Source organism: Phyllobates terribilis, unplaced genomic scaffold (genome assembly GCF_046119375.1).
Source record: "Phyllobates terribilis strain yellow unplaced genomic scaffold, ASM4611937v1 Scaffold_11__3_contigs__length_659146591, whole genome shotgun sequence".
Classification (NCBI taxonomy): Eukaryota; Metazoa; Chordata; class Amphibia; order Anura; family Dendrobatidae; genus Phyllobates; species Phyllobates terribilis.
In genome coordinates this window covers 34,974,270-35,118,448 of record NW_027362771.1, presented here as the reverse complement: position 1 = coordinate 35,118,448, position 144,179 = coordinate 34,974,270, and the positions used below count along the sequence as shown (strand labels likewise).

Sequence of the window (144,179 nt, the reverse complement as noted above, 5' to 3'; positions counted from 1 at the left end):
GTCGATTCGCTCTCATGGTTGTTGTAGGAGAATTCGGCCCATGGTAGGAGGTCCACCCAATCAGTATGGTGAGCATTAACAAAGTGCCGGAGGTAGCCGGTAAGGATCTGGTTGATCTGCTCCACTTGACCATTGGACTGTGGATGGTAAGCGGAGGAGAAATCCAGGGTGACATCCAGCAGCTTACACGTAGCTCTCCAGAAACGGGAGGTGAACTGAACCCCTCGATCCGACACGATGTGGAGGGGTAGACCATGGAGACCGAAGATATGAAGGAAGACGTCCTTAGCTAGCTCTGATGCAGACGGGAGACCAGGCACAGGGATGAAGTGGGCCATTTTAGAAAAGCGGTCGGCGACCACCCAAATGACTGTACAACCGGCAGAGACAGGGAGATCTGTAATAAAGTCCATAGCAATGTGTTGCCACGGGGCATCAGGTACGGGAAGAGGTAGGAGATGACCAGCTGGTAGATGTCTGGGAACTTTGTTGCGGGCACAAGACGAACAGGCTGAGACGAAGTCTACCACATCCTTGCGCAGGGTAGGCCACCAGTAATGCCGGGTAATGAGTAGGAAGGTCTTTTTCTGGCCAGCATGGCCGGCTAGTTTAGATGAATGACCCCAGTGAAGAACCTTCTTCCGATCTGGTACTGCTGCAAACGTCTTACCGGGGGGAAGACGAGTCAGATCCAAGGGGGCCACATTCATCACCTTGGAGGGGTCGATGATGTGCATAGGCTCCTCCTCTTGATCGGAGGACAGGTAGGATCGGGACAAGGCATCGGCTTTGACATTCTTGTCCGCCGGGCGGAAATGTAGGACGAAGTCGAAGCGGGCGAAGAACAAAGACCGCCGGGCCTGACGCGGATTGAGTCTTTGAGCATTTTGGAGATATGCCAGATTTTTGTGATCCGTATAGATGATCACCGGGTATAGAGCCCCTTCAAGCAGGTAACGCCACTCCTCCAGTGCCAACTTGATGGCTAACAATTCTCGGTCTCCAATGGAGTAGTTGCGCTCAGACGAGGAGAAGAGTTTGGAGAAGAAGCCGCAGGTTACCATTCTCCCGGATGAAGATTTTTGGGTGAGCACCGCTCCAGCTCCGGAGGAGGAAGCATCAACCTCCAGGAAGAACTGTTTGTTGCAGTCCAGACGGTGCAGTACTGGGGCAGAGGAGAAGGCTTGCTTTAAGGAAAGGAAGGCCTCCTCAGCTTCGGGCGACCATACCTTGGGATTTGCTCCCTTACGGGTGAGCGCAGATATGGGAGCTGTCCGGGAAGAGAAGTGCAGGATGAAGAGACGATAGTAGTTGGCGAAGCCCAGGAATCGCTGAATCGCCTTCAACCCCTCCGGACGGGGCCACTTTAGGACAGCAGAGAGCTTCTCAGGATCCATTCGTAAGCCTGTCTGGGAGATGACATAGCCCAGAAATGGAACAGAGGTCTGCTCGAAGAGGCACTTCTGCCTGAGCCTAAGCAAGACCTGACGAACATCCCTCCGGTGTGTGGGAAGATCCGGAGAGAAGACCAAGATATCGTCCAGGTATACCACCACGCAGGAGTAGAGAAGATCACGGAAGATGTCATTGACCAATTCTTGGAAGACGGCGGGAGCATTGCAGAGAACGAAGGGCATCACACTGTATTCATAGTGACTGTCCCGGGTATTGAATGCCGTCTTCCACTCGTCTCCTTGACGGATACGGATACGGACCAGGTTATACGCTCCACGTAGATCCAACTTTTAAAAGATCCTGGCGCCCTTAAGGCGATCAAACAATTCGGAGATGAGCGGCAGGGGGTATTTGTTCTTTACCGTGATCTGATTGAGTCCTCTATAATCAATACAGGGGAATAGCGAGCCATCCTTCTTCTTGACAAAGGAGAATCCGGCTCCAGCCGGAGAGGTAGATTTCCAAATGAATCCCCTAGCCCGATTCTCCTCAATGTATTCAGACATGGCCCGGATTTCGGCCGCTGACAACGAATAAATACGCCCACGAGGTGGAGTGGCACCAGATACCAGGTCGATCGGGCAATCATATGGCCTATGGGTTGGCAGTGTCTCAGCTTCCTTTTTACCGAAGACATCTGCATAGGACCAGTAAGGAGCCGGAAGACCAGGTAAATTAGCTGGGGTAGGTGGTGGACGAGCCGTGCGAACCGGAACCAGGCAGGTCCTGTGGCAGTCCTGACCCCACCGGAGTACTTCACCGGATTGCCAGTTCAGCAGGGGTTCATGTGTCTGGAGCCAGGGTAGACCTAGCAATAGGGAGTGGGAGAGTCCGGGTAGCACATGGAAGGAGATTTTCTCAGAGAGCAGCATTCCCACCTGCAGGGTTATGGGTTCAGTGAGGAGCAGGATGGTCACCGAAAGGAGTCTTCCATCCACGGAGGCGACGGACAATGGTTCAGCCAGAGGTTTGGTGGGAATCCGGTATTTCTCTACCAGGGACTGGGAAATGAGGTTTCCAGCAGCTCCAGAATCCAGGTGAGCAATTTCAAAGTGACGGTTTTCACCCCAGGAGATAGAGACGGACAAAGTCAGGGTTGGAGAGGGCTTACTCTTGCCTAGGACGACCTCTCCGAGCGGTCCTAGACACTGGCGTTTCCCGGCTTCTCCGGGCAGGAAAGGATGAAGTGCTCCTTACTGCCACAATAGAAACAGCTTCCCTCGGCTCGGCGTGATTCCTGGCGAGATTTGACCATCTTGGTCTGGTCGATCTGCATAGGTTCGGGCGAGTGCGCCCGGGGAGTGACTGGTTGAGAGGCTGGTCTCTGGAAAGTAGGAGCAAGGCGGGAAAACTTTATCTTCCGAGTAGTCTCTTTGGTACGTTCTTGGAACCGGATGTCGATCCGGGTAGCTAGTGACACCAGGTCATCCAGGGTGGTAGGAATGTCCTGACCGGCTAACTCATCCTTAATCTGACCGGAAAGACCCTCCCAGAAGACAGACACCAGAGCCTCGTTCTCCCAGGCAAGCTCAGAAGCGAGAGTACGGAACTGTATGGCATATTGGCCCATGGTGAGACTCTCTTGGCGGAGACGTAGCAGAGAGGAGGCAGAAGAGGTTTTCCGTCCTGGTTCATCGAAGACTTTCCTGAAAGCAGTGAGGAAAGACGACAGGTCGGACACCAGGGGATCCCCTCTCTCCCACAGGGGATTTAGCCATGCCAGTGCCTCCCCAGTGAGATGGGACATGATGAAGGCCACCTTGGCCCGGTCGTGGATGAACTGGTATGCCAAGAGTTCAAAGTGCAAGGTGCACTGGTTTATGAAACCCCGGGCTAAAGCGGGGTCGCCAGCAAAACGTGGAGGTGCCAGGAGCCGAGGTCCATAGCCGGGTGCCATAATGGGACTGGATTGCGGAGCCGCAGGAACAGGCACCACTGGACCGGAGATAGACACAGACGAGTCAGACAATGCGCCTAGGCGAGAGTTAACAGACCGTAGAAAGGACAGGACCGATTCCTGTTGAGCTCTCTGACGTAAGACTTCCTGGTGCAGATCGGAGATCTGGGGACCACCGGGTTCCATGGCCCGAGCAAACTGTTACGGATCCGGGTGGTGGAACCTCTGTGGCGTCGTGCAAGGAGGGACCCAGAGGGGCGTAACTAAGTATCAACTCAGACCGACCCTGGTCGCACGGCGGCTAACGACTCCGTGACCAGGGAGGGACTGAGCAGAGGGACCAGGTGCTACTCTGGGGACGACCTTGTCAGAGAGCAGGTGGCTCTCATGGGTCAGATGACTGGGACTGACCAGTATAGCGGATGGGCACAACAAGCAAGCAGAAGTCTCTGGGTTAGCTGACAGGTGATCACGGCACGTGACGGCAGAGCTGGCTGAAGTCTCTAGGCTAGCAGACAGGTGGTCACGGCAAGTGACAGCAGGAGCCTCCAGGTAGGCTATCAGGTGGTCACGGCAAGTGACAGCAGGAGCCTCCAGTTAGGCTATCAGGTGGTCACGGCAAGTGATGGCCGAGCCTCCAGGTAGGCTAGCAGGTAACCATCAGGTAACAGGCGAGTGCTCCCAGGTGAGCGGGCTAGCAGGCACGGCAGGTAGCAGGCAGATAACAGGCGACTGCTCTCAGGTGAGCAGGCTAGCAGGCACGGCAGGTAGCAGGCAGGTAACTGGTAAGCAGGCGGACTTGCCCATAGACAGACTGGCGGGTTGAAGGGAAGACAGACAATCGGGCTGGAGAGTAGTCAGGCTGGCGGACTGGAACAGTAGTCAGGCTGGCAACTGGACCTGAGGGCTGAAGCAGAGGTAAGTATACTGTGCATCAACTATTGCTCGGGCACCTCCATTTTGGAGGAGATGCCTTATATAAGGGAGGTCCTCCGGCTATTGGCCGGGGACTCCTTAGGACGGCGCGCGCGGCCCCCTTAAGAGAGAGGGAGCGCGCGCCCTAAGCACAGTGCCCGGGAAGCAGCGCGCGCCGACAGCAGCAGCAGGAAGAGGAGCGCTGGAGGACGCCGCGGGGGAGCGAGGAGGTGAGAGGGACGGCGTCTCTGCCTGGCAGGGGGCAGAGATGCCGATGCTACAATCACACATGATGGTCTAGATAGATAGTTCTGTTCAGTCAGTGTAAAGCCTCATTCAGAATATCTCTAGTGCTGGGATATCTGAATGAGGCTTTACACTGATATCTGGTCCCTCGTAGCATCTGTTTACACACCCTCCAGGGGGAATTTGTAGCTCAGAACACAGCTCTGGGCAGGGGCATACATAGAAACCATGGGGCCCCATAGCAAAAGTCCTAAATGGGCCCCCCTTCCCTCTTCCCTCTCAGTGCAGTAGGCTGGGTCACGGCACCACACAGCCCAGTCGATCAGGGGGAGTGCGTGCAGCTGGGTCACGCCTGGGTGAATCAAGGAAATCTGAAAGTTGACGCGACATTAACGGACATCAGCAGCGGCTGCAGACGAAGTCACATGGAGCGGACTGAGCAAGCAGCGATAGCTCCGCTCATAGGCACATATGGCAACCAGAGGTGTTTACAAGCCGCAGCATGTTAATTTATATAGCTAAGACGCTAGTCTCCCGTAGCCAGTCATTAGATGTGATAAATCCACACGGTACAATTAACACATGTGGATTTAAGTGCATGATTAGAACGCAGCGTTTTGGACACAGCGAAAATACACTGCTTCCAAAATGCTGCTATTCCTGATCGCAGACACGTACTGTTAGGCGCACACTTTTAAACTAGCTTTTTTTTTTCTTGCTAAAAATTGTGTGTTTTAGCCCTAAAAGTACATTGTATAAAGAAAACTATAATGGGGTTGAGCAAAATAATGAAAATGATGCACACAGGCAGCAATATACTGTATACTCACCCTTATAGTTTGCAGATCTCCAGTGCCATGTCTCTGATGCTTCTATTTTCATGGGCTGCAGATGGCACAACCTGGATACTCCAAGTGTCTTCTGCAGCTTGTCAGTGGTTTACGGCTCGAGACCATGAGGCCAGTGATTGGCTGGAGACTTCACATGGGGCATCTGGGTAGAGATGTCTGCAGCCATTGTGAACAGAAGCATCAGGGAATGTGACACTAAAGCTGCCAGGAGTTAGAAAGATGAATATCTATATGTTTATTAAAGGGATTGTCCAAGCAAAAGGTGCTCATTACCTTTAGGCCAGATTCTGTAAAAATAACTAAATAAATCACACTCACTTGCTGCCCCCCTCCTGGACTCAGTGCAGGCCTCCCTATGGTCCGCTCCAACATTATGTCACCGTTCTTCCAGACACACGACTGCTGCAGTTCAAGTTTCCTGACCGCTGCAGCTGCAGTGGTCCTGTGTCTGGTAGAACGGTGACATTATTGGTGCTGGTGCAGATCACAGATCAGTCTGCACCGAATCCAGGAGGGTGACTGCAGGTGAGTCGGATTAACCCCTTCATGACTGAAGCATTTTCCGTTTTTGCGGTTTCGTTTTTTGCTCCCCTTCTTCCCAGAGCCATAGCGTTTTTATTTTTTGGTCAATATAACCATGTGAGGGCTTATTTTTTGTGGGACAAGTTGTACTTTTAAATGACATCACTGGTTTTACCATATCGTGTACTGTAAAACGGGAAAAAAATTCCAAGTGCGTTGAAATTGCAAAAAAAGTGCAATTCCACAATTGTTTTTTTTTTTTTATCACGTTTACTGAATGCTAAAACTGACCTGCCATTATTATTCTCCAGGTAATTATGAGTTTGTAGATATCAAGCATGTATAGGCTCTTTTTTATTTAAGTGGTGAAAAAAAATCCAAAGTTTGTTAAAAAAAAAAATGGCGCCATTTTCCAAGACCTGTAGCGTCTCCATTTTTCGGGATCTGGGGCCGGGTGAGAGCTTATTTTTTGCACGCCGAGCTGATGTTTTTATTGATACCATTTTGGGGTAGATCTGATGTTTTGATCGCCTGTTATTGCATTTTATTGCAATGTTGCGGCTACCAAAAAAAAGTAATTCTGGCATTTAGAATTTTTTTTCGTTACGCCGTTTACCGATCGGATTAATTATTTTTTTATATTGATAGATCGGGCGATTCTGAATGCGTCAATACCAAATATATGTATGTATGTTTTTTTTTTACTGTTTTATTTTGAATTGGGCGAAAGGGGGCTGATTTAAACTTTTAGATTTTTTTTATATTTTTTAAAACATTTTTTTTACACTTTTTGCTTGCTTCAAAAGTCTTCATAGGAGACTAGAAGCTGCAGTTGTCCGATCCCCTCTGCTACACATAGGTGATGATCAGATCACCTGTGTGTAGCAGAATTGCTCACTTGCTATGAGCATCGACCACTGGGCGGCGCTCATAGCAATCTGGCAATGACAACCACAGGGGTCTCCTGCAGACCACGGGTTGTCATGCCAACCCATCGGTGACCTGCGATCATGTGACAGGGTCGCCCATGGGCGGGGCCAATGATACGCTTCCCGGAAGCGCGAGTTAGATGCCGCTGTCAGTTATTGACAGCGTCATTTAACTAGTTACCTCCAGCGGGTAGATTGTGATTCCACCCGCAGCTGTTGTGTGCACATGTCAGCTGTATAGATCAGCTGACATGTGCATGGAGGGCGTACTATTATGTTTCACATCAGAAAGGGGTTAAAGGGGTTTTCTCAAGAACGAAAGTTAATTTTAATCAATAGATCTTGAAATAATAATAACTTACAATTGCATGTGCTTAAATAAAATGTTCCTTTGCTGAGATAATTTTATTAATGTTCCCCTGTGTAATGGCGGTGTCTGACCGTGTACCGAACATGGTTTGATCATACCACATCTCCTGGGCAGGGGAGGAAGCAAAAGAGTATACAGACATTACAGCACAGGTCACAGATGATTCTTTTTGTGAGGTAAAACGTTTCACTGCCTGTTTTTAAACAATGTTTAACTTCAAAGAAAGAATCAGCTGCAATCCCGTACTAAAATGTCTGCATACTCTTTTGCCTCCTCCCCTGCCCAGGAAATGTGGTATGATCAGACCATGTTCCGTATACGGTCAGACACAGCCATTACACAGTACATTACTGCCCTTACTGCTGTATGGGGCCCGGTGAGCAGAGAGGGTCCGGGCCCAGTCAGGGCCCCTCCTCTTGTGCTTCTGCTCACCCAGCACCAGGATGTAACAAGGTGCTGTGGCAAACACCTCGACCCTGGGAGCTTTCCCTCAGCTCCGCAGCCATCAAAGTACCTGAACGGCTGCGCAGCTCCAGCTCCCTCCGCCTTTTCCGGACTTCTGGTCAGGTGACAGCGTGTACGCGATGACGTCATTGCATAGGCGCCGTCATGTATGCATGCCACTGGCCATTGCCAGGACAGCAGAGGCGAAGCGGATAGTGAGTCATCCTCTGTGTGCTGGACAGACAACTTTTACAGACATGGATCCTTCTGCCTCCTATCTTCCGGGTCCCCCTGTCTCACAGGCCCCATAGTGACAGTGTGGTCTGCCACTATGGACCGTACGCCCCTGGCTCTGAGCTACAATGGGTTGTCACTAGGCTCCCCCCACACCGGTGAACTGGACGGCCCACGGGCAGCTACAGTATAGGAGATGCGGTTGGACACCAACTGCAGTCTCCTATGCACAGGAGCTGCCATATTTGCAGTGATTAAGTGTCTTACTCAAACACTTACACCCCCAGCGGCTGTGAAAAAATGAATTAAAAAAATGTTAAAACAGTATACTTTTTTTTTTCCTAATAATAAATGATTATATAATCAGTAATTATTCATATAAAAATGGCAACACATTTCCTTTACAGGGGATGTCCAAAAATCTAATTGAATTCAATATGACTCTCTATTTGATGTAAAAAAAAAAAACGTAGCACATTTTTTGTATACTCCAAAAAAGAAAATTTAGTTACTCTCTACGCCTTTGTTTTTTCTCTTACTTCTGATGAAGTTCCGTTTGAGTCTCCCAGCATGCACTGGGGATTCTCAAATGAGACATCATCAGTGGCCTGATGCTACCTTCCCATTCTTCATCAAGGAGGACCCTGTTATGGGCTGGGCTACTCTCAGCTATGCTGAGCATGTGCCTGGGGTAAATACCGATGCATGCTCAGTATGCTGTCCCTCATCGCCAATGTGTTACTTTCATTGCACTCTGATGGTGTGACCTGGCTGCTCTACAGAGAAGTAAAAAGCCAGCAAGAAAGCGCCCTCTTGCCATCTCATCACTTCTCTTTAGAGCCGGTAAGGGAGAATGTTGTCAGTGATGAGCCAGAAAAAGTTCTTTACATTAATAGATAATCATATTAAAAGGGGTCTGCCATTACGTTACAAGTTCCTTTCATACAAACTAACTGCCAATGAAAAGCACTTTACTACCTTCTGTATCCTGAACTGCTCTTCTGGTCACATGATCTCTGGCTGAGAATCTCCTGGCTTCATGTGACGTCACGTAAAAATTGCCCTCAGTTCCACGCTGGTCGTGTGGGTGGGGCTCCATTCAGCAGAGCTCACACTTTTCTTGTGCATGCTGCTGCAGACGCAGCTCTCCCTGCAGACCCCATGTACAGTGGTGGCCAAAAGTATTGGCACCCCTGCAATTCTGTCAGATAATACTCAGTTTCTTCCTGAAAATGATTGCAATCACAAATTCTTTGGTCTTATTATCTTCATTTAATTTGTCTTCAATGAAAAAACACAAAAAGAATTGTCCTAAAGCCAAATTGGATATAATTCCACACCAAACCTAAAAAAGGGGGTGGACAAAAGTATTGGCACTGTTTGAAAAATCATGTGATGCTTCTCTAATTCGTGTAATTAACAGCACCTGTAACTTACCTGTGGCACCTAACAGGTGTTGGCAATAACTAAATCACACTTGCAGCCAGTTAACATGGATTAAAGTTGACTCAACCTCTGTCCTGTGTCCTTGTGTGTACCACATTGAGCATGGAGAAAAGAAAGAAGACCAAAGAACTGTCTGAGGACTTGAGAAACCAAATTGTGAGGAAGCATGAGCAATCTCAAGGCTACAAGTCCATCTCCAAAGACCTGAATGTTCCTGTGTCTTCCGGGCGCAGTGTTATCAAGAAGTTTAAAGCCCATGGCACTGTGGCTAACCTCCCTAGATGTGGACGGAAAAGAAAAATTGATGAGAGATTTCAACGCAAGATTGTGCGGATGGTGGATAAAGAACCTCGACTAACATCCAAACAAGTTCAAGCTGCCCTGCAGTCCGAGGGTGCAACAGTGTCAACCAGTACTATCCGTCGGCGTCTGAATGAAAAGGGACTGTATGGTAGGATACCCAGGAAGACCCCACTTCTTACCCCGAGACATAAAAAAGCCAGGCTGGAGTTTGCCAAAACTTACCTGAGAAAGCCTAAAATGTTTTGTAAGAATGTTCTCTGGTCAGATGAGACAAAAGTAGAGCTTTTTGGGAAAAAGCATCAACATAGAGTGTACAGGGAAAAAAAAGAGGCATTCAAAGAAAAGAACACGGTCCCTACAGTCAAACATGGCGGAGGTTCCCTGATGTTTTGGGGTTGCTTTGCTGCCTCTGGCACTGGACTGCTTGACCGTGTGTATGGCATTATGAAGTCTGAAGACTACCAACAAATTTTGCAGCATAATGTAGGTCCCAGTGTGAGAAAGCTGGGTCTCCCTCAGAGGTCATGGGTCTTCCAGCAGGACAATGACCCAAAACACACTTCCAAAAGCACTATAAAATGGTTTGAGAGAAAGCAATGGAGACTTCTAAGGTGGCCAGCAATGAGTCCAGACCTAAAGAATGGTCTACAATTCCAGCAGAGCATTGTAAGAAACTCATTGATGGTTACCGGAAGCGGTTGTTCGCAGTTATTTTGACTAAAGGTTGTGCAACCAAGTATTAGGCTGAGGGTGCCAATACTTTTGTCTGGCCCATTTTTGGAATTTTGTGTGAAATGATCAATGATTTGATTTTTGCTTCATTCTCTTTTGTGTTTTTTCCTTGCAAGCAAATTAAATGAAGATAATAAGACCAAAGAATTTGTGATTGCAATCATTTTCAGGAAGAAACTGAGTATTATCTGACAGAATTGCAGGGGTGCCAATACTTTTGGCCACCACTGTACATACAGTGGGGGAAATAATAATTTGATCCCTTGCTGTTTTTGTAAGTTTGCCCACTGACAAAGACATGAACAGTCTATAATTTTAAGCGTAGGTTAATTTTAACATTGAGAGATAGAATATCCAAAAAAAAAATCAAGAAAATCACATTGTATAAATTAGATAATTTTTTTTTTCATTTTGCAGTGAGAAATAAGTATTTGATTCCTCTGGCAAATAACACTTAATACTTGGTGGCAAAACCCTTGTTGGCAAGCACAGCAGTCAGACATTTTTTGTAGTTGATGATGAGGATTGCGCACATGTCAGGAGGAATTTTGGTCCACTCCTCTTTGCAGATCATCTCTAAATCATTAAAATTTTGAGGCTGTCGCTTGGCAACTCGGAGCTTCAACTCCCTCCATAAGTTTTCTATGAGATTAAGGTCTGGAGACTGGCTAGGCCACTCCATGACCTTACTGTGCTTCTTTTTTAGCCACTCCTTTGTTGCCTTGGCTGTATGTTTTGGGTCATTGTCTTGCTGGAAGACCCAGCCACGACCCATTTTTAATGTCCTGGCGGAGGGAAGGAGGTTGTCACTCAGGATTTTACGGTACATGACTCCATCCATTCTCCCATTGATGCGGTGAAGTAGTCCTGTGCCCTTAGCAGAGTAACACCCCCAAAACATATTCCACCTCCATGCTTGACAGTGGGGACGGTGTTATTTGGGTCATAGGCAGCATTTCTCTTCCTCCAAACACAGCAAGTTGAGTTAATGCCAAAGAGATAAATTTTTGTCTCATCTGACCACAGCACCTTCTCCCAATAACTCACAGAATCATCCAGGTGTTCATTGGCAAACTTTAGACGGGCCTGCACATGTGCCTTCTTGAGCAGGGGGACCTTGCGGGCACTGCAGGATTTTAAACCTTTAAGGCGTAATGTGTTACCAATGGTTTTCTTGGTGACTGTGGTCCCAGCTGCCTTGAGATCATTAACAAGATCCCCCCGTGTAGTTTTAGGCTGATCTTTCTCCTTCTTCATGATCAAGGATACCCCACGAGGTGAGATTTTGCATGGTGCCCCAGATCGATGTTGATTGACAGTCATTTTGTATTTCTTCCATTTTCTTACTATTACACCAACAGTTGTCTCCTTCTCACCCAGCGTCTTACTTATGGTTATGTAGCCCATTCCAGCTTTGTGCAGGTCTATGATCTTGTCCCTGACATCCTTAGAAAGCTCTTTGGTCTTGCCCATGTTGTAGAGGTTAGAGTCTAACTGATTAATTGAGTCTGTGGACAGGAATCTTTTATACAGGTAACTATGTAAGACAGCTGTCTTTAATGTAGGTAACGAGTTGATTAGGAGCGTCTAACTGGTCTGTAGGAGCTAGAACTCATAATGGTTTGTAGGGGATCAAATACTTATTTCTCACTGCAAAATGAAAAAAAAATCTAATTTATGCAATGTGATTTTCTTGATTTTTTGAGATATTCTATCTCTCAATGTTAAAATTAACCTACCCTTAAAATTATAGACTGTTCATGTCTTTGTCAGTGGGCAAACTTACAAAAACAGAAAGGGATCAAATACTTATTTCCCCTACTGTACATGTACACACACTGCTGTATTACCTGTTTAATGTATATATACTCTTGTGTATTCCCTTGATTATACAATTACATTCAGATCTCTCTCCCCATGCTGTCGATCCATCCCTACTTTTCCATCCATCTAATCTATCGATCTCATCTATCCCATCCATCCTATCTCTCTATTGATGCCATCTATCTGTCTACCCACCCATTCGTCAGTGAGGAGTAGTGGATAATCTTTATTGCGGTTCTGGTGCTTTGTGCATTACTTCTATACCCTTTAACAGTGTCCAGTAAAGAAGATCATCCTGATGTTGGGGAAGTGTAGCGCCCCGAGGGTTCGGCCGCTACAGGGGTATTGCACCTCAAACCAGAGGTGTGATATCCCACTCCCCGGTAAGGATAGAGTGTGGACCAGGGCTCGTTTAGCTGCATGCATCACACACACCCCATTTCCGGGGGACAGTTCAACGGTGCTCCCATTAGACAGAAATGCAGGCACGACAGAATCTGTCCCTGGCTGGAGTGGGGAGGGGGGAGGAAAACCCAGTGATGTAGGAGCAGATAGGGGTTGGGTCTCTGGGCATAGGTAGGAGCCCATTGGTTGCAAGTCACCTGGGCTCATACACAGAGAGGGAGGTATAAGAGGTGGGCACCATCTTAGAACAGTGTTCAGTCTGAGAGAGAAAGTGACAGAGCAGGGCCTCTGTGGAGCTCTGCTCCGGAGGCAGGCTTAGAGTGAAGGCCAGAGCCAGCAGAAAAGACAGGAACAGAAAGGAAAGGAAAAAAAGAATAGAACACCAAGAGAGGCCCAGAGACACGAAGGCAGAAGGAACCCCAAAGGCCCAGGAGATTGCGGGTGACGGGTTGGCAGAACAGGGTACCGGATCCCAAGTTGGTGGAGGCGACTAATCCTCAGCCAAGGACCGGCGGTCGCGATCATATCTTGGTGCGACCCCTCACTACACCTACTAGAAAGGCATACCACATAGGGTCAGGGAGGTGAGCACGAAGCCCTCCCAAGAGAAGGCCCGCGGGAGCTGGACAGACGTAGTGTCACTGGTGGGGCACGGCCAGAGAAAGGAGTAGAAGGGAGTCCTGTGACACACTCTGGAATTGCCTGGGGGTTGACCGAGCCCCCTGCCTGGTGGACGCAGCACGGCTTGGGCAGTCATTGCCCGCGGAATGACTTGGGACATAAAGAACTGTGAGTAAAGAACTTTAACTGCAACCCTACGTCTCTGTGCTTCATCGTCGCACCAGCACTACTAGTGCTGGGACGCCCGCGCACCATCACTCCCATCATCCACATTCTCTGCCCTGGGGCTGCACTCTTCCCGTGGGGAGTCACACTACCTCAGCAGCATACACCATCAGCCCCAGCGGTCCGCACTGACCGCAATCCACGGGTGGCGTAGTCAGACAATTAACCTAAAACCCACAAAATACCGCCATTGGCCTGACCACCCTGAGCCACGGGACCGGGTCACCGCCACGGATACTACAACCCCCAGAAGCCTTGTTCCGGGTGCCCCTCGGCCCAGGGGGCGAGCCAGCTTTGGCGTAGTCGGCAGGATCGTTACCAGCCCGCTACTAACGGGTATTGCGTGCCTGAAGGAGACTTTGCACTTACCTGAGAGAAGTTTCCCGCCATCCGGAGTCGTCTCCCGCTATCTTCAGTCGTCTCCCGCCATCTTCAGCCGTTTTCCCACCATCGGACGCCATCTTCAGTCGATTCCCGCCATCTTCAGTCATTTTCCCGCCATCTTCGGCTGTTTTCCCGCCATCGGACGCCATCTTCAGGGCGCCGCACGGGAAGAAGAGGGGCGTGGACGTCCAGGGCGCGCGAGACTTGAAGCCCCGCCCTACACACCGACGCTGCACAAGGTCCTGGAAGGGAGAGAGAGCGACGCTGACATCAGCAGCGCGCGATGCCAGGTCCTCAACACAGACCATCGCGAGCGGATCCGCGGCCTACAGAAGAGGATCGCCGGAAGGTAGGCCACGGTTAACAGGGGGGGGAAGAAGACATCAGGAACGGAGGGCAAGATGGCGGACCGGCAGCAGACTAAGCTGCCCAGCATCGGCAGTGCCCCAGCCATCGCGGGCCCTGACCAGCGCCAGGAGAAGACGCGTGACGCAGAAGCGGTCGCGGGAGCAGGTAAGAGGAGTCTCCCTGTCCCGGACGCTGCCAGCGTCAGCCTGCTCCCGGGCCCCCTGGTGGAGCCGCCGATCCCGGGCGCTGCAGACACCGACCTGCTCCAGACCCCGCAATAAGCCCTGCAGCCGAGCCCTCCAGCCCTGGGCACTGCCGTCACCAGCCCACGCCCAGGCCCAAAGTTGCACCCTCTAACCCCGGTCGTCATCAACAGCGGCCTTCTCCAGATCCCACCGCAAGGCCTACTGCACCGCAGCGCAAGGGGCGGGTACGCCCTCCACGTCCATAGAGTGGTAGGAGAGGAGGAGTAGTACCACTCTGACCCCGAGTACCAAGAGGACCCGGACGGGTCTGAAGACTACCACCAGGAGGAGCAAGGAGCATCAGAAGGACACCGTTACCAGTGAACGGTAAAGTGTAACTGTACATAGTTACCCGTCAGGGTATGAGAACTGTTAAAGGGACTGTTTCCAGAGAAAGTGTGGTCCCCGTTGGGACTGATATAGAACTGTGTAGAAGTTACCCCCTATATCCCTTATCTGGCTGGGGACTGAGAACAGCCATCCCTTTTCTCTAATCTGGCTGGGGACTGAGAGCAGCCATTCCCCTAAGAAGAAAGAACACCTGGTCGCAAGTTGCACCGCGGCCAGTACCCAAGAATATGTTTACTTAAAGATGTTTTATAATGAAAAGTTTTATATGCTGCTTAAGTAATAATGTAAATGTTTGGTAAGGTGTTTTATATGACAAAAGAGTTCCGGTAGTAATTACCATATCTAGTGAAAGAAAAATGTTGAAAAAGAAGAAAGTGTTTCCCATAAAGGGAATTAAATAATGTCGTCCGTTTTCTATGTGAAAAGTTTTGAAAAAGTATTGCATGTTTTTGAATTGTCTTTACTCTTTTCCAGCCCGAGGACGTGCTGTGGTTTACCAGGGGGGAATGTAGCGCCCCGAGGGTTCGGCCGCTACAGGGGTATTGCACCTCAAACCAGAGGTATGATATCCCACTCCCGGGTAAGGATAGAGTGTGGACCAGGGCTCGGTTAGCTGCATGCATCACACACACCCTATTTCCGAGGGACAGTTCAACGGTGCTCCCATTAGACAGAAATGCAGGCACGACAGAATCTGTCCCTGGCTGGAGTGGGGAGGGGGGAGGAAAATCCAGTGATGTAGGAGCAGATAGGGGTTGGGTCTCTGGGCATAGGTAGGAGCCCATTGGTTGCAAGTCACCTGGGCTCATACACAGAGAGGGAGGTATAAGAGGTGGGCACCATCTTAGAATAGTGTTCAGTCTGAGAGAGGAAGTGACAGAGCAGGGCCTCTGTGGAGCTCTGCTCTGGAGGCAGGCTTAGAGTGAAGGCCAGAGCCAGCAGAAAAGACAGGAACAGAAAGGAAAGGAAGAAAGGAACAGAACACCAAGAGAGGCCCAGAGACACGAAGGCAGAAGGAACCCCAAAGGCCCAGGAGATTGCGGGTGACGGGTTGGCAGAACAGGGTACCGGATCCCAAGTTGGTGGAGGCGACTAATCCTCAGCCAAGGACCGGCGCTCGCGATCATATCTTGGTGCGACCCCTCACTACACCTACTAGAAAGGCATACCACATAGGGTCAGGGAGGTGAGCACGAAGCCCTCCCAAGAGAAGGCCCGCGGGAGCTGGACAGACGTAGTGTCACTGGTGGGGCACGGCCAGAGAAAGGAGTAGAAGGGAGTCCTGTGACACACTCTGGAATTGCCTGGGGGTTGACCGAGCCCCCTGCCTGGTGGACGCAGCACGGCTTGGGCAGTCATTGCCCGCGGAATGACTTGGGACATAAAGAACTGTGAGTAAAGAATTTGAACTGCAACCCCATGTCTCTGTGCTTCATCGCCGCACCAGCACTACTAGTGCTGGGATGCCCGCGCACCATCACTCCCATCATCCACATTCTCTGCCCTGGGGCTGCACTCTTCCCGTGGGGAGTCACACTACCTCAGCTGCATACACCATCAGCCCCAGAGGTCTGCCTTGCAGCGGCGGTCCGCACTGACCGCAATCCACGGGTGGCGTAGTCGGATAATTAACCTAAAACCCACAAAATACCGCCATTGGCATTACCACCCTGAGCCACGGGACCGGGTCACCGCCATGGATACTACAACCCCCAGAAGCCCGGTTCCGGGTGCCCCTCGGCCCAGGGGGCGAGTCAGAAGGAGTAGGAGAGGTTAAAGCACCACTCCAGCATTTTTTTTTATTGCACCGCTGGAGTGGTTCTTTAAATGTAAGTCCCCTGTCTGATACTCACCTTCCGGTGTTTTCATCAGTTTCCAGCGTCGCTCCAATCGGTCTCTGATGAAAAGTGACCTGCCTCGCAGCTCCAGTGTTTCATGGTGCTGCGCGGAGGTCACTTTTCAATACAAGTCTATGAGAGCCTTGTTCTTGCTCTCATAGACTTGTATTCAGAGTGTGTGACGCAGCTTCTTACTTACGGACAGTTACTCACTGCTGGCTTGAAGCCCACACAAGGAATGAGAGGAGATGTAGTAAGAAGGTAGCAGAGATTTCTCAACAGGAAATGATGACTGTGACAGCAGAGCTGATGCCAGGGTACAGGCAGCAAAGCAGAAAGGCAACAAACAACTTGAAACTTATAAGAGGAACTTTAGATGCATTATTCTTAAGCATTTAAGGCAAAACCAGTAACAAAGACAGGGTAGTGGACAACCTCTGTTAATTTAGTTACGTTTTGGACAACACCTTTAACCCCTTAATGACCTTGGACATATAGGTACGTCCAAGATCGTCTCCCTGCATAAATACTTATGACCATGTGATATTTCAGTTTTTCTTTTTTAATAAATTTGCAAAAATTTCTACATTTCTGGTTTTTTTCAGTCAAGATGAGGTGCAGAGTGTACGTTAATGAGAAAAAAAAATGAACTTTTTAGAATTTACCAAATGGCTGCAATGAAACAAAGAGTGAAAAATTTAAAGAGGTCTGAATACTTTCCGTACCCACTGTACGTCAGAATTGACGACGCATGTACAGTAGAGCAGGGACTAGGCCTGCCCCTGAAACAGATGTCCCTGATAACGCTTCATTTCACGGTGGGGAAACCAGCTGCAGCAGTGACACACACATACTGTATATACATACACACATACTGTATATACATTGCAACAAAGTCACTGGCAAAGTATTGGAGGGGAGATATGTATCACTGAGGTTGTTAGCTTCAGTGATATGAACCTAGGAAATGCTCCAGCTCACTAAGTGCTGAGAGGGGTTAATCGGCCATGTTTCGATCTAGGTTGGGTGAACAGCTGTAGAGTGAGTGGGAGGCTTTTCACAATATCTCCACTCCAGGGTAGAGTTCAGGGGATAAACACACAGCCTTCTGGCTCATTCAGTGTTGGAAGTTCCTGGACATAAGAGGTCCAGAACTGTATTTGTCGTGATAATGAAAGCTGAACCTTTATATGTTGGTTCTTGAGCGGGCGTATCCATGCAGCACCACAGACTGTGCCATACGTCATGTTTTGATTTTCTCTATGTGCAGCTGAGTGAGCCGATCTACTACAACACACAAACATATATACAGTATACACACACACATATAAACGCTGACATCTGATAGCTCTGCATCTTTCCTGTCATCACTTTTATTATGTCACATCTTCACAATCAGACACGTATGGGGTCGGACTCCTGTAGTTCTTAGATGTGGCAGTTTCAGATTTCTGTGTCAGATCCTCAAGTTTGTCCTGATTCTACTGTAGTTTCCTGCACATCAACGCGACATCCTGAGCCTGTCTGAAACCTCGCTACTTCTGCTCTCCGCTCTCACATCAGGGAAAGAGGGGAACTTGTGTCAGCATCCCCCTCCTCTTTGTCTATTTATTCCATTACTGTAGATGGACTGGAACCTCTAAGGTGAAGTGAGAACTGTACTTTAGGTGAGCCGGTTCACTGTGCTCCAATTCCTTGTCCCAGAGTTGTGGCCCACCTTAGGGGCATATATAGAAATCATGGGGCCCCATAGCAAAAGTCTGAATTCCATGCCCCCCCCCCTCCCAAACCATCCCCACAAAAAAAGATATTAAGTTACAAAGTAGTTTTCTTCCTATTGAAGCCCCTTAGTGTTCCCACTCACTAAGATACTTCTTTCATGGCTCCTATAAAGTATGATGCCAACAAAAGTGCTCCCCAAACACAGTATGTTACTCCCACAGTGAATTCCTACACAGTACCCTCAACACACACAGCTTGATGACTCTACATTACCCCCCACCCCACAAAGTATGATACCCCCACAGTGATCTCAACACAGTATGATGGCCTCGACACAGCCCTACATAAAATATAATGGCCCTCCATATAGTATAATGGCCCTTACATCACTCCACACAGTATGATGGCCCCTACACAAACCTATACACAGTATTATGGCCCCAACACAACCCTCCACATTGTATAATGGCCAGCACACAGTATAATGAACACCACTAGCCCCCCAAACAGTATAATGGCCCACACATAGCCCTCCAAACAGTATAATGGCCCCCATATAGCCTTCCAAATACACATATAGCCCTTCTATATAGTATAATGGCCCCCATATAGCCTTCCAAATAGTATAATGGCCCGCCACATAGCCCTCAAAATACTATAATGGCCCCCACATAGCCCTGCAAACTGTATAAGGGCACCCATATAGCGCTGTAAACTGTATAATGGCCCTCACATAGCCCTGCAAACTATATAAAGGCCCCTACATAGCCCTGAAAACTGTATAATGGACATCACACAGCTCTCCAATCAGTATAATGGCCCTCCACATAGCCCTGCAAGCTGTATAAGGGCCCCCACATAGCCCTGAAACAGTATAATGGTGCCCATATAGCCCTGCAAACTGTCTAATGGCACCCACATAGCCCTCCAAATAGTATAATGGTCCCCACATAGCCCTGTAAACGGTATAATGCCCCCCACATAGAACTGTAAACAGTATAATGGCCCACACATGGCCCTGCAACTATATAAAGACCCCCACATAGTCCTGCAATCTGATAGGCCCCACACAGCACTTCAAACCGTACAGTATAATGGCCCCCATTGATTTAAAAAGATAAAATTAAAATAAAAGACTCACTTATCCTAATTCCCCCGCTGCTCTGGTCTCAGCAGCGAGTGTTCTGAAGCTCTGCACTGCTCGGCACAGCAAGTGCGATGTAGTGCTGTCATTGTGCACGCTGCACTGAGACACCAGAGCTCAGACGTGCAGGGAACAAAATGAATGAGGTCAGCTCCCTGTTGGATCATTGCTTTCAACTGTGTTATTATTCAGGATGCCGATACAGTTGAAAGTGTGATGCCAGGCGGCCGCGCTATTAGTGGTGCGCCACTGCCCACCAGTATTAGAGGTGCATACATTCTCTTCATGTTCTCTGTTACAGTGAAATAATCGCACTATGACTGTTCTTTCTGAAGAAGCCAATAGACAAAATGCGTGTCAGAGGGACCAGTGGTAAACAGTCTTCTTAGTTTGATTTGTATTCCAACGTTTTCTCAGCTTCCTTTCTCCTTTTGTACCTTCCTTTTTATATACTCTGAGACACGTTCCACCAATTAGCTCTGCCTAATACAGATACACATATGTTTTCTTGTTTGTTGAGTTTGACTAATATTAGTATGCACTAGCAAGTATTCTACTCATCACAAGGATCATTTATATATCTGATTATATGAATGTGTAAAGGATTGTGAAACTATGCATTAACATTGGCACCTTATATCTATTTAATACTCGCTTTTTTTAACTTATTTACACTTTGTATGGTATTTCATAGCCTTCATCAAATTTATTGCTTATTTATTTTATTGTGGTCACTAGAACTTTATAAGATCTAGCATGTGATATATTTTCCACCCACGAGGTGGAGCTATTGTCTCAGATATATGGAATATAGTCTCATCTCTATTTGATAATATTGAATAATTTAGATATTCACTTTGTACATATGTGTACATTTGGGAAGTAGAGGATTCTGTAATTATTTAAATTACTGATTCATTCCATTTTTCTGCTCTGGCATTCAGTTTCATCCTGGAGTTAGGGAGCTGAGCTCTATATGTGTCGTACTATCATCAATAATCTTTATATGTAACTAAGATACCACATTTATTCTCTGAATTATATCTCATTGTTTTAAGTGGTTTTAATATTATTGCATATCCAATAAAGATTTATATTTTATACTTATCTTCTGGGAAGTTCATTTCTTATCGGTTTTTCCAGTTAGTCTACTGAACTCCCATGTATATTTACCGTATTTTTCGGACTATAAGTCGCACTTTTTTCCTCCAAAATTTGGGAGGAAAGTGAGGGGTGCGTCTTATACTCCGAATACTATCTCCTTGTATATACTGTGGCTCTGCGTGGTAGGAGGTCTGGGGGAGCAGCAGCTGGGGATCAGAGGGGCACAGGAGGCAGCAGCCGGCTGCTGCAGCCTGCGCTGTGCCCGCTACTAAAGAAAATTAATATTCCCTGCTCCACACACCCATGGGCGTGGGGAGCAGGGAATATTCATTTTCTTAATAGCCGGCACACTGTACCGCAGCGCGGCACCTGCTGCGCGTTGCGGTCTGTGTGCCCGCTATTAAAGCTCATGAATATTCATTACAATCCACTCCCATGGGTTATATCCATGGTCTTTAATAGCAGGCACACTGACCGCAGAGCGGCAGCAGGAGCCGCGCTGCAGGTACAGTGTGCGCGCTCTCACACTGTGTGAGGGCGCATGGCAGGGACACCATGCGTGGCTCACACAGTGAGAGTGTCAGCAGCAGAGCGGGACAGCGCTGGAAGAGAGAGGAGGTGAGTATGATTGTTTATTTTTTTTTGTGGGCAGCAGGATAGGGGCTCAAGGGGTGCCAAGCATACCAGGATGGGGGATAAAGGGGTGCCATGCATAACAGGATGGGTGATCAAAGAGTGCCATGCATACCAGGATGGGGGCTCATGGGGTGCCAAGCATACCAGGATGGGGGCTCAAGGGGTGCCATAAATACCAGGCTGGGGGCTCAAGGGGTGCATACATACCAGGATGGGTGATCAAGGGGTGCCATACATACCAGGATGGGGATCAGGGGGGTGCCATGCATACCATGATGGGGTATCAAGGGGTGCCATGCATACCAGGATGGCGGAATCAAGGGGTGCCATGCATACCAGGATGGGGATGCGGGGGGCCATACATACCAGGATGTGTGATCAAGGGGTGCCATACATACCAGAATAGGGGATCAAGGGGTGCCATGCATACCAGGATGGGTGATAAAGGGGTGCCATACATACCAGGATGGGGGATCAAGGGGTGCCATGAAAACTAGGATGGGGATCAGGGGGTGCCATGCATATCAGGATAGTAGATCAGAGGGGTGCCATGAATACCAGGATGGGGGATCAAGGGGTGCCATGCATTCCAGGATGGGATGAGGGCCACGTATACCAAGATGGGATGGGGGCCACGTATACCAGGAAGGAGGGGCCATACATACCAGGATGGAGGATATTAACAGAATTGGGGGACATTACCCCAATACCAGTGTCAGCAGCAGACTCCCTCCCCTATAACAGGGCATCATGACCACATTTTTTGCTTAAATATTTTTTTTCCTATTTTCCTCCTCTAAAACCTAGGTGCGTCTTATAGTCTGAAAAATACGGTATTTCCCTGTCCTTGGATTATAATATGGATATAGCAGAGGCCAGAATCCCTCCCCGAGAAGAGTCTGCATAGGACGTGTGGAGAGAACCGAAAGTATCAGTGGTTGCTATGGACAATAACTGTTTTGTGTGACCGAGCTGGGGCTAGCTCAGCCGTGTATGAGTAGTCATGTCTCTTCTGTGTAGTTAGCGCTTGGACAAGGCTAGGGATTTATGTTTATGAGTTTCTTTTGGTGCTGTGCAGCCTGAGGAAAGCAATAAAAACTGCACGTGTTTGGACCAAAACTGCATTGTCTGTGTGAGCACTACCTACAGGCCTGATAACTGCCACACCTGTTCTCAATCAAAAAATCACTTAAGTAGGATCTGTCTGATAAATTGAAGTAGACCAAAAGATCATCAAAAGCTAGAAATCATGATGCGAGCCAAAGAAATTCAGGAACAAATGAGAACCAAAGCAATTGAGATCTATCAGTCTGGAAAAGGTTATAAAGCCATTTCTAAATCTTTTGGACTCCAGCGAACCACAGTGAGAACCATTATCCACAAATGGAAAAAACATGGAACAGTGGTGAACCTTCCCAGGAATGGCCGGCAAACCAAAATTACCACAAGGGCGCAGCGACAACTTATCAAACAGGTCACAAAAGACTCCACGCAACATCCAAAGAACGGCAGGCCTCATTTGCTTCAGTTAAGGTCAGTGTTCATGACTCCACCATAAGAAAGAGACTGGGCAAAAATGGCATGCATGGCAGAGTTCCAAGACAAAAACCACTGCTGAGTAAAAAGAACATAAAGGCTTGTCTCAGTTGTGCCAGAAAACATCTTGATGATAGCCTAGGCTTTTGGGAGAATACTCTGTGGACTGACGAGACAAAAGTTGAACTTTTTGGAAGGTGTATGTCCCATTACATCTGACATAGAAGTGACACAGCATTTCAGAAAAGGAACATCATACCAGCAGTAAAATATGGTGGTGGTAGTGGGATGGTCTGGGGCTGTTTTGCTGCTTCAGGATCTGGAAACTTGCCGTGGTAAATGGAACCATGAATTCTGCTGTCTATCAAAAAATCCTGAAGGAGAATGTCCGGCTATCTGTTTGTGACCTCAAGCTGAAGCGCACTTGGGTTATGCAGCAGGACAAGGATCCAAAACACATCAGCAAGTCCACCTCTGAATGGCTTAGGAAAAACAAAATTAAGACTTGGAGTGGCCTATTCAAAGTCTTGACCTTAATCCAATTAAGATCCTGTGGCATGACCCTAAAAAGACGTTTCATGCTTTGGAAACCCTCTGTGGCTGAATTACATTAATTTTGCAAAGATAACTGGGCCAAAATTCCTCCAGAGCATTGTAAAAGACTCATTGCCAGTTATCGCAAATGCTTGATTGCAGTTGTTGCTGCTAAGAGTGTCCCAATCAGTTATTAGGTTTAGGGGACAATCACTTTTTCACACAGGTTTGGATTTCTTTTTCCCTTAATAATAAAGACCTTCATTTAAAAACTGCATTTTGTGTTTACTTGTGTTATCTTTGTCTTATATTTAAATTTATTTTGTGATCTGAAACATTTAGGTGTGAAAAGCATGCAAAAGAATAAGAAATCAGGGAGAGGGCAAACACTTTTTCACACCACTGTATATACTCCAGCCCCAATGTAACCTGTGATGTATATACTCCACTCGACAGGAGGCGGGGGTCATTGTCCCCGCCTCCTGTCTAATTGAGCATGAAGAGGAAGTCTGAGATCAGCTGCAGCCTGGATTTCCTCTTCATGTTCGATTTGTCTGAAGGCGGAGACAGTGACACCAGCGCTGATTGGGCACCGGCATCACGTGTAACAACAACAGCATGGGAGCCCCGGGACAGCGAGTGTCAACGCCACGGGCATGTTGTCGGCACGGGAGGTGAGTATAAGCTTTATTATCTTATGGCGGCCAAACATTTTGATCAAGAAGGGGTTGTCCTAGTAGTGGACAACCCCTTTAACTCCTGTACAGGGATCTTGACTTACACAAGAACCCCTGGGCTGGCGACACTGGGTCAGCTGCTGACAGCAAACTGGTAGCAAGAAAGATCGTCACGCAGGAAAATCATAATGCAAGTGTATGGTTAAAATACAAGCCAAGTTCAGAACATAGGATTAATCAGAATCACACAACAGGAAAGTTGGACTTCATGACTGGCAGTGTAAGTAAGAAGTTCAAGTGTTTAAATAGCAAACAGCCCCACACACAGGTGCACATGTGCAGATGTGAGACAGCAGTGAGAAAGAAACAGCGCTATATATAACAAGAGGACACTATATAAAATGGGACATCACTATACATAACAAAAAGGAATGCTACGTAATAAGGGTTATTGTTATATATAACAACAGGGAAAGCAATATAATATGAGACATATCGCTCAGTGAGCATCGTTTAAAAGGGTGGTCCGAAACTAAATTGTATTTTTTTCATCCTAAACTCTATTTAATGTCATAATTAGTGTTGAGCGAGTATGTTCTGTTCCGAGTATGCTCGGGCGAGCTCCGAGTATTTACAGCTGCTCGGTGATATGTTTGAATCACTCCCGTGTGCATGATTTGCAACTGTTTGACAGCTTTATTACATGTGAGGAATGTGTAAGAAATAGACATTCCTCACATGTATTAAAACTGTCAAACAGTCGCAAATCATGCACACGGGAGCGATTCAAACATATCACCGAGCAGCTGTAACTACTCGGAGCTCAGACCGAGCATACTCGCTGAAAGGGTTAATAGAACATACTCAACACTAGTCATAATCTCATCTATTTTATAATATACTTTAACTAAAAATGCCCTATCCTTCCCTAACTACACTATCTAACCGCTTTTCTTTTACTGCTACTTCCTCTTTGATGACGCTTCGTTTGAGAATACCAGCGCATAAGTATGCCAGTGTATTGTATCAAGCCAAATAAATATGTAGAAAATAGTTTAAAAAATGTTTTAAAAATAAAAAAAGTTCAAATCATGCCCGTTTTCCATTCCATAAATAAATAAATATATATATATATAGGATTACCATAATTTTTAATATTTGCAAAATGCCAGAGTAATAAGAAAGAGAGAGAATGTTTTAATGCATTTTTATTACTTACTGCAAAGTCAAGAGTTTACATACACTAAGATTGCTATGGTTTTAAACAATTCTGGACTGCCCATATGATGATGTCATGTGTTTGGAAGATTCTGATAGTTTTTTTGGCAACATCTGAGTTAATTAGAGACACACCTGTGGATGTATTTTAATGCACACCTGAAACACACTGCTTATTTGTGTAGCATCATGGGAAAGTCTAAAGAAATCAGCTAAGATATCAGGAAGAGAATTGTGGACTTGCACAAGTCTGTCTCATCCTTGGATACAATTTTAAGATACCTGAAGGTGCCTCGTTCATCTGTACAAACAATTATACGCAAGTAAAAACAAGATGGAAAAATCCAGCCATCATACCGCTCAGGAAGGAGACGGGTTCTGTGTCCCAGAGATGAACGTGCTTTTGTCCGACATGTGTATATCAATCCAAGGACAAAAGCAAAAGACCTTGTGAAGATGACGGCAGAAGCTGGTAAGATTTTGTCAATAACCACAGTGAAGCGAGTACTGTATCAACATGGGCTTAAAGGCCACTCTGCCAGGAAGAAGCCATCACTTCAAAAGAAACATAAAAAAGCCAGAATAATGTTTGCAAATGCACACAGGAACAAATATCTTTATTTTTGGAGACATGTCCTGTGGTCTGATGAAACTAAAAGTGAACATTTTGGGCATAATGACCATTGTTACGTTTGGAGGAAAAAGGGAGAAGCTTGGAAGCGTAAGAACACCATCCCAACTGTGAAACACGGGGTGGTAGCATCATGTTGTGGGGTTGTTTTGCTGCAGGAGAAACTGGTGCACTTTACAAAATAGATGGCATCATGAGAAAAGAAGATCATGTGGCAATACTGAAGTAACATCTCAAGACATCAGCCAGGAAGTTAAAGCTTGGGTGGAAATGGGTCTTCCAAATGGACAATGACCCGAAGCATACAGTCAAAGTGGTAACAAAGTGGCTTAAGGATAACAAAGTCAATGTTTTGGAGTGCCATCACAAAGCCCTGATCTCAATCCTATTGAAAATTTATGGGCAAAGCTGAAATGGCAGGTGCGAGCAAGGCGACCTACAAACCTGGATCAGTTACACCAGTTTTGTCAGGAGGAATGGGCCCAAATTCCGACCAACTATTGTGAGAAGCTTGTGGAAGGATATCCCAAACTTTTGACCCAAGTCATTCAGTTTAAGGGCAATGGTACCAAATACTAATGAAATGTATTTAAACTTTTGACTTTGCAGTAAGTAATAAAAATGCCTTAAAACATTCTCTCTCTCTCATTATTCTGGCATTTGGCAAATATTAAAAATTATGGTAATCCTAGTTGAACTAAAATGGGAAAGGTTTATTCTGATTTCATGTCAGATATTGAGAAAAACATGCATATGTGTCTTTTTATATAGTGTATGTAAAATTCTGGTTTCAACTGTTTATATACACACTGCTCAAAAAAAACAAAGGGAACACTAAAATACCACATCCTAGATGTCATTGAATGAAATATTCCAGTTGCAAATCTTTATTCATTACATAGTGGAATGTGTTGAGAACAATAAAACATAAATATGATCAATGTAAATCAAAATTAAGATCCCATGGACATCTGGGTTTGGAATGATACTCAAAATCAAAGTGGAATATCAAATTACAGGCTGATCCAACTTCAATGGAAATGCCTCAAGACAAGGAAATGATGCTCAGTAGTGTGTGTGGCCTCCACATGCCTCTATGACCTCCCCACAATGCCAGGGCATGCTCCTGATGAGGCGGCGGGTGTTCTCCTGAGGGATCTCTTCCCAGACCTGGATTAAAGCATCAGTCAACTCCTGGACAGTCTGTTGTTCAACATGGCCTTGGTGGCTGGAACGAGACATGATGTCCCAGATGTTCTCGATTAGACTCAGGTCTGGGGAACGGGCAGGCCAGTCCAAAGCATCAATGCCTTCATCTTGCAGGAACTGCTGACACACTTCGGCCAAATGAGGCCTAGCATTGTCATGCATCAGAAGGAACCCAGGGCCCACTTGCCCTGCATATAGTCTCACAATGGGTCTGAAGATCTCATCCGGGTACCTAATGGCAGTCAGCGTACTTTTGGCTAGCACATGGAGGGCTGTACGGCCTTACAAAGAAATTCCTCCCCACACCATTACTGACCCACTGCCAAACCGGTCATGCTGGATGATGTTGCAGGCAGCAGAACGTTCTCTATGGCGTCTCCAGACTCTATCACATGGGCTCAGTGTAAACCTGCTCTTAGCCGTGAAGAGCACGGGGCACCAATGTGGAATCTGCCAATCTTAGTGTTCTCTGGAAAATGCCAATCGCTCTACACCCACTTGTGGATGTCGGGCGCTCATACCACCCTCATGAAGTCGGTTTTTGAGAGTTTGAGCAGACACATGGATGTTAGTGGCCTGCTGGAGGTCATTTTGCAGGGCTCTGGCACAGCTCCTCCTTGCACAAAGGAGGTGGTAGCGGTCCTGCTGCTGGATTGTTGCTCTCCTATGGCCCCCTCCACATCTCCTGGTGTAATGGCCTGTCCCGTTGTTATCTTTTCCATGCTCTGGACACTGTGCTGACAGACACAGTTACCGTTCTTGCCACAGCTCGTATTAATGTGCCATCCTGGATGAGTTGCACTACCTGAGCAACTTCTGTGGGTTGTACTGTAGACACCGCCTCATGCTACTGTACCTCTAGGAGTGAGAACAATGACAAAATGCAAAACAGACCAAAACAACAGCCAAAAAGGGTGAGAACAGAGAAATGGTCTGTGGTCACCACCTGCAGAACCACTCCTTAAGGCCTCTTTCTCACATCCTGATATTTCCGGTATCGGAAAACCCAGCACTGGAGATATCCACGTCCGTATGCACCTGTGTGGCACATGTGTGACGCTCATGTGCCGCATCAGTATCACACGTACCAGGAAGGGACAGTGATGAAAGTAGTATTCCGCTTCTGCTATGTCCTGGTGTAAAAATAAGAATAAAATAAAAAAATCCTTATACTCACCTGTCCAAAGATGTCCCCCGCTGTAATCCATGTGACCGCTCATGCTGAGGAGTCGGGGAGACTGACTCGCTCCAGGGAGCGGTGTCCTGTCACTCACTGAGTGCAGCTCCAGGGCTCGCTCGCTGCAGCAAGTCATTCTCCCCGGCGTGAGCGGTCAGGTGGATTACAGAGGGGGACATCTTCGGACAGGTGAGTATAAGGATTTTTTAATTTTATTCTTATTTTTACACTTAGAGACAAGTGTATCCAAAATGGTACCAATAAATACTACAGCTGCCTCTGTTATAAGTAACCAATATATAAGTCATTAAATATGGCAAACACAAAACAATAATAAAAAATTATTTATTCAGTAAATTAAAGGGGTTGTCCGGGCTTGGGACAAAAGTTTGCAGTCACTCTATTTGACTGCAGACTGCTTTATTATGACAGCGTGCAAATCCTTTGCTAGTCGGCGGTCATATGCATTTGGTGGTCACGGGAAATCATGACACAATTTGTTCGTCTGCAATAGAGTAACTGCAGACTTTTGTCCCAAGCCTGAACAACCCCTTTAATAGACTTGTGAATCTTTAGGCTACGTTCCCACGATGAGCTTTTGAGGTTGCAGTTTCTGCACCATTTCTGCACCTATTATTTAAAATAAGTTACTTGCGTTTTTTTTCGACATGCATTTTTATTGTGTTTTTTATCTCTTTTTGGTGCGTCATGCTTTAAAGCACCAATCCAGCATTTTTTTATTACACAGCTGGAGTGGTGCTTTAAATGTAATTCCCCTGCCCCATCTCATACTCACCTTGTGGAGTTTTCATTGGTTTTCGATGCCGCTCCTGTCAGTCTCCGGTGAATACAAGTCTACGAGAGCCTTGTTCTGGCTCTCATAGACTTCTGGCCAGTCAGAAGCTACTGTCACAAGACGGTGCCGCGGCACCGAAAAATGGTAAAGTCGCCGGAGGCTGAGTACATGACCGGCAGCAGGGGACTTACATTTAGGCCACATTCACATGTTCAGTATTTGTAAGCCAAAACCAGGAGTGGGACAATCAGAGGAAAAGTATAATAGAAACACGTCACCACTTTTGCATTTTTCACCCACTCCTGGTTTTGGCTTACAAATATTGATGGGAAATACTGAATGTATGAATGTGGCCTTAAAGCGCCACTACAACACTGAAAACAAAATGTTGGAGTGGTGCTTTAACCCCATAACGCCCAATGACGGGATAACCAGTCATGGCAGGATGCTAGTTCTCACACCATGACGGGTTATCCCCGTCATGACTTTGAACTGTCACTGCGTGTAAACATGAAGTGACAGTTCAGTACAGACAGCTGAGCGGCAGGGGAAGAGGTGCAGGGACCCATTTCGGTGGTCCTCGCACCTAGATCGCTGTGATCGGTCAGTCAATCTAATTGACTGATCACAGCACGATCGCGCAGGAGAAGCTGAAATATCAGCGTCTACAGCTGCCCGATCAGTGCCGGAGCTCAGCTCTGCTGGTGGCTGAGCTCCTGCACGAAACAGCCAGGAGCGAGGTCAGCGCCGCCCCTGACTGTTAACTCCCTGAATGCTGCGATTGAGCGCGATAGCAGCGTTCAGAAGGAAGGCAGAGGGCTGGGAGCTTCCTCTGCCTTCAGATCGGCGCCCCCTCAAACTCATTTCGGGGGCCCGACTGTTGCCATGGTGATCTGAGGTCATTATGACGGCCCCCAGGTCACCAAGCTACGGAAAGCTTCTAAGACCATGCTCACAGCATGGTCTCAGGAGCTTTCACTATAGGTATAATGTATTGCAATGCTAGTGCATTGCAATACATTATACCGGTGGAAAGAGGGAAAAAAGTGAAAGTCCCATAGAGAGACTATGTAAAAAAAAGTTTAAAAAAAATTGTAAAAATCTAAAAAAAAAGTTAAAAAATAATAAAATATATTACACTACACTACTAAATACACATTTTTATGTAAAAAAAAATAAAATAAACAAAAAAAGTACACATATTTAGTACTGCCACGTCCGGAACGACCCGATCTATAAATGTGTCACACTAGTTAACCCATTCAGTGAACAGCGTAAAAAAATTAGAAACTATGCCTTTTCATCATACCGCTAGAAAAAAGTGGAATAAAATGTGATCACAATGACGAATGTAAATAAAAATGGTACCACTGAAAACGTAATCTTGTCCCGCAAAAAACAAACCGCCATATAGCTCCGTCAGCGGAAAAATAAAAAAGTTATAGCTCTCAGAATAAAGTGATGTAAAGATAATTATTTTTTCTATAAAAGTTTTTATTACGTAAAAGGGCAAAAACATTTAAAAAATTATATAAATGAGGTATCGCTATAATCGTACTGACCTGAAGAATAAAGCTGCCTTATCAATTTTACCACACGCAGAACGGCATAAAAATATAAAAAATTCCTGAATTGTTGGTTTTTGTTTATTCTGCCTCCCAAAAATCGGATTAGAAAGCAATCAAAAAGTGTCACGTGCCCGAAAATTGTACCAATAAAAACGTCAACTTGCCCCTCAAAAAACAAGCCCTTACATGACTGTCAGCTGAAATATGGAAAAATTATAGTTCTCAAAATGTTGCGATGCAAAAATTAGTTTTTGCAAAAAAAGTGTTTTTTAGTGTGTGACCACTGTCATTCATAAAAACCCACTATAAATCTGATATTGCTGCAATCGCACCGACCCGAAGAATAAAGTCGCCTAATCAATTACGAGGAACGATGTAAAAGATAAATAAAACCAATTTTTCACCTGATTATTTGTTCATTTTGCCTCCCTAAGATCGCAGTAAGGCCCTGTTCACATTTATCTTGCGTACTGCGCTGAGCGCTTACACCGGGGTTTCCGTGTAAATCATAAAGCAGATGGAGGCACTGTGGACACCATCTAACCTATGATCCAGCAATATCCGTCTTTTTAGGCGTAGATAAAAGCACGGTCAGCCACAGTTTTGTGTACCTCTGTAAAGGACAATGCTGCACAGAGGCCAGATGGAGTCCAGAGTAACTCTGCTGCCTCATCTCATTATAGTAAATGGATCCCTTGGGAGTTTCATCTGAATCACGTCATTGTTACGCTCGCGCCCGGACTGACTGGCGTGAGCGTGATTAGCGATCCCACTGTACCATGAACCGAGGAGTGCCTGGAGGGGCGTAACTAAGTATCAACCCGATCTGACCAAGGTTGCACGGCGGCTCAGTCGACTCCGTGAACCAGGGAGGAACCGAGCAGAGGGACCAGGTGCTACTCCAGGTCAGACCCCGGTCACAGCTGTTGACCCACACCGGGGAATGCAGGAACAGGCAGGTTAGACTGGCATGTAGACAGGTGGGTACTGGCAAACACGGCTTGTATGCAGACAGGTGGATATTGACAGGCACAGCTGGTATGCAGACAGGTGGGCACTGGTAGGCACGGCTGACATGCAGAGAGGCGGGTACTGGCAGGTAGAAACGCAGGCAGGATAGAGACCTGTACAGACTGGGATACAGGAACGGAGCCGCAGGTGCGGTAGACAAGCAGAGCAGAGCAAAACCCGCAGATTCGGTGAACAAGCAAAGCAGAGCAAAACCGCAGATGCGGTAAACAAGCAAAGCAGAGCAAAACCCGCAGATGCAGTGAACAAGCAAAGCAGAGCAAAACAGCAGATGCGGTGATCAAGCAAAGCAGAGCAAAACCCGCAGATGCGGTAGACAAGCAAAGCAGAGCAAAACCCGCAGATGCGGTGAACAAGCAAAGCAGAGCAAAACCGCAGATGAGGTGAACAAGCAAAGCAGAGCAAAACCCGCAGATGCGGTGAACAAGCAAAGCAGAGCAAAACCGCAGATGCGGTGAACAAGCAAAGCAGAGCAAAACCCGCAGATGCGGTAGACAAGCAAAGCAGAGCAAAACCCGCAGATGCGGTGAACAAGCAAAGCAGGGCAAAACCCGCAGATGCGGTGAACAAGCAAAGCAGAGCAAAACCGCAGATGCGGTGAACAAGCAAAGCAGAGCAAAACCCGCAGATGCGGTAGACAAGCAAAGCAGAGCAAAACCGCAGATGCGGTGAACAAGCAAAGCAGGGCAAAACCCGCAGATGCGGTGAACAAGCAAAGCAGAGCAAAACCGCAGGTGCGGTGAACAAGCAAAGCAGAGCAAAACCGCAGATGCGGTAGACAAGCAAAGCAGAGCAAAACCCGCAGATGCGGTGAACAAGCAAAGCAGGGCAAAACCCGCAGATGCGGTGAACAAGCAAAGCAGAGCAAAACCGCAGGTGCGGTGAACAAGCAAAGCAGAGCAAAACCGCAGATGCGGTAGACCAGCAAAGCAGAGCAAAACCTGCAGATGCGGTAAACAAGCAGAGCGGAGCAAAACCGCAGGTACGGCGAACAAGCAGAGCGGAACAGAGCCGCAGGTGCGGTGGACTAACAGAGCAAAACCGCAGATGCGGTGAACAAGCAAAGCAAGGCAAAACCCGCAGATGCGGTGAACAAGCAAAGCAGAGCAAAACCGCAGATGAGGTGAACAAGCAAAGCAGAGGAAAACCCGCAGATGCGGTAGACAAGCAAAGCAGAGCAAAACCCGCAGATGCAGTGAACAAGCAGAGCGGAGCAAAACCGCAGGTGCGGCGAACAAGCAGTGCGGTGGACTAGCAGAGCAAAACCGCAGGAGCGGTGAACAAATAGAGCGGAGCAAAACCGCAGGTGTGGTGAACAAGCAGAGCGGAGCAGAACCCGCAGATGCGGTGAACAAGCAAAGCAGAGCAAAACCGCAGATGCGGTGAACAAGCAAAGCAGAGCAAAACCCGCAGATGCGGTAGACAAGCAAAGCAGAGCAAAACCCGCAGATGCGGTGAACAAGCAAAGCAGAGCAAAAACCGCAGATGCGGTGAACAAGCAAAGCAGAGCAAAACCCGCAGATGCGGTGAACAAGCAAAGCAGAGCAAAACCCGCAGATGCGGTGAACAAGCAAAGCAGAGCAAAACCCGCAGATGCGGTGAACAAGCAAAGCAGAGCAAAACCCGCAGATGCGGTGAACAAGCAAAGCAGAGCAAAACCGCAGATGCGGTGAACAAGCAAAGCAGAGCAAAACCCGCAGATGCGGTGAACAATCAAAGCAGGGCAAAACCCGCAGATGCGGTAAACAAGCAAAGCAGAGCAAAACCCGCAGATGCAGTGAACAAGCAGAGCGGAGCAAAACTGCAGGTGCGGTGAACAAGCAGAGCGGAACAGAGCCGCAGGTGCGGTGGACTAGCAGAGCAAAACCGCAGATGCGGTGAACAAGCAAAGCAGGGCAAAACCCGCAGATGCGGTGAACAAGCAAAGCAGAGCAAAACAGATGTGGTGAACAAGCAAAGCAGAGCAAAACCCGCAGATGTGGTAGACAAGCAAAGCAGAACAAAACCCGCAGATGCAGTGAACAAGCAGAGCGGAGCAAAACCGCAGGTGCGGCGAACAAGCAGAGCGGAACAGAGCCGCAGGTGCGGTGGACTAGCAGAGCAAAACCGCAGATATGGTGAACAAGCAAAGCAGGGCAAAACCCGCAGATGCGGTGAACAAGCAAAGCAGAGCAAAAACCCGCAGATGCGGTAGACAAGCAAAGCAGAGCAAAACCCACAGATGCAGTGAACAAGCAAAGCAGAGCAAAACCCGCAGATGTGGTAGACAAGCAAAGCAGAGCAAAACCCGCAGATGCAGTGAACAAGCAGAGCGGAGCAAAACCGCAGGTGCGGCGAACAAGCAGAGCGGAACAGAGCCCCAGGTGTGGTGGACAAGCAGAGCAAAACTGCAGGAGCGGTAAACAAGCAGAGCGGAGCAAAACCGCAGGTGTGGTGAACAAGCAGAGCGGGGCAAAACCGCAGATGCGGTAGACAAGCAAAGCAGAGCAAAAACCGCAGATGCGGTGAACAAGCAAAGCAAAAGCCGGCAGGAGCAGCGTGCGGGGCCAGGCTAGCAGGAGCAGCGTGCGGGTCCAGGCCAGCAGGAGCAGCGTGCGGGTCCAGGCCAGCAGGAGCAGCGTGCGGGTCCAGGCCAGCAGGAGCAGCGTGCGGGTCCAGGCCAGCAGGAGCAGCGTGCGGGTCCAGGCCAGCAGGAGCAGCGTGCGGGTCCAGGCCAGCAGGAGCAGCGTGCGGGTCCAGGCCAGCAGGAGCAGTGTGCGGGGTCAGGCCAGCAGGAGCAGCGTGCGGGGTCAGGCCAGCAGGAGCAGCGTGCGGGGCCAGGCCAGCAGGAGCAGTGTGCAGGAGCAGTGTGCAGAGCCAGGCCAGCAGGAGCAGTGTGCAGGGCCAGGCCAGCAGGAGCAGTGTGCAGGAGCAGTGTGCAGGGCCAGGCCAGCAGGAGCAGTGTGCAGGAGCGGTGCGCAGGGGCAAGCCAGCAGGAGCAGTGTGCAGGAGCAGTGTGCAGGGCCAGGCCAGCAGGAGCAGTGTGCAGGAGCAGTGTGCAGGGCCAGGCCAGCAGGAGCAGCGTGCAGGGTCAGGCCAGCAGGAGCAGCGTGCAGGGTCAGGCCAGCAGGAGCAGCGTGCAGGGTCAGGCCAGCAGGAGCAGCGTGCAGGGTCAGGCCAGCAGGAGCAGCGTGCAGGGTCAGGCCAGCAGGAGCAGCGTGCAGGGTCAGGCCAGCAGGAGCAGCGTGCAGGGTCAGGCCAGCAGGAGCAGCGTGCAGGGTCAGGCCAGCAGGAGCAGCGTGCAGGGTCAGGCCAGCAGGAGCAGCGTGCAGGGCCAGGCCAGCAGGAGCAGCGTGCAGGGTCAGGCCAGCAGGAGCAGCGTGCAGGGTCAGGCCAGCAGGAGCAGTGTGCAGGGTTAGGCCAGCAGGAGCAGTGTGCAGGGTCAGGCCAGCAGGAGCAGTGTGCAGGGTCAGGCCAGCAGGAGCAGTGTGCAGGGCCAGGCCAGCAGGAGCAGTGTGCAGGGCCAGGCCAGCAGGAGCAGTGTGCAGGGTCAGGCCAGCAGGAGCAGTGTGCAGCGTCAGGCCAGCAGGAGCAGTGTGCAGGGTCAGGCCAGCAGGAGCAGTGTGCAGGGCCAGGCCAGCAGGAGCAGTGTGCAGGGCCAGGCCAGCAGGAGCAGTGTGCAGGGCCAGGCCAGCAGGAGCAGTGTGCAGGGTCAGGCCAGCAGGAGCAGTGAGCAGGGCCAGGCCAGCAGGAGCAGTGTGCAGGGTCAGGCCAGCAGGAGCAGTGTGCAGGGCCAGGCCAGCAGGAGCAGTGTGCAGGGTCAGGCCAGCAGGAGCAGTGTGCAGGGCCAGGCCAGCAGGAGCAGTGTGCAGGAGCAGTGTGCAGGGCCAGGCCAGCAGGAGCAGTGTGCAGGAGCAGTGTGCAGGGTCAGGCCAGCAGGAGCAGTGTGCAGGGTCAGGCCAGCAGGAGCAGTGTGCAGGGCCAGGCCAGCAGGAGCAGTGTGCAGGGCCAGGCCAGCAGGAGCAGTGTGCAGGGCCAGGCCAGCAGGAGCAGTGTGCAGGGTCAGGCCAGCAGGAGCAGTGTGCAGGGTCAAGCCAGCAGGAGCAGTGTGCAGGGTCAGGCCAGCAGGAGCAGTGTGCAGGGCCAGGCCAGCAGGAGCAGTGTGCAGGGTCAGGCCAGCAGGAGCAGTGTGCAGGGCCAGGCCAGCAGGAGCAGTGTGCAGGGTCAGGCCAGCAGGAGCAGTGTGCAGGGCCAGGCCAGCAGGAGCAGTGTGCAGGAGCAGTGTGCAGGGCCAGGCCAGCAGGAGCAGTGTGCAGGAGCAGTGTGCAGGGCCAGGCCAGCAGGAGCAGTGTGCAGGGTCAGGCCAGCAGGAGCAGTGTGCAGGGTCAGGCCAGCAGGAGCAGTGTGCAGGGTCAAGCCAGCAGGAGCAGTGTGCAGGGCCAGGCCAGCAGGAGCAGTGTGCAGGGCCAGGCCAGCAGGAGCAGTGTGCAGGGCCAGGCCAGCAGGAGCAGTGTGCAGGGCCAGGCCAGCAGGAGCAGTGTGCAGGGCCAGGCCAGCAGGAGCAGTGTGCAGGAGCAGTGTGCAGGGCCAGGCCAGCAGGAGCAGTGTGCAGGAGCAGTGTGCAGGGCCAGGCCAGCAGGAGCAGTGTGCAGGGTCAGGCCAGCAGGAGCAGTGTGCAGGGTCAGGCCAGCAGGAGCAGTGTGCAGGGTCAGGCCAGCAGGAGCAGTGTGCAGGGTCAGGCCAGCAGGAGCAGTGTGCAGGGTCAGGCCAGCAGGAGCAGTGTGCAGGGCCAGGCCAGCAGGAGCAGTCTGCAGGGCCAGGCCAGCAGGAGCAGTGTGCAGGGCCAGGCCAGCAGGAGCAGTGTGCAGGGCCAGGCCAGCAGGAGCAGTGTGCAGGGCCAGGCCAGCAGGAGCAGTGTGCAGGGTCAGGCCAGCAGGAGCAGTGTGCAGGGCCAGGCCAGCAGGAGCAGTGTGCAGGGTCAGGCCAGCAGGAGCAGTGTGCAGGGCCAGGCCAGCAGGAGCAGTGTGCAGGAGCAGTGTGCAGGGCCAGGCCAGCAGGAGCAGTGTGCAGGAGCAGTGTGCAGGGCCAGGCCAGCAGGAGCAGTGTGCAGGAGCAGTGTGCAGGGTCAGGCCAGCAGGAGCAGTGTGCAGGGTCAGGCCAGCAGGAGCAGTGTGCAGGGTCAGGCCAGCAGGAGCAGTGTGCAGGGCCAGGCCAGCAGGAGCAGTGTGCAGGGTCAGGCCAGCAGGAGCAGTGTGCAGGGTCAAGCCAGCAGGAGCAGTGTGCAGGGTCAGGCCAGCAGGAGCAGTGTGCAGGGCCAGGCCAGCAGGAGCAGTGTGCAGGGTCAGGCCAGCAGGAGCAGTGTGCAGGGCCAGGCCAGCAGGAGCAGTGTGCAGGGTCAGGCCAGCAGGAGCAGTGTGCAGGGCCAGGCCAGCAGGAGCAGTGTGCAGGGTCAGGCCAGCAGGAGCAGTGTGCAGGGCCAGGCCAGCAGGAGCAGTGTGCAGGAGCAGTGTGCAGGGCCAGGCCAGCAGGAGCAGTGTGCAGGAGCAGTGTGCAGGGCCAGGCCAGCAGGAGCAGTGTGCAGGGCCAGGCCAGCAGGAGCAGTGTGCAGGAGCAGCGTGCGGGGCCAGGCCAGCAGGAGCAGCGTGCGGGGCCAGGCCAGCAGGAGCAGCGTGCGGGGCCAGGCCAGCAGGAGCAGCGTGCGGGGCCAGGCCAGCAGGAGCAGCGTGCGGGGCCAGGCCAGCAGGAGCAGCGTGCGGGGCCAGGCCAGCAGGAGCAGCGTGCGGGGCCAGGCCAGCAGGAGCAGCGTGCGGGGCCAGGCCAGCAGGAGCAGCGTGCGGGGCCAGGCCAGCAGGAGCAGCGTGCGGGGCCAGGCCAGCAGGAGCAGCGTGCGGGGCCAGGCCAGCAGGAGCAGCGAGCGGGGCCAGGCCAGCAGGAGCAGCGAGCGGGGCCAGGCCAGCAGGAGCAGTGTGCGGGGCCAGGCCAGCAGGAGCAGTGTGCAGGAGCAGTGTGCAGGGCCAGGCCAGCAGGAGCAGTGTGCAGGAGCGGTGCGCAGGGGCAAGCCAGCAGGAGCAGTGTGCAGGGCCAGGCCAGCAGGAGCAGTGTGCAGGAGCAGTGTGCAGGGCCAGGCCAGCAGGAGCAGCGTGCAGGGTCAGGCCAGCAGGAGCAGCGTGCAGGGTCAGGCCAGCAGGAGCAGCGTGCAGGGTCAGGCCAGCAGGAGCAGCGTGCAGGGTCAGGCCAGCAGGAGCAGCGTGCAGGGTCAGGCCAGCAGGAGCAGCGTGCAGGGCCAGGCCAGCAGGAGCAGCGTGCAGGGCCAGGCCAGCAGGAGCAGCGTGCAGGGCCAGGCCAGCAGGAGCAGCGTGCAGGGCCAGGCCAGCAGGAGCAGCGTGCAGGGTCAGGCCAGCAGGAGCAGCGTGCAGGGTCAGGCCAGCAGGAGCAGCGTGCAGGGTTAGGCCAGCAGGAGCAGTGTGCAGGGTCAGGCCAGCAGGAGCAGTGTGCAGGGTCAGGCCAGCAGGAGCAGTGTGCAGGGCCAGGCCAGCAGGAGCAGTGTGCAGGGCCAGGCCAGCAGGAGCAGTGTGCAGGGCCAGGCCAGCAGGAGCAGTGTGCAGGGCCAGGCCAGCAGGAGCAGTGTGCAGGGTCAGGCCAGCAGGAGCAGTGTGCAGGGTCAGGCCAGCAGGAGCAGTGTGCAGGGCCAGGCCAGCAGGAGCAGTGTGCAGGGCCAGGCCAGCAGGAGCAGTGTGCAGGGCCAGGCCAGCAGGAGCAGTGTGCAGGGCCAGGCCAGCAGGAGCAGTGTGCAGGGCCAGGCCAGCAGGAGCAGTGTGCAGGGTCAGGCCAGCAGGAGCAGTGTGCAGGGCCAGGCCAGCAGGAGCAGTGTGCAGGGTCAGGCCAGCAGGAGCAGTGTGCAGGGCCAGGCCAGCAGGAGCAGTGTGCAGGAGCAGTGTGCAGGGCCAGGCCAGCAGGAGCAGTGTGCAGGAGCAGTGTGCAGGGTCAGGCCAGCAGGAGCAGTGTGCAGGGCCAGGCCAGCAGGAGCAGTGTGCAGGGCCAGGCCAGCAGGAGCAGTGTGCAGGGCCAGGCCAGCAGGAGCAGTGTGCAGGGTCAGGCCAGCAGGAGCAGTGTGCAGGGTCAAGCCAGCAGGAGCAGTGTGCAGGGTCAGGCCAGCAGGAGCAGTGTGCAGGGCCAGGCCAGCAGGAGCAGTGTGCAGGGTCAGGCCAGCAGGAGCAGTGTGCAGGGCCAGGCCAGCAGGAGCAGTGTGCAGGGTCAGGCCAGCAGGAGCAGTGTGCAGGGCCAGGCCAGCAGGAGCAGTGTGCAGGAGCAGTGTGCAGGGCCAGGCCAGCAGGAGCAGTGTGCAGGAGCAGTGTGCAGGGCCAGGCCAGCAGGAGCAGTGTGCAGGGTCAGGCCAGCAGGAGCAGTGTGCAGGGTCAGGCCAGCAGGAGCAGTGTGCAGGGTCAAGCCAGCAGGAGCAGTGTGCAGGGCCAGGCCAGCAGGAGCAGTGTGCAGGGCCAGGCCAGCAGGAGCAGTGTGCAGGGCCAGGCCAGCAGCAGCAGTGTGCAGGGTCAGGCCAGCAGGAGCAGTGTGCAGGGCCAGGCCAGCAGGAGCAGTGTGCAGGAGCAGTGTGCAGGGCCAGGCGAGCAGTGTGCAGGAGCAGTGTGCAGGGCCAGGCCAGCAGGAGCAGTGTGCAGGGTCAGGCCAGCAGGAGCAGTGTGCAGGGTCAGGCCAGCAGGAGCAGTGTGCAGGGTCAGGCCAGCAGGAGCAGTGTGCAGGGTCAGGCCAGCAGGAGCAGTGTGCAGGGCCAGGCCAGCAGGAGCAGTGTGCAGGGCCAGGCCAGCAGGAGCAGTGTGCAGGGCCAGGCCAGCAGGAGCAGTGTGCAGGGCCAGGCCAGCAGGAGCAGTGTGCAGGGTCAGGCCAGCAGGAGCAGTGTGCAGGGCCAGGCCAGCAGGAGCAGTGTGCAGGGTCAGGCCAGCAGGAGCAGTGTGCAGGGCCAGGCCAGCAGGAGCAGTGTGCAGGGCCAGGCCAGCAGGAGCAGTGTGCAGGGTCAGGCCAGCAGGAGCAGTGTGCAGGGCCAGGCCAGCAGGAGCAGTGTGCAGGAGCAGTGTGCAGGGCCAGGCCAGCAGGAGCAGTGTGCAGGGCCAGGCCAGCAGGAGCAGTGTGCAGGAGCAGTGTGCAGGGTCAGGCCAGCAGGAGCAGTGTGCAGGGTCAGGCCAGCAGGAGCAGTGTGCAGGGTCAGGCCAGCAGGAGCAGTGTGCAGGGCCAGGCCAGCAGGAGCAGTGTGCAGGGTCAGGCCAGCAGGAGCAGTGTGCAGGGTCAAGCCAGCAGGAGCAGTGTGCAGGGTCAGGCCAGCAGGAGCAGTGTGCAGGGCCAGGCCAGCAGGAGCAGTGTGCAGGGCCAGGCCAGCAGGAGCAGTGTGCAGGGTCAGGCCAGCAGGAGCAGTGTGCAGGGCCAGGCCAGCAGGAGCAGTGTGCAGGGTCAGGCCAGCAGGAGCAGTGTGCAGGGCCAGGCCAGCAGGAGCAGTGTGCAGGGTCAGGCCAGCAGGAGCAGTGTGCAGGGCCAGGCCAGCAGGAGCAGTGTGCAGGAGCAGTGTGCAGGGCCAGGCCAGCAGGAGCAGTGTGCAGGAGCAGTGTGCAGGGCCAGGCCAGCAGGAGCAGTGTGCAGGGCCAGGCCAGCAGGAGCAGTGTGCAGGAGCAGCGTGCGGGGCCAGGCCAGCAGGAGCAGCGTGCGGGGCCAGGCCAGCAGGAGCAGCGTGCGGGGCCAGGCCAGCAGGAGCAGCGTGCGGGGCCAGGCCAGCAGGAGCAGCGTGCGGGGCCAGGCCAGCAGGAGCAGCGTGCGGGGCCAGGCCAGCAGGAGCAGCGTGCGGGGCCAGGCCAGCAGGAGCAGCGTGCGGGGTCAGGCCAGCAGGAGCAGCGTGCGGGGCCAGGCCAGCAGGAGCAGCGTGCGGGGCCAGGCCAGCAGGAGCAGCGTGCGGGGCCAGGCCAGCAGGAGCAGCGTGCGGGGCCAGGCCAGCAGGAGCAGCGTGCGGGGCCAGGCCAGCAGGAGCAGCGTGCGGGGCCAGGCCAGCAGGAGCAGCGTGCGGGGTCAGGCCAGCAGGAGCAGCGTGCGGGGTCAGGCCAGCAGGAGCAGCGTGCGGGGTCAGGCCAGCAGGAGCAGCGTGCGGGGTCAGGCCAGCAGGAGCAGCGTGCGGGGTCAGGCCAGCAGGAGCAGCGTGCAGGGTCAGGCCAGCAGGAGCAGCGTGCAGGGTCAGGCCAGCAGGAGCAGCGTGCAGGGTCAGGCCAGCAGGAGCAGCGTGCAGGGTCAGGCCAGCAGGAGCAGCGTGCAGGGTCAGGCCAGCAGGAGCAGCGTGCGGGGTCAGGCCAGCAGGAGCAGCGTGCGGGGTCAGGCCAGCAGGAGCAGCGTGCGGGGCCAGGCCAGCAGGAGCAGTGTGCAGGGTCAGGCCAGCAGGAGCAGTGTGCAGGGTCAGGCCAGCAGGAGCAGTGTGCAGGGCCAGGCCAGCAGGAGCAGTGTGCAGGAGCAGTGTGCAGGGCCAGGCCAGCAGGAGTAGTGTGCAGGAGCAGTGTGCAGGGCCAGGCCAGCAGGAGCAGTGTGCAGGAGCAGTGTGCAGGGTCAGGCCAGCAGGAGCAGTGTGCAGGGTCAGGCCAGCAGGAGCAGTGTGCAGGGTCAGGCCAGCAGGAGCAGTGTGCAGGGCCAGGCCAGCAGGAGCAGTGTGCAGGGTCAGGCCAGCAGGAGCAGTGTGCAGGGTCAAGCCAGCAGGAGCAGTGTGCAGGGTCAGGCCAGCAGGAGCAGTGTGCAGGGCCAGGCCAGCAGGAGCAGTGTGCAGGGCCAGGCCAGCAGGAGCAGTGTGCAGGGTCAGGCCAGCAGGAGCAGTGTGCAGGGCCAGGCCAGCAGGAGCAGTGTGCAGGGTCAGGCCAGCAGGAGCAGTGTGCAGGGCCAGGCCAGCAGGAGCAGTGTGCAGGGTCAGGCCAGCAGGAGCAGTGTGCAGGGCCAGGCCAGCAGGAGCAGTGTGCAGGAGCAGTGTGCAGGGCCAGGCCAGCAGGAGCAGTGTGCAGGAGCAGTGTGCAGGGCCAGGCCAGCAGGAGCAGTGTGCAGGGCCAGGCCAGCAGGAGCAGTGTGCAGGAGCAGCGTGCGGGGCCAGGCCAGCAGGAGCAGCGTGCGGGGCCAGGCCAGCAGGAGCAGCGTGCGGGGCCAGGCCAGCAGGAGCAGCGTGCGGGGCCAGGCCAGCAGGAGCAGCGTGCGGGGCCAGGCCAGCAGGAGCAGCGTGCGGGGCCAGGCCAGCAGGAGCAGCGTGCGGGGCCAGGCCAGCAGGAGCAGCGTGCGGGGCCAGGCCAGCAGGAGCAGCGTGCGGGGCCAGGCCAGCAGGAGCAGCGTGCGGGGCCAGGCCAGCAGGAGCAGCGTGCGGGGCCAGGCCAGCAGGAGCAGCGTGCGGGGCCAGGCCAGCAGGAGCAGCGTGCGGGGCCAGGCCAGCAGGAGCAGCGTGCGGGGCCAGGCCAGCAGGAGCAGCGTGCGGGGTCAGGCCAGCAGGAGCAGCGTGCGGGGTCAGGCCAGCAGGAGCAGCGTGCGGGGTCAGGCCAGCAGGAGCAGCGTGCGGGGCCAGGCCAGCAGGAGCAGCGTGCGGGGCCAGGCCAGCAGGAGCAGCGTGCGGGGTCAGGCCAGCAGGAGCAGCGTGCGGGGTCAGGCCAGCAGGAGCAGCGTGCGGGGTCAGGCCAGCAGGAGCAATGTGCGGGGCCAGGCCAGCAGGAGCAATGTGCGGGGCCAGGCCAGCAGGAGCAGCGTGCGGGGTCAGGCCAGCAGGAGCAGCGTGCGGGGTCAGGCCAGCAGGAGCAGCGTGCGGGGCCAGGCCAGCAGGAGCAGTGTGCGGGGCCAGGCCAGCAGGAGCAGTGTGCGGGGCCAGGCCAGCAGGAGCAGTGTGCAGGGCCAGGCCAGCAGGAGCAGTGTGCAGGGCCAGGCCAGCAGGAGCAGTGTGCAGGGTCAGGCCAGCAGGAGCAGTGTGCAGGGTCAAGCCAGCAGGAGCAGTGTGCAGGGTCAGGCCAGCAGGAGCAGTGTGCAGGGCCAGGCCAGCAGGAGCAGTGTGCAGGGTCAGGCCAGCAGGAGCAGTGTGCAGGGCCAGGCCAGCAGGAGCAGTGTGCAGGGCCAGGCCAGCAGGAGCAGTGTGCAGGGCCAGGCCAGCAGGAGCAGTGTGCAGGGTCAGGCCAGCAGGAGCAGTGTGCAGGGTCAGGCCAGCAGGAGCAGTGTGCAGGGCCAGGCCAGCAGGAGCAGTGTGCAGGGTCAGGCCAGCAGGAGCAGTGTGCAGGGCCAGGCCAGCAGGAGCAGTGTGCAGGGCCAGGCCAGCAGGAGCAGTGTGCAGGGTCAGGCCAGCAGGAGCAGTGTGCAGGGTCAGGCCAGCAGGAGCAGTGTGCAGGGCCAGGCCAGCAGGAGCAGTGTGCAGGGCCAGGCCAGCAGGAGCAGTGTGCAGGGTCAGGCCAGCAGGAGCAGTGTGCAGGGCCAGGCCAGCAGGAGCAGTGTGCAGGGTCAGGCCAGCAGGAGCAGTGTGCAGGGCCAGGCCAGCAGGAGCAGTGTGCAGGGCCAGGCCAGCAGGAGCAGTGTGCAGGGTCAGGCCAGCAGGAGCAGTGTGCAGGGCCAGGCCAGCAGGAGCAGTGTGCAGGGCCAGGCCAGCAGGAGCAGTGTGCAGGGCCAGGCCAGCAGGAGCAGTGTGCAGGAGCAGTGTGCAGGGCCAGGCCAGCAGGAGCAGTGTGCAGGAGCAGTGTGCAGGGCCAGGCCAGCAGGAGCAGTGTGCAGGGTCAGGCCAGCAGGAGCAGTGTGCAGGGCCAGGCCAGCAGGAGCAGTGTGCAGGAGCAGTGTGCAGGGCCAGGCCAGCAGGAGCAGTGTGCAGGAGCAGTGTGCAGGGTCAGGCCAGCAGGAGCAGTGTGCAGGGTCAGGCCAGCAGGAGCAGTGTGCAGGGCCAGGCCAGCAGGAGCAGTGTGCAGGAGCAGTGTGCAGGGCCAGGCCAGCAGGAGCAGTGTGCAGGAGCAGTGTGCAGGGCCAGGCCAGCAGGAGCAGTGTGCAGGAGCAGTGTGCAGGGTCAGGCCAGCAGGAGCAGTGTGCAGGGTCAGGCCAGCAGGAGCAGTGTGCAGGGTCAGGCCAGCAGGAGCAGTGTGCAGGGCCAGGCCAGCAGGAGCAGTGTGCAGGGTCAGGCCAGCAGGAGCAGTGTGCAGGGTCAAGCCAGCAGGAGCAGTGTGCAGGGTCAGGCCAGCAGGAGCAGTGTGCAGGGCCAGGCCAGCAGGAGCAGTGTGCAGGGCCAGGCCAGCAGGAGCAGTGTGCAGGGTCAGGCCAGCAGGAGCAGTGTGCAGGGCCAGGCCAGCAGGAGCAGTGTGCAGGGTCAGGCCAGCAGGAGCAGTGTGCAGGGCCAGGCCAGCAGGAGCAGTGTGCAGGGTCAGGCCAGCAGGAGCAGTGTGCAGGGCCAGGCCAGCAGGAGCAGTGTGCAGGAGCAGTGTGCAGGGCCAGGCCAGCAGGAGCAGTGTGCAGGAGCAGTGTGCAGGGCCAGGCCAGCAGGAGCAGTGTGCAGGGCCAGGCCAGCAGGAGCAGTGTGCAGGAGCAGCGTGCGGGGCCAGGCCAGCAGGAGCAGCGTGCGGGGCCAGGCCAGCAGGAGCAGCGTGCGGGGCCAGGCCAGCAGGAGCAGCGTGCGGGGCCAGGCCAGCAGGAGCAGCGTGCGGGGCCAGGCCAGCAGGAGCAGCGTGCGGGGCCAGGCCAGCAGGAGCAGCGTGCGGGGCCAGGCCAGCAGGAGCAGCGTGCGGGGCCAGGCCAGCAGGAGCAGCGTGCGGGGCCAGGCCAGCAGGAGCAGCGTGCGGGGCCAGGCCAGCAGGAGCAGCGTGCGGGGCCAGGCCAGCAGGAGCAGCGTGCGGGGTCAGGCCAGCAGGAGCAGCGTGCGGGGTCAGGCCAGCAGGAGCAGCGTGCGGGGTCAGGCCAGCAGGAGCAGCGTGCGGGGCCAGGCCAGCAGGAGCAGCGTGCGGGGCCAGGCCAGCAGGAGCAGCGTGCGGGGTCAGGCCAGCAGGAGCAGCGTGCGGGGTCAGGCCAGCAGGAGCAGCGTGCGGGGTCAGGCCAGCAGGAGCAGCGTGCGGGGTCAGGCCAGCAGGAGCAGCGTGCGGGGTCAGGCCAGCAGGAGCAGCGTGCGGGGTCAGGCCAGCAGGAGCAATGTGCGGGGCCAGGCCAGCAGGAGCAGCGTGCGGGGTCAGGCCAGCAGGAGCAGCGTGCGGGGTCAGGCCAGCAGGAGCAGCGTGCGGGGTCAGGCCAGCAGGAGCAGTGTGCGGGGCCAGGCCAGCAGGAGCAGTGTGCAGGGCCAGGCCAGCAGGAGCAGTGTGCAGGGTCAGGCCAGCAGGAGCAGTGTGCAGGGCCAGGCCAGCAGGAGCAGTGTGCAGGGCCAGGCCAGCAGGAGCAGTGTGCAGGGCCAGGCCAGCAGGAGCAGTGTGCAGGGTCAGGCCAGCAGGAGCAGTGTGCAGGGTCAGGCCAGCAGGAGCAGTGTGCAGGGTCAGGCCAGCAGGAGCAGTGTGCAGGGCCAGGCCAGCAGGAGCAGTGTGCAGGGTCAGGCCAGCAGGAGCAGTGTGCAGGGCCAGGCCAGCAGGAGCAGTGTGCAGGGCCAGGCCAGCAGGAGCAGTGTGCAGGGCCAGGCCAGCAGGAGCAGTGTGCAGGGTCAGGCCAGCAGGAGCAGTGTGCAGGGTCAGGCCAGCAGGAGCAGTGTGCAGGGCCAGGCCAGCAGGAGCAGTGTGCAGGGTCAGGCCAGCAGGAGCAGTGTGCAGGGCCAGGCCAGCAGGAGCAGTGTGCAGGGCCAGGCCAGCAGGAGCAGTGTGCAGGGTCAGGCCAGCAGGAGCAGTGTGCAGGGTCAGGCCAGCAGGAGCAGTGTGCAGGGCCAGGCCAGCAGGAGCAGTGTGCAGGGCCAGGCCAGCAGGAGCAGTGTGCAGGGTCAGGCCAGCAGGAGCAGTGTGCAGGGCCAGGCCAGCAGGAGCAGTGTGCAGGGTCAGGCCAGCAGGAGCAGTGTGCAGGGCCAGGCCAGCAGGAGCAGTGTGCAGGGCCAGGCCAGCAGGAGCAGTGTGCAGGGTCAGGCCAGCAGGAGCAGTGTGCAGGGCCAGGCCAGCAGGAGCAGTGTGCAGGGCCAGGCCAGCAGGAGCAGTGTGCAGGGCCAGGCCAGCAGGAGCAGTGTGCAGGGCCAGGCCAGCAGGAGCAGTGTGCAGGGTCAGGCCAGCAGGAGCCGGGTGCTGTGCTTGGGTCTAATGCTGCACAAGGCAAGGCGACCTCTAGGTGGCTGCCTCCATGACAGGCAGCTGCTCATGTTTATTCATTAGGCCAGGGCATGCTCACAGTGAGGAATGGACGACACTAGTCAGCCATGTACACAGCAGTACATGACAGGCCGGACATAATGGAGACAAGGTGTGAGAGTGGCGGCCACCAGTCAGCAATGAAGGAGAGGGGACAGGCCGCGCCCGGACCGCCATTTTGATATTGTCTGTGCTATTGCACTACCATAGAGACCTTCCCAGAGGCTACCTGCCCCTTCCCGTGTGTGTGCTGCCCCCAGTGCCCGGCGAGCAGTGCCACCCCTCCCCCACAGCAGAGCAGCCTCCCGACGACTGCCTCAGCTGCCTCCTGACTGCAGCCTCCCCTCCCCCACGCAGGCTCCGCACGCCCTCCGTTCTGAGGCAAGAAAGCAGCCAGCAGTGGCCGCTGCGTGCAGTGCGGCCGGGGGAGGTAGTGCAGACCGCTGCGGGCCTAGCGCTATGTGATGAGGGGCAGGCGCACGGTAAGGCCGGGGGGCACACATCTCCATCCTCCACTGCTGCAGTCCGGCTGGGGAGCCTGCAGCACACCGCAGAGGTGCCGGGCCGCCGTGCAGACGCGTGCTGGCGACGTGTGGCTGTGCTTGGGCTGCCTGTGTGCAGGACAAAGCCGGTGCTCGGGATTAGCCCGGCCGGCGCTCGCATGACCCGCGCTCACATGGCGGCGGAGCGTATGGTGCTGCCCCCTCCTTCCCGCTAGTGCCAGGCTGTGCGCTCACCGGCAGAGCCAGACCCTGCTCATGTAGGCCTCTGCCTCCGCCGCCGCAGCTGTGGGGAGCTGCCATTTTGGCTAGGGGACGTGATTGCACTTAGTGGGTATGTGCTCCGGGAACTAGTGCAGCCTTTGTATGTGAATGTTTAGCATCCTCCATTGTTTGCCTGCAGCTCATGTGTCTTTTCTATGCCTAGGTTCATGCCTGCACAGGATGGATGAAGCCTGTGACCTAGGCAGGCTCAGCAGTGCTCCCGGCTATTACATTGATCCAGATGCCCCATATAAGAGGGGCCGAGACCCCGAGCCACGGAACGGCTGCAGCGTGCCACTGACTTCCCCGCTGCAAAGCCATCCACCGGGTTATGGGCAGGATCCCTCTTCCCATTACATTCCTCTACGAAGGCTTCAAGACATTGCCTCCATGATGGATCTGGAAGGCATGAATGGATCTCACGATATGAAAAGACCAGAACCGACGTCTCCACCTTACCTCTATAATAGTGAGCCTGCAATTCTACCCGCCAGACCTGATCCCGACCACTCCTATCCAGACGGATCCTTGAAGATCAGTAAACCGTTAAAAAATGGCATGCACCCTACTGATTCATATCACGTGGAGCCCCAATATAGCCTGGATCCCCTGAATTATAACCTAGATGGACATGAATTTGGCATGGCATTGCCTGTGTATGGACAACAGCCTTCAGTGGTGGAAAATGTTCGGGAAACTGCTTCCAAAATTGGCACCCCTCCAGGTTTTGATACAGAATTAGAGGATTTAGTTCCCTTAGATTGGAGGCATGAGGCTGAGAATCCAATGAATAGTAAAGATGGGGAGCAGAAAACCTCTTTTTTAGCGATGATTCAAGATCCCGAAATTCCAAATGGATCTCATGCCAGTCCAAAGTCTGACAATCTGTTATCTCTTGCTCAGTTGGATGGTGAACTTGGTGGCCAAGGTCCACATTCTCTGATGCATGCTGGAGATGAATCTATGTCTCCAAAGGAAGATCTAGAAGACTTTGAAGGAAACCATGAATTTTCTTCTGGGAACTTGGAATTACAAGATGTAAGCAAAATTTGGGATTTTGGGAGGGTTTTACAGTTTGGCAGTAAAATCGAACCTGTTCAAAATGTTTGACTTTGCTGCTTCAAAGGGTCACCTTCCCAATAGGTGACAGGGTCACAGAAACCTCCAAGACGGCTGATCTTCAAAATGGGTCATTCATTTTATATTGTTGTGGGTGTGACTTGGCACTCCCCCAATCAGCTACTTGTAGGGGTCACAGCGCTTCTCGAGTGATGCACCCCCTTCATTGTTTACATTGTGCTTACAGCAGCTTCTTATTTTTAGTAGCAGCTTTGCTCGGTATAGCCTTGTGTCATTAAAATAACTGCGACTGAACATTACTGTTACTAAAAATGGGAAGCTGTGCTGTACGGAGCAGTGGAAACAATGGAGGGGACGTATCGCTCTGCGGAGCACAGCGCCGTATACAAACTGATGATCTGTGTGGGTCCCAATAGTCAGACCCCCATCAATCTAAAATTGATGACCTTACCTACCCTCTTGCTGAAGCTTATTTGGCTCAGTATATATGTGGTGACTATATGATCATGCATTGGTTCAGTGAGCTTGTGCTTATAGGAAACATTAGGCTATGTGCCCACGTAGCAGATTTGATGCAGAGCGTTTTTGCCTCTCTGGCAGAAAAAAACGCATGCAGATTTACATGCGTTTTTTTTCAAGCCGTTTTCCAAGCGATTTTGAGCATCACTTGGAAAAGTGCTTGACTAGTTGGTCACACAATATAAATCCATGCAACTGGCATGGATTTATATAGTGTGACCAAGTAATAGTTAAACAAAAAGAATAAGAATGGTAAAAAAAAGTTTATACTCACCTTCCGATGTCTTCCCGGTGTCATCTCTGCTGCGTCCGGTCTCTTGCAATGCTCGCACTGTTGTGAAGGACCTGCGGTGACGTCATTGAGTCATGTGATGGGTCACATGACTCAGTGACGTCATGGCAGGTCCTTCACAACAGCGCGAGCGTTGCAAGAGACTGGACGGCGTGGACAAAACACCGGGAGGACATCGGAAGGTGAGTATAAACTTTATTTTTTACTTTAAATTCTTTTTTTTTTTTTTACAGATTCTATGGTATCCAGGTCTGGATGAGTCTTCTCTCCTCCAGGCCCGGGTGCCATCCGCACATTAGAACGCGCCAATTACGCAAGTACAGATGCAGTCTTGCGGAATTGGCGCATTCTAATGCAAGTCAATGGCGGCGATTACGCTGCGCTTCCGCAAAATTAATGGACATGCTGTGTATTTTTGAGCGCAGCATAAACGCTGGGGAAAAATACACAGCATGGGCATTGAAAGTGCAGATTTGCATTGGAGACCATGGGGGAAGGTTTCCCAAGCGTTTACGCTGCGGAAATTCCGCAGCGTAAACGCTTGAAAAACGCATCGTGGGCACACAGCCTTAACGAGGCAGATTGGTGTTTAAAACTTGCTACATCTAAATGAGGACATTTCTGTAGCATGCGCATGGGTTTCAACAAATTAGCCATGTGTTAGTATACACTAAAGGTATGGCCAGATGATGTGGCGGGCACATGGCCAATTCTCTGCCCACTCCCTGTGGACCAGTGGCTGCACAGTTGTGAAACAAAAGCGATGTGGCAATAGGCCTTTGTGGTTGGCAGAGGTGACCAGGTTTGCTGTATGGCTGTACCCTTATACATGGCCTTGTTTAGACGTCCATGATTCATGGACATGTTCTGCCTGCGATTTTCACTGATAGGATAGCTGTAAAAGTCTATAGTGCTATTCTCATATCCGTGTTTTTTTTTTTTTTGCGGACCATGTACCCACAAAAAAAACAAACAAACATGGAGACATGTCCATTTTTCATCTTCATCGCAGATCAAAATCCCCTATATAAGTCTATGGGTCTGTAAAAATCATGACCAGCGTGCAGATGGCATCTATGTACAATTTGTGTATTGCCCATTATTAATATTGTAATGTATAGGGGAAGCTTGTAATTTATTCATATCTGAAAATCACTGTTGAAACACTGACCAAATACTAATGAAAATTGGGTCCAAAATTCTGATGAAACTGCCTGAAAAATTGTGTATGTGAAATTCAGACTTCTGAATGAGGCTGAGGTCTGCATTCAGATTTATTTTTTGCGTGCAACAAACATAACAAACTTTTTTATTACTGTGCTTGATTGGATTTTTATCCATTTTTGGTTAGTGTCAATTTTTACCATGTTTCATCAGTTTTTCTCATGTGCAGCAAGAGGGGCAGATTAAAGGGGTTGTCAGACAAAAAAATTGCACTTGTTAAAGGCCACAATTACTTTTGCTAAAGCCATGGCCCCACTATCAGTATTTGGTCAGTATTTGTTTTGGTATTAGTATTGGTTTTAACTCCCACTCCTGAGAAAAATACTGACCGAATACTGATAGTGGGGCCCTGGCCTAATGCTTTGAATTTGCCACTAATTTTACTCGATACATTACAAATGTTGAAACCTGCAGCAAAAATCCACTGTATAACTTGAAATGCAAGATACACAGCACCTCTAAATTTTACAGTGCTTGTTTCCTTCAAAGTGCATGCGTAAGATTTTATTAAAGCTCATTCACCATGACTGTACTGTTAATACGCAGTACATCTTCATCTCTGAATATAAGCACTAAAGTGTTATGTAGAGGCATAACATAAATGAGGCTTTTAGACTTTCACATTCTTGTAACTGATTAATTCTGTAGAGAACCGCCAAAATTAAAGTGGACTACATCTCTCCTTCTGTTTTCTAATGTTTCTTTTTCAAAAGAAACATGTTCAGAAGTAGCAGATTTTTTTCCAACTATTTTGCAACGCATTATAGTATAATGCATGTAAATGAAGTTTTCCAAAACTATTTGCTACCAATTTTTTTTGTGTGGATTGTCAAGTCTGCAGGTTCCTTAGAATTTGCTGATTCTAATCATTTCCATGTATAGGGTAAACATATAACACACATGCAATTTTAGCTACAGGTTAAAGTGAACCTGATACATGCTGCCCATTCTGTGGGCAGCATGTATCCCCCACTGGCTGTATGGGATGTACGTCACTCTGTATAAAAATATGGTGCCAGGATAGGATGCCACTCCATGTACTGAATGAAGAAAAAATCCAGCACTTATAGTTGCAGAGAAAATCAGATTGATTAGTAAAGCAATCCAAAAACGGTGACGTTTTGGTTTAAAGAACCTTCTTCAGACAGATTTCATATGGTTCACTTTATGTAACAGCGCTGTGGGGAATAGAATTTGATCTCCATCCTAGAAGGTCCTTAAGGCTGAGTTCACACGATGCATTTTTAATGCGTTTCCGCTGTGTTTTTGCAGCTGCGTAAACGCCGCAGAAACACATTAAAAACGCATGGTAGAAGGGCAGCAATGTTCCCCAATTGAAATCCGCATGTGCTGTGCCCATGATGCGGATTTTTCCGCAGCGTAAACGCTGCGCTCAAAGATCCGCAGCATGTCAATTAATTTTGCTTAAACGCAGCGTTTTCGCCGCCATTGACTTGCATTAGAACGTGCCAATTCCGCAAGACTGCATCTGTACTTGCGTTATTGGCGCGTTCTAATGTGCGGATGGTACCCGGGTGTGGATAAGATGACTCTCCTCCACACCCAGGTACCATAAAAAAGCTGTAAAAAAAGAATAAAAAAAAAATAAATGTATACTTACCTTCTGTCGGCCCGCGCTGCGCTCCTGCTTGGTTCCCGGCACTTTACAATGAATTGAAGGACCTGCGCTGACGTCAGAGTCATGTGACGGGTCACGTGACGCTGACGTCGGCAGGTCTTTCAATTCAATGTTGCCGGTAAGGGAGAACGGAGTGTAAAGCAGGACACCGGGGGCCATCGGAGGGTAAAGTATACATTTATTTTTTATTTTTACTACTCTCTCGGGTCACACTATATAAATCCATGCTGTTTGCATGGATTTATATAGTGTGACCTAGTTGTCACTAGCATTTTCCAAGTGATGCTAAAATCGCCTGGAAAGCGCTTGTCAATCCGCATGCGGAAACGCATGTGAATCCGCAGGAAAAACGCATGCGTTTTTTCTGTCAGGGAGATGCAGAAATTTTCTGCATCGTGTGCACATACCCTTAGACCGAAACGTCACTGTTTTTGGATTGCTTTACTAATAAATCTCATTTTCTCCTCTGAGTGCCTGATTTTCTTCACTATATTTTACTCTAAAATGCTGCGGTAACTCAGAGAAAAGCACACTAAGGGTATGTGCACACGATGCAGATATGAAGCAGAAAATTTCTGCATCATTTCTGCATCTCCCTGGCAGAAAAACGCATGCGGATTGTACATGCGTTTTTCCTGCGGAATACATGCGGATTCACATGCGTTTCCGCATGTGGATTGACAAGCGCTTTCCAGGCGATTTTAGCATCACCTGGAAAGTGCTTGTGACAACTAGGTCACACTATATAAATCCATGCAAACGGCATGGATTTATATAGTGTGACCCGAGAGAATGATAAAAATAAATGTATACTTTACCCTCCGATGGCCCCCGGTGTCCTGCTTTACACTCCGTTCTCCCTTGCTGGCAACATTGAATTGAAAGACCTGCCGACGTCAGCGTCACGTGACCCGTCACATGACTCTGACGTCAGCGCAGGTCCTTCAACTCACTGCCAGTGCCGGGAACCAAGCAGGAGCGCAGCGCGGGCCGACAGAAGGTAAGTATACATTTATTTTATATTTTATTCTTTTTTTTTACAGATATTTTTTTATGGTACCTGGGTGTGGATGAGACTCTCCTCTCCTCCACACCCGGGTACCATCCGTACATTAGAACGCGCCAATAGCGCAAGTAAAAATGCAGTCTTGCTGTATTGGCGCGTTCTAATGCAAGTCAATGGCGGCGAAAACGCTGCGTTTCCGCAAAATTAATGGACATGCTGCGGATTTTTGAGCGCAGCATAAACGCTGGGGAAAAATCCGCATCATGGGCACAGCACATGCGGATTTCCATTGGGGAACATTGCTGCCCTTCTACCATGCGTTTTTAATGCGTTTCCGCAGCTGCAGAAACGCATAAAAAAACGCATTGTGTGCACACAGCCTTAATACTCGCCGGGGATAGAGCCATGCGGCATACTAGTAGAAAAGGGCGGGTTTCCGTCTGCTAACAGTGAGGCTTAGTGCCCACGATGCAGATTTGAAGCAGAAATTTCCTGAGCATTTCTGCATCTCCTTGGCAGAAAAAAACACATGCAGCTTTTGGCTATGTGCCCACGATGCAGAAATGAAGCAGAAAATTTCTGCAGCATTTCTGCATCTCCCTGGCAGAAAAAAACGCATGCAGATTGTGCATGCGTTTTTCCTGCAGAATACATGCGGATCCACATGCGGGTTCACATGCGTTTCCGCATGCAGATTGACCAGCGCTTTCCAGGCGATAGCATCACTTGGAAAGTGCTTGACAACTAGGTTACACTGTATAAATCCATGCAAACAGCATGGATTTATACAGTGTGAACCGTAAAAATTAAAACAAATAAAGCTATACTCACCCCCGAGGCCCCGACGTGGCTGCAGCGCTCGTTCCTGTCTGGTTCCCGGCTGCCGGCATATCGCGAGACAGAGCGGTGAAGGGCCTGCGGTCACATGACTGTGACGTCACCGAAGGTCCTTCAGCGCTGCTGGCATTCAGAGAGAAGCCTTCGGAAAGATGAATATAAACTTTATTTGTTGTTTTATTCTTTTTTTACAGGTACAATGGTACCCAGGTCTGGATGAGAGTCTCCTCTCCTCCAGAACTGGGTACCATCCGCACATAGAGACGCATAGAAGCCGCTTGTAAAAATGTACAGTCGCGGTTTCTGTGCGTCTCAATGCAAGTCAATGGCGGGAGTTCCGCTGCACTTCCGCAAAATTAAAAGACATGCTGCGGATTTTTGTACGCAGCATAAACGCTGCAGAAAAATCCGCAGCATGTGCATAGAACATGCGGAATCCCCTTGGGGACCATGTGGTGCGGATTACCTAGCGTTTCACAAGCGTTTCCGCTGCGGAAATTCCGCAGCATAAACGCTTGAAAAACGCTACGTGGGCACACAGCCTTTACATGCATTTCTTTCAGCGTTTTTACATGCGTTTTTGCATGCGTTTTTTCAAGCGATTTTGATCATCACTTGTAAAAGGGCTTGACAAGTTGGTCACACAATACAAATCCATGCAACTGGCATGGATTAATTTTGTGTGACCAACTTATGAGGAGATTTCTGCTTCAAATGGTGCATATAGTGTAAATAAAAATAAAATTAAAAAAAAACCTTATATTCACCTCTCCGGCTATCCTCTCTCCTCGGTGTCCCGCGGTGTACTGGCAGGACCTGTGGTGACGTCATTTAGTCAGCTGATGGTCACGCGACCACTGACGTCACCGCAGTTCCTGCCAGTTCACTGCGGGTCGCCGAGGAGAGAGGAACGCCGCCGGGAGGAGACCGAGGGTCGCCGGAGAGGTGAGAATAAGGTGGGTTTTTTTTTTATGTTTTTTTTTCTTTTTACGTTATAATTCTTTAACTTGCAGGTACGATGGTGCCCAGGTCGGATGAGTCTCCTCTTCTCCAGACCTGGGTACCATCTGCGCATTGAACCGCATAATATCCACATGTATACATGCGGATGTTATGCGGTTCGATTCAAGTCAATGGGTGCGATTTCGCGGCTAAATCGCGCCCAAATTGGTTGTGCTGCGGATTTTTCCGCAATCATAATCTGCAGCGGAAATTTCTGCAGCGTGTGCACAGAACATGCAGATTATCATTGGGGAACATGGCAGACATCTTAACAAGCTGTTTCTGCAGCGACATTTCCGCATTAAATCTGCATCGTGGGTACACAGCCTGACTGACGGGTACCTATACACGCACGTAGGCAGAGATCTGTATCAGCAGGCAGGATATTAAGTGTGGTGCAGCGTTTCAGAGTAAAACATACGTGACTGTGATCATACATCCAGTCCTGGCTGGCCACGGACTGGGCAGCATATACCATCTGTCAGGTTCACTTTAAAGTGTTATTTCCACCAAGATACTGTTATGAAACAGCTTAAGGGTATGTGCACACTAGTATTTGCAGCAGTTATTTCTGCTGCAAAAACCAGAATGTTGTAAGGAAAAAAGCTGCATAAAATATGCATGTTTCTGCTGCTTTTTTTTTCTAGAAATTACTTGCATTCTTTTTAACCATTTATTTGAATGGATCAAAGCGCTGAAAGAATTGACATGTGACAACGTGTGAACGAGCCATAACAGCTGTGCTAACATTTTGGTATGACTGTCATGAAAATGAATAGAAGTAACGGAAACAGAGTAGCAAAGCAAGCATTACTGCTGGCCTAACTCCTGAGTTATGGCTTCTCTTACTCATTCACTTCTTCTATGAGATTTGCCCGACCAGCATAGCACAGCTGTACTCTGGTGATTTAATAGCCCCCCATCTGATGGTCAGGACCTAGATGCTGTGATTTCCCCCTATATTGGTCAGATTTGTGTCAACATAGAAAAAAATGATTTGAACTGATTTCTGGCTTTGGTTCGCAAACATATTTGACTGGTTTGTTTAGGATTAGAATAATATGCTTGCATTCTTTCAAAAATAGTGCCGCAATGGGCTAGGTAATTTTGTGGCTGCTCTCCACTGTCTGTAATTGGGCTGAGCTGCAATGCTACACCCAAAATGGGACCAATCGTGGCAATATTTTTGGAAAAAAACTGCCACATTTTTCGAAGTTTGAATAACCTCTTTAAAGGGGTGTTCACAAGTTTGGAAGTTATCATCTATCATTAAGATGGGTGATAATTTCCCAATTGCTAAGGGTCTAACTGCTATGGCCTGCACTGATCCCAAGGACCAGGTCTCTGAATAGCCCCATGTAAATTGGAGCGGTGGTCAATATTGCGCACTGCCACTCCATTTTTACTCAAGATCACTGGAGATAGCCTAGCGCTGTGCTTGGTTGTTTTTCAGCATTTAAGAATGTATAGAGCGGCAATGCATATTATCAATCGCTGTTCAACAATGGACTCTTTAGAGCCCTCGGGGTCCATGGGGGTTCCAGCAATCGGTCCCTCAGCTATCGGGAAGCTACCTTCTGTGGATAGTGTATAACTTCCAAACTTGAATGCCCCTTTAAGGGCTGGTTCACAAGTAATGGATTTTCTGTCCAGGTTTGGGAGGGTGGAAAAATCCATAGCATGTTGCAGCAAAGTGAATGAGGGTTCAAAAAACAAATCTGTGCTGTGGATAATTTCTGTGAAGCAGTGGACCTGTGCTGGAGATTCTTAAATCTGCAGCTCATCCATTATTTGTGTAGATTTGGCCCTTTGCAATTCCTAGAGAGATCTGCAACAGAATGAGCTTCATTCCATACAAAAATTGCAGATCCACAACAAAATCTGCACTGATTTATATTTTTTTTTTCACGTGTGAACACACCCTAAGAATCTTACTCCTATACTGACAAATACGTGTGAATAATAAATTAGTGGGGGATTAGAAGTGTTGCATTCTGCACAAGTGCGGTGTCTTGTGCCACTGTAGTACCTGCAGTGATAGCTTAAGGCTGAGTTCACACGATGCATATTTAATGCGTTTCCGCGGCGTTTTTGCAGTTGCGGAAACGCATGAAAAACGCATGGTAGAAGGGCAGCAATGTTCCCCAATTGAAATCCGCATGTGCTGTGCCCATGATGCGGATTTTTCCGCAGCGTAAACGCTGCTCTCAAAAATCCGCAGCATGTCAATTAATTTTGCGTAAACGTGGCGTTTTCGCCGCCATTGACTTGCATTAGAACGCGCCAATTCCGCAAGACTGCATCTGTACTTGCGTTATTGGCGCTTTCTAATGTGCGGATGGTACCAGAGTGTGGAGAAGAGGAGAGTCTCCTCCACACCCAGGTACCATTAAAAAAGCTGTAAAACAAGAATAAAATAAAAAATATATATATACTTACCATCTGTCGGCCCGCCCACCGCTCCTGCTTGGTTCCCGGCACTTGCAGTGAGTTGAAGGACCTGCGCTGACGTCAGAGTCATGTAACGGGTCACGTGACGCTGACGTCGGCAGGTCTTTCAATTCAAAGTTGCCGGCAAGGGAGAACGGAGTGAGCAGGACAGCGCGGACCATCGGAGGTAAGTATATACACACTCTCGGGTCACACTATATAAATCCATGCTGTTTGCATGGATTTATATAGTGTGACCTAGTTGTCAAGCACTTTCCAGGTGATGCTAAAATCGCCTGGAAAGCGCTTGTCAATCTGCATGCGGAAACGCATGTGAATCCGCATGTATTCTGCAGGAAAAATGCATGCACAATCTGCATGCGTTTTTTCTGCCAGGGAGATGCAGAAATTTTCTGCTTCATTTCTGCATTTTGTGCACATACCCTAATGTGAATGAAGGTTGATTTGGAGCTACCGATTACTGGGCTGGGCATGTACTGCAATCTTGGCTGCATTACTAATCCTGCAGTTTTGGTTGTCCATCCAAGTATGTGCACATGTTCGGTATTTTCAGCTGAAAAATCTTCTGCAAATACTGGGGTGTTTGCAGGAAAAACGCTGCGTAACATAAGTTTGTACGCTTTTATTCCCCCATTCAATTAAATGGGTAAAAGATGCTGAAAGAAATGACATGTTGCAGATCTGAATCTGCTTCAAATCTGCAAGAAAAAAAAATTAGCAGCATGAACATGAAACTTAATAAATCTTAATCACTTTCTGGTACTGTAATATGCTGCATTTTTTTCTGTAACTAAACTGCTTGGGAGAAACACAGCGTGGACACAATACCCTTAGGGTGCATGTAAATGTGGGACGTGAATGTAGAAAATATTCATGTAATGTGGATTTTGTTGTGGATTCATTGAGGAAAATCCAAAGCAAATCTGTTACTTTTCGATTTGCCCTAAAAGGTTTTGCTGCACTTGTAGTTGAATTGGAAATGTCATGCGAAACATAATTTGGTAAAAATCCTAGTAACTTGCTCCAGAAGTGGGTTGTAATAAAATATGTGCAGTTGAGTACTACAAATTACACAGGGCCAAACCTCCGACTCCTCAGTTTCCCTGACTCCTGACTCCACAGCACGGACTCACTACTGAGCGTGTACATAAAGTGCAGCACAGATTCATCTCACTGCCTCACTACTGAGCGTGTACATAAAGTGCAGCACAGATTCATCTCAATGCCTCACTACTGAGCATGTACATAAAGTGCAGCACAGATTCATCTCAATGCCTCACTACTGAGCATGTACATAAAGTGTAGCACAGATTCATCTCACTACTGAGCGTGTACATAAAGTGCAGCACAGATTCATCTCACTACTGAGCGTGTACATAAAGTGCAGCACAGATTCATCTCACTGTCTCACTACTGAGCATGTACATAAAGTGCAGCACAGATTCATCTCACTGCCTCACTACTGAGCATGTACATAAAGTGCAGCACAGATTCATCTCACTGCCTCACTACTGAGCGTGTACATAAAGTGCAGCACAGATTCATCTCACTGCCTCACTACTGAGCGTGTATATAAAGTGCAGCACAGATTCATCTCACTGCCTCACTACTGAGCGTGTATATAAAGTGCAGCACAGATTCATCTCACTGCCTCACTACTGAGCGTGTACATAAAGTGCAGCACAGATTCATCTCAATGCCTCACTACTGAGCGTGTACATAAAGTGCAGCACAGATTCATCTCAATGCCTCACTACTGAGAGTGTACATAAAGTGCAGCACAGATTCATCTCACTACTGAGCGTGTACATAAAGTGCAGCACAGATTCATCTCAATGCCTCACTACTGAGCGTGTACATAAAGTGCAGCACAGATTCATCTCACTACTGAGAGTGTACATAAAGTGCAGCACAGATTCATCTCACTACTGAGCGTGTACATAAAGTGCAGCACAGATTCATCTCACTACTGAGCGTGTACATAAAGTGCAGCACAGATTCATCTCACTGCCTCACTACTGAGCGTGTACATAAAGTGCAGCACAGATTCATCTCACTACTGAGCGTGTACATAAAGTGCAGCACAGATTCATCTCACTACTGAGCGTGTACATAAAGTGCAGCACATTCATCTCACTGCCTCACTACTGAGCGTGTACATAAAGTGCAGCACAGATTCATCTCAATGCCTCACTACTGAGCGTGTACATAAAGTGCAGCACAGATTCATCTCACTGCCTCACTACTGAGCGTGTACATAAAGTGCAGCACAGATTCATCTCACTACTGAGCGTGTACATAAAGTGCAGCACAGATTCATCTCAATGCCTCACTACTGAGCGTGTACATAAAGTGCAGCACAGATTCATCTCACTACTGAGCGTGTACATAAAGTGCAGCACAGATTCATCTCACTACTGAGCGTGTACATAAAGTGCAGCACAGATTCATCTCAACTAAAAGCCGAGATCCTTAGATGAGGAATAGAACATTTTATAGGACATTTCATAACTTTCCCAAGTTCTTATGAAAATATTCACATTACATACTACATTATACTACTGAACCCAATTTATCATATATTTTGGGAGTTGGTCCATTTTATACCAACTCTGACTCTACAGCCCTGCGATTCACAGAAGTATTTTGGGAATGCTTCCTGTTTTGCTATTCTGTAGGGCTACCATTCTCATTGCATGTGTTTATTCATCTACATTCATTCCATAGAATGACTCAAATTGATTCGGGGGAAAAATGCATTAGCAACATGCACACGTTCAGTATTTGGTTACCTCAGTATTTTTAAGCTAAAACCAGGAGTGGGTGATAAATACAGAAGTGGTGACGTGTTTCTATTATACTTTTCCTCTGATTGTTTCACTCCTGGTTTTGGCTTACAAACACTGATGTAATATACTGAATGTGTGAATGTGGCCTTATAGAGGAATATTTAATAAGCAGACATGTCTGACCGATATATGTATGTGACATTCATTAGGCAGTAAAAATAGCCTGGCACTATTATTCTACAGGTCGGTACGACTACTATGACACTACAGAGGTTTGCACGCTGAGCTGATGTTTTTATTGATACCGTTTTGGGGTACATACGGTGTTTTGATTTTCATAGTATTTTTGGGGGGTGGAAGTACGCCAACTGTAAAAACTGCAATTCTGGTGTTTTGATCCTTTTTTCTTTCCCATTTTAATTTTATACGGTGCTTTATTTTCCTACAGTTTTTCTCTATGGTTCTATACTCTCTAAGCGAGGGTCACACAACCGTTTTTCTGTCATCTAAGACAATCAGGCTGACTTATGCTAATGAGGAGAAAAAAAAATTCTTCATCTTCTGCATTTATTCTGTCCGTGAAAATCTGATCACACACGTGGTCCTTTTTTTTTTTTTTTTTGTTTTCCTCTTTAATTTTCCCATGGACCCATAAACATGTATGTCTGAGTGCAATACAATAATCAGATGCGATTATGGTAGTTTATGCTGTGATTTTTCTTCTTCTCTCCTTGGACCGACTCGATCTGAGGGAAAAATCGCACATGTGCACGGCCCCAAAGAATAACATGGGAATGAGTGCTATTCAGTAAAACGATCGATGGCACTTGCCCTATTTTCAGTCGTGTGCATGAGACCTTACTTTGATTTCACTTGTGGATTTTCACTGTCCTTGTTTCACCTGACCTAAGATCACCTCCACAGGATGTTTTGGGCTTTGCTGGAGAACTTGTTTTTCATGTTAAATGAATTTTATTCCCTCTCTAACCAGACACAACCAAGGGGAAAATTACCTGTCCACATCTTTGAAGAAGGGGATGTTGTGTGGGCAAAACTGGGTCGACGTCCGTGGTGGCCGTGCAGGATTTGTGCCGATCCTCAGCAGGATGTCAAAGGTAAAGGTTTTCTTATTGCCTTCTGGTTGAATATTTGTGTCCAAAGCCTTTTTACCATTAGAAACTTCCATTATTCGTCACCCTCAACTTGTCACACACATCACTTGATATGTGTCGGCAGGGTGACAGGTTATTGCGGCTTAGGTCCCCTTCTTAAGTCAGGGTTTTTTTTTTGTGTTGTAGAAAATCTGATTTTTTTGATCAGTAACTTCTATCGCAACTATTTTTTTTTTTTTTTTGTCCTTGACTCTGTTTTTACTATCAAGGTGGCATCCATTTTTCTCATATTCAAAAAAACAAGATGACTGTTCCCAAGCTTATCCTAACCATAAAATGCAACATAGATGTCATTTCTGTTCTGTCCATTTTTGCTTTTTTTTTTTTTCCCACAGACCCACAGACTTGAATGTGACTTTTTTTTTCAATCTGCAAACTGTATCAACTTTCAATATTTCTGTGATGCATACAAATCCATATATACCTATATACCATAATGGTTTGCATTCTAAATGTAGGAGATGTTTCCCATTACCAAAGTAATTTGCTCTCCTTTGCAAAAATTTGCACTATTCACCTATTACCATGCTTTCCATTTTGATTGTAAGCTCTTGTTCCCTTTTACTGTTGTCCGATTAATTTTTCATTACATAAGACTGTTAATCATTTCAGCCTTTCCTTGGAAGTATAGGTTGGGATGGATAGGTTTACAGTGGCAAATAGCACCAATCTGTTCTGCTAATTGACGTACCATGTGTAAACTATTACTTGGCAGTTACCTCTTAGACCCTGTTCACATCTTCATTGTGACGTGGAAACAAATAGAAGCACAGTGGGCATGGGATTTCTATAAATCCCATCCAATGTGCTTGTAATGTACAACGCAGCGTTTTGGATGCAGAGGAGATGAGCTGTCCAAAACGCTGCTATTCCTGATGTGGGCACGCAGCCTAACAAGGCATATTGTGAGAGAATTACAATGTACATATGAGCAGCTGCCATTTGGAAAACCATGTGGAGCATGCAGCTTCCTTGGGATTCAATAGCACAGGAATAAATGTAAAAGACATGCATATTATAAGCAGAATTCCTTGAAGGGATAGGACTAAAACTGATAGTCATAATTATAGACTTACAGTGAAACAGGTTTATAGAGGAGGGCTAAGGTATGTGTTCTCAGACATGGAAGGCATACTGGCAGCATATCAAGGTAAATTGAAGTACAATATAGCTATGATGGTAAAAACCAGTATCATGCAACAAGCATATTGTATACCGGCCAAAATAATGACGGATGGTTACCTGGTGATTGACGTGTTGGGTATCGGGCACTAACAATGCTGTCAGATAAGCAGTGGTTCCCATACACCAAACTCTTCACCAGACATAGGAGGTGCCTGGATGATATGTCTCCATGGTGATGCATAGTTGTGAGAAGGCCTTTACAGCAAATGTCCACCAGTTGGTGTGAGAAGAAAGGAAGGGACAGATCACAATATAAGTTGTGTATGGGGAGTAGTGTGGAGAGGGAGCGAAATGTAGTTAACCCAAGGAAATGAAGAGAATGGGAAATAAAGAAAATGTGTAGCTAGTCAATGGTTCTAGGTGGGGGTGATAAATCATATTCGTATATCAAGCTCCTAGTTGAGGCCATGGGGAGTAAGGGTTTGCAGATAATAAATCCAGTAGGACTCCTTTAGGGTGGTTGCCACCCCATCTGCGCAGTGGAACTAAGGCAGGTTTCCAAATGGCACACCTGCCTTAGTTCCACTGCGTTGTTTCTCCTGGCGTCTCACTCCTCCAGCAATCCGATACCTTGAAAAAGGTTCAGTGGCATTTTTCTTTTCTTAAACTGAGAGACTCCAAAAAAAAAAAAAAAAAAAAATATTCCTTGTAGAGAAAAAATGTGCTCTTTCTAATGATATCAGAATTAATATATTTTAGGGGTACCCTTTTTGAGAAATTTGACCTAAAAATAGGTAAAATTCGTTTTTATTAAGTTTTTCATCATATGTGGGTGTGAATATTTCCACAAATACATATGGTTTGACCGTGATATTGCAGCAATGCAAAGTCATGTAGATGTTTGGTGTACAGAGCAAAGCACCAGTTACTATTGGTTTTTGGTCTTGAGTTATATATGGGCAAAGTTTGGCATAAATTTTATGCGACGCGTTTTGCAAGCTACTTTGACACAAAATTGTGGCCGAAATATTGTTTTGTCATAGCCGGTAATAATTTTATCGTGTTTAGCAGCAAACGTTGAGCTAGTATGCCAAATTTCAGCATCATAGCCAGTATAGAACTCTAATGGCTATGTGCCAAAGTTTGCAAAATCCTCTTAGCTGAAGCCGCAGGCTTGGTGGAACCTCCAGTGAAAGGTCAACAGTGCCCAATGTATTTGAGATCTGGCCCTAAAAATTTACAGAACCTCTTTTCAAACATACATGTACATCCTTATAAATTTTCAACAAAATCGGAGAAGGTCGAGTGGGGACTATTTTTAAAACTGGTCCACTTGATGTGGAATGACCCCAATGCTTGCGTATGATTTCATTAGGTTTGGGCATGATGAGATGGTAGATATGGGCAAAGGGGGACTCTTTCAGATTCAATTTGTTTGTGATAGTGGGGCCGTGACCTCACACCAACTATCAGTGTTCGGTCAGTATTTTTTCTCAGGAGTGGGAGCCAAAACCAGGTGAGGAACAATCAGAGCAAAGGTAGAATAGAAGCAAGTCACCAATTCTGCATTTATCACCCACTCCTGGTTTTGGCTCCACGCCTGAGAAAAAATACTGACCAAATACTCATAGTGGGGCTGTGGCCTGAATGTGAGTATCCTCGTTTTTTCAGATTGACGCAGTTTTATAGGGTAACGCCTCTTGGAAAATTTTATAGGACATCTGGTCAAGCCTTGTTGGTTAGAGTAACCTGTCTGACACTTAGGCTATGTGCGTACGTTCAGGATTTGAAGCAGAAATTTTCTGAGCGTTTGTGCATCTCCTTGGCAGGAAAAAACATGCGGTTTTGCTGTGTTTTTTTTATGCTTTTTTTTTTAAACGTTTTTGTAAATCAATGAATGCTTTTTGGAGCTAAATAAAATAATTTGGAACATTGCTTAAACCCTTGGATTACCGTCAGAATTGAGGGGAGTATATTGGTTAATTTAAATGATTTAAATAATGTATGTTGTATTTCAAACAAAGTGTTTGCTCTGTGTCTGTGTGTTTATTTAGCTCTTTACTTTACTTTAATTAGGTTTGGTAATGAAAGGGTTTGACACCTTGTCATCACCAAACAAAAGAGCTATGTGTCAGCTAATCCCATTTGCCCAATGTCATTAGCATTTCCATTCATGTAATTTCTGGGGTAACTGTGAGCTGCTATTTTTAGCCTAGGAAGGTGCCATTAACATGGTCCCTGGCCATTATTAACTGCTCACAGCTGTTTCTTTAGCTACGTCCCCAGGGATAGCACTCGGCAGTGCTTTGGACACAGCGTATTTTTGCTGCGTCCAAAGCGCTGTGTTCTAATGCTGCACTTTTGTTGTCGGTACATGTGAATTCACTGCATATAATGACACTTCAATCGGTCAAAATCTGCAGTGGAGACTAGTATGTCCGCTATAGAAATTGACATGCTGCTGGTGAGTTTGGGTACGTGCCCGCGGTCAGGAGCCGCTGCAGGTTTGACGCTACGTGCTTACAGTGTCAAACCCGCAGCGTCCAGATGTTACAACATAGTGGATGGGATCTCTAGAAATCCCATGTCCACTATGCATGCATCAGAGTCTACGGATCACCCTCGGACACTGACGTGCGGCGTGTCTTTTAGGACCACAGCATGTCAAATTCTCTTGCAGAGTCGCTAGTCTGGGCAACAGAAATTTGACCACTAGAATGTATTGAATTTGGTAAATATGCATGTTTCAGTGAACACATGTGGATTTACCTGCGTTAAATAGAATGCAGCGTTTTGGACACAGCAAAAAATATGCGTCCAAAGCGCTGCTACGACCGGATCGTGAGCACAGGGCCTAAAATTAAAGAAAAAAAAAGACGTGGACTCCCGTCATTTTTAAAACAAGCAGAGGGAAAGCCGACCGCTGGGGACTGATATTAGTAGCCGGGGAAGGGGCCATTGGCCAACAATGTTCCCTGGCTATTAATATCAGCCCACAGCGGTTTGTTTAGCCCTTACTGGCTAGATTACAGGGGGACCACTGAGAAAAATGGACGTGGGGTCCCCCTATAAAATCTAACCAGAAAAAGATTAAACTAGACAGCTGCGGGCTGATATTAATAGCCAGGAAAGAGGCCATGAATACTAGCCCCCTCCGTGACTATTAATATCACCCCTCAGCAGTCCCAGATATGGCGCATCCATGAGATGCGCCAAATCTGGCGTTTAGCCTCCGCTCTTCCCACTGCCCTGTAGCTATGGGCTTGGGGTTCACATCAGCCTTGTACGTGAAGCCCAGGTTGGTATTCGAGGGTGTCTATAAGATGCCCCTGTTACTAATTGCGTAGTAAAGCTATCGCTGCCTTTTCAATAAAAGACAAGACCAGAATAAAGTATTTTAATCAAATAAACACATTTTTTATTGTACTCTGTCCGAAGCCTTCGATCTTCTTCTGAAAAAAGTAAAATAACAAACAACCATATCCCTCACATGTCCGCCATCATGACGCAGTCCACGATTACCGCCAACGATTGTCCCTCGGTGATCCGTGTCCCTTCTACAGCAGTGACATCAGCAATCACTGATGACATTGCTGTAGAAGACAGCAATGTATACTGACAGGAGTGTAAAATCACTCCTATCGGTATACATTGCTGCTGCAGGAGTGAGGTCACTGGGGTTCATCATCTGAAGATCAGCTGATCAGCCCCGGTGAGCTCTCCACCATGGAAACATTCTTCAAAATGTTCCCACAGTGAAGTCACGTGAGCGATCAGCTGATGGCTCACGTGACCGCAGGTGCTAGTAGCACAGTACACTGCTGGGATGAGCGCGCTTCCCGCAGTGTATTGCCGGGGGGCACCGGACCAGTGAGTAGTGTGGTTTTTTTCTTACTTTCATTTTTTTTTTTTTTACCACGGGCACGCCGACTCGGCAGAACAGAATACTGCCCACCCCACCCCCCCAGCTGAGCCGCTCTCCCTGTTATCAACGGGAGTGGCAGTTGGATGAGAGGAGCAGTAGTCCGTCTATGCCGCCTTGGGTACCACCCGCAGCGCGTTTCCACTGCGAATTTGCGCCCATTGGATTTAATTGAAACGCAGCAAATCCGCAGGTATAGATATTATACCTGCGGACTTGCTGCGATTCAAGTCAATGGGCGCAAATTCGCGGTGGAAACGCGCAAAGAATGGATATGCTGTGTTTTTTTCCACAATGGTAATCCTGAGCGGAAATTTCCGCATCATGTGAACAGCACATCAGGTTTACCATTGCAATAGCTGGCAGTCCGACTTGGCAAGCATTTTTGCAGCGGAAAAACCGCCGCGGAAACGTGGCAAAAACGCTTCATGTGCAAATACCCTTACAAGTACTTCTCGCTAAATTAGAATATCATCAAAAAGTTAATTTAGTTCAGTTCTTCAATACAAAAAGTGAAACTCATATATTATATAGAGTCATTACAAACAGAGTGATCTATTTCAAGTGTTTATTTCTGTTAATGTTGATGATTATGGCTTACAGCCAATGAAAACACAAAAGTCATTATCTCAGTAAATTAGAATACTTTATAACAGCTTGAAAAATGACTTTAAAATCTGAAATGTTGGCCTACTGAAATGTATGTTCAGTAAATGCACTCAATACTTGGTCAGGGCTCCTTTTGCATCAATTACTGCATCAGTGTGGTGTGGCATGGAGGCGATCAGCCTGTGGCACTGCTGAGGTGTTATGGAAGCCCAGGTTGCTTTGATAGCAGCCTTCAGCTCGTCTGCATTGTTGGGTCTGGTGTCTCTCATCTTCCTCTTGACAATACCCCATAGTTTCTCTATGGGGTTAAGGTCAGGCGAGTTTACTGGCCAATCAAGCACAGTGATACTGTTGTTTGTAAACTAAGTATTTGTACTTTTGGCAGTGTGGACAGGTGCCAAGTCCCTGGTGGAGAATGACATTTCCATCTCCAAAAAGCTTGTCAGCAGAGGGAAGCATAAAGTTCTCTAAAATTTCCTGGTAGGCTTCTGCACTGACTTTGGTCTTGATAAAACACAGTGGACATACACCAGCAGATAACATGGCTCCCCAAACCATCACTGATTGTGGAAACTTCACACTAGACCTCAAGCAGCTTGGATTGTGGCCTTTCCACTCTTCCTCCAGACTCTGGGACCTTGATTTCCAAATCAAATGCAAAATTTACTTTCATCTGAAAATAACACCTTGGACCACTGAGCAACAGTCCAGGTCTTTTTCTCATTGGCCCAGGTAAGACGCTTTTGGCATTGTTTATTGGTCATGAGCGGCTTGACAAAAGGAATGCGACACTTGTAGCCCATGTCCTGGATACGTCTGTGTGTGGTGGCTCTTGAAGCAATGACTCCAGCAGCAGTCCACTCCTTGTGAATCTCCCCCAAATTTTTGAATGGCCTTTTCTTTACAATCATTTCAAAGCTGCGTTAATCCCGATTGCTTGTGCACCTTTTTCTACCACACTTTTTTCCTTCCACTTAACTTTCCATTAATATGCTTGGATACAGCACTCTGTGAACAGCCAGCTTATTTAGCAATGACTTTTTGTGGCTTACCGTCCTTGTGGCAGTCTTCCCCATGATTGTGGAGCCTACTGAAACAGACTAAGGGACATTTTTGAAAGCATAGGAAGCTTTTGCAGGTGTTTTTGTTAATTAATCTAATTTACTGAGGTAATGACTTTTGTGTTTCCATTGGCTGTAAGCCATAATCATCAACATTAACAGAAATAAACACTTGAAATAGATCACTCTGTTTGTAATAACTATATAATGAGTTTCATTTTTTTGTAATGAAGAACTGAAATAAATTAACTTTTTTTGATATTCTAATTTTGTGAGAAGCACCTGTAAATCCTCATATGTATTGGGACAAAGAGAGAAAACCTTTAGTGGAGATGGAGCGGCAGCTAGTTTAGAGTGATTGTTCCTGTCTGTGAGGTTTGAATAACAGTGATGTCTGTAAGTCCCTGTTAACATATAACAAGGATTATTATTTTGACAAGATCAAGTTATTTAGTATTCTTTGTGTTACTAACATTTCTCTCTGAATATTTTTCTATTTTCCAGAACCAGGCACTAAAAAAACACCGTGGCAGTATTATGTTGAAACTTTGGGAGACCTAACTGAGAAGGTTTGGGTCCCTGGTAAGGCAGTTGTTTCTTTCAAAGGCGCTTATCAGTTTGAACGATTGCCAGACCCACGACATCCTCAAAAACTAAAGGAAGGGCCACACAAGGTAAGAATTGTTCTTCCCACCGGGGAGTGAATCAATTGATTATCCGAAAATTGCAAATGTACATAAGATATATATTTTTTTTTTTCCTTAGCCTGTTGCCTCATCTTAAACCCATACCTATGTTCTCTTAGATCTTTGAAGTCTCCAGTGTCCCAATTTAATTTTTTATTTTTTTTTTTAAGTGAGATGTCATTGGGTCATAGAAAATGGTCTTACAGCTTGTATTATGTTTAAAACTTCAATTCTAAGTAAAATTGGTCCTTTTTATTTTTATGATCCCCCCCCCCCCCCTTATTCAGAACATATTAGTAAGCTAAATCTTAGAAAAGCTTTTATCAGTTTCTGGTACACTGTATAAGACCCTGAAGAAGCTCCTGTCCTCAAATGAGAAGGCGATCTACAGCTTTTAGCAGCTATTTCTTGTTGGTTAATGTAAGGACTTTTTCTGTATAAGTTATATGCCTTTTTGTCTATAAAGGATTAGTCCTGCATTGGCCATTTTCACATTAGAGATAAGTAGTACCAATAACGTGACTCCACATAATGGACTGACCGTTATGACTCCACATTCCTGCCGAGATGCATGCACATGGCCTATTGTAATGTACAGGATGTGTACTCGTCTCGTGTAGGTCCGAACATCAGCTGCGGAAGTGAGCAGCACTAGACAACCCTTTTTATAATTTTATTACTTTGAGTTGACATTAAGGGGGAGCTTTGGAATCCATATCTGGAATCAATATTTTAAATGTATAAATATGCCAAAAATCATATTGTCCCTCCTAGCGCTACAAGCCGATGCCTACCGAAAAAGAATACGTCCAACTACGAATTGTAACTTAATGTTTTCAGTTAATTAATTTCTTTTGTCAATGCACAGATAAAACATTAGTGTCACATAAGTATGCATTTTTTCCATTGTTATTCATATGTTACAAAAAGAAAATATATGTAAGTTTAGACCTATTAGTCATTCCATACCATGTGTATTCCAAGATATCAATTACTATGGCTCGTCTCACAAAAAACAAGACCTTGCTTTTCTTTTATGAAAAATTAAATAAGCTATTACACGAAGTGATTCCATATGTGACAAAAAATTATTGTTCAATTAATTGTATGTAATCAAAAGTGTTAGGACTTCAGTTCATCCCACAGTAAACAATTCACCATAAAGACTTATAAAACGAAACCTAAAAAAAATGTTATGTCATGTCTTTAGGAATGCATTGATTGAGGGGTGGAAGAAAATGCTAAAGGCCCCGTCACACTAAGCGACGCTACAGCGATCCCGACAACGATACAACCTGTCAGGGATCGTTGCTGCGTCGCTGTGTGGTCGCTGGTGAGATGTCAAACAGTCAGATCTTCCCAACGATGCGGCGACCCGTAACTACCTGTATAACGATGCACGCCTATGTGTTTGTGTCTGAGTCGTCAACAAGGTCGTTGGTAAGGTGTCAAACACACCGATGCATGCTACCCAGCGGGATCTCAACGATCAAAGAAATGTCCAGACCATTCCGACACGACCAGCGATCTCACAGCAGGGGCCTGGTCGCTGCTAAGTGTCAAACGTAGCGAGATCGCTACTGAGGTCGCTGTTGCGTCACAAAACTTGTGACTCAGCAGCGATCTCGCTAGCGATCTCGCTTAGTGTGACGGGGGCTTTAAACCCTGATTCATCATGGTGTTTTCACCAGAAATCTGGCTTAAAACACTGATAACTTCTAAAATGTTTGCGCAACCTCTAATTTCGCCCCACTCTTGCAAAAATGAACTGAGCCAGAATGGTGACCTGACCCCACAGCTTGTCTACTTCATGAAAAGATGTGGCATCCCTTACACATAAATCTTACTAGTAAGATTTGTGGCGAGGTACATCCCACTTTTTATAATATAAACACTTGATTCATTAAGAGGCATGCGCCTTTCATTGAATCAAGAGCGTTTGATTCCAACATCCCCCCCCCATCAAGACTGATGTTAGGGGCCTTAAAGGAGTTGTCTGGCCTTGGGGTACAAGTCTGCAGACTTGTGAATCCTCAGTGTGCCCACTGCATGATGTGAGGATTATCCACGATGAAAGTGGGCTGTTGTGATGGCAGACATGTGATTTGCATACTTCCGGCCTCTCTCAATACACTTGAATAGAGCGAGGCTGCGTCCATCTAGTCAGCATGTGACTGCATGTATGCAAATCACACACTTGTGGTCATTTGCCCGCCACCGGAGAATCTTCTTTTCACGCGCTTGGAGGATTCACATGTCTGCAGTCACATAGTGACTGCAAACTTGTCCCTGAGGTTGGGCAACCCCTTTAATTTTAAAAGCCCAAAATAGACTGGTCCTTTTTAATGGATAATGGAAGCAACAAGAATGCCATGTTTAATCTCCAATGGTAAATGTCTTTACTTTAAATGAGTTGTCCAGTCTTCTGATAAAAGCATGTGTGCACGCTGTGATTATTCACCAAAGGGATTGAGTCGTCGTGTGACTGCAAGTATGTGATTTGCAGACTTTTCTGGCCATATTCCGACTAAACGTGTGTGTACTGCACACTCAGAATTCAGATGACTGCAGATTTGTCAGAAGATCGGCAATCTTGTTTAAAAACCACTAAATATGGATGTTTACTTACTTTACTCTTACGTTTTTATTTTTATTTTTTTAAGATTCCATCAAAACTTCTAACACTATGGCAGTCGAGTATTGCGCATGCATTAGATTGTCTTTCCAAGACAAAGTATGGAGAACTTGCGCACCTTGGAAGTCATGATGACCCACAAGTGGAGTACATTGGGAAGGAGTTCAATGGCACAATGAATAGGGGACTAAATGGCCTTTTAAAATCCTCTCTGCATCGCTCACTCCCGTCACCTTGTGATAACATAAACTCTGTTAATAAAAATAAGAGCACTAGCCATAAGCCTATAAATCAGACTGCTGCCAAGACCAAACAGTTGCATGAAGAATCTGTTAGTTCTATAAAACCAATGTCTCCTGATCATTTGTATAGCAAAATCGATGATGCAAAGTTTACAATGACACCCTACCAGAAAGACCATGCCAGGCGAGGATTTAAAGATGCCTTCAGCCTTAACCAGGATGATGGCTCCAGTGCAACTAGTTGTGACTTGATATCCAGCATTTCCTCGAAGTTGTTTGAGACGAGTGCCTGTCCTGTGGAGCAAGAAACTTCGGACAGTGACAATGTGTCCCTCACAAAAGACACCTTCAAACCACAAACAGATCTTGCCAGTCCTCATTCTAAGCACTGCGTACAGTCAGAAGACAAATTGTGTGTAGGAGTGAGTAAAAACAAACGTGTGAGGGATGACCCTGTATCTAGTCCTTTAAACTCAAACAAGAAGCTTCCCACGTCTAAAGATTTGAAGGACTGTGACAAAGATGCACAATTCTCTAGTAAAGTCTATCCTGCATTGACAAAACTGGACAGTCCAGATACACCTAGTAAAGCCTCTTTATCATGTACTACACTTGTATCCTCATCAGATTCTTCCTCAAACTCTCCAAATCCTGTGTTGGGTAACAGTTTTACCAGTGAAGGTGCCGATTTAATGAAGGATGAAAACATGCCTTTAACTGAAGATAGCAAATCGTACTTGGATGAGAAACACCGAACCTCCTATCCCAAACACGAAAAGGTCAAGGTGGACTCAAAATCCATCTCTACCTCTAGTAAAAATGGGAATGTACCTGCAGTCGGCATTGATTTACATGGAAGATCTTGTGGTCTTTTACAGGTTGGAGAAGTAAAGCAGTTAATGTCTGGACTAAAGGAGCCATCCGGCAAGGCCATTAAAGAGGACAATTGTGAAAGTTCAGACTCTAAGGCATCTCTGCAGAATAAAATACCTATGGAGCCAGGTTATGAGTACAGCACTCTGTTAATGATGATCAAAGATATGCATGATACCAAAGCAAAGGAGAGGCAGCTCATGACTGGACAGAATACAGCATCCTTGCAAAGTCGTCAAGATGTCTCTTCTGAAAACCGACCTATAGTGGTATGTGAGCAGTCAGTGGCTGGAATAAAATCTGAATATAAGCTTAATGACAATGCCATTTCCGGTGTTGCTTATTCTTCTGTGGTACCATCTGGTGCACCACCCCTGCCTCTATCCACAGGCCATATGGAAGGTTCTGGAAGCCCTAATTCTAAAGTGCCATGCTCAAACAAAAGATTTATAAAACCATGCATCCTGCAGAAAAGAAGAGCTCAGGCAGCAGAAAACCTAACTGCTGGAAAAATAATGAACTTTCAGTCTGAAGACAAATTGTTTTCAGATCTTGCACAACACTCAACGGCACCTGGTCGGACAGAGCTGGATTCCTCCTTCCATCATAAGCCATCCCCTAAAAGAGACACACTACCAAAAGAAAGTGTAGGCGCTTTTGTACAGTCGACTGTAGAAACCACTGATGCAAGTATAGAAAAGCCTCACCAAAGCCGTACATCACTTGTATGTGGCAAGGAGCTGGTTGAACCGGAGTCCGAGCTGAGTAATGAGTGCCTTGGATGGGACGAGTCTGATGAGTCTAATTGTGTGGCTCCAAAAAAGCGCTGGCAAAGGTTTAAGCAAGATGAACAAATGGACACAAACAGCCTTCCTGATGCCAATCAATGTATCAAAGATGAGGCAGCACCTCGGCAGCAGGATACTGATGCCATACTTTCAGCAACTGGGCTTTCTGATGATGCAACTCAAGCAGAGTCACCAAAACAAGGTAATGGAAACCTATTATAGAATGTACCTGTGTAATACGTATTTGAGTTTGCAGTCCACATTTAGGAGATATTCACACATTGTGTATTTTTTGCCCCAAAAGTCCACATAAGTTCAGTGCATTACATGTTTAGAAATAAATTAAATGGTTGTTTCATCAGCATGTACGTACATTTTTTTTTTATGCCCCATACTTGTACATTAGACAAAAATACCTATATAGAGCCAAAATAAATACAGGGCCCTCCAAATACCCCAAAAATCCTTACCGATAATATAAGCGTATGCCCAATAAAAGTAGCAAACTTTGATTCATAAAAAGTCACGATTAAAAACATTCAGCAAAAAGAGCATGTAGTTTAGGAATAAAAGTCTATACAACCCAGGAATAATGCAAACCAGATGTCACACTGATATATACAGGTGCTTCTCACTAAGTTAAAGTAACTTTTTGATGATATTCTATTTCAGTTCTTCAATGCCAAAAGTGAAACTCATATTATATATAGCCATTACAAACAGATTGATCTATTTCAAGTGTTTATTTCTGTTAATGTTGATGATTATGGCTTACAGCCAATGAAAACACAAAACTTGTTATCTTAGTAAATTAAAATAACTAGCAAAAAACACCTGCAAAGGCTTCCTAAGAGCTTAAAAAGGTCCCTTAACCATTCCATCCATACATAATCCATCAAGACTGCTCCGTGCTGGTCCCAAAATACTTTGAGCATGACCTTGCCATCCGAGGGTTGGACACGTGCCGCCTTTGGAGATGTCGAGTCATGATTCTTCCATTGCATCGTCTGGACTTTAGTCTCAGGATCATAGTGATGGACCCAGCTTTCATCCTGTGTGATCAGTCTGTTGAAAAAGTCCTCCTGGTTTCCATCGCACAGCGAGCTGATACCTTATGCATGTGAAAATGGTCTTGGATGATTATTTTTTTCTTCCACAGACCCCACACTAATCTTGACATTTTGGTCTAGGTGGCAAATCGTTACACTGCGATTTTCCAAAATGGCAACCTCCACTTGCTGGATGGTGTGTTCATCAATAGCAAAGTGGGGTCGTCCTGGAATTGGAGCGGTTTGCACTGAAGTCCAACCAAATTTCAATTGACTATGCCAGTTCTTGACTACATCATATGATGGGGAATCGTCACCATAAACCTCTTTCATCTCTTTGAACGTCTCCTTTGGTGTGCGGCCTTTCAAGTAAAGGAACTTGATGACCACTCTGTATTCCACTGGGTCCATTATCAAACCTCACACCACTTCACCACCTGTAAAATCAGAGATTCATGGAGTAAGCTGACTAGCTGAGCGAACAAAAAATAATTGATGACACCAAAGATGAGGCATTTTAAAAGGAGATGAAAAAATGATAACGTCTGGAACATCATTACATCTAAAACGTGGACATGATACTGTGTGAAAGGTAATAGTGTATATAAAATAGGACCATGATCCATGTGCCGTGCAAGGTGCCATAAGTGTAGGAGTAGTGAATGAATAGAAGCAAAACCAGACATCCTAAAAACAATTAAAGGAAAGGGCAAAATTGAACCTTGTTCAATCCCCTGAGTCGGACGGAGTCCACCTTCATAATCCATGCGGCTTCCAGCTGTGCTAGATTCTTCCTCCCAATTTCCGCCATGCTTATTAAATCGGACCCGGTCAATGCAAGAACTCTCATGGCCAACACCACAACCATGAGCAAATTTGAAGTGTCTTTGTTTAGGTTTCCGTTGTGAAGTATCCACAGTAATAGACACAAAAAAAATATGTCTCTGATGTGTTCCCTTCTGAGTTTTCAGTTGTCTAGACTTCAAACCCATGTAAATTAGTTTTACAAGGACATGTGGCATAATATTTTTTTCTCTCTTCTCTGAAATGTTATCACGTCAGAAGAAAGAGAAATGATTTTTATATCTTTTTAAAAAAATTGAATTCATTGAATAACTGTGACCGGGGAACTTTAAAAATCAGTCCTGATTGTGTTCACCAGGGTCTCTGCTATCCCCGGTAGCTAAGCTCCTGGAGCTTTTCAGACTCTTGGGGGGCGCTATAGACTTATTCCCTTTATGAGGGAATAAGGCTCCTTATCGGCTGCCATTTTACTGTGTATCGGCAGTCGTTAAGGGGTTAAGAAAACAAAATAAAAATTAATTGAAAAGGAAACATCCCTATTAACCCCTTCACTACATTCGTCGTGCATGTACAGCTCAAGTCGGAAGCAATGTATGGAACGGGCTCACGTGGTGAGCCTGCCCCATACTCAGCAGATGATGGCTGTTACAGCCAAGACCTACCTCCAACAAATGTGGGTGGAGCAGAGTTAATCTGTTAAATACCTCCATCAAACTGACAGCTGCATTCAACATGCACTGGCATAGGGGCTCCGTCATTCCATGCGCCGACCGGCGCACCTGTGAGGTTGCTATGACAGCAGGGGGTCTGCTGAAGACCTTCATGCTTGTCCTTACGGAGCTCCTTTTGAAATCCAGCCTGTGGCCAGGCTTCAAAGGAGATAGTGATTTTCACTATATGCAGCAATGCTGTGGCATTGCTGTATATAGCACAAGTCATCCAGATTGCAGCTTCAAGTCCCCTAAGGGGGCTATTAAGAGTGGGGAAAAAGTCTTACATTTTAGTTTTTTCCCCTCACCCATGACATGAGAGAGTAGGATCTGCCCCTATTACTAGACAGGAAGCCTCAAGCACAAAGTAAAAAGGCAACTCCCACTTCCTCTAGTGACCATTAAAATGGTAAAAGTAACTGGACATGTATAGTACCGTCATAATCGTACTGATGATCAGTAAAGACAATGTCAGAATTGTGGGGTATGTTTTTTACAATTTCTCTTGGAATTGTGGTAAATGTATTTGGGGACAGAAATAAAAAGTTATGGCTCTGGATAGGAAAAACCAGAAACGCAAAAACTGGAATTGGCCGCGTCATTAAGGGGCTAAAGAGAACCTGTCATCACTATTTAGAATGTTAAAGTAAAGGCATGACCGTAATGACACTGTTAGATTTAATAGATCCTTTTTTAGTGAAGAAATCCACTTCCTGGTTGTTCTTTAAAGGGGTATTCCTGTCTCCAAGATCCTATCCCAATATGTAGTAGGTGTAATAATAATATTAGCAAATACCTCCAATTAGAAATGTAGTATATTTTTTCTGATTCACTACCTCTTACCTCATGTGCAGGCATCGCAGGACCTTAGGTATCCATGGTTACGTCCACTGATTAAAGTCAGTTAGTTAGCTAGTTGCTAGTGGTCGTAACCATGGATACCTAAGGTCCTGCGATGCCAGCACATGAGGTAAGAGAGATGGCAAATCAAAAATACTATGCTACATTTCTAATTGAAGATATTTGCTAATATTATTATTGTTACACCTACTACATATTGGGATGGGATCTTGGAGATGGGAATACCCCTTTAATCTGCATTTGAAGTTGGGGAGTAATATCCTTTTGGTGCGTAGGGGCGGGACTGTGGGTAGGGTCTTCAGCCTTGCTCCCCATACATGTGACAAACTCTCCTATAGGTAATTGTTCTTCACTGTTGCAGCTAAACCAAAAGAAAATAAGCCAAGAAATGGTAAAATAAAAAAGGTAATCCCATGATAAAGCAATTTCTCAAACAGAAAATAAAGTTGTTTAATTTTCTTATATCTGCTTCATGTAAAGCTACTGGTCTGAAGCTCAATTTTCAGTTAGGTCTGTGGGGCAGTGTTTATTCTTGGAACCTGATCTACAATGACACATTTTTAATAATGCCTCAAAGCTTTTATTCTTAAATGACTTGCCGTATCTGCTTCTGTGCTTTCTGTCCAAATTTATTCGGTACAAAATTTTGTGGGCTTTACCAATATGTACTTGTTAAGTGCAGCTTCTTTCCTCACCGACTATACTTCTCCTGTTCGTAAGTTGGCTGCTGGTGGGGGAGCGTGTGACAGGATTTGTCCATCAGTCTCCTCCAATTAAATATCATTCTTTATGAAGTTTGTTCAAGTTCTCCATCGGCAGTCATTTTGTTGACCGAGCTATGCAGTCCATGAAGTAGGCTGCTCGAACAAATACATGAGGAAAGCTGTAATACTTAAAGGGGTTGTGCACTACTTGGAATACCCTTCCTTGATTTAAATATTTGGTCCCGATTAAAATAAAGAAGCCTATATTCTCCTCCCGGCGCTGCTCCATTGGTGTCGGCACTCACTGTCCCGGGGCGCTCATGCGGCTATGACGTAAGCCTGGTACCCAATCAGCGCTGACGCTACTGTCCCCGCCTTCGTACGAATTGAACATGAAGAGGAAGTCAGGGCTGCAGCTTATCTGACTTCCTCTTCATGTTCAATTTATTCGAAGGAGAGGGGACAGTGACACAGCGCTTATTGGGCGCCAAGCTCACGTGTCGTCATAACCGCATGAGAGCCCAGGAACCCCGAGTGCCGACACCGCTGGAGCGGCACCAGAGAGGAGTATAGGCTTTTTTTTTATTTGGGCCAAACATTTAGATCAAGGGATTGTCCTAGTAGTGGACAACCCCTTTAATTCTTGGTCGCTTCAATGGGGGACACAGGAGACCTTGGGAAGCACAAAACACTAGAAAGAAGATTAAGAAGTTATCCACCTTTAAGCAAGTGCATTCACCTGCACTTCCAGTGGACTCATAGGTGAGGTCAGGAGAACAAATCTATCCAGCATTATACTTAACTACTCTCTTCACATTAGTCCCTGGCTTTGACCCCAACTGGGCGACAAGTATAGTGGAATTATCTCCTGATGAGGTGTGAATTCCTGAGGTCATATATCTCTATTCTGGCTGGGAATTCTACTATTCTCCCTGCTGCAAGCAAGCCTTCCCTCTGCTACCCGACATCTCTGCAAATTCAGTTTGTCACCATGTGAGAACCCCAGAGCAAATCTTCCAAGCAGAGAACGGTGGAAGTACATTTTTTTTTTTTTAAGTACATTAGTACTAAATTTTCATTTGGTCAGTCATAACCACTCTTTCTCGTTCATATGCTGCTTGTCAACGTACTCCCTCATACATTCACTACTGCTCAGTTCACATTGTTTCCTGAACCAGAGTTGGCATGCTCACTAGCATCAGCGATATCAGATCTTACTAAGGCTGATGTGTGAAACTCTGGCCCGCGGGCCAAATTTGGTCCACAGGGTAGTTAAATTTGGCCAGCAGCGCCTTATGGAGGACTATGTGGGACCCATTATACTGTGTGGAGGGCTGTGTGGGGATAAGAGTTGGGACATCCTACTACTTAGTTGGGGTCACCATACTTTGCCAGGGGAGTTGAGGGGGAGGGGGTTCGTAGGGCCATCATACCATGAGTGTAGAGTGTACTGTGGAGGAATTCACTCTGGGGTTATCAGTGTGTTTGGGGGGCACTTTTGTTAGCATCATACTCTATGGGGGCAATGAAAGGGGAATCTAGGAGGAAAATTATTTTAAGGTCTGCAAAGTTGAGATATGCCCTTCTGTGTCCTCGCCAAATATTAAGTGTTTTTTTTTTTTCTCCAATCTCCTCCACGATTGCAGCATATGAGGCTGCCTCCCATCTTAGAGACAGGAGACACAAGAGGTTAAATAGCCCCTCCCCACATTCTATCCTCAGTATTTTTCCTGTCCCTAAGGGATGAAGAGGTTATTTGTGGGATGCTATGGCCAGCGAACTATTTCCCCTGAAAGTTACCTGTGAAATGTATGCAGGAAGCGCTGGAAGTTCCCGGCAACGCGCACCTGTGACATCAGTTTCGAGTGCGTTCCAGCGTGGAATGCATTGCTTCGCGGGCTGGAAATGTAAAAATTGCCTCTGAAAATACAGATCAAAGGATCGGGGGCTGGATTTTTGCTTCAGAAGGAGGAATCTTTCAATCTGTTGCATGAGAGAACGCAGGATCACTGTCTCTGCTCTATAAGAAGACCCTGATAGGAAGACACCTTAAGGTAGGACAAAAGATCTTTGACCATGAAAGGTGTGAGTTCCCTATAATCTGCATCTGCAGAGCCAAGTGTGAACCTAGGCCCAGTATTGCTGGTATGGGTAAGTTCCCACTCTTTGGGCAGGATCCATATTTAGTTGGTCTCCCCTCTTTTATTTTTTAGGGAAACAAGGATCCTGCACCAAGAGTGAGGGAGTAAACTATATCCCACAAATGTGCCATCTGTGTAGTAAAAAGCTTACTTCTGCCCATGAAGAAATCTCTATGCCAGAAGTGTACAGAGAAGATTATTAAGGAAGAACAACCTTCCCTTATGGCAGAAGTAAGGAGAATTGTACAGCAGGAGATTAAACCTTCTCTCAATCTGGTTCTCTGGGTCCGTCATCAGCAAAAAAGAATAAGTACAACCATATAGATGGTACTGACTCAGAAGGAGGAGAATTAAGCACATATCAAAGCATGAATGAAGATAAAAAGTATTGCTTTTCCTCTGAGGATATGGAGGAATTGGTGTCAGCCGTGAGAAATACTATGGAAGTAGAGGAAGAGAAGAAGACCCAGAACTGTTCAGGACGAAATGTTCAGAGGCTTAAAATCAAGACAGAAGCCAGTATTCCCTATTCATGATAATATACAAAGTTTATTAACTGATGAATGGGAGCTTCTGAGAAAAGGCTGAGTATTCCAGGAGAGATGAAGAATAGGTTCCCCCTGGATAAAGATTTAACCAAATGCTGGTCTGAATTACCGAAAGTGGATATCCTGGTGGCAAGAGTAGCAAAGAAGACTACTACCATTTGAAGATTCTTCTCAACTGAAAGATCCAATGGACTGGAAAATGGACAGCTTGTTAAAGTGTTGGGAAACCTTTGCGGCTTCACTGAAGACTTGACGTCGCTTCAACTTGTGTAACAAGGTCCATGGTCCGCTTCTTACATCAGCTGGAAAAGCATCTCTGTAAGGCCACATCCCCACTATCAGTATTTGGACAGTATTCGGTCAGTATTTTTTCTCAGGAGTGGGAGCCAAAACCAGGAGTGAGTGATAAATGCAGAATTGGTGCACTTGTTTCCATCATGCCCTTTCTCTGATTGTTCCACCCTGGTTTTGGCTCCCACTCCTGAGACAAAATACTGATCGAATACTGATAGTGGGGTCGTGGCTTAAGGGTACTCCTAGGGAAGACCTACTTGCCTCCTTACCATTACTTAAAAAGGCTATAGGTTTTCTAGCAGATACTTCAGCGGAGTCTGTCAAGATAGCAGCCAGATCTTCGGTCTTATCTAACTTAACGAGAAGAGCTTTCTGGTTGAAGATGTGGAGTGGGGATAATGTTTTTAAGTCCAAAGTTTGCTCCATTCCTTTTAAAGGGGAGTATGTATTCGGATCTGCTGTGGGTAATCTTTTATAAAAAGCATCGCCTCAAGCCCTACAGTACAAAGGGAAAGGTAAAACGGGTCGCTGGAGTTATCCTAAAGGAGGAAGAGGAAAGAATGTTTTCCAGAACCAGCGAGCGGAGAGGCAGAATTGAAAAATTTCTTCCACGATGGCAAGAAATATCTTCGGACCGAAAAATTCTAGATTCAGTTGGAGTGGGAGCGAAAATCGAGTTGTCATCTTATCCTCCTCGGAGACTAGAAATAATGTCTGTCATCTCTGAAACTACAGGACATCCTGATATCAGGTCTTCAGGATCTGCAGGTATCGGTGGTTGTGCCTGTGCCAAGCATGGCAATTCTCGTTTATTCCTAGTTTTTTTAAAAAAAAAAAAAAAAAAAAAAAAAAAACTCAGGGGCCTACAGAATAATGCTAAATCTAAAACGTCTAAATCATTGTAGTCTACAGAAGATTCAACATGGAATCTATAAAATCCACGATTCCTCTGATACGAAAAAAATGTAGTCATGGCAACAATCGACCTTCAGAAGGCGTGCCACCACGTGCCCATACGTCCCTTTTACTGAAAATTTCTGAGGTTTACGGTCAAACAAGGGAAAAAGATCTAGCATTATCATCATTTCAACGTCCTTCCCTTCGGCATTTCTTCAGCTCCTCAGCTTTTTACAAAGCTCATGGCAGAAGTTGTAGTATTCATAAAAAAACAAGCCTCTGTATCGTCCCTTACTTAGATGATATCTTTATAATGGTTCCCTCCGTTCCACCTGTCATAGAACATAGCGGTCGACCCTCCAGATCTTGGAATCTTTTAGGATGGCTAGTGAATCGAGAAAAATCAGAGCTAAGTCCTTCCACCAGGAAAACCTTCCTGGGGATTCCTTTAGATTCCCAAAAGCAGACCTTGTTTCTACCCAAAGACAAGCAAATACAAAGATTAAGGTCTATACCCTAAAGAACTGAAAGACTGTCTCCATAAAGTTTACCATGTTAGTCCTAGAGTCCATGGCATCCTGCATTCAAGCCATTCCATTGTCTCAGGCCCATACAAGAATCCTGCAGAATTTTATATTTTTTCCCACTGGGATAGATACTATGTGTAAAGTCATCCTTGAATTGGTGGCTACGTCCGGAAAATTTAGCAAAATTAACATCATGGATCCAGCACCTGCTGAGATCGCCAGCAAAAGAGGTTAGGGAGCTGTAATCTCCCAAGTGGCTTTTCAAGGAACTTTGCCACAAGAGAATGGCAGTAAGTACTCAAACTTCAGGGAATTAAAGACCCTGAAGGCAGCAGCATCTCTGCTTCAGGGGACCCATGTCAAAGTGTACTCGGGAAAACATGACTATAGTGGCTCACCTGAGACATCAGGGGAGCACGAGATAAGAAAATCTGCAGGAAATTTCAGCGAGAATCTTCATCTGGGCAGAATATCACCACCAGTCTTTCAGTTTGCCTCTTAAGAGGCTCTGACAACATTCCAGGCAGATTTTCTAAGCAGATGGGATGTAAATCCCAGAGCATGGAGACTGAATACAGAAATATTCCACATGCTCACGAAAAAATTGGGTTATTCAGAGGTGGATCTATTATCAAACCATCAAAATGCAAAAGTAAAACGATTCTTTTCCTTGGATCCCAAGGACTCTTCAGCGGGGGTAGATGCATATGCCCACCCTTGGAAGGTCAGTCTCGCCTATGCATTTACTCCCAATTCCTTTACTGCCAAGAACACTTCAAAAGATCAGAGCAGAAGGTGTCAAGACGATCCTCATAGGACCAATATGGGCTAAAAGGGGATGGTTTGGGACACTAAACAGCCTAAAGATAGAGGGTCTGCTAGCTCTTCCTCCAGTCCACAGTATGTTACATCAGGGTCCGATCTATCATCTGACCTCCCCCCAAAACCTTGGTCTAGCTGCCTGGCTTCTGAAGCCTCAATCCCAAAAGCCAGAGGCCTCTTGAAGGGGATGATCCAGACCCTCCAGAAGAGCAGGAAATAGGTCACTAATTCAGTCTATGCTAAAATCTGGACAAGCTTCAGGTTACAGTATGGGACCCATCCACTAGACCATTTCCATTCGGACATGGCTAAAATATTTGGATTCCTTGCAGGAAGGCTTGTCAAAAGGATTAGGACCAAGTACCCTCAAGGTCCAGATGTCTGCCTCAAGCTCCTATTTCGATAGAAATCTGGCAGAGCATAGATGGATAAAGAAAAATTGACAGCCACCTCTCGAATAAATCCTTGAAGATCAAATGGAATCACATCTTGGGTTTTGAATATCGTGCTTAAGGGTCTCCCTATGCGTCCCTTTTTGAACCAATGTCTGTGATGCATATAGATAAGCTGTCATGAAAAGTGGCATTTCTAGTTATCATAACAGCTAGAAGAGTGAAATCCAGGTGCTCAGAAGATCCTAGATGATGGCATAGTTCTCCAATTCGATCCATCATTTTTACCTAAAGTCACAACAGACTTTCATATGTCTCAGCAGATAATCCTCCCTTCCTTTTCTCAAAGTCCTGCAGCAGAGAAGAAGAATTCCATGCTCTGGTTGCAGGAGGATTATTTTATTCTACTCACAACAGACTCGGGCCTGGAGGAAAGATCAGAATGTTTGTGCAATATGATTGCCCCAACAAAGGAAAGAAATCCAAAAATACGTTGGCAAACTGGATCAAGAAAACAATCTGCGAAGCGTACAAAAAAACATTTATCCCCTCCAGAATCTCTAAAAGCTCATTCCACCAGAACTATGTCTGTTTCCTGGGCCGAGAGGGCTAGTGCATACAACGAGCATATTTGCAGAGCGGCTACCTGGTCCTTGGTCCATACCTTTTTCAAGACGCTATAGACTAGACTTGGATGTCTAATAGGGGTTTAGCCTTTGGAAGGAAAGTATTTCAAGCTATTGTCCCTCCCTAAACATTATTCTTTGGTATTACTCCTGTAATGCTGTCGTGAAGGGGATTTCAGAAAATAGAATTAAACTTGCCGGTAATTTGGTTTTTAAGACCCTCCACGATAGCATGGGTAGTTTCCTGCCCTTCTTTTGTTATCTTTGATTCCTTGGTGTTAATATTTTGAAGCATTCGTACTGAAGCATAAAAAAAATTAAAGGATAGAAGATGGGGAGGGGCTATTTAACCTCATGTTTCCTGTCCCTAATTAAGATTGGAAGGCAACCTACTTTGGTGCTGTCGTGGAGGGTCTTAGAATTTAACCTACCTGTAATTCGATTTTCTATCTTTTTACTTTTTGAACGGGGGCGGTGCTCAATTAGAACTCCTCCTATGGGCCGCCATGATTTCTTTGTGTGCCCTTGCCTTTGAGGAAATGCCCAATGCTACGGTCAGGAGGTCTGTCTCTCAAGATGTATTAAAATGTACTTTGTTTGTGGGACAACCCCCTTAGGTTTGTTTCCATATTAGATGATGAGGAAAAACTTCCTCAATTGTAGACTTTTTTTTTTTTTTTTTTTTTTTACCAATCAAAATTGGCCCACAACTTTCTCCAATTTTTTTTTTCATTTTTGACTGTTTATTTGAGGTTGACATCCCTGCATTAAGGCATCTAGATTCATTATGGAAATGCTGGGTTGCTGAACTTTACAGGCTTCGCCAGGTCGCCCTGGATTTTGAAAAAACATCCACTGCAAGGGGATCCCATGGTAGATGACATAAACGGCTGAGGACCAAGCACTGTACCCAATCATCGACATCCCCTGCTGCTTTGCCCCTCCCACCTGAGGCACAGTATTTCAGAGATGTGCTCAACTCTAAATAAAATATCAGAACTAGAGCTTCCCCAGTCACTCTGAAGTGGATAAGGAACTGGTCTCCAAATTTTCCTCCATTATCAACAGCCTTATTACATCTCTAAAAGAGACCCTAAATGTCGCTGACACGGACTCGTCTTCCTCTCAGGAGGCAATTTTTTTTCTTTTAATGTACTCCGCTCATTCTCAAATTTTTTTTTCCCTTGCGACCCGATTTTGACCTTGAATTTTCCAAGGAGTGGATCTATCCAGACAGGTGTTTCACTAAAACAAAATGTTCAGTCGTAATGCATTCCTTTCTGAAAGACACACTGGAAAGATGTTCTAACACATTTGTTGTGAACCCTCTAATTTCACATCTGATGAACGCACAACTTTGCCCATGGCAGATTCGGCTTTCTTTCAGGGCTGCCTTCAGAGGTACTCCAACACACACTTCCTCTTGTTCTGCTACTTTTCCAACCCACATTGTAGTTGCAAGACATTGGAAGTTTATGACCAGAAAAAGAGACCCTCTTTCAATCTGCACCTTTCCATGAGTTCCTGCAAACAGATCATTGTCCTCCCCAGTCAAGTTAACATCAACATGGCCCACACCGGATTAGGGTGAGGAGACATCTCCTTTTTAAAAATGTCTGGTTCTCAGATTTTGAAGCATTCTTTTCTATGACCCCAAACTGTTTCTTCTGCACTATCCTCCAAATACACTGTCTCAAGTGGACCCTTTTTTGTACAAAGGACCCTATAAGACGAAAGGCGTGATAGTGCCACTTCCTCTGTCCCAACTTTTCCGTGGTTTTTATACAAATTATTTTTGTTCTCAGAAAGGGCTGCTCAGTGCATCCTGTCCTGAACATCAAGTGGCTCAATCGGGAAGATTCAACATTTTAGGATATTTATTTAGGGCAGTTGAAGTGATGGAAAAGAGAGAACTTGTTATCTATAGACATCAATTATGTACTAGAGTTGGTGTGAATTTGAGTTTGCAACGTCATTCTTACGGCATGAAGCATATGTAATGTTGCTGCAGAGCGGCAAGTCAGAAGAGCTGTGGATTCTCATGAGCCCTAATGCCTTCTGATCCAAATCAGACTCATCAGTGTTTTCATTGCGGTCCGAGATTGACATTTTACAATTTGTGGCCCTCCTTTTCGGTCTGGCATCTGCTGCTTTTGGATTTTTACGAAGATCTTGGTCTCCATAATAACCATTCTTCATTTCAGGGGTGTTTGTAGACTTTTCTTATCTTGCTAATGTTATAATGGTACCATCTAGAGCGGACAACCTGGAGAGCCTTCACATTGTCATAGACACCTTGTACCACGCTAAGGACAAGGTGCAACCGTTTTATATGACTTATTGTACCCAAGCGGTGGGGGCATCCTTGGCTTTTCAGCACAAGGGCTCTTCTATAGAGGAGTGTAAAGCAGCCACTTGATCACACTTTTGCAAATTTTACATGGTGCATACATTTGCATTGGCTCATGCTACCATAGTAAAGTAGAGTCCTGCATACAGTGGTTCAATAGACAGGCTACCTTGTCTGTTATTGTCCCATCTTTATGGGAAGGCTTTGAAACGTCTCATCCCGAATGGAACAGATAAATTTTCTTTTTGTTTTACATTGTAAAACTTTTTTGTTAAACCGTCCATTTGGGGACTCTGCACCTTCCCTGTTCTCCAAGAGATTCCTTGCCCTTGGGGGTCTAGCAAGGTTCGCCCAAAAGGATAAATGAATTAATGTTATGTGCCCACGATCAGGAAATAGCAGCGCTTTGGACGCAGCGTATATTCGCTGCGTCCAAAGCTCTATATTCAGTCACGCAGTTAAATTTGCATGTGTTCATTTGAACCATGCAGACTTAACGCATCCTATACATTCTGTTGTGGAGACAAGTCTCTGCAACAGAAATTGACATGCTGCGACGCGTAAAGCCGCACCGCCGGTGAGTTTATGCGGCGTCAAATAGAAGCACAGTGTGCATGGGATTTCCAGAAATCCCATCCACTGTGCTTCTGATGTAGAACACAGCGTTTTGGACGCATTGTAGGTGAGCTGTGTCCAAAACGCTGCCATTACGGATTGTGAGCACGTACCCTTAGTGGTTTTCTTCCTGCTAGCTACATACTTTGTTCACTGCTTGCAGGAGAATAGTTTGTGGGAGGGACCAAATGCTTAACTTCTTAGTGTCCGCCTCCAATGGGTAGTATGAAAAAAGGCTTAGTACAGGAAAGAACAAGGAGACCATTATGTTAGTAAGTCCCACAAAATTATATCCACAACACATTAAAGTTTGCAACTCCTTTAAATGTAATCTGTCAGTAGGATCAACCCTCATAAGCAGTCTATATGGGCATGCAGGTCATAGAATGTTGAACAAAATGATACCTGCCATCTGATGTTTTATTCCAGAGAAATCCACATTTTCTCATTATATAAATGAGCTGTCAAGATCTATGGGCTGGACAGATCTCGCTGAGAATCTGCTTCTTTAACCCCTTTCTGACGTATGACCTAATAATGCGTCTTGGTGACCTGGGCCGATTGGACCAATGACGTACTATTAGGTCATATGGCAATCGCGCCGTACACAAGCACCCGGCAAATTAACCCCCTCAATGCTGCGATCGAAGTCAATTGCAGCATTGCGGTGGCAAGGGGAGGTGATCGCAATACTCACCTCCTCTTCCGGCCTCCAGCGCTGTCTGCCGCGGCTTCCTGGATGTTGCCATGACGACCCGATGTTGTCATGACAACATCCGGGTCACCAGACAGCAGGAAGATTCTTTGGTCATGCGCAGTGCATGACCAAACTATCTTCTCTCTGTGCAGCACTGACAGCCTGTATAGCACAGGGATGGTGCTGCATTCCTGTGCTATACAGGCGATCAGAATAAAAAAAGTGAAAGTTCCAGAGTGGGACACAGAATAAAAGTCCAAAAAGTGTTAAAAAATGTAAAAAATAAAATAAATTGTGTGTATATATGTGTGTGTGTATGTGTGTATATATGTATATATGTATATATATATATATATATATATATATATATATATATATATATATATATATATATATATATATATATATATATATATATATTTACATATACATTATAATCTACCAAAAATAAAAATATAATGTACCCATCAATAAATATTACTATGAAAAAAAAAAAAAGTACACATTTGGTATCGCCGCGTCCAGAATGACCTGACCTATAAAACTGTCCCACTAGTTAACCCCTTTAGTGAACACGGTAAAAAATAAAAAAAACGAAGCAAAACACCATGCTTTATCATCATACTGCCAAACAAAAAATGAAATAACACGCGATCAAAAAGACAAATATAAATAAAAATGGTACCGCTGTAAACGTCATCTTGTCCCGCAAAAAACAAGCTGCCATACAGCTCCATCAGCCGAAAAATAAAAAAGTTATAGCTCTCAGAATAAAGCGATGCAAAAAAATATTTTTTTCTATAAAATAGCTTTTATTGTGTAAAAGCGCCAAAACATAGAAAAACAATGCAAATGTGGTACCGCTGTAAACGTACTGACCCGAAGAATAAAGCTACCTTATCAATTTTACCACACGCGGAACAGCATGAAAAAAAACACATAAAAAAAAATTCTGGATTTGCTGTTTTTGTTTATTCTGCTTCACAAAAATCGGAATAGAAAGCAATAAAAAAATGACGTGACGTGCCTGAAAATGGCACCAATAAAAACGTCAAGTCATCCCGCAAAAAACAAGCAGTCACATGACTGTCGGCCAAAATATGGAAAAATTATAGCTGTCAAAATATGGTGATGCAAAAACTAGATTTTGCAAAAAAAAATGCGTCTTTTAGTGTGTGACAGCTGTCAATCATAAAAACCCGATATGATTCTAGTATCGCTGTAATCGAACCGACACGAAGAATAAAGTCGTCTAATCACTTATACAGCACGAGGAATGGCGTAAAAAATAAACTCTAGGGTTGTGATGGGGTTGGGATTTTTTTCAAAAGTAAAAAAAATAAAAAATGACGATATTGCAACTAGTGTTGAGCGCAAGTGCTTGCTACTTGAGTTTGCATCGGGTGCTCAGGAATGCACTGAGTATCGCGGGTGCTCAAGTGACAAGCTCGAGTCTCTGCCCCATATGCTTCGTGGCCAAAAAAACCTTGTGGGGATTACCTGCCATGCACGAGCGATCCCCGTGTGTTTTTTTTGGGGTGTCTAATAAACATGAAACATGCGGGCGGGGACTCGAGCATGTCACTCGAGCACCCGCGATACTTGGTGCATACCCGTGTACCTGATGCAAACTCAAGTAGCGAGCACTTGCGCTCAAGACTAATGATAACTTATTCAATATGATGACCTAATGTTCTCAAATTCTGTGTTGTACCTCTGGATTCAAAATGTTCATTATACCCCTTGATAAAATCCTTGAGGGGTGTAGTTTCCAAAATGAGGTCACTTGTGCCTACACAGTGGAAACCCCCCCACATCAGGGGCTCTCCAAACGCAACATGGCGTCCGCTCTCAATTCCAGCCAATTTTGCGTTCAAAAAGTCACACAATGCTCCTTCCCTTCTGAACTCTGCCGTGCGCTCAAACACTGTATTTTCCCCACATATGGGGTATTGGCTTACTCAGGAGAAATTTCCCAACAGTTTTTGGGGTCCATTTTCTCCTCTTACCCTTGTGGAAATAAAACAATTGGGGCTAAAACATTATTTTTGTGGAAAAAGTTAGATTTTTTTTATTTTCACGGCTCCATGTTATAAACTTCTGCAAAGCACTTGGGGGTTCAGGGTGCTCACCACACATCTAGAGAAGTTCCCTGAGGGGTAATGGTGTCACTTGTGGGGTTTTCCCACTGTTTAGGCACTTCAGGGGCACATCCTCTAAGTATTCAAGAAAATTTTACATTCAAAAAGTCAAATGGTGCTCCTTCCCTTCCGAACCCTGCCGCGCGCCCAAACAGTGGTTTCCCCCACATTTGGGATATCTGCTTACTCAGGAGAAATTGCACAACAAATTGCATGGTGCAATTTCTTCTGTTACCTTTATGAAAATGCAAAATTGGGGGCTGAAAAACATTTTTGTGGGAAAAATGTGAAAATTTTATTTTTACGGCTCAATGTTCTAAACTCCTGTGAAGCACCTGGGGGTTCAAGGTGCTCACCACACATCTAGATAAGTTCCCTGAGGGGTCTAGTTTCCAAAATGGTGTCACTTGTGGGGGGTTTCCACTGTTTAGGCACATCAGGAGCTCTCCAAACACAACATGGCATCCGCTAATTATTCAAGCAAATTTTACATTCAAAAAGTCAAATGGCGCTCCTTCCCTTCCAAACCCTGCCGTGCACCCAAACAGTGGTATTTCCCCAGGTATGGGGTATCTGTTTGCTTAGAGGAAATTGGACAACACATTTTGGGGTCCATTTTTTCCTGTTACCCCTGCAAAAATAAAAAAAAAATGGGTCTAAAGTAACATTTTTGTGAAAAAAGTTAAATGTTAATGTTTTTCTTCCACATTCCAAAACTTCCTGTGAAGCACCTGAAGGGTTAATAAAGTTCTTGAATGTGGTTTTGAGCACCTTGAGGGGTGCAGTTTTTAGAATGGTGTCACTTTTGGGTATTTTCTGTCATAAAGGCCCCTCAAAGTTAGGTCAAATGTGATGTGGTCCCTAAAAAAAATGGTTTTGTAAATTTTGATTAAATTAGTCATCATGTGCGAGGTAAGGTGCAAGCTCAGCATGTGAACCTCCATCAAAGGCAGGGATAAGACATATGACTTAAATATAAATCATATGTCATGAAGGGATTAAAGTGGTTTTGGAAAAGCTCTGTCCCCTGCTGCAGTTTGTTTAAAAAAAAAAAAGTGATGTACTCGCCCTCCCTGGGTCAAGCCCTGAGTTTCTGCTGCTTCTCCCGGTTTGCAGCACTGACGTCACATCAACAGCACTGCAGCCAATAAGTGAGCTCTGCAGCTTTGTCAGGGTAGACATATGGTAATTTATTTTGTTATTTATTATTATTATTGTTATTTTGTTGCTGAGGAACAGAATGTTTTCTGAAACCAGAAAACCCATTAAATGTAGGTCACGTGTTTTGTTTTAATGAATAAAAAATCAACTAACACTTTGATACTAGTTCATAACTCTTGTTTTACATGTACTATCTTAATGGAAGCCACAACACAGATGGGAGTAGGGGCTTACATATTTACAAAATGTGAGAATTTACTGAAGGCAATGTAAATAGCTAAGGAGCTATTTATAAAAATATAGAGCTGGCAAAGTAATGTGCATTGTAAGAAGTCCTACAGTGCACTGAAGTAGTTTATTCAGCTAGTATTTTAATATGTCCATATCATGAAGATCACGATTACCTGACCTCTTATATGGGTGACAGCTATTTTTCGTAACTCCGACAGTCAACTAGATGTGCATATTAATTACAGAAGGGAGATGGGACCCATTGTAACAGAATAAGCCATGTTAAAATGTAATAGCCTGATGCAGCAAGGATCAGCTGTCTCTCCCATCAAAGTTGATGGCTTTGGACAACTTTTCCGTGAAGTGTATGTCCAGTTTTTGGTGCAACCTCTTCCTCCATGGGGATCATTGTAGCTTTGTAATCCAAAAGTACAGTGGAGCCGTAGCCTTAAGTACTGTCACTATGTAGTTCATGTAGCCGGATGGTGACTGACGAGCAGCAATGTTTACACCTTTTGTTTATGTCTTCAGGAGCAAATTGGAGTAAGAAACACAGAAAAAAATCAAAAAGGAGAGCCCTTCATCATACAGATGAGCATTGGACATCCAGCACTCCAAAGAAACGGACCTGCAGGCTGCCTGTAGCATCCTCTCTGGTAAACATTTCACTTAGCCCCATTATTTATTTTTTTTTGTTATCTGTAAGTGCTAGAACTGTTTTTTTTGTTGTTGTTGTTTTTTTTCACCTGGGTATCAAAAGCATGTTAAGACCGCCGCTAAGTTTTTGATGTTGCTTATTTTTGCTGTACAAAAAAAAACCGCAACGTAGTACAGTTCTAGCAAAGTGGATGAAATTTATGTAAAAAATTGTTTGTTTGGTTTTTTTTATACAAAGGGTTTTATTACATATGTAAATGAGGTGTTGTCTGCGCACTGTTCCATCCCCTCCATCACAATTTTTTACAACCCTAACCTTATGTTTGACAGTATTCCCTTTGGAGCGCTGCTTGAATTGAATACTCTGCACACACTGACACTCAGAGCCAAGAGCACACTACAGCCCCCTCTTATGTTTGCAGTGGCTGCTCGACGCACACAGGATCACACAGTTGTGGGTGGTGATGTAGAGGGATCACAGCCTGCTTTGACACTGTGTGTTATTGGCTCCTGCAGTGTCAGTGCAATTTCATTGGTGCCGCTTCTGTTTAAATGCAGCCTTGAAGTGATTGTCAGTGGCATTTAGAGAGAGAGATTAGTGCTTAGATCTGGCTGCTGCTGCTAAGAGACATAGATGCCGGCATCCACTGTGTGTGGAGGGAGTTTGAGCCTCCTTCACACACGGTCACTCCAGCGCTAAGGAGTTTAAAGACCGAGATAGAAATTGGTGAAATATGGATATGCTGCTTTGTAAAAGAGAAAAATGCCACAAGCCCCAAATATTAAAATGAGATATTCACAAATTTCATTCACATTAAAGCAATGTCTGAACTGTGTTTCCAAGACACAGGCTGTGGCCCACGATGCGTATTTAATGTGTTTAAACTCATTAAAATCGCTTGTTAAGATGTCTGCAATGTTCCCCAATGATAATCCGCAGGTGCTGTGCACATGATGTGGAAATTTCCGCTGCTGATTATCATTGCGGAAAAATCCGCAGCACAACCAAATCGCTGCCATTGACTTGCATTGAACTGCTTAACAGCTGTATGTATACATGCGGATGTTATGCGGTTCAATGCACGGACAGTACTTGGGTCTGAAGAAGAGGATACTCTCCTCCAACCCAGGTACCATGGGACCTGCAAGTTTAAAAAAAGAATTATAAAGTTAAAAAATATTCATAGTCACCTCTCCTGCGGCGTCTTCTCTCCTCAGCGGCCCGCTGTGTTCTGCCAGGACCTGTGGTGACGTCATTTAGTCAGCTGATGGTCACGCGACCGCTGATGTCAGCAGTCAGATGATGGTCGCGTGACCATCAGCTGACTAAATGACGTCACTGCAGGTCCTGGCAGAACACAGCAGGCCGCCGAGGAGAGAGGACGCCGTCGGGAACTACCGTAAAAGTCCTGTGTGCAGAAACATAATTTAAGAGACTGCACACTGGCTTAAGATGTGTGTATAAATTGCATCTTTTGTGTTCATATCTCTTTATTTTTGCCTTTTGTATTTCTCAGAGTGAAGTCAAAGAGAGAGGCCACATAGGTCGCACAAGTAATAGCGACAGGATTAAGGAAACTGACGAACAGACCTTACAGTCAACTTGTGAAACAGATGATTCCTCGGCTGTGGAAACAAATTCTCCAAGAGTTTCCTGTGATATTTCCTTCATTAAAATGGAGAATACCAGTATATTGCCTTCAGATGTCTCTGAACAAGCTGCTGGTGGGGCAGAGTCAAAGCAAGGTGAGGGCATGTATGCAGCGTTTGTGAAGCTCTGCTATTGACATACCTCAGGGCAGGTTGTTCCAGAACTAGCTGACGCAACTGGTAACAGGAAAACCCAGTGCACTGCTGACATACTGTAAAAACCGGCAGCAGATTACTGCTTAACCAGAGCTTCATTTACATGGTTGCCTCTCCTAAAGCATGTACTGAATGATTACTTCCAATAATTGTATATATATATATATATATATATATATATATATATATATATATATATATATATATATATATATATATATATATATAATTTTTTTTTTTTTTTTTTTTTTTTTTTAAAGGGGACATGTCACTAAGTTTTCCCAATATAAAGTATGACCACCACCTTTTAAGGCCTCTTTTACAGTATTCTAGTAAGTCCCCAATCCCCTCTGCATAGCAGAAAAATACTTATCCTCCCATACCATCCGGTCCGATGGGTGTCGTTGGTCTTTCTTCGGTGCCTCCTCTTTCGTCGCAATCGTTGTCCTCCTGTTTATTTCATGTGGATGATGGTTCCTATTTCATCCGCACACTGTGCCCCAAACGTGCTTTTATGCTGGCGTATTTTGCTCTGTCCTGCTTAAGTCAGAGCAAAGTACTGTAATGTGCATGCGCCAGGAGAGGCCAAAGAGTGCCAATCACCCATAAGTAAAGCCAGCGCATGTGCATTACAGTACTATGCTCTGCCTTCAGCAGCGCAGAGCGAAGTGCACCTGCGCAAGAGCGCGATTGGTAGACATTCTGTGGATGACTTAAGACTTGAACAGACTCTTCATCCATATGAAGCAAGCAAGAAGACTGCGATTGTGACGAGAGGAGGTGACAAAGCAAAACCAACTACGTCCATTGGACTGCACAATATGTATTTTTCTTGCACTGTGCGGAGGGGATTGGGGACTTCCATACAGCTTACTAGAATACTGTAAAAAAGGCTTTAAAGATGGTGGCTGTACTTTAAATTGGGAAAACCTGGTGACTGGTTCCCTTTTGGTTTTTGTGTAATTAAGTACATAAAAGGATTTGTCTAAAAACAGATTAGTTTTTACCACGAATTCTTATGTTTTATCACTAAAATGTATACAATACTGGATTGCTTCTAAAATTGATGTAGATTGAGAGAACACCCTTGACAATATAGTTTGCAGACACGCATGCAGCTCTCACTTAACCCAGTACTTTAACGCAGCTCTAGCTGTGATAGAGGAATTGCTAGCTCTAACACTTATCCCTCCATCATCCGTGTTCTTCAGTACATTTAAAGGGAGCCTGTCACTTGATTCAGCAAGTTGTTTTTCTCTGAAACACTCTGGCCCTTCCCTGTCTGTCTTCTCTTCTGCTTCAGGTGACAGATCTCTCATTGTGTACACACATAGGAGAGACCTGTTAATTAGAGCGGGGGGGGGTGGAGAGGGAGCCGTCCAGGGGCAGCATCGGACTAGTCTCTGTCTATTCCCATAGTTCAAACCTTTTCCTGGGAAATGCCAGAGCGTTTCAGAGAGCCGTCCCTAGCTGCAGTCTTGCAGCCCGGCTCTGATTTATGCTTCCCATGGTTTGGGCAGCATGAATCCAGGGACAGGTTCTCTTTAAAGGAAATCTGTGAAGTCCAAAAAAATGCTTTTTGCCTGTAGATATAGTTAATTTGCCAGTAAATGACATTAGAATATTACACTGCCTTACTGGAGCAGTGGCTGCAGGGAGAAAATGAACTTTTAACCACCCTGTGGCCAGTCATAGGGGCAGTACAGTGAGCGACTAATCACTCCCCAGCACATTGATTGACAGCCAGCTCTGCACACAGACACTGCAGCACAATCTGTCACTGTGCAAGGGAATGATAACACCCTGCTCCCAATAGTGACTGACCGCTCCCTAAACCAACCCTATGACTGGAAGTGAGCGGATATAGGGAGGATAGAAGTTAATTTTCTCCCTGTGGTTGCTTCTCAAGTAAGACAATCAGGCATGATTTTCACACGATTTTCCTGCAGATTAACCATTTATCTGCCGAGAAATAGCATTTGTAGACATAACAGTTTTTACCCTAATCACTGAGCCTTATAATACGCTGATACACCATTAGTATTACAAATATATAGGTGATGCATTCAATTTAAGTATTCTTCTTTTAAAACTAAAGCACAATGTGGGAGTCGACGCAAAAGCAAGCTCATTCCCCGAGTGTGTGAATTTGATGACTTGGATGAACAGCTTGGTCTTAAAGAGGAAGATGAGGATATTAGTTTCACGCATTCTAAGGTAGTCTGCTCCACTACAACTTTATTAATGTTATTTTGCAAGAGGAAATTTATAGTTTAAGAATGTGATTGAACCTATGGTACAGCCAGTGTCGGCTCTCCTGCTTTGATGTGGGTTAAAAAGCGGAGTCTGCACCTTTCCCAGATGATAGCTGTATTTTTAAGCCATCTTCTGCCACTATCAGCTGTCCTTGGCTATTAACCCTTTCACGACATAAGCCGTACATGCACATCATATGTTGTGTCCCTGTCTTTTCTGTGGGATCGCACGCTGAGCCCACATCTTTCCTGGTAAATGATGGCTGATTTAATCAGCAATCATGTGTCTTTAACATGCAACTGGATCGGAGCTCTACCCGCGGTTGTTAAATCCCGCTGTCAGTTTTTGACAGCGGCACTTAATATGCGCCTGCAAAGGAATGCTTCTTACCATGTTCCCATCGGCGCACCTGTGACATGATGGCAGGGTGCCGATGGGTTGTCATGACAGCCGTGGGTCTGCTAATGACCCCCTGTGCCTGTCCTTGCCATCCCTAAGGGGATTCTTAAATAAAAGTAAAAAGTGAGAAAAAGTTACTAAAAACGAGAAAAATAAAAAAACATTCAAATCAACCCTCTTTTGATTCATTTAAAAATGTGTTTTTTTTTTAAAAAATGAAAAATAAAATTGTTTAAAAAAAAAGAAGAAAATATAAAGGTTTGAATTCTTTCCCCTTTTTCCCCATTAAGTATAATTAAAAAAAAATACACAGTTGGAATCTCCACATCTGTAAAAGGCCAATTAATCAAAGTATGAAATTAATTAACCCAATGAGTAAACTTCATAAAGGGGGGGGGTAATCAACATTCTTTGGGATTTTATTTTGGGCTACTGCAAATAAACAATAAGAAGCGAGTAAAAGGTCTTAATCTATCCCAAAATGGTGTCAATAAAAAATGTCTGCCCAACCCAAAGAAAACAAGCCCTCGCACAGCTCCGTCGACCAAAAAATTAAAATGTTACAGGTTTCGCTAAATAATGCATGCGAAAATTATTTATTTAAAAAAAAAAAATGCAAGTTAATCGTCATAATTGCTCTCACCTGGAGAATCATATTGGCAGGTTTGTTTTTACTGCATAGCGATTGGTGTACAAACAATTGTGTTTTTGTTTTTTCCCAATTTCACTGCACTTGAATTTTTTTTCCCTTTTTCCAGTACTTTGCATAGCAAAATGGATGATGTGATTCAAGAGTACAAGAAGTTCCACAAAAAACCAAGCCCTCATAGTTAGAACAATGGAAAAGTAATAATTTACGGCTCTTGGAAGAAGGGGAAGAAAAAAATAATTTAAAAAAAAAACCCAAAAAACGGAAAATTCAAATGGCTGCTACCATCCGATAATAAATAGAAGTAACAACAATGTAAAGATAAAATATAATTTATTTTTTATTTATAATTTAAAAGAATTAATTAAAACAGGATAATGGTGCTAATAAATGGAAGACTTGTTGGAGCCTATTGCAAGATATATACCGCATATATAGGTGTCATAAATTAATGTCGACCTTATTTACTTATTCCTCATGATAAATACATAGTAGGTAAATATTAATTCACTATAGGATACTAATGATTAGCTGGTATACATAATAATCCTAGGAATTACACCCACTTAATATTTAATTCAGGGATAGACCAAATAGACAAATTTGTGATATTATAAGCATATGTCTATTATTTTGTCTATCCCTGAGTTAAATATTAATTTTAATTAGTTCTTTTAAATGATAAAATATATTTTTTTTTATCTTTACATTGTTACTTATATTTATTATCAGATGGTAACTGAGCCATTTGATACATTTTGGGTAAATTGATTCAATTACAGAAGTACTAGATGGTGGCCCGATTCTAACGCATCGGGTATTCTAGAATATGTATGCGGCCGATCGGGCGCGACTAATCAGATCCGGCGCCAATTGGCCGGAGAGCGGTGTTTAAATTTGGCGCCAATATCGCTGATTGGTCTCTGCCGCGACCAATCAGTGAACCGTGTTAGTGAGGACCGGGGAACGGCGCTGCTTGTGCAGGTACTTCTGCTGCGAGCAGCTGGGAGATAACCGGCTAGCGCCGGTCCTCTCCCGGCTGCATCGCCGCTGACCTCCATGCGGCTACCGCAGGGAGATCAGCGGCTAGGGCCGCTGATCTCCCAACGGCAAGTGTGAAGGGGGGAGCGGCGCCGTCTAGGCCGCCGGTCGGGGTACTTCTGCTGCTAGCAGCCAGGAGCTGACCTCCATGCGGCAGATGAGCCGCTAACTGCCGCCATCTTGTTCTGAAATCCCTCGTCGCTGATTGGCCGCGGCCGGACCAATCAGCGACGCGAGATTTCCTGGACGGACAGACAGACGGGATAAGCCGATTATATAGTAGATCTGCTATTATATTTATGAGAGGACATTTTTTTAAATAAAACTTGTGTACAATTTTACAATTTGTAGGTTCTAGGTAAGTAGAGGGGCATTTCAGAACGATTGGTTGCCTTATATTGTTATCTTCCAGTACAATACCGCAGGAGTGAACATATGAGCAGATTCTCTTAATGTTCAATATATTGCTATATTACTATAATTGACACATTGTTTTTCCTATTGAAAAGACTAACTGCTTTTCTGTTCCTTTCTTTTTATCATCTGCTTTTAGTCTTCTGCATCAGTCCCCCGGAAGAAAACCTCCCTGAAACGTATTAGGTACCGAGCAGGTATGATTTTTGTGATCTAAACAAGCGTTTTCCACTCTAATCATTTTTAAGGTTTAGGACCAGACAGTAAGTTTACACTGTCACGAGTCTGTAGTAATCTTAAAATGTATCGTATGTAAATGAACTGCTTGTAACCTGAGTAAGAGCACATCAGCGGGTAGACCATACAAGCTCTATATATCAGTTATGCAACTCTTAACTTACAAATATATAGAAAAAAACAAAGGATTTTATAACCTGATGAGGGGTAATGCTGAAATGAAAGCAGGACACGGCAGGGAGATGGTTTACGTGTTGCTCAATGTTATTCTTTAATTCTATATAGCCGTTAATGTTTCAATATTTCCAAATGTATGTTGATGCCCATCCCCGTACCATGTCTATCGCAGAGTTTCAGCTTTTTTTTTCTGCAAAGGGACCAAAATGGTGTGAATTGAAGCTTATGTTTTTCATACTACACCCTTCCTTTAGTTATTGTGGCATTGATTGCCCAATGTCATGGCTGTGTGCCAGTCTAAGCTGAAGAATACGTGCAGTAAGCTGCACACAAGCATCTACTTTGAAGATTTTTTATGCCAAAGTCTTTGCTCTGAGTCCTATTCAGCTTATGAGCTGCAAGGACTTTGGCCTTTTAGTGTTGCAATGTTAAAAGAAAGTATAAAATATTTAAAATATAAAGTGCTGCAGAATAGGTCGGTGCTATAAAAATGAAAAAAAATTATTTTATTATAAAATTCTCTATTGGAGGAGACCTACAGGCCATATATTACAAAAACAACTTAAAGGGAACCTGTCAGTAGGTTTTCCCATTATAAACCAACGCCACCACCTTTAACTACTCTTGTACTGCAGTCAACTGATCTGTATATAAGCCCCCAACTCCTCCTGCATAGCACAAAAAAAAAATCTTTTGTACCTTTCCTGCACTTCATGCTAATTTGCCTGGTTCAGTAGGCCTTTTTGGTTTTCGCCTGCCACCTCCTCTATATGTCACAGGAGCTAGCTTTATAGGTGTACCATGCGCCATCCGCATCACTCGAGGCAGGAGGACATAATTGAGAACCGTGCGAATTAACTGTAGTTTTGGAGAATTCTAAATGTATTTTTTGAGTATGCAGGGGGAGTTTGGGGCTTGTATACAGATTTCTGGAGTGCAATACAAGAGAAGTTAAAAACGGTGGCTTGAGCTTAAATTTGGAAAACCTGCTGAAAAGGTCCCTTTTTAAAGGAGTATTTGGGTTTAAACACACAAATGTTATTATTAGAAATATGAAGAGTTTTACAATTTCTCAATATATTTACTATACCAAGTCCTTACAACTGGAATATCCTTTTTTCTTTTTTTTAAATTTGTTTTTTCACCAGAGCTGTTATACCAGGCATAGCCTCTGCCACGAAAACAGAGTTGTGCCTGCTACATCAGTTGATTGTTGGTGTTGCTGGAAGTTTGAACCCACATTCTTATATTAATAACTTATCCAGAGAATAGGCTGTCTGTTTTGAAAGTTCCTCAAACCCCATTTCAGTTCTCTTGAGCCGCCATCTGCATTTGTACTTACATTTTTCCCACCACCTGTCACAGCGACACCAGTACAACAGGTGATCAGAGGACTCCCATTCTGGAAATAGTTGTGTCCCAGAGTTTCCATCCAAATCTCAGACATATATGGCCTATGCTGTGAGTGTGGCAATGAGTGTCTGGAATGAAACAACCAGACTAAAGATGAAATACCTAGGCTGCTATGAGCGACCCTGTAGTACTAAATTGGTTACACCATAAATGAGTGTGAGGACAGACCTGTGGGTTATGTGAGCCTTTGTCTTCACCATGGAAATACATGAAAAGTCCATATATATTTGTTCCACATTTTATCTAAATGAAGTATTATGATACTGAATGTACACACTACATTTTTCAGCATCCAGCAGGCTATCAGAAAATCGCAAGAGACAAAAGCGGCTAAGACTTGCTGGTAAATTTAGAAAGGGAAATGTCCTGATGCGTCGGGATTCTTCACACTCGGAGGTGAGTTTAGGGTGAAAATAGGATGTAACCTAGTTCAGGGTTCCCCAACTCCAGTCCTCAAGGCCCACCAACAGGTCATGTTTTCAGGATTTCCTTAGCATTGCACAGGTGATGGAATTATTGCCTGTGCAGGTGATGGAATTATCACCTGTGTAATACTAAGGAAATCCTGAAAACATGACCTGTTGGTGGGCCTTGAGGACTGGAGTTGGGGAACCCTGACCTAGTTTATTCCCTAAAGGGGTGGTCTGAAACCAACTAATTTAACCCTAAATGTCTAGTGTAGTAATCTAATAGCTATTCTAATATAATTAAATTGAAAAGTCCCTACTGATCCCGCTCTACTCCCTCTAACTGCTTTTTTTATATATTATAATATACTATGTTCCTACTTCCGGTTTGAGGACATTTACATTACATGTAGGAGCAGATTCATGAAGGCTAGCATTTTTGTACACCAGTCTTGATGTGTATTCTGTAGCATTGGTTTCATTAACCACTTCCTGACTGGACTATTTATCGTTATTTCACTTACATTTTTTTCATCTCCTTTTTTAGATTTTTACAGCAACATAGCTGAGGGCTTGATTTTTTGTGGCTCGGGTTGTACTTTTGAATGACACCATAAAATTTACCATGAGTTCTTTTTATTCCAGGTGCTGAAAATTTTTATTTTTTGGGGGGGGGGGGGGGGGGGGTGTTTACAGCATTCATTATAAGGTAAAAATGACCTGAAAGATAATTCTGCTGTATTTTGGCAATACTATTACAGCAATGCCAAAATTTTAATTTGTGGAAAAAAATGACTTGTCCTGCTATCTTCCAAGACCCAAAACATTTTAAATTTTCAGTTAAGCTGTGTGGGGTCTTTGCACCCCAAGCTGACATTTTTATATCATTTTGGGGTAAATACAATGTTTTGGTCACTTTTTTTTTTCCTAGAGTTGTTGTGGATGCCAATAAACTGCAATTCTGGCATTTTGATTTTCTTTTTTCTCGCTACAGTGTTTGCAAATTGGTAAGTTTATATTTTGATCAGACTTACGGACTTGTTGAAAATACATGTGTAAATACTTTTTTAATTCATTTTCTATTCAGTGGTGGTAAAAAGAGTGAATTAAATGTTTGTATGTCTTTTTTTTTTTTAATCGTTACTCTTTTTAGGTAGCTTGAACCTACGATTGGCTATTAACTTTTATTGTAATACCATAATATTGCTGTGTATGGCAAAAATCAGACTCCTATTAATACCAGCCACAGGCTGCCTTTCATTGGACTACCATAAGGACATGAATGTCTTAAGCAGATCCCTGGCTGTCATGGTAGCCCATTGGCACAACGCGATCACGTTGTGGGGGACCCAATGAGCAAATTGAACAGTGCCGAGCCTCCTCTCACTCTCCCTCCCCTGCCCTCAGGCCGTACGCAGGGACTGACAGCAGCATTTAACAGGTTAACAGCAGATAGTGAATAGCGAAATTCCTTAACCTACATCAGAGAAGGAGACCTGACATATAACCTACCATTAAGTCATATGTCAGCAAGTGTTTAAGACGTGCTGATCTTAATGAATTTAGTAGCATCTTTTAGCTTTAATGTACTACTGGAAGAAATGCATACCAGTCAGAGACTAGCATTTGTTGTAACTATGCCCCAAAGGTGCCATACATTCTGATGAATTGTCAGACATGCTCTGCCACAATACCTCATGGCAGAACTCTGTCTGCTTTTCAAAAAGTTGTCGGAGCTTGTAAGCGCTGTGTAAATGTGACCCCATTTAGGTTTTGAAAAACAGCGACTGCTTATTTCATACTCTGCTCTGTACAGGCTGAGTATGGATTCTTGTAAATGCGAAGTGTGTGTTCCCAACTTACACTATCAGTGCACTTTGTTCATTTTACCCCTCTTTGTACAGGATTTTGGAAGATGACTTTTGTTCTAATATACATGTATAGGTATCTATCCAATGATTTTTACATGGATAAAGATTACAGTAGGTGGCAAGGATCATTTTTTTTTATTTTTTATTTATTACTACTATGGTTGTTACCCTCAGTGAAGCCATTTTTCTTTAAGTTCTGTAGACTGCTCAATACACCTTTCAAGAGATGAGAGCTGATGCAATTATCATGCATCACCTTGAGTGTCTGGAGGCCTGTCGATGGGAATTGACAATCGACGCATGCTCAGTAGAAGAGGCACTAGCCCAGCCACTTAAACTGACGTCATTGTTGATGTCCAGTCTAAGGGCAGTAATAGCAGTTGTGGGGAGTGACTGCAGTCCAGCCTCCTAATTATGTCCCATTTTAGGGTGGAAAAAGCAGGGGTAAATGACAGCAGCCCCTGATGACATTCTGTTTCAGAAGCCTTTACACATGCTGGGAGAGTCAAAAGAAACATCCTCAAAAATGAGGAAAGAAAAAATAGTAATTTAAAGCACAGAGGGAACAGTAGGGATCTTTTAATTGATGTACATTACAAAAGTAGTTACTGCTGGTTACATAATGAGTATTTGGTTCGCTATTAGCTTTCAGACCACCCCTTTCAGGCCTTGGCTTCTAAAGTTCTAGTCAACTTTTCAGAAATCTTATTTAAAGGAGTTGTCCACTACGTTCACATTGATGCCCTATCCATGGGATCGGGCATCAATTTATGATTGGCTGGGGTCCCGCACCCCCCGCCGATCAGCTATTATCGTCGTCGGCCGGAAGTCCTTACCTGCGGTGCCTGGCCGTCCATCTGTAGTGGCCGCCGGGGGGTACTGTACATCCGCCTCCCATTGAATTGAATAGGAGGCAGATGTGCAGTGACAAGTGCCGGCCAATACAGATGGACGGCCAGGCACTGCAGGTAAGGACTTCCCACCGGCGGCCGCTGGCACCGATAACAGCTGATCGGCGGGGGTGCTGGGTGCAGGGCCCCGGCCGATCATACATTGATGCCCTATCCCACGGATAGGGCATCAATGTGAAAGTAGTGAACAACTCCTTTAACAAAAGAAAAACCCCAAGTTCTTTTAATGGAAATGTACTTAATTTTTTTTTTTAATCATGTTTTCTTATTTTTGTCTGTACCCATATTTTAGCGAGATCTGCTCGAGAATGATGCAGCCAGTCCAAGTGACACAGCTGAAGAAGGGCTAGAGCATGAACATGGACCTACCTCAAAGAAGGCCCAGCTTGAGCGATGTGGTGGTGGAGCTGCCATGAAGGAGAATGTGTGTCAGGTATACGGCTAAATTCATTTGACTCCTTATTTTTATTGATAGTAGCAGTTTACATTTTAGTTGATTGCGATGCTACATTTGAAGCCTAAATATATAGCTTTACATTATAGTATTATACTGGGAGAATACTGCAAAACCTCCCCTGCTGCTAAAACAAAAAACAATACAGTGTAAATACAAACCCGTTTGCATGCAGATGTAAATGTGTAAGAATTTTCCCCTTTAAGCAGCTGATCGGCGAGCTACCAAGAGTCAGGCCTACACAAATTTAATACTGACGGCGTTTTAAGAAATGACCTTTAGTTTTAAAATACTGGATCCTTTTAAGTATACAGCTGAAAATCGAACCTTTTTATTTTCTATTGACCTTGCTGAATAAGGGTGTATGTGGGGTGATTTTGTTGAGTAAATAATTAATTTCTTAATTTAATTTTACTTTTATCAAAATAAAAAAAATTACATCTCATTTTTTTGGAGTGTGGGGTACATACTATTTTTTTATTTTTAGTAGGGTTGCTGAGCTGCTCTATTGCAGGGTTACTATGCCTATAAGTGAGAAACACTAGATGGTGTGGAAAACGCAGTCTGTTAGGGCCCAAAGCAGGATTAAGACATTTGTCAGTCTCCAAGCTGCCATGGCAATTCTTTGGCATGCAGAAATAAAATCCACCCTTTCTCCTTAACCAGTTAGATGCCCTTTGATAATGGACTGCTTTGTCTTAAATGGTTAATTGGCTATGGTTGGAATTACCTTTAATTCTGGCTATTACAGCGTCACCCAACACTTGGCACAGGAAGGCACACTGCCAGCATATTCCAATAGTACAATTTGGTTAATAAAATGTCCTCCGTCTGAGCATTGTGTTCCGATCTCCGTCTGATTTATACTGCCGTGTGGCTTCCTAAACCCTGGTCTTCCGCATAAAGGAGCAGCGGCACAGCTAGTTTTAGCGCTGCTCTCATGCAGATTCTCCATGCCTCCCAGACACGTATTCTCTTGGTCTGGGGTCGGCCCCCACCATTTTGTTGGGGTGTAATGATAGTAAATTAGTGAAGTACTGTACGGCTGGAGAGCTCTGTGTATTCTGAATATCTTGCCTCATGCAGTGTTATTAGGGAAGCTCCCTTTTCTTTTCTGCAGGTGTGCGAGAAGCCAGGAGAGCTGCTGCTGTGTGAAGCCCAGTGCTGTGGAGCATTTCACTTGCAGTGCCTTGGTCTGAGTGACATGCCTCGGGGAAAGTTCATCTGCTGTGAGTGTTCTTCAGGTAAGTGTCAAACTTAACAGATTTTAGTTTCATAAATTAAAAATATGAATAGTGTTATTTGGAGGAAGTGTTTAGTCTAAATTAGCCTGTGGGTTGCCTTTCACAATCAACATTGCAGTTTTGCAAGCGTCCTTTTCCGAACCTGTGGCTTTTTAGGCTGAGCTGTCAAACTCTCTCCCAACACCTGAGTAACAAGCCTAATCCTATACTCCATGAAGGGTTATGCAGCTCTAACGGTCATTGTTTCAAAGACAGACTTTATGTGCACGAGAACTTTTTTTTTTTGTCTTCATTTTTTTTCTCCTGTAATATCTTGAATTAAAATATATTTTTGAAAATTGTAATCTTTTAAGGTGTCCATACCTGTTTTGTATGCAAGACCTCAGATGAAGGGGTAAAACGCTGCTCACTTCCCCTGTGTGGAAAGTACTACCATGAAGATTGTGCTTTTAATTACCTACCTACCATTCAACTAAATAGAGGTTTTCGCTGTTCTTTACATATCTGCAATACTTGTCATGTCAACAATCCCAACAACCCATCTGCATCCAAAGGTGAGCTGTCTGATATGTTGGTGGAAATGACTGGGTAAGGCCCCCATCACGTCTGTGTTTGTAGTACTTGTTGTATCCGCTCTTTTCACAGATGCCACACGTGCCCATTCTAATCTATGGTGCTGTAAACCATATGGAGACATGTCTGTTTTTTACCAACAGCACGGATAACGAGGACCAATTGAAGTCTATGGGTCTGTGTAAAACATGTACAGCACACGGATGGCATCTGTGTGCTGTACGCGTTTAACATTGCAAAGTCAAGAAAAAGTTTTGAAATTGATTTTTCTTAAACCATACTGGGGAAAAACTGGTGACACCGGTACTGTTTGTACCGGTATTATATGGACATTTGAAGGGAGCCTAAGATAAATAACATGTATTTTATGTCTTGCACATTTCTAAAAAAAAAAGTCAACAAGTTAGTTCCAAGACACAAAGCAAAGTTGATTGACTAGCATATAATCAACTGATGCTTTTAATAATTTTTTTCATATCCTTTATTTTACTTGCCTATATAGCACTGTTAATTTTACAATGCTTTACGAACCTATTCACTATCCCCATTGGGTTCATAATCTAAATCCCTTATTACTACACAAGCTAGAGGAGAACATATAAACTCCACGTAGATGTTGTCTTAATAAGATTCCTGTTCTATGATTCTTAGTTTAAAAGTACGGATATTACCTTTTATAAAGCAACTTGAGGGGCTGAACTAAACATGTACTAAACATTAAACGGTGCTGTGGCATACAAAGCATTAACCTATTTTAGGAGCTATTACTGCATTGCTTAAATCTCCTTTTCCTTTATTGGGGCTCAGGTCGCTTGATGAGATGTGTTCGATGTCCAGTTGCCTATCACGCCAACGATTTCTGTATGGCAGCAGGAACAGTAGCCTTGGCTTCTAATAGTATTATTTGCCCGAGCCACTTTACTCCTCGTAGAGGTTGTAAGAACCACGAGCATGTTAATGTCAGCTGGTGCTTTGTGTGCTCGGAAGGTGAGTTTATCTTGGATTTTCCCATTCACTACTGTTTCCACTAGGGTTACAATAGTTTGCGTGTTTTTGTTCAGTTAGATGGCTTGGTGGATAATTTGTGTGAGAATGTTTGAAGTCTTTGCATTATTTTATAGTATAGTGCAATATATTAAATATACTTTCTTTGTGTCAGGTGGAAGTCTTCTTTGTTGTGAGTCCTGTCCAGCTGCTTTTCACCGTGAATGTCTTAATATTGACATGCCAGAGGGTAGCTGGTTCTGCAATGACTGTAAAGCTGGCAAAAAGCCTCATTATAAAGAAATAGTATGGGTTAAAGTCGGGAGATACAGGTAATAGACTGCTTTCTATCTCAACCTGTCCATCTTTCCTTATAATAGTTAAAAAAGCATTTTGTATACTTTATTCAGGTGGTGGCCTGCTGAGGTTTGTCAACCTAAGACCATTCCAACAAATATCCAGAAGATGAAACATGACATTGGAGAGTTTCCAGTCTTGTTTTTTGGTTCTAAGGACTACTTATGGACTCACCAGGCCAGAGTATTTCCTTACATGGAAGGAGATGCTCTTAACAAAGATAAGATGAGCAAGGGAGTAGATGCTGTATACAAGAAAGGTATAATGAAAAAGGTCAACTTTTTTTTTGCTTTTGAGAGCATTTCTGAATGATTTTGCATTTAGTCATATTACTTTCTTGTAGGACTGATGGAAGCTGCAGAAAGATTTGAAGAGTTAAGAGCACAAAAGGAAATGAGGCAATTACAAGAAGAGAAAAAAAATGATAAAAAACCACCTCCTTATAAGCACATTAAAGTGAGTAGCTCAGTTTTATCCCATTACTTCCCTTCTCTTCCTTACACCCTTATCTCAGTCATGTCATGTCTACAATCCCCTTTACGACCTTGGACGTATAGGTATGTCCAAGGTCGTCTCCTTACATTTAATGCGGGCTACAGCGCTGAGCCCGCATTTTTCCCTGCACATGACAGCTGATTTGATCAGCTGGCGTGTGCCTATAACACCACGACGAACCATCCGCGGCATGTTAAATGCTGCTGTCAATCTCTGACAGCGGCACTTAACTTAAGAGAACCCAAAGTGTGTCATAAGACATGCCCATCGGCGCCCCTGTCATGTGATCGCAGGGCACTGATGGGTTGTCATGACAGCCAGGGATCTGTAGAAGACCCCCGTGCCGGTCATTGTAAATCTCCTATGAATGCCGGCCTTAGGAGATCATGATTTATGCTACACATAGCTGGGCGGCAGCTCTGCTATGTGTAGCATAGACGATCACATCTTCGTCTCCTAAGGGGACTATTGAAGCAAGTAAAAGAAAAAATGTTTAAATATAAAAAAACATAAGTTCAAATCACCCCCCTTTTTGCTCCATTCAAAATAAAATATAAAAAAAATACACACATTTGATACCGCTGTATTCAGAAATGTCTAATCTATCAAAATAAATTAATCCGATGGGCAAACAGTGTAACGAGAAATAAATCAAAATGCCAGAACTAAGTTGTTTTTCGTCTCTGCAACTTCAAAATATCATATCTACCCCAAAATGGCATCAATATAAACATCAGCTCGGTGCACAACAAATAAGCCCTTACCCAGCCCCGGATCCTGAAAAATGGAGACGTTACTGGTCTCAAAAAATGGCAATCTTTTTTTTTTTTTTTTTTTTTTTTCCTTACAAACTGGATATTTTTTTCACCACTTAAGTACAAAAGAACCTATAAATGTTTGGTATCTGCGTACTCGTACTGACCTTGAAAATCACATTGGAACGGTTTTCAGTATTTAGTGAACATGGTAAACAAAAACAGTTGAAGATTTGCACTTTTTTTTGCAATTTCACCGCACTTGGAATTTTGTTCCCTGTTTTCCAGTACACTATAAAATCAATGGTGTCTTTCAAAAAAACAACTCTTCCAGCAAAAAAAAACAGCCCTCATATGGCTATATTGATGGAAAAATAAAAGTTATGGCTCTGAGAAAGGGGCAAAAAAAGTAAATTGCGAGGTGGTGAAGAGGTCAATGCCTCAGTCCTATGAGAGACCCATGAACATTTTGTTCTACGATTAATGAAACTGTAATTCATAACTTTGCACCCCCCTGATGACGCCTGTAATGGCGAAACAACGATATTGTGGAAAAGTGCACTTGTTTGTTGATAGCTTTTAGTAATTACTAACCTGCATTGTTGCTCAATAAAGTAAGTGTTTTTATTATATTTTGTCTAATAGGGGTCATAACCCCAAGGGTTTTAGGCAGCGCTATATGTACAACTGTGTGATAGCTATAATATAACATGCTAACATCCATCATGCCTGATCTCATGCTAATACTCTTTGTAGATTAGAGCAAACTATCATCATGAGCTCTTTAATACTTTGAATGCTGTGAGGTGCCCAGGGCTGCTGTTTAGTAAATCTGTTAGACCCTGCATTTGCAAGTGACAGCAACTGCACAAGTTTTTGCCATTATTTCCAAGTCTGCACCACTTCTCCTTTGAATTTGCATTCATGTATCGAGGGGTTCAAAGTTGGATACCGAGACTTTGCGTCCATCATTCCATTCTGATGTTTAGAGAATGGAAAAGGACAGTTCTGCTTTAGAGTACTGTCTGACCCACAAATACTGTCCCCTACTTTTTACATTTGATTTGAGGACATGATGGGTCGATCATGGCCTTATTTAAAATAAGGTTGAAAGTGGCAAGTTTTGGCTCTTATTTTATTTTGGCTGCTCTCCTGCGTATTTCATATTGTTTTGTTTTTTTTTGTTTTGTTTTTTTTTAATATCCAACATACAGATAAAGCGATATGGGCATTTTTATTTAGTGCTGCTTTTTATGATCTCTATCAATGGGGCATTGCAAGCCTAAAGACATGCAGCTAGAGAATTCTGCGAGCCACTCCCACTCGGTAATGACCATAAAATTAGTACTAAATAAAATCTCTAGAACCATATGGGAGAATTAGAAGAAAAAATTATTTAGAGGAATAGCAGACATAAAATCAGAAAATGGCCATTTTTGACCCGGTCCTCTTTACTATGGAAAATGTATGTATTGCTATATTCTCGGAGCATATAATACCTGCATGAATTCAACCCATTTCAGTACTGTAACTTGTGTATGGCATAATTACTGCACTTTTGTTGGCAGGTGAACAAACCCGTTGGGAAAGTTCAGATCTTAACTGCTGATTTGTCAGAAATTCCTCGCTGTAACTGCAAGGCCTCAGATGATAACCCTTGTGGCCAGGATTCTGAATGCATTAATCGTATGCTGCTGTATGAGTGCCATCCTTCTGTGTGCCCAGCGGGTGAAACCTGCCAGAATCAGGCTTTCTCTCAGCGTGAATATCCAGACGTGGAAATTTTCCGAACTCTAAGCAGAGGTTGGGGGCTACGTAGTAAGAGTGATATTAAAAAAGTGAGTTTCCCTAGTTGACTTTCTTTATCACAGTTTGTTTGCCCTCATTAACCGTCATTTAATTTTTAATTTCATTTTTCTTTATCAATAGTAAACGTGTAAATAAGAAACTTTGTAATGTGTTATCAGCGAAATTCACTTATTTCTCCCACTGAACTGATCATTTTCCTATGCTCAAAACTCTCAATCCACGGGTAAAAGGTCTTCTTTGAGTACTGTGTTTACCATTACTGAGATAAATGACAGTTTGTGCTCATAAAGTTCTATGGATAATGCCAATCTGCCTCTAGCTCCTTCCTCCTCTTCATCCCTTCTCCTCTATAGTTATAAAAGCACAAACTGTCATCTCTTACCTCCATAATGGAAAACTGAAAATCTGTCTTCACTGAATACAGATTTTACTCGCAAATTAAGAAATTTGAGACTGATGAGTTTAGGAGGAGAAAGAAGCAGATTTCTCTAATTTAGTTTTATTTTTGCATGTACTAGATTTTAGGAAATAAAAAACAACGGTTACGCTTTAATTGTATAAAAGGTGTTATTTCTTCCTGCTTTTCATCTGTTCTTTTATTCTATTCTGTACTCCTTTTATAGGGTGAATTTGTTAATGAGTATGTGGGAGAAATGATTGATGAAGAAGAGTGTCGTGCTCGTATTCGCTATGCACAGGAGCATGATATCACAAACTTCTACATGCTTACTCTTGATAAGGTAATAGTTTTACTGTTACATAGTGAGGCAATGCACTACTATTTGAAACTTCATTTGAATGTGATATCCGGGCATAAGGTATTGATAGTGTTAAGGGACATTCACATTTATATGTGGATAGCATGAGGTCTAATTAAGGCCTAAGAACTGTCCTGTAACAGTGATTGTTGACCCAAATTGTAGTTATACCTTTAGCCCTTACTGCAAATGGAACACGCATGTGTAGAGCGGACTCAGGAGCTGGATCCACTCCACATGCAGCAGATGTCAACTGTGTTATACAGCTGGCATTTGCCCCTAGCTGCATCCATTTGCTGCTGCTTTAAAGCGCACCTGTCAAATGTAAAATGATACCTTTGATGATGAAATCCGTCCAGTGGTTCTTTTATGATCTATTTTCAGTTCTGCCTTAATGATATGCTCGTGCTCTGTGGCGGGACTTTAGGGAGGGGCTGTAACTGGTGCTCTCAATGTTTGACTGTCTCTGGCATGGTACCATGCATGCGCGGGCTTCGGCGGCCATTTTGGGGAATGTAAATTTCAGACTAGCAGAGAAATTACAAAGACAGTATTTAAAATAGTAGGCAGGTCACTGAAAGCACAGTGAAGCTAGAGATAGAAATACATAATGAGAGCACCAGTTACAGCCCCTCCTTAAAGTCCCGGCCCAGAGCATGAGCATCTCATTATGGCAGAACTGAAAATAAGATTATAAAAAAAAAACACTGGACGGATTTCATCAACAAAGGTATCATTTTACTCAGTTACACTGTCAGGTGGGCGCAGTTAATGTGGTTTACTAAGCACAATCCTGCTGACAGATGCGCTTTAAAGGAGGATATATAGGACTTAATTTTTTTTTTTTTTAAATGTGACCCCCTCCTGCCAGAGATTCCACTGCTCCCTGTCACCAGAACAGTGGTTTCTCTTCCTGTTAACAGGGCAGGACTACTGGCATCATGCTGATTGACAGCCGGCTTTCCCCAATTAGGCAGTGAAGAGACAACTGTCAATCTACATGACTTTAGTAGTCCCGCCTTGTCAGCAGGAAAAAAAATCTGCCGACGTGACATCAGCAGAAGTCTGTGACCAACGGTGTTGGTGGAGAACAGCACTAGGCACAACAGGCAGGTAGGTAGCAACTACATGCCTATTAGTGCTTAGGCACACTTTTTTTTGTTTGTTTGTTTGTTTTATAGTCCCGGATATTTCCTTTAACCATTTACCATCACTGACAGCAGCTTGTAAATGCTGTGATTGACAATGCATGTGTGGACAGACTTCTATTGACTCCATTCGGAGTGATCATGGGGTTGCTATGGTTTACCATGGCAGTTAGGGGCCTGGTGAAGGCTCCATTATATGCCATTTTGGTACTTTTGTGAAACCCAGCCCACCCTGTATATTGCGATATACAGTAGTAGTATTGCATTGTCTATAGAACATGTAATCAAAGGATCACTGGTACAAGTCCCTGAAGTGACAATGAAAACAAAATATAAAATTCCAATCAGTCTTGTTTCTAATTTAAAATTAAAATAAACATCTCATAGTTGCATGTGTAAAAGTCTTATTTATTAGAATCTAACATTTAAAACATTCTGTACAATGTAAATGTATTTGCTAGTTCTATTTATGTCTGATGTCTTGTCAGATGGACACAGTTTTTTGTTATACAATGGTCTTTTGCAGAGATTACCTTTTATTTGATCATTTTATGGTTCAATAAATTTTAACCCATATGGTATAAGTTGTAAAAAGATCATGCGAAACACCAGAATTGCAGGTTTTTTTCAGTCAATGTTCCTCCAAAAGAAAACCCAAACCTAAAAGCATCCAAAACATACGTACCTCAAGAGTCAGGGAAAGAGAGTCCAGCTCACCCGCATGCACTTTTTGAACATCCGGAGCAAAGGAAGCACCCGTGCCTTGGTCATGGATAATTGCAAAGAAAGAAAAATCCAGCTCCACGAAAATACAAAACTCCTCTTTATTGCTGTGAATAGAAATAGAATTCACACCAATAGAAAAGAGTTTTGTATTTTTGTGGAGCCGGATTTTTCTTTACCCCAAAAGAGTTTCAATAAAAACACCAGTTCACAATGCGAAAAGAAAAAAATTACCCAGCTCCATTGCATTCCTTCACAGCTTAACCTTATTTGGAATTTTTGGCCCATTTTTCAGTACATTTACCGCTTCATGACGATAGACGTATCCATACGTCCTGGTCAGATAGGGGTTCCCAACCTTTGACGTATGGGTATGTGATGGCAATCATGCCTTCACAGAAACTATTCCGGCGCAATCGCCGTCAGGAGCTTGGCATACGTGACCCGAGAGAGAGACCCAGCTGTCACTGCCAGGAGCTGTGCTCACACCGCCCTCAACTGTTTGACCCCCTAAATGCCACAATTCATATCAATCACTGCATTTGGCCCCTCTTACATCAATTTATTCGCTCTGCATTCGGAGGATGCAGATAGCAGGGGCGACAGATGTTTGATGGGCGGGGGACGCCGCTGTGTGGCCCATGGGCCACTGTTTCAGCCCTTCAGCTGTCTCGGGCCGCACTTTTTTCAGGTCTGGTCTAAGATGCTTCTATCAGTGTAGGGGTATGTGCACACGGTGCGGATTTGCTGCAGTTTTGACGCTGCAGAATTTCTGCAGCATTTCCGCACATAATATGCAAATTAGGTTACTTGCTGTTTTTGGAGCGGTTTTTACATGCGGTTTTGCCGCATGCTTTTTTTGATAATAAACACTTCGGCCAGCATAATAGAGATCACGAGTATGGAGTGCGGAAGAGCCACAGCTCGCACCCCATAGTCGCACGAAAAAACTGCCTACTCAAAATCGGTGTGAAGACACAAGAGAAAACTGAGTGTACGGCATATAGAAAAAACTTTATTAGTAAAAATACATAATGTTACATGTATAATAAATAAATACAGATGGGGAGACGATACAGAACCACAAGAGCACGTAGCAAATATCCACAGCTAACAATGTAGCAGGATAGTGTGAAGAGGGGAAGAGGAAAGAGCGACCCAAAGTAACATGTACTAGTTGATGACAAAAATGGGAGAGGTGTATATATAGAAGGATAACAATACTTCAAATAATAGATACATGTCACAGTTTTCCCATAATGGGGCAAGAGTAGGTATAATCCATAATATAAAATACACTCACCAATATAATCACCAAAGGACGCTCAAGGGGGGGGGGCGCAAGGAGACAAGGCAGGAACAGACCAGTGTGGGACCTGCAGGCCTCGACGCGCGTTTCGCAAATTCGCTTTGTCGTCGAGGCCTGCAGGTCCCACACTGGTCTGTTCCTGCCTTGTCCCCTTGCGCCCCCCCCCCCCTTGAGCGTCCTTTGGTGATTATATTGGTGAGTGTATTTTATATTATGGATTATACCTACTCTTGCCCCATCATGGGAAAACTGTGACATGTATCTATTATTTGAAGTATTGTTATCCTTCTATATATACCTCTCCCATTTTTGTCATCAACTAGTACATGTTACTTTGGGTCGCTCTTTCCTCTTCCCCTCTTCACACTATCCTGCTACATTGTTAGCTGTGGATATTTGCTACGTGCTCTTGTGGTTCTGTATCGTCTCCCCATCTGTATTTTTTTATTATACATGTAACATTATGTATTTTTACTAATAAAGTTTTTTCTATATGCCGTACACTCAGTTTTCTCTTGTGTCTTCACATGCTTTTTTTGATGCAGTTTTTATGCATGTGTTTTTCATGTTGAAATTAGAGAATAGTTTTTTTTAAACTTTATTGATCACCATGTAGCGTTTTTGTGTCTGTTTCCGCTGCGGAAACGCACACAAAACACACATGCAGTTTTTAGGCAAGTTTATTTTCCTCATCTAATTCAGGACTATGGGGAAAATCCGCATGCGTTTCCGCAAGAGAAATAGACATGCTGCGGATCTGAAAAACTCACCTCATGTCAGTTTCCGCAGGTGCACAAAAATGCATAGTTTGTATGGGATTTCTAGAAATCCCATCCACTATCATGTAACATCTGACCACTGCGGTTTTGACGCAGCATAAAAGTGCAGCGTCAAAACCGCAGCAAATCCGCACCATGTGCACATACCCTAAGGGCTTTTTCTGCAAGAAAAAACAGACCAGTGCAATCCGATAAAAAATCAGATTGCACTCTGACTAATGTTCTATGAATTTTTTTTTCTATTTTTATTTTTTTTCAGATCAGGCTGAGAAACAAATTGCAGCATACTGCAATTGTCCTAGTGCAAGGGAAATAAAATCACATGGCACTCTTACAATGCTAGTGCCATTTTTTTATGCACCCATCTCCTTGAAAACCCGATATTTCATCTGCCGCATACTGTAAAATCACAGCGTGACAAGGCAGAATAGATATATATACATACAATACATATGAAGATGTCATTGACATATATAATTAGTACAGTGCATGCGTAGCTTACTGTGCATGTATTTAATAAATTAATGCAAATTTTCTCTTCAGGGAGGAAGAGAACTAGAACGCTAGTGCCACCTAAAGGAAGTAGCAATCTTAAAAGCCAATATCTACTTTCTAACGAGCCTTGACGCATGATTTGGGATAAAAGTCAGAACCAGAATCTCAATTTGCAGATACTGTGTTTCGGGGTACTGCCCCTCATCAGTGCAAAGTGTAAGATCTGGTTTGGCTGGGTGAGAGGCATCTGACCGGTAGTAAATTAATACATTTCTGAAAAAAATGGCATAGGATCCCCTGAAATTTTATTTACCAGCTGAGGTAAAGCGGGCAGCTGGGGTTCTTATGTTTATAGCCGGAGAAGGGGTTAATAACCATGGAGCTTCCCAGGCTATTAATATCACCTCACAGCTGTATACTTGGCCTTTACTAGTTGTTAAAATGGGAGACCACGAAAAAAAAGAAAAATGTGGGGTCCCCCTATAATTGATAGCCAGCAAAGGCTAGGCAGACAGCTGCGGGCTGATATTAATAGGCTAGGAAGGGGCCATGGATATTGGCCCCCTCCTAGACTAAGAACATCGGCTCTCAGCAGCCCCAGAAAAGGCGCATCCATGAGATGCACCAATTCTGGTGCTTAGTCTCCGCCCTTCCCACTTGCCCTGGTGCATTGGCAAGTGGGGTAATAGGGCTAGGGTTGATGTCTGCTTTGTATTGGCCGTCTTATAGACTCCTCTCCATTACTAACCCCACAGCTTTTACCTCACTTGCCAACGCACCAGGGTAAGCGGGAAGAGCGGAGGCTAAGCACCAGATAAATGTGCTATCGCAGTAATCGTACTAATCCGAAGAATAAAGTGGTCAGATCACCTTTACCATACAGTGTACAGAATAAAAAAATACATTTCTTGAATTTGCCGGTTTTTGTTCATTCTGCCTCCCAAAAACTGGAATAGAAAGCGATCAAAAAATGTTATGTGCCCCAAAATGGTACCAATAAAAACGTCAACTCGTCCCATAAAAACCAAGCCCTCACATGACTCTGTTGTCAGATGTGTAGAAAAATTATAGCGCTCAAAATATGGCCATGCAAAAACTTTTTTGCAAAAAAAAGCGTGTTTTAATGTGTGATAGCAGCCAAACATAAACCCTTTAAACACCAAAGTGAACACCATGAAAAAGTGGTCTCTTTATTATGTGATCAAAAAGTCATATGTAAATAAAAATGGTAAACGTCATCTCATCCTGCAAAAAATCAAGCCACCACTCAGCACTGTAAGCAGAAAAGTAAAACACTTAGGCTATATGAGCACGTTGAGTATTTGGTTGCAGACATTTCTGCAAGGTTTCTGCATCTCTTGGCTGCAAAAATACTGTGGAAAAAATGCACGTTTTTGGAGCTACATAAAAATATTTGAAAAAAAGAAACATGGGACATCGCTTTAACCCTTGGATTACCGTCGGACCTGGGGTGAGTATATTGGTTAATTGATTAAAAAATGTTTGTATTTCAAATAAAGTGTTTTATTCTCTGTGTGTGTGTTTGTTTGTGTTTTTAACACTTACAGGTATAGTAATGAGGGTGTCTGGTTGACATCTCCATCACTATACCTTGGGCTTGGTGTCAGCGACACCTAATACCATTCAAATATGAAATGTCATTTCTGCAGCAGCTGAGGGTTGCTATTTTTAGCCTAGGAAGGGGCCATTAGGCCAACATGTTCCCTGGCTATTAACAGCTCATAGCGGTTTGGTTAGCCTTTAAGCTACTTCACCACAATCAGCAACCAGCAACGCTTTGGACGCATCTTATTTTCGCTGCGTCCAAAACGCTGCATTCTAATGCCACACTTGTTTTTTCGGTACATGCGGATCGAACGCATATGATGACATATCAATCGACCCCAATCTGCAGCGGAGACTTTTTTTTTTTTTTTTAAATCGTATCATCTTTGAGGGTTTTCTGACATACAGTGCCCTCAAAGTCTCTTCAAAGCTAAAATAGGTCTTGTACAGATTCACTGTCAGGTAGGCAGTAAAGTAGTGTTCACACAGGCACTGTATTTTTGTATTAAAACAATGTGACACTTATTTTTCACTGGTTGCAGAGTATCAAACCACAAACATTAAGCCCTAGCCTTGTCCAGACGCTAAGTAAACACAGAACCTGACTACTCATACACTGCTGAGCTAGTCCCAATCCCTTCAAACATGACAGCTATTGTCCGTAGCAACCAGTTTATATTTGCAGTTTAGTGCACACGGCCTGTATAGACTCTTCTTAGGCCAGGGCCCCACTATCAGTATTTTGTCACTATTCGGTCAGTATTTTTTCTCAGGAGTGAGTGATAAATGCCGAATTGGTGCACTTGTTTCTATCGTGCCTTTTCTCTGATTGTTCCTCACCTTGTTTTGGCTCCCACTCCTGAGAAAAAATACTGACCAAATACTTATAGTGGGGCCGTGGCCTTAGAGAGAGAGTCTGGCTTTTCACTTGGACACCGTTCAGTCACCTGGCATTCCTGAGGTCCATCGGCAAGATGAGTGACAGTGGTGCAGGCAGGGTAGGCGAAGTAGCAGTAGTGCCGGTCTACGCTGCAGTCCATCAGCTTCGAGCTCAAGGGACAGTTGGCTGATCTATCACCGGGGCACTGCACCTCCAACAGCCAATGCTGCGAGATATACCCCTTGAACTCTGCTCTGACCCCTCCTGGGTCTTTGTGCGCCCCTCAGACGTGGCCTTGGGCCCTTCTTTTGGGTTTCCCAGAAATGTCACCTCAGGCTTCCTTGAATGCTCAAGGCGTTCTCCATGGCCAAGTATCTTTCCCTGAGGCTCACAAGGTCTTCTACATTCTGGATATCTCCTTGAGCAACCCAGCTTTTCACTGATTTCAGTAGTGAGTGGATAAATCTGTCCACTACCACTCTTTCCACCATCTGTGCTAGAGAGAAGGTCTCATATTTGCACCAGGTGTAACAGGTCGAACATCTGGGACTGGGGAGGTTTGTCCCTTGGTATCGCCAGATGTGCACCCGTTATGCTCTGACTTTCAGGGTGATGCCAAAAGGTGCCATAATCTCTGCCTTCAGCTTGTTGTACTCCTTGGCATCCTGCAGAACAAGGTCGTAGTATGCTTTCTGCGGTTCCCTAGTAAGGTTAATCCAAGTTTAGGTTATGTGCCCACGATGCAGAAATGCTCCGGATTTTTTCCTGAGCGTTTCTGTATCTCCCTGGCAGAAAGAAAAACGCATGCGGATTGTACATGCGGATTGTACATGCGTTTTTCTTGCCAGGGACAAGCGGAAGTGAAGCGGTTTTAGCATGCGATTTCGCATGCGGGTTGTCAAGCGCTTTCCAAGAGATTTTAGCATCACTTGGAAAGTGCTTGATAACTTGGTCACATTATATAAATCCATGCAACCGGCATGGATATTATATAGGTCGCATGACCCGTCACATGACTAAATGACGTCATGGCAGGTCCTTTTAGACCATCGCGAGCTGCCAGGACGCATTATTTGTTTTTGTTTTTTGTTTTTTTTTTACATGTACTATGGTGCCCGGGTCTGGAGGAGAGTCTCCTCTTCTCCAAACCCGGGTACCATCCGCACATTGAATCGCTTAATATCCGCATGTGCACATGTAGTGATGCGGATATTATGCGATTCAGTACAAGTCAATGGCGGTGAAAACGACGCGATTACAAAAAATAATTGATAGTGCTGCGTTTTTTTCCGCAATGATAATCCGCAGCGGAAATTTCCGCAGCATGTGCACAGAACATGCGGATTATCATTGGGGAACATGGCAGGCCTTCTACCAGCGGAATTGCCGCTGCGGAAACGCTTAAAAAAAAAAAAAAAAAACGCATAGTGGGCACACAGCCTTAGACTTGAAGCTTTAGGAAAACCTGCTAGGGTAATATTTAGTGAGAATTTACTTGAAACCATTTGTATTAAAGGGGTTTTCCCACAGAACATACCACAGCTCCTGGGCAGGGGAGGAAGCAAAAGACAATACAGACATTACAGCAGAGGATTCCTTTTGTGAGGTAAAATATTTCACTGACTGTTTTTAAACAATATTTTGCCTCACAAAATGAATCCTCTGTGATCTCCTGCTGTAATGTCTGTATATTCATTTGCTTCCTCCCCTGCCCAGGAGATGTGGTATGTGCCGTACACGGTCAGACACCGACAATGATTAAAATGAACTTTTGTTTGTGGGAAAACCCCTTTAAGCTTTGATCTATGGCTCACTGCAGGCTATTGTGAGACCTCCAGGTGCTATTGCAACCACTGACTCCCTGGGAAGCCAATGGAGTGACGGAGTGATCTCCCTCTGTCAGCCTTTACACACAGTGGTTGCTATTGACTACTTTATGTGAGGAGTGAATTGAGCTGCTGCGAACACTGACAGCGCTCATATTCACTCTGCTATATCTTTGCTGTCAGACAATGGGAGCCCCATGATCATGATTCATGGGTGAATTAATGCTTTTTTTTTTTTTTTTTTTTTTTTACATCTGTGATGTGACAGTTTTTTTGTGGTGCAATCTCTCTCGTCTGAGAAACTAGTTTCCTAATACCTGAGCTCCTATCTTCTTTATAGGATCGTGTGATTGATGCTGGGCCAAAGGGAAATTTTGCACGCTTTATGAACCACTGCTGCCAGCCAAACTGCGAGACTCAGAAATGGACTGTGAACGGTGACACCCGAGTGGGTCTTTTTGCCTTGTTTGATATTAAATCTGGTAAGAAAAACAAATTATTACAATTTGCCCATTTTTCTTGTTCATTTTTTGTGTTCGGTTTTACCGACAAAATATTAATATAGATATGAGACCACAGTATTTAAAATGTTGTACATACTGTGTGTGCCTACAGTGATTTTAAAATTTGCAGGTACTATTAGTAAGGCATCCAGTAACATAGTTGGTAAATGCAGCTACTGAGTTTGAAAATTTCATGTTTAACCGCTTTACGACCTTGGATGTATGAGTACGTCCAAGGTCTCATCTCCTCTATGACGCGGGCTCCAGTGATGAGCCTGCACCTTTCCGATCTGATCAGCTGTCATGTGCCCTTAACAGCCGGGGGTGGAATTGCGATCCACCCATGGGTGTTAACATGTTTAACATTCACGCGCCGGAAACTCATCATAAGACCCACCCATTGGCATGCCCGTCACATGATTGCAGGTTGCCGATGGGTTAGCATGACAACCCGGGGTAGGAGACCCCTTATGGTTGTCATAGTCCATCTGCAGTGGGCGCTGCCCAGTGGTTGGCGCTCATAGCAGATGAGCACCTTGGTTACACATATCATGGATTAAGTCTTGCTATGTGTAACACAGGTGATCAGAAGATCGCAGCTTCTAGTCTCCCATGGAGACTATTGAAGCAAGTGAAAAGTAAAAATAAAAAAAATAAAAATGTAAGTTTAAATCACCCACATTTTCATACATTTCATACGCACATTTGGTATCTCCACTTTCAGAAACGCCTGATCAATATAAAAAAAATGAATCCGATCGGTAAACAATATAACGCCAGAATTGCGGGGGTTTTTTGGTAGCTATAACATTGCATTAAAATGCAATAACAGGCGATCAAAACATTGTATCTACACCAAAATGGTATCAATAAAAACGTCCACTCAACGCACACAAAATAAGCCCTCACCGAGCCCCAGATCATGAAAAAATGGAGACGCTATGTATGGGCCTCTGAAAATGGCACCGTGTTTTGTTTTTTTTAAACAAACTTTGGATTATTTTTTCACCACTTAAATAAACCAGAACCTATACATGTTTGGTATCTACAAACTCGTACTGCCCTGGAGAATCATAATGGCAGGTCAGTTTTATCATTTAGTGAACATGGTAAAAAAAAAAAAAATAGAAATTGGAGAATTGCAGTTTTTTTGCACTTAGATTTTTTTTCCCGTTTACCAGTACACTATATAAAATCAATGGTGTCGTTCAAAAGTACAACTCGTCCTGCAAAAAATAAGGCCTCACATAGCCATATTGACGGAAAAATAAAAAAGTTATGGCTCTGGGAAGAAGGGGAGCAAAAAACGAAAATGGAAAAACACAAGGTGGTAAAGGGGTTAGAGAAGCACAACCATCAACGTTTTTATCCTCTTACTATATTGCAGTCATCATATTATATGGCACTGTGTACTTACAATTTCTCATTTTGCCTTCCTACCCAGTTAATCTCTTTTCTCTGTTCTATGTAGAAATAGCAAGTCTCTCTTCCCTGCATTTATCATTCCCCTCTTCAACTCCTGACCAAGCATCTCCCTACTCCCCCTGCCAGGGACTTTTGCAGTGATTTTGGAGTTGTGCAGGGAAAAATGACCTCCTGTTTCTATATAGAGTTTAGGATTTAGCTTCTCTGTTTTTATTCACATGATGTCATAGACCTAATGGAAAGTAGAAGAATTAGCTGAGTAGAAAGACAAAATGAGCAATTGTGAGTACACAGTGGTATATACTATGATTGCAATATGTTAAGAGGATACATATTTTAATGGGAAGAGTGCTTTTTTTTAAAGGGAAACGGTCATCTGATTCATGCTGTTTGAACCAGACCGCTTGAATCTGAGTCTGGCTGCGTTATTGTAGTTGTGTATGTTTTTGCTGGGGCGTTTCAGATAAAACCTAGCTTGAAAAGCTAACCAGGGACTGTGTCTCGGCAGACTGTGCAGCAGGTTTCAGAGTAAAGCTTTCCCGGATGCACAAGCATTGCCAGGCTTGGTTCGGGCAGCGTGAATCACATAACCTATTGCCATTTCATTTTACAATAATCCCCCCTGCCCCCCCCCCATCCCCCCTGCCCCCCCCCGATACGAAACAAAAGAAAAAAAATGTTGTTAATGTTTATTTGTTGCCATTTAACGTTTTCAGGAACAGAATTAACTTTCAATTACAACCTGGAATGTCTTGGAAATGGGAAGACTGTGTGTAAATGTGGTGCTCCAAACTGCAGTGGTTTCCTTGGCGTTAGGCCTAAGGTATGTATTGTAAAATGAAAACGTAAGCCTTTGCGCACTTTCTCTCTGTAGGTAGTGCAGACATTTGTATTCCGCTACAATAATAATAATTTTTATTTTTATAGCGCCAACATATTCCTCAGCACTTTACAGTTTTAGGGGGGGGGGGGGCTTGAACAGACAAAAATACATTACAGAATAAGTATAACTCAGATGTTAATAGGAGTGAAGGCCCTGCTCGCACTGTGGAGCTTGTCTAAACTTTCTTCTTGAATAAAAGTTTTACATTGTTTTGTTTTTTTTTTTAAATAATTTCCTTGTCGCTTGTTTACAGGTACAATATATTGTGATAAATTCAATACTTCTGTATTGAAGATATATATTCTATGATGACCTGTCCTACTCCTAAGTGTACAAAGATGATGGACACAAGGCCTTTTGTAGGCCCCTGACTGCCATGACAAACACGCTGTGCCTCGCTGGTGTTCTTGAACCAACACAATTCTCGAACCACTAAAATGCCAAAAACCACATCTAAGCCTTGGTTCATCCATGCGCACTGTTTTAGATCAATGTTTCCAGAATACAAGAGTAACATTAATCACGATAGGGGAGAAAAAAAAAGTTCTGTATTATGCTCTTTTCTTCTGTTCTGAAAACTAAACAAAACTTGGACTGACACCATACCCGTTAATAGGGCTTTTCTGTTTCCATTTGCTCCAGTTGTAAAATTTTTCCTTTTTGGAAATGAATTCTGTGTCTGTTCCTAAAATGGAACAGACAAATGAAATTAATGAATACAGGGGTGAATCTGGCCTAAGGGGTTAAGTGAAGTGATCAGAGGTAGCTCTGATCACTGTGGCTGCTCAGTGAGTGTCAGCTATGTTACGCAGCCAACACCTACCTCGATGCAGCAAACTGCATGCATCAGGACCTGGCATTTACTGTATATGCAAATCCCATGTTGAGAATGTGTTGCGCTGTGTCATTATGAAGTTAAACACGCTGAATCTCACCAATTTTGTTGTCATTGTGTTATGTTTGATATAAAACATAAATGACTAATTTTGTCTGATTTCACTCCAAGAACCAGCCGACTGCTTCTGAGGATAGGACCAGGAGAAAGTATGTAAAGCGCAAAAAAACTGAGATGGTTAAAGAGCATGAAGATGAGTGTTTTAGTTGTGGAGATGGAGGACAGCTTGTATCTTGCAAAAAACCAGGCTGCCCAAAAGTATACCATGCAGACTGCTTAAGTTTAACTCGTAGACCTGCAGGTAAATAGATATTATTTTGTAAGATCATTAAAATTTTCTTCTGTCCATTTTAGATAGTGTATCTCTAATGACTTGAACAGATCTGTTCTTTTCAGTGTTGGACTCCCTCACTTAGTTTAAAGGGGTTATCCAAGATTGGAATGAAGTCTGCAGTCGCTCTGTGTAACTGCAGACATTTGAATCTTCACGGCGTCTGCACTGCACGGTGTGAGGATTTTCCAGTGCTGGCGATTTGCATAGAAGCAGTCACATACCTACTAGACATGCTTAACCTTGCTCAATTCACCTGTATTGAGTGAGGCCGCGCACATTAACTTGGAATGTGGCCAGAAGTATGCCGATCGCATACGTGCGGTTACGTGACCTCCTGCTCTCTGAGCTGGCATCGGAGAATCCTGACAGCGTGTGATGTGAGCGCTATGAGGAGTCAAAGTCTGCAGTCTTTTTCACAGATCGTGATATTGTTTATATTTTTTTTCCCCACAACTACAAAAATTGGGCTTTCTTTAATCAGTGAAATTTTGTGATTTCTTTTGTTTTCCTTGGGTCTTTCCAATTGACTGCACCTTGTTTTCAGGTTGAGCCGCAAAAACAATGCTCGTCCTTGCATCCTATTACTAAGATTGAAATTATGCACGTGTGACTTTTACTCTGCCACGAAAGAAAACACAGAGGGTGAACCATAGAGAAGATTACTTTCATATTAAAAAGTTGCACTAAGTTTCAGATTGCAATCATCATTTGTCATTAATTTTAGACTTCTTGATGTGCAGTTTAGTTTCAGACTCTGTGGGTGTGGGGTGTGCTCCTCCCAGTGATACATGCTGGATGTAAGGGGTGTGTACAGTTTGCTGTCTTCACTGTATCGGCACAGCTTTATTCCTGGAAGGATTCCTCTTTAGTTATTGAAGGATCATGATTCCTATAGCCTGCGTGAGCTTCCCTGATACCCTGTATGCTACTCCTCTGCCATGCTTTCTAATATTCTGTATAGAAACTTCTCCCCCTCTCTACTGGGATCTCTAATGCAAATAGAGGTCAGAGCTAAGAGCAGAGCTATGATGGTTTTGTAGACCCCTACTGAATAAGAGGACATTTGAGGAAAAAAAATTATATCTTTTTTTTTTGTTGATGGGTATCTACAAATAAATGTTTTGACCCTTTTTGGGGTAGTGTCTTAATATAAATTCTTCTGTTCTGATTGTAGGCAAGTGGGAATGTCCATGGCATCAGTGTGACGTATGTAGCAAGGAGGCAGCTTCATTCTGTGAAATGTGTCCTAGTTCATTCTGCAAGCTGCACCGTGAGGGCATGCTCTTCATCTCCAAGCTAGACGGTCGTCTATCCTGTACTGAGCATGACCCATGTGGACCACACCCATTGGAGCCAGGGGAAATTCGAGAAAGTGAATCGTCCTCGCCAGAAAATGTGTCTTCTGGGCTACCTAAACCTAAAAAGGACACCGCCAAGGAGAAATCTTCAAGTAATAAGCATAATTCAGCAGTAACAAAAGTATTGATGGCCCCCTCAGTGACTAGTACCTCAGAATCTGGAAATGTTTTGCTGACTCTTGAGGAAAATTCCCTGCCGCCTCCTAATGTCTTGGTAGGCTCCTCTGAGAAGACGTCTTTGTCAGCTGGCAAATTACTCTTGACACCTGGTAGCCAGAAACCGCCTGTGGGTGGTAAATTATTTCTTGCATCGTCTGCACAGAAACAGTTACCCACAGGGAAAGTACTCTTGGCCTCTTTAGGAAAGAAATCATTATCTCCTGGTAAGGTTTTGTTAGCTTCGATAGGTAAAAAAAATCTACCTGCCGGGAAGGTACTATTGACTTCTGTTAGTAATAGCTCTAATTCATCTGTTAGTAGAGTGTTGCTATCTTCTAAAGGGAAACAGCCTGTATCAACTGGGAAGGTTTTATTGACAACCGCTGGAAAATATCCAATAGAGTCAGGAAAGGTCGTCCTGACAACTGCTGCTGTAAAACGACAGACCGCTGAAGAAAAACTTGCTGATGAAGACACAGATTTGAAAGAGAAACTTGATTCTGTTAATACTTGCCTGGATGAAATAGAAACGGTCAGTGCTGTTCATCCTGTAAAGAGACCTCTGCCTGGTTCAGAAGACAAACGTGAGCCTTCTTTACGGGGGCGATTGACCCGAGGCACTACTGAACAAAAGCTTAATGACTTGCATAGAGTAAGCATTCTCCAATATGAGCATCTAGAACGTCCTAAAAGTCTGCGCTCAGACCCAGTAGAGCAGTCGAAAAGATCACTCAACCATACCTGTGCAGATGAGCCAACCAGCCCTAAACTAACTTGTTCTATGGCAGTAGAAAAGGAGAAAACAATTACTCAATCAACTTTGGATGAGTCTGCTGACTCGGTGCAGATCCTAGACCCTGCGATAGACGACCAAACAAATGATGAGAAAACGTCCAACAATCCACCAGGAGAACATTCAGATGGCCTAGTAGAAAACACATCTCTTGGTGTTCAGCAGGAGCAGTCTGAGAACTTTGCTACTGATTGTCAGCCGAAAACTGTATCTAGCCCTTGTCCAGGACCTTCTGTGTGTATATTACCAGACAAGGAATGAATCCTAGAACTAATGCAATGGACAGATAAAAATGGACGGTTGTGACTGACTGCGAAATCCCACGCTCTGGCTGTCATGTATACACACAAACAACAATTGCAGCGTAATTAATGTGTAGACATTCGACAAGCAGGCTGCTGTATTTAGTTTTTGCTTTTTAATTGTTGGCTTCTTGCAGTTAGAGAATTCCCAATCATGTCACTGATGAACAGCTTACGTCTTGTAATGCATCAGTGGGTTTTATGTCTAGTAAATAATCAGGTCAATCGCTTTTCTTTGAAAGAGGCTGTGTTCTGTAAGAGCAATAAGGCACTTCTATCAATGTGGCAAGTTTGCAAATAATGTTATGGGCCTTAATGGCAGGGAAAAGAAAGAGGTGCCTTATTACATTGAGTTGTATTTTTAACTGTTGATATCCAGAAACCTATAAATGCCAATGGACCTCAGAAGGGTTGTTTGTGTGTGTTTTGGGTTAAGAGTATCTGTTCTGGTCAAATTAAGATCTGTTACTGCATGTGTGAGGGTTCTTCCTATGACACAGAGTACAGTGTGTGGCCACAAAACCTCAAGAATTTCGTTACTCATGCCGAAATATAACTACCATTGTAGACTATTATGGCATGTGTTGTAGGATGTTACTGCAGTATTAAATCATTAATGTGAATCCTTCTATATAACCATGCAGATTACATCTTCTATTAACCATCAAACCTGAAATAAGGCTGTTTAATTAAGTCTAAGGAGTATTGTGGTGCTAGTACAGCCCCATAATAGCAATGTTGCAAGAAGAGCTATATTGTTCAGTTGGTACTACTGCATTAATGTTTGTCTTAAAGATACCATCAGAATGTTGGCAAAGGATGATGTAGTAATAATGAAGATTAAGGCACAATATGAAGGTGAGGTTTGTTATAAAATTTTATCTTAAAGGGAATCTCAGTAGGATCCTAAGCATTCTACATCATGGGCATGCAATATCTGTGATCTGGTGTCTTATTCCAGAGAGATCCACATTTTCTTATATGTAAATGACCTGTTGAGATTTATGGGTTAGACACTGATCTCCCTAAGAATCTGCTTCCATAGCTTAATAAAAGGAGGCGTTACCAGTATGAGGCATGTAATAACTGACACTTTGCTCTCATCGCATTCAGCCCTGCAGTGAGATCAGAACTAACACAGTACAGCAGAGCTGAACCTTGTCTCATTTAAAAGCATTTGCTGTAGCACTCTTCCTCTGATACTGCTGTCAGTTCTGCTGCAGAGCTGTGCCTGATTATAACTAACACAGTACAGCTGAGTTGAAACTTGTCTTATTACAATCACAAGCACGTTTATAGTTGTCTTTTCACAGTGCTGTCAGCTCTACTGTACTTCCCTCACACACACACACTTGACTGCCTGTGAGTTGGAAGTTGAAGCACTGAGATGACTGCGATTACAAATGATTGTAATGAGTCATTACAGGTCTCACACTCCTAATGCCCCTTTCATTTAAAATAAGCTCTGAAGGCAGATTCTTTTGAAGATCTGCGTCCACCACATAGATCTTAACTAATAACTTGCCCATAACTAATAAGTGGATTTCTCTGGAATAAGACATCAGATTGCAGATATCATTGTTTTCGGCTTCCTATCACCTGCATGCCCATATAGTCTGCTTAGCAGGGTTGATCCTACTGACAGATTCCCTTTAAATCACCATCTTGAGCCCATTATATTACTTATGGAATGGAACCTGAATTGTAGTAATCGTTTAGGCCTGTGTTTGAATTGAATGCAGTTTGTGTATAGGCATATTTTACGAAATGGACGCGAACAGGAGATTCTTATCCATGTAGTAGAGATCATGAAAATTGTTGAGAAATGCTAATCAAGCAACAAAGATGGCAGACGATATAGCAACTGGATTTCATTTTTAGTCACGGACCAACATTGGTCATTTCAATCCCCTGCACACCACACTAAACCTTCTCTGCACATGAAACTTACACCTGCCTCCATTGAATCTGAGCAATCTTACTGTGGGGATTTTGGTGCTATGGGCAGCTGTGCATAATGTTTTACTGTATGTTGTTTTTTTTTATAAATATGTATAACTTTAGTTGTAAACCTTGGTGTTGGTGTCTTTACCAGTGCCTCTATGACATGAATATTCACTTTTACATTTCTGTTTTCCTCCAGTCCTGTGAACATTTGTAAATTTTCCTTCAATGGTTTGGTTTAGTGTGCCGAATATTTTTTTTTTTTTAATAAACTAGACCATTATGATTTTAAACCATTGTAAATGTATGGATGTATAATTATGGTGGGGGTTTTTGTACTTTTTTTTTTTATAATATCTATTCTTGCGTCGACAAAACAAAATCCTTTTTTTTTTTTTTTTTCTCTTATCCCGTTAACCTGTCATGCCAGTGCCACAGCAAGGCTCCAAGATGAACTGTAACCAATGGATGAAGATCCATGCCATCCTATACAGTGTTGGCACCCTTGAAATTGTTCCTGAAAATGAAGTATTTCTCCCTGACAATTAATGCAATTACACATATTTTGTTATACATATGTTTATTTCCTTTGTGTGTATTGAAACAACACAAAACAGAGAAAAAATGCAAATTCTACATACTTTCACACAAAACACCCAAAATAGGCTGGTCAAAATTGTTGGTACTCTCAGCTTAATATTTGGTTGCACACCCTTTGGAATAAATAACTGCAATCAATCTCTTCTTACACCTCTCAACTGGAATTTTACACCACTCTTCTTTTGCAAACTGCTCCAGGTCTCTCATATTTGAAGGGTACCTTCTCTCTACAGGTGTTCAGTGGGATTTAGATCCGGACCCATTGCTGGCCACTTAAAAAAGCACCCAGAAATGGATTGAAACAAAGCGCTGGAGAGTTCTGAAGTATGTTTGGGGTCATTGTCCTGCTGGAAGACCCATGATCTATGATGCAAACCCATATTTTTGACACTGAGCACTACATTGCGACCCAAAATCCTTTGGTAATCTTCAGATTTTATGATGACTTGCACACAGTTAAGGCACCCAGTGCCAGAGGCCGCAGAACAGCCCCAAAACATCTTTGAACCTCCACCATATTTGACTGTAGGCACTATGTTCTTTTATTTGTAGGTCTCATTCCGTTTTCAGTAAACAGAATGATGTGCTTTACTAAAAGCTCTGTCTTGGTATCATCTGTTCACAAGGTGCTTTTCCAGAAGGATTTTGGCTTGCGTACATTTTGGCAAACTGCAGTCTAGCTTTTTTTTTTTTACTGTCAGCAGTGGGGTCCTTCTGGGTCTCCTGCCATAGCGTTTCTTTAATGCAAATGCCGACTGATAGTTTGCACTGACTCTGATGCACCCTGAGCCTGCAGGACAGCTTGAATTTCTTTGGACCTTAACTGGGGCGGCTTATCCACCATCCGGATTATCCTGCGTTGCAACAGTTCTTCAATTTTTCTCTGCCGTCCACGTCCAGGGTGATTAGCTACAATGGGTGATAAACTTCTTGATTTATGTTGTGCACCGTGGATAAAGGAACATCACGATCTCTGTACATGGACTTGTAAACTTGAGATTGTTGATATTGTTCAACAATTTTGGTTCTCAAGTCCTCAGACAGTTCTCTTCTCTTTCTGTTCTCCATGCTTAATGTGGCACACACAATGCAAAGACTTTGTCAATTTCTCCCCTTTTTATCTGGTTTGAGGTGTGATTTTCATTTTGCTCACACCTGTTACTTGAAACAGGTGAATATGAACGTACATCACATACTTGAAACAGTTATTTACTAACAATTTTGGAAAATTTTCAGGCCCATTTTGGAGATCATGTGTGAAATTATGTCCAATTTGCCCTTTTTTCTCTGTTTTGTGGTGTTCCAATACACACAAAGGGAATAAACGTGTTTAATAAAACGTATAATCGCAATAATTTTCTGGGAGAAATGTTCATTTTCTGGAACAATTTCAAGTGCCAACACTTTTGGCCTCGACTGTATATGCTATTAATTTTCAGCTTGCGCTGTGGGATATTTAAGGAGTATGACTATCTTTCTCCAAATCCAACTATATTCCCCTGGGCACAGACATGGCACAGTTATCAGATCAGGGCAACAGAAAAGGAATGAGGCAGTCCTGTAGTACAATAAGCACACAGAGAGGGGTGTAAATTATCTAGGCAAATATTTTATAGCAGCGAGAATAGCAGGTTGTTGCTTTGTCATGCTTATAAAAGCAAATTATAATACATCCAGAAACAGACCATTCCGTCTAATCAGATCATTGAATATTCTACTCTCTATTTGTTTTGACCTATTGCCGCTAAAATTGTTTGATGAACGAGTAGTTGTAACCTGTAGGATAAGCCAACTAAAAATGCCAGGTTTCAGACTTTGCATACACTGGTGCTACCCAACTGTATAATGGAGAAGAAATCCAGAAGAAGGCTTTCCTTCATTTTTCTGACTGTGTTAGCTGAACGATCGAATAGATATGGGACGTAACTGTCCATCACATGTTGAGAATGTGGCGTGTACGACAAAGGGTTTTTTTTTTTGTTTGGAACTGCATTTTTCTCACTAGTGGAAGGTGGTTGTGCACCTTCTATGAATATGTACTGTAATTCTCTGTATATAGAAGGAAACACAATACTGTAAAGTTTAAGTCTTTTCATGAATGTCTTGTCTGTTTTATTTGCTTGTTTAGGAACTTGGATGAACAGATTTTCTCATCTACACTAGGCTCCATGCCAAATAAATCAGAATATCTGTTTCTCAAAAACAATAGTCTTTGCATTGATAATTTCCCATTCATTCAACAATTAGTGGAATACGAGGGAAGGCTCCTTTATTAGTCTCTCCTGACAAACTGCTGTCCAGTATTAGGGATGAGTTTCCATCTTCAAACTAAAACTTCCAATACATGACGGACCAGTATTGCTTGTGTTTAAAGCAGCCAAGATATGTACATCACTTCTATAGAGTGTGGAGTTTGTGCTGATACATCAGTGTTTTCTGTGCATGTGAGGGGGTGGTTCTGTCTATAGAGGAAATCCGTCACTCTTGAAATGCGGAACATCAGTAGTGACTCACACTATGTATTCTAACGATATTATTCATTCATTGCTGATCATGGTAATATTGAGCAGAACCAGAATACTCAGTGTTGGACAATCCTCCACTCCCATAGTCTTACGACTGCTATTTAATGAATAACTGCCTGAAAACATCCCTCTTTGCCCCCCCAGGCTTGTGTTATCTACTGCACTGTTGCGTTATGATTGGACCTTTCAAAAAAAAAAAAAGTACTAAGACGTGATTAGAGTATAGGGCTAGGGCACTAAATTGCGCTTAGCCCAATGTTAAACCCTCCCTCTAAACCTGCACAACAGAAAGAAAAGGTGTTATGCTATTGGGGGTACGCAGGAAAATCATGGGTAAAGGTTGCTGCCACTATGAGGCTGACACGAAGACTAAAATTGGATCCTCTTAAGTGGGATATATGGATATATATTACGAAGCTGCCACACTGCGGCCCAATCTCGGGCCAATTTGTGCAGACATTTGAATGTGCTCTTAGACTGATGGGAGGAATGCTCAGTCGAATATGGAGACGAACACAACTAATAGTTACACTTGGTCACACTTTATTCTGTTTGGAGGTACTGGTCTGTTCTCGTTTTTTGTTGTATATTTTTAGAGTTGGTGCTGACTAACTTTACAACTGACTGCTCATTCTACCCATTTGCCTAAGGGCTCGTCATACGACTGTATTTTCAGGCCGAGTTCTGTCTATGGGAAAAAAAAAAAAGACAACATTCGGACCAAAGTTATTCAATGAGGGTAGTGCAGATTGAATTATTTTATTCACTCACCAAAACCATGTGGGAAAAAATTGGTTTCTTGTGTAAATCAGATGACTCACTCAGTCAAGTCTATAGGTGTATTAAAAAAAAAAAATCAGATTCCATACAGAGCCATAGCATCCAATTTCTATGGATACTTTTGCAATTCTGTAGCATGGGAAATCGTAAATGGTCCTGTAAACGATACGGATGACAGTTGAGGGAAAAATCCTCCCACTTTTCTGGATGAAACTGATTTTAGGTTATGTGCCCACGATGCAGAAATGCTCAGGATTTTTTCCTGAGCGTTTCTGCATCTCCCTGGCAGAAAAAAATGCATGTGGATTGTACGTGCGGATTGTACATGCGGATTGTACATGTGTTTTCCTGCCAGGGACACGCGGAAGTGAAGCGTTCATCACATGCATTTCCGCATGCGGGTTGACAAGCGCTTTCCAAGCGATTTTAGCATCACTTGGAAAGTGCTTGTCAACTTGGTCACACTATATAAATCCATGCAAACAGCATGGATTTATATAGTGTGACCCGAGAGAATGGTAAAAAATAAATATATACTTGCCCTCTGATGGCCCCCGGTGTCCTGCTTCCCTCCGTTCTCCCTTGCCGGCAGCGGTACACTGAAGGACCTGCCGTCATCGTCGCGTGACCCGTCACATGACTGACGTCAGCGCAGGTCCTTTAGTCCATCGCGAACTGCTGGCATGCGAGGAGGAGCGCATCGGGGGCCGCCAGAAAGTAAGTATATATTTATTTTTTATTCATTTTTTTTTTTTTTTTTTTTACAGTTTTCTATGGTACCCAGGTCCGGAGGAGAGTCTCCTCTCCTCCACATCTGGGTACCCATCCGCACATTAGAACGCGTGGAATGGGCATCTACATATACAGTGATGCGTAATCCATGCGGTCTAATGCAAGTCAATGGCGGCGAAAACGCAGCACTTCCGCAAAATAATTGGTAGTGCTGCGTTTTTTTCCGCAATGATAATCCGCAGCGGAAATTTCCGCAGCATGTGCACAGCACATGCAGATTATCATTGGGGAGCATGGCAGGCCTTCTACCATGCGTTTTTTAAGCGTTTCTGCAGCGTTTTTGCCGCTGCAGAAACGCTTAAAAAACGCATCGTGGGCACACAGCCTTATTTTTTTAATATATGCTTATTATTTATTATTATAGCGCCATTTATTCCATGTGAAAAAGGGGTATAATACAAGAACAATTACAACATTGACCACAATGTAACAGCGACTGGTACAGGAGGAGCGAGGACCCTGCCCGCGAGGGCTCACAGTCTACAAGGGATGGGTGAGGATACAGTAGGTGAGGGTAGAGCTGGTCGTGCAGCGGTATGGTGGAGCGGTGGTTACTGCAGGTTGTAGGCTTGTCGGAAGTGGTGGGTCTTCAGGTTCCTTTTGAAGGTTTCCACGGTAGGCGAGAGTCTGATATGTTATGTGGACATCCCCGAAGACTGATTTTCATTTTTTTTGTAAATCAGAGTTTTATTGAAGAATAAAGGTTAACACTTGAATACAAAGATTTAAAGCTTATAACAATGCAAAATTTCAATCAAGTGAGCAATAATTAATAGATTGCTAACGATTATAAGAACAAATTATGCAACAATATAGTCAGTAATAAAAGTATAAGAACCATAGTGTGATATTAATACGCCATAATACAGGATGAAAGTATTAGCGAAAGAAAGAGAAGTAGTATGAAGAGGGTGATGAGAGGAAGGTAGAAAGGAAGGATAGAGAGAGGGAAAGGAAGGGGCTTGAAGAGAAGTATATGAGCTCTCCTCCAGAAGGGCCCAAGGCCTGAGACCTTGTGTATGGAGCAAGCTCTTCAGATGAGTGTCACGATCTGTTTGTGGATTTTACAGTGCATATAAGTTGCAGTGTATAGTTTATTTCAATACTTAGATTAACGTTTATTCAGCCAGGTGTCCAGATCTGGAGTTTCCCTGAAGGCAATCCAAAGGACCCACGTGTTAAATATCCTATCATCGACTCCATTCTATATATATATTGTTGAGCTCAGATATGAATAAACATCGTGAAGGCGTTCTTTCTTGTTTCCAATATCGTGGTATTACATTCCTAACTGCTGTGAGGAAATGTCTAAGCAGTCCGTTCTTAAATCTGGAGATTGATATGTCACTTAACGATAATAAGGCCAACTCCATTGAGAGTTGGATCTTATGTATAGAAAGTTTATTATAGAGTTCGAATATTGCCAACCATAGACTCTTGATAGAAGGGCATTCCCACCAAATGTGTGTGAACCTTTGTCCTCAAGACACCTCCAGCATGTGTCCCAAGTTGAGGGATATAATGAAGGAAGGGCATCTATACCACCTTGATAATACCTTATAACTTCTCTCCTGTGATACTAAGTTTAGCGATGACCTCAATGTAAACAAAAGGATTTTAGAGCGATCCTCTGGAGACAAGGGTCTACCAAGGTCGCCCTTCCATTTTGAAAAGAATAAGGGGAGATCTTTGTGATCATTCTGACTTTCTTGAAATAACTTGTATAGTAAAGAGACGGTGTGACCCGGAGGGCTCTTTGATAAGCAAGAGTGTTTCGAGTAGAGTAAGTAATCTGAAAATATTTTTGTTTGCTTGTTGAATTGATGTAACTTTTTAACTGTTCGTATATGAACCATGAGCCTACTGGAAGTTCCGCTCCAAGAAAAAAAGTCTTGCAGTGTTTTTATACCATGTTGGTTTATATAATCTAGAAGTATAGGGCGTAAATTCCTACACTTGTTTAAGAAAAATGTTTTACTGTTCCCTGCTGGGAATGCTGGGTTGTCAAAAATCGGTGTTAATGGGCCAGGTGTGGATGATATGCAGAGACACCTATTACCCTGTATAAGGAAGAGGCTTAGGTTTATGGTAAGGAAGGGGAGAGGACCCTGATTCCCACCAGAGACCCTAGTGGTCCAGAAAACTGCCAATGGGTCGTAGTCGGAAAGGTCTTTTTCCAGACCCACCCATTTCTTGCTATTACTATTGTGGAATAAATCTAGGATACATGTTCCAAGGGAAGCATAGGTATACAGTGAGGTCGGGTAAGCCAACTCAATCTACCTGTTTGGATCTACTCAACAGAAAATACGAAAGGTGTGGGTGTTTATGGGACCAGATGAATCTAGCAATCACCTTTTGAGTCTGGAGAAAAAGGAAGCTGAAAGGTATAGTGGGATTGTTTGGAAAAAAATATAAAAGATGTGGTAAAAGATCCATTTTTAAGGCATTGATTCTGCCAAACCAAGTTAATTGTAATTTGTTCCATTTTTCAGGTCGAGCTCTGCCTTATGTAAGGCTCTCTTGAAGTTGGCCTCAAACAACTGTGATGTTTTGGCTGTTAGGTATAAATCTAAGTAAGTGAGAGAATCAGAATACCATTTGAAGGGAAAGGATGCACATAGTTGAGCCTTCAGTGCTGGTTGTAGAGATACGTTCATTATCTGGGATTTATGGGAGTTCATTTTAAAATTACTTAGGTGACCAAAATTATGTAATTCTGAGATGATGTTAGGTATGCTGGTGATGGGAGATGTGATGTATAGAATATCATCTGCAAATAATGCTGGTTTATGTTCCTCAGATCGTAACTTTACTCCGTTGATCGAGGGATTGCTTCATATTGCAACTGCTAGATATTTCATAGTTAAAATGTATAGTAAGGGGGATAAGGGGCATCCGTGTCTCATGCCGTTTCAAATTGTAAATAGGCTCGAAAGAGAACCATTAACTTTGACTTGAGCAGTGGGAGAAGTATATAGGCCTGTTATTTTACGTATCATATTTTATCGTAAACCAATATTTTCAAGTACCTGAGATATGAATTCCCAGTGTACCCTGTAAATGCTTTTTCTGCGCCAATCGACAGGATACACATGGGTTCACCTCCCCTCCCCGACTCGTCAATCTATAAGGAAATAGTCCTTAGAGTGTTATCCCTCGCTTCGCGACCCAGAACGAATCCCACCTGATCCTGATTTATTAAGTTTGGAAGGAGATGGCGCAATCTCTTAGATCATTTTTGCATACATTTTAATGTCTATATTGAGAAAATGGGACGGTAACTACTACATGCTGATGGGTCTTTCCCGGGTTTGGGGAGAACAGTGATGTGTGCGGATAAAGCCCGAGGAAGGAAGGAACCTCCTGATGAGCTAGAATTATACATTGATAAAAATAAGGGGCTTATTAGGTCAGAAAACGGTTTAAAGAAACTAGCTGTATACCCATCAGGGCCTGGGCTCTTCCCCTGCTTTAATTTTTTTTATAGTTATTTTAACTTCTTCTGATGTGGAATCTTTTTCGAAGTCTACTAATGTATCTTTGGGTGCTGAGGATAATTTATTGGCTTGTAGATATGATTGAGTTTTATTTTGAAGTATCTGAGTAGGGGGATCTTTATAGTGCCCTGCTATATTGTACAGAGATTTATAATAATCATTAAAGCTTACAAGTATATCTTTGGTACTGTGAACCTTTTTCCCCTTAGAGTTTTTAATAGAAGGTATATAAGTATTGGGGTTACGTGGGTGTAGGGTTCTAGCAAGCAATTTGCCGCTTTGATTTCCCAAATGATAAAAGCGGCTTTTGACTCGTTCTCTGAGACAGCGTGTTTTCTAGTCTATAACTTTTGTCTTGTTGTAGAGAATTGAGTATATTAGCCAATAGATCTGGTTTATGTTGTGCTTCTAATTTTAATATCTGTGAGGAGAGTTTGACTATTTCCGCCTCACGTTCTTTTTTAAGACGCGATCCGTGGGATATAAATATGCCCCTTAAAACGCTCTTCAGCGTTTCCCATTTGATAGAGGGTGAAGTGAGGTCTCCATCGTGGTTGGTCATAAAATGAATTGCTTGGGCTATTTCTGATTTACATGCAGGGTCCTGAAGCAAATTTTCATTTAGACGCCACGAGAAGCTAGGTCTCGAGTTAGGGTCTAGTAGGATCGAAAATTATATAGGAGCGTGATCTGACCACAATATCGACCCCATCTCTGTCTATTGGGAGGTCTAATAAATTATGAGACAAAGAAGTAGTCTATTCTGCTATATGTGGTATGCAGCTGTGAAAAAAAGCTAAAGTCTTTGGTGTTAGGATGAAGAGCCCTCCATACATGACCCAATCTCCTACTATGCAACTGCTTCTTCACCTGTTGTATGGATGATGAAGAGTACGAGGACTTACCAGATGAGTCGTCAATTGTGGGATTCATAGGGAGTTTGAAGTCGCTTCCAAGTACCACAGGAGATGAGTCGGCGAACTCTTCTAACAGCTTCTTACATTTTGAACCAAATTTCTTTTGCCCTTGATTTGGAAAATACACGTTCATTATGACAAGTGTACGAGTAGCCCATGATATTTTTAGGAACAAGTATCTGCCTTCAGTGTCAAAGTTTCTAAGACCTCAGGTATGAAGGATTTGTGGAAAGCTATCGAAACTCCTTTTACATTTGGAATTTGGATTGGTACTATGTTATATCTGGGGTAATATCTCGATAAGCAGTTTGGTATTGCTCCATTTTTAAAGTGGGTCCCTTGAAGAATTAATACCGAAACTTGCTGTTTATGGCTTGAATATAGTACCTGCCTCCTTTTTTTTCTGGGATGTTTAGCCCCTTTACATCAAAGGAGCAGAACTTTAATTTATCCATGATAAATGAGCTTTTCTATTGCTGAAGGATTTGACAACCCGTCTCGAGGGAAGATCGGGGGAGCATCAATGGGAATAGGCAAGAGGAAACTTTTGTGTAGAGAGGTAATAGAGGATAGAAAAGAGAAAAAAAAAGGGTTAAGGTGGGTGGTGCTTTTGCACCAGGTGTCAGATACCATTGGTGCCAAGATTAGTAGCATTTTCTACCTTTGCAACAAAGAGGAATGAGGGAAGCCGAGGACGAGTCAACGCACTCGTCACACGCCCCATCCACCTGATGTGTTTTGTATACATATCTAAACATCCAATGCAGTAACCTTGTTGAGAATAGTAACAAATCTATCTCTGAGGACCAATAAAGAAATAATAAATCTGTAGAGAATTGAGCCCCGCCGGCTATATCTATCAAATACTAGATAAACATTTATGAAAATAGTTAATTAGAAAATATAAGTTAAGCTATGGTACACGTGGTACTTCGTTTAGGATACAAGTCATTGGTATTTCAATATTCAGACGAAACTTTTTGATGCACATAGTAACACACTAACAAGTAAATGAGTATAATTCAGGCAGGTCTTATGTTCCAGGCATAATCCCCTCTTTTTGGTAGGGTATCAAGACCCTTGAGGGGAAGGAGGTGAGGATGAAGTGTGTGGGGGGGGGATCCTTTCATGTGTCAGTGGGAGCCGCTCTCCGTGCTTTCTCTGTCTCTTTGCTTGCTGGACCGTGTGCCATCTTGGTGGAGCAGTTGGTAATTGTGTTTGTGACCAGTCAGGTAGGTCTGTCATTGGAAGTTCCCAAAAAGTTGGCCTGGTCTCCAATTCTTCGGAAAACAGCAGTTTTCCCTCCCTTATAGGCAGTTGAAAGGGGTATCCCCATTTGTAGGTAATGTCTTTTTCTTTAAGATGTGCCAATAAAGGTTTTATTGCTCTTCTTAGCTATAGAGTAGGTCTGGAAGTAACAGCATTTGTATTCCAGAATGGTTTATGGTTCCTTTCTGTCTTGTGGCAGCCATTATAGCTTCTTTAATTTTGTAATAATGTATTCTGCAAATGACGTGTCTAGGACGCGATTCTGATGAAGGCTTGGGACCCAGGGACCTTTGAATGCAATCGAACTCAATTGAACTCTCTTCATTGTTCCCTAAAATATCTAGGAACAATTTATGGACTGTATGATCAAGTTCTTGTGTGGTTATGGATTCAGGTAGACCACGTATACGGATATTGTTTCGCCTGTTGCAATTTTCCAGATCCTCCATGCCAGATGATATCTCCTCTAAGTGAAGAGTATGACTGAATATGATGTCTCTGTGGGTTTGTAGTTCCTGGAGTATCTCTTTTTGGGACTTCTCGACCACTTCAACACGGGCAGTAAATTCTGCTTTCAGATTATGAAATTCTTTGCTGATTTTCCTTTTTGTTGGATTTTACCCGCCCTTTAAATCTGTAGGCTTTTAGCCTGGGAGCTGCATATTTGATATTAGGTCTATGGTACTATGAGAGAGGTTGCCCTGTCATAATTGGTGGGCTCACATGATACAGCCTTTATTTTATAAGTATCTTCTATATGGCAATAATGCAGGTAAAATTTCATATATTCAGTGTTTGCTTACATCTTAGCATATACAAAGTGCTGCAGTATTCTTTGATTTACAGTGTTATCATCGCAGCTTGCACTTCAAGCTTGCACTATTTGGTTTGGAAATGCTGATCATTTTGTTTTTGTGTTTTTTGTTTGTTTTTTTTCTGCTAGTTTCTTTAGAGCCCAACCAGTTTCTGTGTTCTGGATATTCAGGACCGAGTACTTGCATGTCCTAATCCTGCCCTCACATTTGATTTCTCAGCCCTCTGGTCCAGTCTAACAACTTTCACTTATGTATCATTTCCTTTGATTTTGCCACAACTCTCGATGCCTTTGCTAAGGTCATCCCATCTTTGGACAACAATTTTATCAAGCCTTCTTCCAGAGATGAGTTTGGTGTGGGGTCTCTGGGTCACATTTAAAGACCCACAGGTGACAGGGTTTTTCTTTTTTATTTACCCTCGACTTCTACATGCATACCCTGGACAGCATGGTAGTTGCCATGGAATCAGATGTCTTTACCCAATTGAATTTAAGACCTCTCCAGATCATCGTCCTTTTCAAGTGGATAATGACTTACTTAGCCGTAAGCAAGTGATATTGTATGGATTCACTTTCCTGGATTTCTGCAGTTTACCTGTTTGGTGGGTGCTTCCTGGTCACTGCATTTTCAGGTGTGACAGGCTGTTACATGCTTCTTGGTCTACACCCTTTGATGAATCTGAAGCCTAATTTACTTCCTGTTTTCTTCTCACTTCCGGGCTTGGTTTAGGATATCACATAGTTGCCCAATGAAACAAACTAGAAAAGGCGATTTTTGCACTCTTTAAAATCTGCTTCAAAATCTTCAGTAGAGGACACAAATCTCCCCATTCTTGTGTGGTTGCCTTTTTTTTCTTTCTTGGTGTTCCTCCTTTGGTCTGGATATCTGACATCTGTTAATTTAGACTGCTTCTGATCCTGGGATACAAACTTGCTGTCTTAAGTTAACTATCTCATTCTGATGTTCAAATTTGGCGGGTGGTGGGGTTTCTTGGCATAAACAAAATAGTGATATAAAAATGATCCAGAACATAGCCAAAAGTCAGTTTTTGTTCAGCTTTTACCATCCATGTTTCATCAACCTTTCTCATATGCAAAACATTCAGTGAACCATTGAACCAGTCAGGGATTCCTTTATTTGGCTGAGTTTAATCTGTTTCGAAACAAAAACGGCCATTTCTCACTGTATTTTGCGGACAGACAAGGACATGTCCTATAATGGGTATGTATTCAATCTCTGAATAACATTGATAGAACATTAGTGAAAAATGGATGTCTGAATGAGGTCTAAGTAGGATGGATATAGTTTGCGTAAGAGGAGCTAATTATCCTTGACCAGGTATCCCCAACCGGTGGCTCGGTAGCCCATGATGTCTGTCTAGCAAACTGTTATGAAGAGCAGTTCTCCAGATGGTGACTTTTGTGAGTAGCCACCCAGAATGGCAGATATGAGGCGCTTTTTTTCTTTTTTGCATTAGCAGAATTGGAACATAATAAAGAGTGTATATCCATTTCATGTAGAGGAACACCTCCTCTGACCCCGACGAAGTGTTGGAATGCGAAACGGCTGTAGGCTCTATACCATGTTCTGGTGTTGCTGATGGAATAAAATACACGTTACCTTTTATGCTTGGGAGAGTGCCGTCGCTCTTCTATTTCATTAAGATGCATTATGGATCATTACAGTGCCGCTTAGCACCATGGATAAGTAGGCGGTGAGTCTGTAAATGCGTAGGTCACCTGGCACCTGTAGTTCTACAGAGCAGAGCAGTATCAGCCTGATTTTTTTTCCTATTATATCTGATCTTATGACCCTGCATCAGTAGCCTTGTTCATGAAAAGGGCACCATTGAATAAGTGAACTACACTATAGGGAACTAGGGGACTGACACTGCTGGGAAAGTAACCTTATATTAATACCTGAACATTTCCAGTAACATTAAAAAGTGGCCAACCCCTTTTAAGGCGATCAAAAACTTGTGTATGGCAGGTTTATGACTTCTAATTACATCCAGGGCCCAACTTATTATTGCATTTGAGCCTGTTTTTTGCACAAAATTCATAAACTGCGTTGCCGTTTTGAAGAGTTTGGCACAAAAAAACTGCAACTAATACTAAAAGGTAAAAGTTACTTCTAAAAACAAACACATGATGCATATGGGCCTTAGTGTAGAATAAGTAAGGGTAATGGGGTGTAGATTTATCTTTTGAATAGTTTACCAGCTGCTATTTCAGGTGACCGATTTTACAAGCTGATATTTGGTATTACAGCTAGTTATGTATCGTATGTCAGAATGTGGTTAGACTAGCTTGTCAATGTGTGACTAATCTTGTTGTCACAGTGGCTTTGAGATACAGCCCATAGGAATAAATATATGTATGATTGTTTCATGTAGACCTTTTTTTTAGGCAGTAGTTGGTTCTCTAATGATTGGTTGGTACAGCTGAGGTTAAAGAATATATTTTTCTTAAATATGTGTAGTGTGTTGAATATACTCGTCTACCGCCGCTCTCTCTGGGATCCAGCACCATTCTGCTCCTCTTCTCAGGGACATCACTGCTCTGCATGCTCTTTGGGTCACACTTGCTCTCTGCGTGACCTGGAAGCTGCTTTTACAGTATATGTCTATGCAGCATCAAAGAGGCATTATAGGCTTAAAGAGACTTTCAGTTCACGCATAGTGAACTACAGCGACATCACTGAGAAGAGGAGCGGAATGTCGCTGGTTCCCGGAGAAGGCGGTGGTATGTGAGTATGTTAAAGGGGTTGTCCACTACTTATTATCCCCCCCCCCCCCCAATGTATCCCTTCGGGGCCCATAAGTGTCTTTGTAAATTACCTTCTGTTGCAGGTTCTGGCTGTGAGCGGCGCTATCACTGGTCGCTCACAGGCATCACGTGACACCCGGCTGCTGCCGGCTCTGACATCCGCTGACGTCACGACAAGTCCAGGCTGCAGCCGAGGGTCCCTCTTCTGCGTTCCACTGGTGGATTCTGGGTTGTGGGCGGAGTAACCCCGCGCGTCACACCCGGCATCCACCGCACGCTCTCCCTGTCCCCATTCATTGGGAAAGTGTGTGGTGGATGCTGCGTGTGATGCAAGGAATAACCCCACCCACAACCCAGCAGCCACCGCAGGCACACCAGTGCTGAGTCACGCCTCACTTGTTGTGACGTCAGCATGGGGTCATGTGATGCCTGTGAGCGGCCACCGATAGCGCCGCTCACAGGCAGAACCTGCAATAGAAGGTATTTACAAATATACTTATGGGTCCCAGGGGTATACATTGGGGGCATAATAAAAAGTTGTGGCCAACTTCTTTAACATACACCGGCGGTCCCCAACCTTCCGAACCACATTCATTCTGAGACGATAGCAAGCCACTTCCAGTGCCTCCCCTCCCCACCGTAGTGATGCAAAAAGCCGCCTTCTACACAGAGAACTTTGTGCCACCCTCCCTATTGGATAGTATACTTACAACCAGAGGTTTCCACTTTACCCCCTCGGTATCCTCACATCAAGCACATTCGCCAAACTATTGCATCCAGCTTCAAGCACCCTTTTAACTGGAAGTATCATCCTATCTCAGCTTACCGTATTTATCCCCTCCCCTTGTCCTCCGCCAGTATATGGCACAACCAGATCTGCTCTTCTGCGCGGAGCCACTCACAAGTGTCACCATCTGGAGACCTGCTCTTCATAGCTGTTTGGTAGACCTGGTGCTAATGCACCAAGCTGGCAGACTCCCGCAAACCACACATCATGCTCCTTTAAACCAGTTTGTGGACCTGACATAATCACTACACATGATAATTTTATTGATGTAGTGCTAACATATTCCACAGTACTTTACAATTAAATTTCATTAAGAAAAATTTTCATGAGAGTGCTTCTCTAATTGCCTTTTGACCCTACACTGAAACATCTCAGCAGACCAGCAGTGAGATTTGTGCAGGCGCTGTATTTGGCTCACAGAGCATTGCCTGGGCCAGATATAATTGTATCCACCACTTGGGTGAGAGCAGGGTTTAAATGTTCACTCACAGCAAATGAAGAGTAAAACGGATTTATTTCATAATCATGCGGCCACTGCCTGCTCTGGGTGGAATTTGGGCCTCTGCGGCATGTATTTCACCCTAATGCATAAAAATGAGAAGTTTAAAACTGAAAAATAATATATATGTATCCATGCCCATAAATTTTGACCCAGCACTTTACACTCATCAGTGCCTTGTACTTTTGCATCAAACCATAAAGTTACATAAAAAATTTACAAAAATTTGTTTGTGTCTTAGTCAGACCCAGGAAAAACCAGAACTGGAACAGACCAAAAATCTCCACGATCCTACATGACTGTAAAATTAGTATTTACTTTGAAAAATAATTCTGAAGGAGCTTTATTAAAAACGCTCGCTTCACAATAATCTGTGTGTAAATCGTCTGTCATTAACACGATTAACAAACAATACGTATATTGATTGGGTGAAATGTTTTTGTTTGCAGGACAAAAGGTCACCGTTTTCGGCTGTACATAGTCCTGTGTAAACAGGACTCGCATTGCCGAGAAATATAGCTGGCAATGTGCGCTGAGCGAGACACTATTGCAGATCACTCAGTGCGCCGTCTTTCCATCGGTCTGCCTGTGTAAGCAGGCTACTAGACCACTGATTGGACAGGTTAATTTAATCAGTGGTCGTTTAGTGCCGCCGGGCAATTATTGTAAAAAGACCCTTTTATTCAGAGTTGACACACATCCTGTAAAGATGATGGTAATAGGCTGTGATGTTCCTTGCAGCTCACCTCTCCTTTATGTTAAGGCTGGGGCTACACGGCAATGTGTCACAGTGCAGCAAGTCATAGGCAAGTTGCACAGATGTCTTTGGCTGTGTCTCTATTTTAGAGCTGTAAATGGACAAATTGCAGGTAAGTTACAAGTCAGCTGCATGTCACTTGCAGTGAAGTCTATGGCAAGGGAGTCACTTGTGATCAGTGTAATCCAACACATTTGGAAATCATTACATGCAATGACTAAACTATGTGCACACGTTCAGGAGTTGTGGTTGAAAATTCTGCTGCAAATCCAAATTTTTGTTGCATTTCTTTACATGCATTTTTGATGCAGATTTTTCCCCACTCATTAGTATGGGTGAAATACAGTGCAAAAACACTGAATTGACATGCGGCAGATTTAAATCTGCAAGGAAAAAATTAGTAACATCTGTATGAGACTTCAGGAATCTCGTACACTTTGCTGGCATTAGGCAACTCTTCAGGTTTTGTGACAAAACTGAAGGGAAAAAAAAAAAAAAAAAGTAACAACCGCATCATGTGCACATACCCTAATATGTTGTTTTTATTTTTTTTAATGCTTCTGCTCCCTGACTTCTGCTCCCTGACTTCGAACAAGTTCTGCACTCCGAATATTGAACCTAGGATTATTTGTCACCTAAGGTTCTGGACCTTAAAGGGAATTTGTCGGCAGATTTTTGCTAGGCAATCTGAGAGCCGCATGATGGTGGCAGTGACCTTGATTCCAGCGATGTGTCGCTTATTAGGCTGGCTGTTGTCGTTTCAGTCAGTGTTTTATCAGCAAGAGATTATCACTACAAGACTAGTTGTCTAATGCCATGTAGTACTACTGCTCTGGGAACCACGCCCCCCCCCCCCCATGATTAACAGCTTTCTGCCAATTAGTGGTGTGGATGAGGTTATACAGAGCTCAGCATTCAGGAAACAGATCTGCAGCAGAAAATTGATTTTAACAAAACTGCAGCAAGCAGCCCATTCAGTGACTTATCACTGGAATGGAAGTCTCTGTCCCTATATCATGCTGCTCTCAGATTACACAAAAAAATCTGGTGACAGATTCCTTTTTAGAGTGTCAGTAT

At 45.3% G+C, this 144,179-nt stretch overlaps 1 protein-coding gene across 3 annotated transcripts; it reads left to right on the top strand.

Moving 5' to 3' along the window:
- The first annotated feature begins 45,834 nt into the window (after positions 1–45,834).
- On the top strand, positions 45,835–127,386 carry NSD1 (nuclear receptor binding SET domain protein 1). 3 transcript variants are annotated; one of them, XM_073651192.1, is made up of 23 exons: positions 45,835–45,930; positions 46,746–47,620; positions 60,413–60,536; positions 67,815–67,984; positions 70,660–72,736; positions 90,636–90,760; positions 92,279–92,507; positions 94,666–94,784; positions 97,466–97,523; positions 99,443–99,549; positions 102,635–102,775; positions 103,917–104,040; positions 104,394–104,594; positions 105,421–105,600; positions 105,773–105,929; positions 106,008–106,213; positions 106,298–106,410; positions 108,773–109,042; positions 109,637–109,753; positions 118,838–118,979; positions 121,142–121,248; positions 122,315–122,504; positions 123,712–127,386. In XM_073651192.1, the coding sequence occupies exons 2-23, from the start codon at positions 46,763–46,765 to the stop codon at positions 125,106–125,108; spliced, it is 7,212 nt and encodes a 2,403-aa protein (XP_073507293.1). In that variant the 5' UTR covers positions 45,835–45,930; positions 46,746–46,762; the 3' UTR covers positions 125,109–127,386. The 3 variants fall into 3 exon arrangements, with proteins under 3 accessions (XP_073507293.1, XP_073507291.1, XP_073507292.1); XM_073651190.1 differs by lacking the exon at positions 45,835–45,930 and adding an exon at positions 46,043–46,300; XM_073651191.1 differs by lacking the exon at positions 45,835–45,930 and adding an exon at positions 46,348–46,652.
- The last annotated feature ends 16,793 nt before the right edge of the window (positions 127,387–144,179 follow it).

Bases quoted from the DNA above. Each gene is read 5' to 3' on its own strand.
- NSD1 (XM_073651192.1), top strand. From the start codon at position 46,763: ATGGATGAAGCCTGTGACCTAGGCAGGCTCAGCAGTGCTCCCGGCTAT. The intron at 67,985-70,659 runs GTAAGAATTGTT...TATTTTTTTAAG, and splicing joins TAAAGGAAGGGCCACACAAG to ATTCCATCAAAACTTCTAAC. The intron at 72,737-90,635 runs GTAATGGAAACC...TTATGTCTTCAG, and splicing joins AGCAGAGTCACCAAAACAAG to GAGCAAATTGGAGTAAGAAA.